Raw genomic sequence first — 144,179 nt, 5'->3', positions numbered from 1 at the left:
CACTAATAGGGAGAATCTCAACAATCAAGATGAATATATTACCCAGAATTTTATATTTGTTTCAAACAATTCCAATTAGGCTTGGAAAAGACTACTTTGAAGATTTAAATAAAATTGTGTTGAAATATATATGGCAAGGTAAGAAAGCGAGAATAAAGTTAAAACTTTTGCAAGATGCTAGAATTAGAGGAGGATTTGGTTTGCCTAATTGGGAATTGTACTACCAAGCTACAAATCTGATGTGGGTTAAGGAATGGATAACACTAAGAAATGCTAGATTGTTGACATTAGAAGGACATGATTTGTTGTTGAGGTGGCATGCTTTTTTATGGTACAAAGGAACTAAAACACAGGGGTATTTTAGAAGACATTATATACGGGAGTCTCTGTGGTTAAACTGGGAGAAGATTAAAAGACAATGTTATTTGAAAATTCCAGTCTGGTTATTGACTATTGAAGCATTCTCGTATCCTATAATATACAAAAAGGAACAAACAGTTAGATATGGTGAAATACTGAATGAAAAGGGTGAACTTAAATCTATGCAAAAACTAGAGGAACAAGGTATAAAGATGAATTGGTTTTCATATGCGCAAATACATTCAAGGTATGATAAAGATTCTAAAACAGAAGGTTTCTATGATAAACTGACTGACTTAGATAAGATTTTGACAGGTACTGATGAAGAGGTGATTAAAAATTGTATGGATATCTATTAGAAATTAAACTAGAAGAAGAACAAGTTAAAGAAACTATGATTGCTTGGGGGAAGAATTTTGGATATGGGATTGATTTAGAGAAATGGCAAAAATTGTGGTCTCAAAATTATAAAATGACAATGTCAACAGCATATAAAGAAAATTTCTATAAGATGTTTTACAGGTGGCATTTTCCCCTGACAAGAATAGCAAGAATGTTCAAGAATAAATCCGAAAAATGTTGGAAATGTCATCAGACACCCGGCTCATATTACCATATGTGGTGGACTTGTGCGGATGCTAAAATATACTGGACTAAAATCCACATGTGGTTGGAAAAAATGACAAAAAAACATATAGACTTGAAATCAGAGATATTTTTATTGGGAATTTTACCTGAAATATATAGTAAAGACTTGAAATACCTGATTGTAAATGTATTAACAGCGGATTGACATTTGAAATTAGAGAACAAGAGGATAAACAATTTTATAAAATTTGGGATCTTTTCTATCAATGGTTAGACAATAAAGTACAGTAATGAAATATGTAGATTTTTAGAAAACAATAAATATATAAAGATGTACTTCTTTCTTATTATAACTACAAAATGATTTTAGGATAGATTTGGGATGATAATATGAACTGTTATAAAATAAATTAAGTAAATTATGGTTATCTTGTAAAACATGAATGAATAAAATTATAGTCAAATGACTGATTAATAATGATACTAAGGTATTTAATTTTTGATTGACAATATGAGATTATATGTAATGTAATTGTAATTGAAGACTATGAAATGGAAGTGCAAAACAATTTGTAAACCAACCGGCATACTGTATGTACACCTATGGAAGATAGCTTGATGTTTTTATGTTTGTTTTTAAAAACCAATAAAAATTTTTTTTAAAAAAAAGTGATGGAGGAAGTTTATTTCAAAACATTATCAGGGTTAAATCTTTGGTGTTATCCAGATGAACTCTGGCACAGTTAGTGTCCTCTACAGCAGGGGTCTTCAACCTTGGCAACTTTAAGACTTGTAGACTTCAACTCTCAACTCTCTGAGAGTTGAAGTCCACAAGTCTTAAAGTTGTCAAGGTTGGAGACCCCTGCTCTACAGGTCTACTATCCCTGATATTTTCATTCCATTCTGTCAAAAATTGAAGCTGATTCCTCTAATACAACCAATGAATAAATCTTTTTAAAATTGAATTTCAAAATGGCTTGAGTATCTTTGCCCTCCAATCTTGGCTCACAAACTCAAATCAAATCATGTTTTGTTTGAATCTCAGATCTCCAAAGTGAATTAAACCAAGGTTGATTCATACATTCTCTTGTGAAGCCAAATACATAGGGCTACTGGACTGTATGTAGAAAAAAATGAGTAACTATAATCCAATATTCCCCTCCATTCAGACAACTGATGAAAATTAAGTAGAAATAAACTTCAGATTATTGTCTAAAATGCAGTTGTATATGTATGAATTATACCATATTTCCTATTAATGAATCCCTGATTCATGTCCTGAAGGAGCATGTACAGCTAAATATTTAAGCCAGGTAAAACCAATCAATCTAATCTGTTCAACCAACATTGGGCATGCCTATAAGTGAAAACTATATTTTGAGTACAACCATGCATTTCTGCAAAAAGAGATGGGATTTTGAATCATAATGGCATCAAAACCTTCATGGATCTGCCCTGAAGAAATTAATGAAGATGACGTACGTCACCAGCTACATAACATTCCTAGTTCCTTTAGTTCCATAGGAGAAGCAAAAGTGTCTATATACCCTGCACGCCTTCTAACTCTCAGGATTAATTTTGTTTCCATAATGAGACTCTTTTGTCCCATCTACGAGCATGCAACTGTTTCCAATGTGGTGACATTTGTTTAACATTGCGTAATGGCTCTGGGTATCACAGAGGAATAAACTTAATCATTCAGAAAGCCAAATGGGAAGATTTCACTTGGTAAAATACCCAGGACAAAACTTCATTGCTGGGCCTTTAAAACCTTTCATTTTACTTTCAGTCTTGTATTTATTTTTCTTCTTCTTCCATGTGATGTACTTGGTCAAATGCAATAGAGAATGGGCAGAATCTGCTGGGAAATGTTCCAGCACTACCCTTGTGAAGCTCCAATTCCTTTATAATCAATGGGGCTTATAGAAGGGAACTGCATGATACACTGTGTTTGACAGGAAAAAACAGCAGCCTAGTGCAAATCCTAAAAGGCAGCTTTAAAGCAATTGTCGCCTTGTGAGTATGTTGTGTTGGCTTAAAAACATAGAAATAATAATGCTTAATTGGGTCAAAGGCATGCAGAGGCACCAGCCTCATATAAATGGAATAAATGTGTTATGAATATTGTTGATTGGGAACTGTCTAGAATTTGACATAAGATGGGAAGGTATATAAATGTTTTAAATAAATACTTACATAGAATAAATACATGCTTTGCACAATTGCCAATCCATGAAGAATCTATGATTAGAATATGAGAACAATAGCCCTAGTCCAGAGATATTCTCCAGCACCTGGTCCTCAGATCTATGATTCTGATTGGCTTTATAGACATAATTATTGTTGGTCTCTTCCTTCATCTATTCTCTATGGATATATTAGCCATAAAATCCAAGTTCTGAATAGCAAAAATGCCACCTTGCAACTTCCTGAATAATTGCTGATGAAAATAAGTCTTGGCTGCTGGGAAATAGCAAGATTTTGAACTGTAGTCTGTTTTATCTTTGTTAGATACAACTGGAACGGACAAGGGTGCACTTTTAGAAATAGATCCATACATGTGTTATATTTGCAAAGAGTCACTCAGAAGTATAACTTGACTTATGACTGTTTGTTTAACAACAGTTCAAAGTTGCAATGGTGTTGAAAAAAGTGACTTACCACCCATCCTCAACCATCCCTATGGTCATGTGATCACAATTCAAACAAGGTCATGGATGAAAGCTGGATTTGCTTAACCACTGCAGTAAAAAAAATGGTTGTAAAATTGGATCTATTGACTCACGTAATGACTTCATTGCAAAATTCTGGTCGCAATTGCGATTAGTTATAGGTTGAGGACACACATTTTACTGATTTTGCTCTTTTCTAGTAAGCATTCATTATTTTCCCTGTCTTTTAAATGAAACTGGAATCAGCTTCGTTATTTTTGTAACAATAAACCCCATGCATATTCAGAACTTTTATCCAAGGGTGGGAAAGAAACAGATTTGGTTTCTTTCTGGCATAACTAATAATGTCAGAAAAACTCCCAGAAGAGTGGCTGTTGTCATCTAATTGCTAACTGCTTTATAACCAACAAGATTAGTTTAAAAAAAAAAAAGCCTGATGCAATTTGGAAGCATTTTTAACATACCCTTAAAATAGATTCCAAACCTTAAAAATCTTGCCTTCTTTCAGGATATTATGGTCAGGCCATAGAGTTTTACTGGGGCTCCATTCATTTCAATGACTGCTGGGTAGCTAAGGAAATTTCGATTTTCTATTTTCAGTTTTTGTGTTGTATGAAGGGTGGAGAGAAGTATCTCTCATGAAGTGTGTATTTTGCATGATTCCTCCACAGAAAATAAGATTATTGACTAATCTCAAGAATTTAAAGTATGGTAACATGCTGTTGAAGATCTCAGCTCATCCATTTCAGAATAAAACAAATAATTTAGTAACCTGGAGATCTGGGCCAGTTGACCTGCATCAAGTTTTCATAGCAAAGTTAAGAAGTATTTTAAACTAATCTACATGGATGGCATGTAGCAAAACCAGTTTCTACCAATGAAATAGATTATCTAGCAAGAGAGAAACACATAAGATTGGAAACCCTATAGCAGACGAAATGGTTCAGTAGGTCCACCAATAACACATGTAGTTTGTCCAGTCTTCACAAACCAAAGATATTCATATCATTATCCATCCAATTATATGCCCCCTGACTCCCAGGGAAATTTACAATGATTTCAAACACGAAAAGGAGACAATAAAAACAACTGGAAATGATAAAGTTGTTGAGTTGAGACAAGTTGAGATGGCAGAGTAAGTGGACAGAAGCAAAAGAAGACAACCTAGGTTACAAGGCAGTTTCAGTCATCCTGATTCCTGACCTAACATCAGGATGAAGAGTGAAGTGTTGAGGCTTCTTTGAAACACAAGTAGGGTAAGGGCTGTTCCAATCTCAGGGAGAACCTAATTACATGAGCAGGGGATGTGATAGAGAATGCTTCTGGTTCCCAATAGATGAGAAGTGTTAATTGATGAAATCCAGATGGCACTAGGCAATTGGGCAGATAATATTGGGTATAGGCAGTTCATCGAATAACCACTCCTGTGCCATGGAGGGCTTTATAGATAGCAATCAGCACCTTGAATTGCACCTGGAAGCAAACTAGCCCTCAATGCAGCTCATGAAGCAGAGGTGTTACACAGGCATACCAAAGTATGTCCATGGCTGATTGCACTGCTACATTCTGGATCACTGAAGCTTTTTGATGGTCTTCAAAAGCAGCCCCATGTTTCAATACAATGCCATTAGTTGACCAGGGCACTAATGACTGTCTGAGGGGTTCCTGATGTTCCTGATGTAGGAAAGGCTGCAACTGGTGCATCAGATAGAGCTATGCAAAGATCTTCCTGGGCATATGTGGCATCCATTTACTGAGCAGGATCTGTGAGTCCAGGAAGATCCACCAAGTTCCACAGCACTCTTGAACAAGGAAGTAGCATCCCCTCCAAGGTCAGAGAAGAAATATCTCCAGATATTTTATGTAGATGTGGAAAAGGAAGGGGGAGAGAAGAAAAGCCTGTGGCACCACACACAGGAAGTGCTTAGAAAGTGATCACTCTTCCCCAAAGAAACTGGCCCTGGAGAAAAAAGGCAACCATAATAAAATCCAGATCCCAATGCATTGAGTTGTCCCAGAATGATAGTATGATCAACAAATTCAAAATCGGCCAAGAGATCAAGGAGCACAAGGACAGATGCACCATCACCATCCTAGCTCCACCACAGATCATCTACAAGCATGACCAAAGCTGTCTCAGTACCAAATCCCAGTCTAATACCAACTGAAATGATCTGAAATACTTCTCAAGACTGTAAGCCACATGGTTTTATCTGGAACGTCACATCCAAAAACGGGTAGCTTAGAACATCATTGATTAGGTGACAAAAATGTTCAACATCTAAAAGCACAAGAAATAAGAAAGAAAACTTGTACCTGCATTGATTCAGACAACTACCTGGTACCTGCAAAGCACGATTTAGACTTCTGCATTACTGCATATCAGGGAGAATATGCATCTGTCATGTGGAGATGGTTGCATAGCTGTTGCATTTATACATTTATTTGGCAAGTCTATCTTCTAGCTGTACCATTTTGTTCCTTAAATGTGCCTTGGCTTTTACCCCCCAGCACCCAACAGGAAATCATATCAACTAATCAGCATGAGCCATGGTGGCACAGTGATTAGAGTGCAATACTGCAGGCTATTTCTGCTGCCTGCCAGCTGCCTGCAATTTGGCAGTTCAAATCTCACCAGGCTCAAGGTTGACTCAGCCTTCCATCCTTCCGAGCTGGATAAAATGAGGACCCAAATTGTTGGGAACTATATGCTGACTCTGTAAACAACTTAGAGAGAGCTGTAAAACACTGTTAAGCAGTATATAAGTCTAAGTGCTATTGCTATTGCTATGCAGGACATGCATCTTCATACAAAGCGTAGTTGAGATTTGGAAGGTACGCAACAGCTCATCTGCAACTATCAGCCCATCTGTAACTATCTGCAACCTACACTTATCCATGCTTACCATCAAAGTAAATATGCATCAACACTTACTCAAGCTTCAGTCTATGATCTTCTAATTTGCCCCAAGAATTGTGATTTGAAGTCATGCTTCTTACATCAATTCAACTACTTTCTGGAAGAAGAAACTTATCAGTTAAAAGATCAGTAATCAATGTTCAAGTGGAATCTATTATATGAAATTAGACTTAAGTATGTGATTGCCTATCCAAAGCTGACACTATTTAAAGAATATAACAGGGCATACAACATAACCTGAATTCTCATATAACTAGAGTTCCATACTCAATAACATTTGAATGGGATTTATGATAAGGACAGTTTGATTTTTAATTCTGTTTTAATGATCCTCAAAACAAACTTTGCTCTTTTATCATCTTGTACTGGATTATTGCTTTCATCTAGCTACCTATATACTACATCCTCTTCAAGTCTGTTACTATGGCTGTGCAAAGGTTTGAAGGACATCCTAAAGTTTGATGTTCCAAAATTGCTTCATTAGTCAATGTGGCCTACCATCTGTATCTGCTTCAGGGATCAAAAATGTTGGTTGTAGCAGTATGACTGAAGTATGCCCTGTCTACATATGTGTTTATGCCACGTACATCTACAAGTGACCAGGGCTTTGATTATACTGCTGAGGTGGTATTTAGCAGGTTCTGACCAGTTCTGGAGAACCGGTAGTGGAAATTTTGAGTAGTTCGGAGAACCAGTAAATGCCACCTCTGATTGGCCCCGCCCCTATCTATTCTCTGCCTCCCAAGTCCCAGCTGATTGGCTGGGTCTCCTTTTGTTACCCTGCACAGGAGAACGGAGCTGGAAAGCAGGTTAGTGAGGTGGGGAGGGAATGGGATTTTGCCGTATCCTTCCCCTGCCGTGCCCACCAAGCCATGCCTACCAAACCACACCCACAGAACTGGTAGTAAAAAAATTTGAATCCCAACACTGTGCTTTAGCCAACCACTTTGTAAAGTGTGATTGTCCCCTTGTTTCAGTTTCTGTTGCTTCAGGTGTTACTTCTGGCATTTTGAGGTGTTGGAGAGAGTTATATATAAGAAGAGGAGGTCCCACAGCAATGTGAAGCATCCTGATGAGACCAATGGCATATTCACTACATCTCAACAAAATAAATCATGTTGCTTCCACTTGGCAAAATGCCATGCCAAGATGAAGTGTAGTTGCCCTAGACTTACCAACAGCTCAGATCTCATCAAAATATTCATGAAGTTAACTCTTTTTGGCCCAGTGTGCATTATTTTGAATGTCAGCCTTATCTGCAATTTCAATGCCTATTTTTCCAGTTTGGGGAGAAGTTTTCATAAGTCTCGATATACATCTGCTTATTTTAATTTCTTCTTCTAGTTGTTTCTGCACCCTATCCATATATGTTCTTTTATTTTTGAAGTTGAAAATTAGAATGAGTCAGAAGCAAATATTGTGAATGGGATAATATCATGGTACCATATAACACACAATAAATATTAGTGAAGGATATTGACAGGAAGGATCACAGTCATGGGTTTTGAGATTTGTCATCGGCAAACCCAATGACTGATCATAGGTCACTAGAAACAAATAAAATAAAGTGAGAATGATTAATAAATAAAGGAATAGGTAATGATTTTTCATGGTGTATTTTACATTAGAGGAAAAGGTAATATACTGTAGTTTTTAACATTGCTGAAAATGTTTTTAAGAAACTCTCAATTGCTTTGCCTCAACTCTACATATTTTTAATTCTGTTCTTTTCTAACTTGTTCTATTGATACAGAGAGAGTTAAACATTCATTCAAATGAATAAATAATGTTTCTATTCCTGGATTAGTGAGATATACAGAATAGAAAGGGAGCATATTCTAAAGGCAGGGAAACAAAAATCTCACTAAATCAGAAAGCCTTCCAGGATATTTTTGTTTCTCTAACTTTGATTGCACTGGCTTCATCATGCATGATGAGAACTGACTACAAATCATAGCTCTGGGGAAACATTGCAGATAGCAGAAGATTAGGAAGAAGTATGTTTCATAATAATGTGCTAGCAGGACCATCACACAGGTCATACGGTAGCTCTCAGACGCTCAGGCCTTATTTGAAGCATATGTCTCTGTAGACAAACAGGAGCATAGGAGCTACTAAGCCCTTGCTGGTATCACCAGGCATTTGCTGCAAGGGGTTAAGCCCCTTGTGTCTTTGATGGCATCTGCATGCAGGTTTCCAGCAGAGAGAAAGAAGGCAGTTTTTTTTCCCCGTCCAGGCTTTCATTATGTTGCAGTTTTCGTGATTTTTTGAAAGCTGCCGGTTCATGAAAATTAATGCAGTTCTGCCAGACTATTTTCTTTGCATCTGATGTGCCCTGATGCATTATCAACACTCTTCAAAGGACTGAAATTTCCCGTCTGCTGAGTGCAGGCCATCAGAGCTGAATTCACATGGTTCCAAGATCTTTATCTCTGACCTGAGCATGATGCTAAGTGGCCCTGCTGAGTAAAATGGAAAGGTCTTCTGTAAGCCCGAGCATTTGTGCAAATGCTCGTTCAAGTTGACAGCATCAGCATTTTGCTGAGTCAACAGACAGATTTCAGAAAATATGTCAGTGTTGTAAAAGGTCCAAAGTATTTGCTGTCTTCCCTGGTGTTTGTAGCCAGTGAGAAGCAAACAGATTCTAGATAGGAAATGTTTGCCACATAGAAGTTGGGTGAGAGGCAGGGGTGGGCTGCTGGGGGTTTGCAGGGGTTAAGCTAAGATTCTGTGCAGCCCTTCCCACCCCACCCTGCCCCACCAGGAGTCCCCACATGGCCTGTTTTGGATGCAGGTAAGTGCAGGGTATGCATGGGGACTCAGGGAGGGCAAAAAATGGGCTTCCTGGAAGTTTGGGAAGGCTGGAAATGGGCCTGTTTCTGGCTTCGAGAGAGCCTCCAGAGCCCGAGGAGGGCAACCCCCCCCCGCCATGGTGCAGGAAGTCGGCTAGGCCACACCCACCATGACCACGCCCACCCAGCAACCAGGCACAGAACCCTTTGCTAAAATGTTTGAAACCCACGCCTGGTGAGAAGCCATCACCAAAAGTGGTAATGCAGGAAGCTAACCCAACAGACATTTTTTTTCTTTTTTCTTTTTTTAAGCAACATAGAGTGTTGTTGGAGAAGGTACACCTGGTTAAAGCAGTGCGTGGCTTCTGCTTACATTGCAACAAAATAGCTTGATTTACTCAGTGTAAGAGCTGATGGTCCTAAAAAGGCTTAATCAAACGATAGCCTAATTTATGATAAAAATAAATGAAATAAAATGTAGTTGAATGTGTTTATTTAACTTTGATAAATTTGTAGTGCTATGACTAATCAGATTCTTCTATGATTCCAATTTTAATCCAAAGGAATATGTTAACGATACTTCATTACAGATTCTGAAACTCATGTTGATCACAAAAAAAACCCTTTGACCAGCAAACATGCAAAGCAGATGTTTCAAAGTTAAACTTCATTTGGCAGATATAGTAATGTGCAATGGGCAAAGGGGAGAAATAGGCATATGCTTAATCCATATAAGAGTGTTCCAATTTTATTCTATACGGACTACTCTAACATTTGGCTAACTAGCTTGCCTTGGTATGTTGGCAGTAAATGATTTAACAAATTAAATTAAATGGAAAAAGAAAAGGCACCCTGTTTGAATAGGTTTTGACAAACTGCTCCCGCAAGATGCACAACTAGGAGAGTATTCCATATTCTTTCTTTTTCCATAAAATAAAAATAAAATTCTGAAAAAGTATCTGAGGATTTAAGGTTTGCATGTGTAAAATGGCAATTTTCAAGAAGAAAATCCAGAACTAAAAATCAAAAGGCAAATTCGTTATTCTAGAAACGTTGCCTCAGAAAAATTCTACAGGGGGTCTATTTTGAGCCAGGTTGGGAAAATCCATTCCTCTTGTAATAATCACCTGGCACTGATGAACTATCTGCTTTATTCAATGCATTCCCATATATAAGATTTTTAATACCAGTGACCAAGACTGAAACTCTTATAGCAGAATTCCTCTGAATGATTCTCCAAAATGCATGTAGATATACTGTATAAAGAACCATGTCAGAAAAGCCCCATCAGGAGATTGTTTACTCTTTCTGCTGAGAGATTATGTGTCCAGTATTTGTCCATTTACTCATTGACTGATGATTATCATGATTCACTCATAGATGGGTGTGTGAGGGGCAAGTGAGGGATGCTATATGCATCCAAATAATGGGAATTTCAGAAAACTCTTGTCAGGGTTATTTCCAACAAAAGAGAGGTATGTATTTTATGTGGCCCCTGAGAAGACAGTGGAAACAGAAGAGAAACAATGAGTGTTAATCTTGATATATAATCAGTATTGATCCCCACATATATCAGAGTAGGAAGGTAAACATCACATTTTTTGCTAGACTGTGGTCCTTTGCTGAGGCCCTCCAAAAATATATGTATCATTTTTGTCCTAGAACTTTCCCACTTTGTAGAATCATCCTGCAAAAGAGAATGCTTGCTTCAATTGCTTCAATTCAGATTACTTGCTCATTCACAATGGGGTCCAATCCTGAAGTGCTAGAACCTGAAAATTATCAGAATTAACAGAATAGAATTAACAAAGAAACAGAATTGGAAGGACCTTGGAGGTTTTCTAGTGAAGCAGAAAACTCAACAGGCAGTTACATAGAACAGCCTAAATCTGAAAAGAAACTGCAAATTTATAAAAAGATAATAGATACATTTTACATAAGTAGGAAAAGACAGAGGTAGATAAGTGAGAGGAAAAGTAAAATAAAAGCTTGAATCCTGTTTATCTTACAGGTCATCTGCTCTCAGCTAGAATGTGCCCATTCTGTGCACCTGAATAGCAAGGTGAGTTGCAGGTTTCTGTGTCATGTGAGGCTAGGGAGCAGGGATGTGCCTTATCCTATAGAACAGTCTGAGATAAGGATGGCCCCTCTTTGAAATTTGGAGGGGATTTAAAAGAACTCTCTTTTATCAAGTGCTGGATGGGGTGTCACTGCTGCTCAGTTTATTCATTGTTGGTTGTGTTATGATTTTATTTTATTTTTTATTCTTGTAAACTCTCCAGAGTTATATAATTGGGGCAGCATGGAAATAACATCAAATAAATAAATAAAAAATAGAAGCAGAACAAAATAGGTTAATGATTCAGAGTACATGAATGTTGAACTTCTTATATTTATTTATTTTTCAACTTTTTATTTTCAGCTGCCGTACTTAGCCTTCCTCAATTGGAAATTATCACCCAACAATACCCAATATCTTCCCCATGCATTAGAATTCATTTCTTGGAAATCTCTCCCACAATCTCCAAATGTTGACTAGAAATTATGGGAACAGAAGTGTCATATATCTGGTAAGTAGCAGGCTGGGAAAGGCTGAGCTATAGAAAAATTCATTACCAGAGAAAAAGAAATTAAGAAAAATTGAGATCACATCCAAGGTTTATTTTAAATCCCAAAGCACAGATAATCAGAATTACTAATGAAACCCTTCTATTTCAGTGATTATGGTCTTATTGCAGTTCAGAGTACTGATGCATATTAGTTGATGCTAAGTTAAATTTATTACCAAAAATGAATTTTAGGGCTAGTTAGAACTCAGGTGGTGGAGTTACTGTCTTTAGTTTGGAAATACCTAATTCCATATTCTAATGCACTAGGCATCCCCACTGTGTTAAAAAAATAACATGCTATTGCAACATTAATATACTGGAACTTTGTTATGAATCAGAATTATAAAAATATTCAACTAGATGAGGATCTCAAGAGATAATAAATCATAACTTCCCCAGCTGGAAATTGTTAAAAATGTAGTGACTAAAGCATTTCTGCTGGGTGCAGTTATTCTTACACTGCAATCCCATAAATTCCAGTTGGAAGTAATCCAAATTTAATCCACTGCCTTAACATTTCAGCAATATGTTTCACAGGGTATCAACTTATTTCTTATGGGCACCTTTTCAATGGCTGCTTGTAACACCTGTAAGTTTTATTTTGTATATTGAACATAGGATAGTTCTAAACTTTTGTATATCTCCCTGAACAAACCTAGGGAATTATATACTATTTGGTAACAGAGCTATAACTCATGGAAACAGCTTGTGAAGTTTACTGAGTGATTATGACCCAGAAATTCTAATCTCGGGAGCAACTACTGCATTTGGGTCAGAAGCACCTACCAAGGCGCTTCCAGGTTGAAAGAGTTGGCCAGTAACATCACCATTGCCCAGGGAACACCCTGGAGAATTCCTCCATGTCCTTGGTATTTTCTCACCAAAGTGATACCTATTTATCTACTTGCATTTGCATGCTTTTGAGCTGCAGGTTGGCAGGAGCTGGAACAAACTGATGGGAGTCATTCTGTCACACGGCTTGTACTCTCAGGTTTTGAACTGCTGAGCTGTCGACCCCTCCCCTGGTCTTCTGACTAACCATGTGAGCCACCATGGCCCCCGAGATTAATCTCCCAGATTAAATTAAAAAATGATATTTATTTAAGACTCAACACACAACCCTTCCTTTTCTAACTTATAGGAAAATAGTGACAGATGAATCAAATCTCTCCCTCAGCCTATTTTGAACTGATCCAAGAATAATCCAAATTCTTTCCAAAAAGATCAGATCGTTCTCCAAAGCAACCCCCCCTACCTCTTTCCCAATATTCTCTTTCCTTTTTTTTAACCAATATTTAATAAAAGCAGGGATGATAGGCAGAAGGTACACCTACAGTACATCTACCAACACAAGGTACACCTAATATCAACAGTCTTATGGAGCAAGGGTCTTCAAACTTGGCAAGTTGAAGATTTGTGGACTTCAATTCCCAGACTTCCTGAGCTAACATGACTGGAAGAGGAATTCTGGGAGTTGAAGTCCATAAGTCTTAAAGCTGTCAAGTTTGAAGACCCCTGTATATGGAGGCTCTCTTCTCAGAATCCAAAAGAGAGAAGCTAGCCTTGCTGCTTTAGGGAAATTCCTGATCATGGCCCCAAAGTTCAGCTCTGAAGACACTATTAAATGGAAGAATGGAGGGCAGAGATCTAAAACTTTTGCTCTCCTGATATGACCCACTGCATAGCAACTCCAGGAAAAAAGTATAGCAATTCCTGGGATTTAATTTAATTCTTTTTTCTGAAAGAACCTTGCTAGCATCTTGAACAATTCTGATTTAACTTTGCTAGCATCTCTAACAATAATGACCTAAATTGCCAGATTGCTATGCAGATTACTCCTTGTTTCATTGTTGCAGGTGTAGTCAGGATTATTGCTGTGTTTTAAGTCCAAGCACAATCTTAAAGTAATAACTAATCTCTTCTCATTTCTATCTGTTTACTTCTCACTGAGTCTTGCTCAGCAGAATCAATGAGAAACCATTAGGAAACAGCACAAGGACTTCTTGATGAAACTTTTCCCCCATGTGCCATTAATTGGCTTGTTTGTAGCCAGTAAGGATTAGCTCTGCTCTGCTGCCCCCATCCCTAAGAAAGGAGGAGGAAGAGTAAAAAGACTGTGGAAATGATAGATCATGCAGAGATGCAGACAGAGCTGTAATGATCAATAAAGCAAACAATTATCCTGTCATTATCTGGTGCAGCATAGCAATGGCTTAAAGCTCTAGCTCAGGAATATAAATAATAACTATCATGAAGAGGAAAGAATTAAAATTTATGAATTCTGATCTCCGTGAAGGAGCTTTCGTAATGAAGGAATCTATGTAGTATGAGCAATAAAACATATCATTCATTTAATATGGAAGCAGGGTTCTTGGGAACTGCAATATACTGGGACAGATACGACACATGGCTTTTTCTGCTCACCCTACAAGCTGATATCCCCCCTCACTTGAGAGAATACTCTGACAAATGATTCCCCAAGAAAACCCCGAAGCGTATACTTTCATGTAATTCTATAACAAGTAGTGATAATATTCCACCGACGCAATTACTGTTGTCATAATAGTAAATCAAATGAGTGTGTGCCTGTAATCCTGGAGCAAGTTTCTCCCCTCTAGTTGGCATTTCTGAGTCCTGAAACAGATATTACTTACGATTAATAACAACAGTAACAGCAACAACATTTACAGCCCATCACACCACATATAACTCTTGGGGGTTTACAAGAAATATAAAAAATAACTAAAATATCCAGGATTAAACCTAATCAAAATGTCTAAAATCAACAGGAAAGCATGTTCCAGGTCCCATCCACAAGACAAAGCCATCTGTTGGCACCCAGGAAACCTTTTTTTTTTTTTGCCATAGTGCCTGCCCTCTGGTATGTCATCCCCTTCCCGAGATTAGACATGCCCTGTTCCTACTCACCTTTTGCAAAGCGTTAAAAACTTGGCATTGCCATCTAGCCTGGGGCCTGGTAGTATGAGGGAGCCCATTTCATGCTTAATTTGGATATGGACATTATGAATGTTCTTGGCAACTATTTTTTTTAGCAACAGCAATAGGAATTTGACTTATATACCACTCTACAGTACTTTACAGCATTATCAGAATGGTTTATAGAGTCAGCATATCGCCCCCAATAATCTGGGTCCTCATTTTACCCACCTCGGAAGGATGGAAGACTGACTCAACCTTGAGCCCTGTCAGAATCAAACTCCAGGCTATGGGCAGAGTTAGCCTGCAGTACTGCATTCTAACCACTGCATCTGATGGCTCATTTTTTTTGCTATTGATGTTTTTACATTTTAGCTGTTTTATTCTGTTTTTATTTTATTTTACATGTTAGCTGCCCAGGGTCGTGTACATGAGATGGATGGCCATATAAATTAAATCAAGCAATCAATAAAGCCAATAAAACCTCCAAATAAGCAAACAAAATAGTGAGCCATATTTAATGATTGTTTTCTTTTAATTTGCTTCAATATTGAGAAATTAAACAAAAGAAAAAGGATGTAGAAGAAGAAAAATATTAAAAAGAGAAAATACACTGTAACATATTCAGTAAACAATTCTGTTTTTAAACATTTGTTTGAACACATGGAACAATACTTATTCTACTGACATATCTGTAATTAATGAAAAAGATTCACTTCACTTTTATTCTCATGGATGCATATATATAAAAAAGCATTTGACCTGCATCCACTGCTGAGGAATGAAGTCATGAGATTTCTAAGGGAGAATGAAAAAGAGCTTAATTGAAAGTGAAAACCAACCAATTAGCAATGAGCTAAGAATAAATCAAGGCACAGCTCTATATTTTAGAAAAGAACAATTCCTTCCTGACTTGAGTAGAGGCTGCCTGGCCTTGGTTTTTCCTCCTTTGTATCAGTCTTTTTCCGAGTTCAGATTCTTCTCTACCGTCATCAGTCTGAAGGCTAACTTGTCAATTGAAGAAGACATGCCACTCCAGAATTTAACTTACAAACCTGAAATATGTGCAGATCAAAGAAGCGAAAATAGGGCAACTATCAGATTAAAAATTCTTCAGTTTGCTTATCATTCTTGTATGAGATACTTAATTGTATCCCTAATCAAAATTAATTATGATTAATTATATGCTGAATCAGGAAAGATAGATTTAGGGATTACATATTAAATTAGGATGCACTCTAATCACAAGACTGAGTTAAGACACAATTCAGTGATTTACAAAGCTTTGTTGCTGTTGTTAGTTTTTATTGGTTTTTAGTATAATGTGTTGGTAAATTCGTCTGAGGAAATTTGGCAATCTTTTGAAAAAATGGGACTAATTTTTTTTTAATCAAAGCTGTTTAAATTGTTTTAGAATTATTTATTATTGTTGTTTTGTTTATTATTATTATTACGATATACTTTTATTAATTAAACATGAAATTTAGTCAACTGAACATTTAAAAATGTATCAAAAATATTGTTGACTGGCACTGATGGTTAATACGGGTTGCTGCCAGCACCCTAGGTATCTACCAAGTATCTTCTTAAAATATATGATGTTCTGAGTAGCTCAGTTTTTGGCAGTTCCACTGGCGTTATTGCAGAAAGCTGTAATTTCTTGATGTATTTTGTAAAATTCTTGGACATGTGGTGCCAAGTGCCCCGATGACAATGGGTATCAACTGTCACATCTCATCCATAATCGCATAATTTCGATGGCCAGGTTGTGATACTTAGTTATTTTTTTTAGTTCTTTTTCTTGAACTCTGGCATCTCCTGATACAATGAAAGCAATAAATTGTACACTTCAGTTTTTGATGACTGTGATATCTGGCATGTTGTGTTCTAAATGATGATCCGTCTGTATTCAAAAGTCCCACAAGATTTTCACCTTCTCATTTTCCACAACTTTTTCCACTTTGTGTTCCTATGACTTTTCGGATACAGGTAAGTCGTGAATTAGTTTAACAACGTAGTGATGCTTTGTAATCAGTTTGCATGATTTTGCTGCACTCACATATTAAATGTGAAACAGTTCCGACTTTGTCATTGCAAAGTCGGCAGTTTGGATTGTCGATGATTTTTTGTATCTTCACTTTCATGGCATTAGTTTGTAGTGCTTGTTCTTGAGCAGTGAGTATTAAACCTTCTGTTTCTTTCTTGATGGTCCCCATCTTAAGCCATGGCCATGTCAAGTTGTTATCACATTTTCCTTCAGAGTTTTTCAAGTGCTGTCCATTCAAAGCTTTGGTTTTCCATCCATTTAATCTATCATCTAGCTGTTTTTTCCTTATATTCTGCCTTTGTTTCTGTTTTAATAATGTTCTCCATTTCACAGTCTGCAGCAATTTTTCTGTACTTTGGTTCACATAGTCATTCAAACTTCACTTCTCTTCTTCTACAGTTTGATGGACTTGCAATAACCTTCTGCCCCCTATTCTTCTTGGCAGGTATAGCTTGTCAATGTCACTTCGTGGATGTAAAGTGTGGTACATATTCAAAAGTTTAAGTGTTTTCCAGTTCAGCCATGATTCCAGCTGGGTAGCGTATCACTGGAACTGCCCATTTATTAATGGCTTTAATTATGTTTCCAGCGTTCAGTTTTGATTTTAATATTTTGCGGACTTTCCTGTGTATTCCTTTTGTAATGACTCTTTGACTTTTCCATTCAACATGCTATCTGCTTTCGATATGCCTAGGTATTTGTAACTATCATCCTTTGATAATGCTTTCACAATGTTTCCATTTTCTAGTTCTATTCCTTCTATTTTTTTCCCATTTTTCCTCACTGCATGGACAATATGGCATATTTTTCAAGTCCAAAATTCATTCTAATGTCGCTGAATAGTTGAACTGTGTTGAGTATCGATTCAAGTTCAGTGGGGCTTTTCGCAAACAGTTTTAAGTCATCCATGTGTTACTACATGGTTTATCTTGTCATGTTGGCTTGAGATTTGGTAGCCCAGTTTTGTGTTTCAATACGATCACACTCTGGGACTGGTAAAAACTTAAAAGTTCAAATCCTAATCCAGGACCTAAGAACTGTTAAGGTAACATCTGAGCATATAGGCAGTTCTGAATAGTGTGGGTTGTTTTTTTTTGCAAAGTCAATTTTTTTCTTTTCTTTTCTTTTCTGTTTTTTTAGTTTGCATTAGTGTTTATCTTTTTAATTGTCCTGTTGAGATAGTCCTCAACTTACAGATGGAATTGAGCCCAGAATTATTGTCATAGGTCATTGCAGTCATTAACCAATTCACCACATGAATAGACCTGACTTTACAACATTGTTGTGATAGTTGTTAATTGACTTCATTATTCTCAATGGCCTTTTTTTTTTTTGGCTGGAAACCAGAGCTAAACTCTGGAAACTACATCAAAAAACATCAAAATGCACAATCATATGAGTTCAGGATACTGCAACAGCTGTAACGGCCAGCCAGTTACCAAGCACCCCAAAATGCAATCACACAATTGCAGGGGAGGGGGTGCAGCTGACATAAATTCTAAATCAGGTTGTAAGTACCTTTTAGGGAATGTGTTGTAACTTTGAACAGTATTAAGACTGGTCATCAATTGAGGACTTACCTGTAGAAAGCCAGCTGTATAGATAAGAGAAAGACATGATTCATTTCCCTGGAACTTTAGCAACTCCAGCTCTTTAGATTGAACTGCAAATTTGAATGGGATTTTGGCTAGTTCATTCACTCCTAATAGATGGCAGGGGGAGGTGAAGAGGGTAAATAGGATAGGTTGCACTGTATGCTGGAATCTCAACTGCATAGATTAATATGGAGAAACCAAATACATACTTAATATAGTGAACAGAAACAGGCTGGGTGGAACCAAGCAACTTAAGCTGAATTGAAATACTAAGAGAATGGCTTTCTTTCTCTTGCTGGCTCAATTCCTTCTTTTCCCCACTTTTTGACTTTTACTCCAACATTTCTTTCATAGTTAGCATATTCTGGTTTTTCTTTTGTAAGTCTGTAAGTCTGTAACTACAATATAGTAATTCCTACTTAAGTATCTCAGTAGGACTGGCAATTGCCACAGTAATTTATATTTTTACTTAGTTGCTATTGATCTGCAAAAGGTTTGTTTTATATAAAAAGATCATAAGAATTGATGTGATTTTCAATAGATTGATATTTAATTTAATAATGCCTTTAACATTATGTAAATCTGGGGATTGCACCATTCTTTCCAATATACTGATTTTGAGAAACTGAGACCAAGCATAAAGCGATAGCAATATCATCCATAAGTTCAATGTTGGGATAAACCTGGTCAGGCAGTAGAATGTATAATTAAATTTATGTTGTGTGTCAAATGATTATGTCAGCCTGGAGGCTCTTTCATAGTTACTATATTTTTATTACTTCAGGGACAGAAGCTGAACAAGCCAGAAATTCAGAAGTAGCAGATGGTACAGTCCTCTTAAGAAGGTACCATTCAAATAGGAGTTGAGGGGAGGGAAACTGTTGCATCAACGACCTAAGCTATAACTGGATGCATATGTCAATACTCCTGCCTTGCAATATTTAAAAAGTAGAAGGAAAAGAGAAGATTTGGCAAGAAACAGTGGTTGAATTAAACTGTGCAGTTCACTTAGGGTAAAATACAGAAATCCCTGCTAAAACATGACATTATCCTGGAAGTTTTAGGAAAGTCATAAATTGGGTTGTTACAATATATAATATAACTTGACTTGCTGAAGCATAGAATATAATTACCTAATATCTCACCTTGGCTTTTCCTCTTGTTTTTATCTACCCAATAGATTAGCATAACTAAGTTGTTAATAGTGTTGACTAATAACTAGGATACGTATTTTGAGAAAATGCAAAAATATACATACATTAGCATGTACCTTTTTTCCCCCAGCAAGCTTTTGGAGAACGCTTATGACAATCTGAAACTCATCCGTACCTGATAAGATCTAATCTGCATGTCTGAAGTCTCTCCATCATTCCACCTAATCATGCAAACTAGTGGAGACGTAGCTTGCAAATCAGCCACAATTTTTTTTCTCCCCTCAACTTGTCTGATGAAGGGTTCTTGATATTTGAAAGCCTGTAGGAATTCTGAACAACTTCAGCTGGCCATTCTGGTATAGACTGGGGGCATCGTGTCCTTATATAAATTGTCTTGTGGCTTCTTATTTAAATATTTTTAAAATAAAATTATCTACCCAAGGCCTTGACAAATGCTTGGGTTCTATAGGTGACCAAGACAAGACAGAGAACAAAAAGTGCAAAAATAAGGTGACCAGAGAGAATTAGGTGAATGTATGACTTTCAGCGTGAATTGAAAGCATTTGCGTGAGGGGGGAGCAGATTCCACATCTGAGTCTACTTCAGCCATACCCATAGCATTAGTTTAGGTCATCAGTTCTGTGCAATGTGTCTCTGACAGGACTAAAAGAAAATATTTCATCTACCCCACCAGCATCCTAAGCTCTGGTCTGCTGATCCAACTCTATCTTTATCTTCCTGTCAAAGACCAAAATGTGAACAGATGTTAACTCCTCTCTAAGGAACTTGCTGTTACCTGATAACACCGAGCATACATCTCCCCACAGATCCTCCTGCTGTTCCATCAGAAATACATAAAAAAGCTGTATATGCTGAAGGGTTGCCGGCTTTTGCAGTTTTAACCACAGATTTCAGGTAATCTGATAGTTTTTGAAAGCAAAAAAATGATGAGATGTTAGGCATTTCTGACCCAGAGGTGGTATTCAGCAGGTTGTGACCAGTTCTGGAGAACCGTTAGCAGAAATTTTGTATAGTTCAGAGAACCAGCAAATACCACCTCTGATGGCCCTGCCTCCATCTATTCTCTGCTTCCTGAGTCCAGCTGATTGGCTGGGTCTTCTTTTGTTGCCCTGCACAGGAGAACGGAGCTGGAAAGTAGGTTAGTGGGGAGGGGAGGGAATGGGATTTTGCAGTAACCTTCCCCCAGAAGTGGGGTGGGAATGGAGATTTTACGGTATCCTTCCCCTGCCAAGCCCACCAAGTCATGCCCACCAAGCCACACCATGCCCACCAAGCCACGCCTACAGAACCAGTAGTAAAAAAAAATTGAATCTCACCACTGTTCTAACCGTTTCTACTCTTAACAATACCCTACTTCTGGTATTCCTATTGTGAAGAAAGATTTGAAAACGCATCTGCAACACGAAGAAGCTGGAAGAAAAATCTAAACATAAATGAATCTGGGAATTTTTCTTTCAAATTATTTAGTGATTGGAAAATTCAACTTAGGAAGGGCAATTGTGCTTTGAAAACAATGGTACCATTTGGACTTCAGGAATCTAGGCCCCGTTCAGAAGAATGAATGAAGGACTCCAAAATGTAGCAGGTGGCTTGCCATATTCCAAAGCATCTGTCAACAAAATAACTCCAGATTGTTTGGATCAGTAGCCTAGATATTATCTAAGAAATGCCACCAGTTACTAGATTTCTAATTGCTAACTTTTGGAAAATAACCAGAAATACAGAGTTCATCCAGTGGACCATCTAATTTAATTTAATTGACAATGGTTGTTTACTTCAGATTTTAGGCAGGAGTTTTTTTAAGTGTATCTCTCAATACAGTAAGTGCTACTGATTTATTGATGCACAGGGCTTTTCTGTTGTAATGTTTAAAACGTGCATTTGCTGTATTGTCCATTGGGAATATTTAAGGGCCAGAAATGTGTATGTACAAGCACCTTCAATCAGTGTTAACAATCCTTTTTTATATGCACAGTTGGGCATATAACTGGTGAACAGCCTTCACCAGTTTAATATATTTCTAGCCACTTCTCACAGCACTAAGTTTCATGCCCTGTGTGAAATTTCTGTCCATCAGATGAACCAACACAAAATGGAACATGATTTATTATTCTGTACCATTATGCCTGTTTCCAGAGAAGCTAATTATTTTGCATTGTTGTATTAGATACTTTAAGAAAGATTACATTTTCTTACTTTAGGCTGATAAAAAAAATTAAATCCATCAGTTCCCTTAAACATATTAAAGATGGAGTTTCTGCTCCTAATTATTAATAAGTTGGATTTCAGGATGCAGAATATTTGACTTAAGCTCAATATATTCATGAACAATGTCACAATATTACATTTTGTATTGAAATACTTTTTCATTTTATTAAAGTTCATTGTAGCTGGACCAAACCTGAGCAGTTCTTGCTCAAGGTCATAAAAGCTTAATGGGCCTTTTTCCGAAAAGTACTACCTAAACCTTATCTCCAGACAGCAGCATTCTTATCTCATCTGCCAAAGTGTTGGTGTGCCTATCTACACACATATCCCGGATACAGGTTACCAAGACACTCACCCAAAGAATGAAACCAAACAATGCCAGTGAAAGTAGAAACACTAAAGGTTTCTCTGTGAGTCATGTCTGATCTAGGGCACGATGCTCATCTCCTTGGCTGAGGGAGCCAGCATTGTCCAAAGACAATTTTCATAATTATGTGGTCGGCATGACTACATGCCAAAGGCTCACCGAATGCTGTTACCTTCCTACCAAAGTGGTACCTATTAATCTACTTGCATTTGCATGCTTTTGAACTGCTAGGTGGGCAGGAGCTGAAGCAAGTGACAAGAGTTCACCCCATTGTACAGGCTTTTTGTTTCCAGAAATTTTCTTCTCTTTTTCCTTTGCAATGAGATTTGATTACAGCTGCTGTAATAAAAAGCTGCTGTAATAAAAAAAAGTAGCAGAACCATTTTAGTATGGATTTTTCCTGATTGAGATAACATGTAGAACCTTGATATAAAAAAATCATATTTTTTTCTTGAGAATAGGGGATAAAATATCGAAGGAGAATAACAAAATGGTTTCCATTGGTTTAATGGTCAAGTATAAAGCTTTACTCCCATGATCACATTTCAGTAAATTAGATGGATGGGGGAGAAAAATGATCCTAATAATCCCAAAGGTGCTTTTTCAAAAGGCAAATGGACTTTCTGTTTTTCCTTTGAATATATTTTGCTTCTCATCCAAGAAGCTTCTTCAGCTCTGGCTGGATGTTGGGGAATGGAAGGATTTACTTCTTGCAGAGAGCTGGTCATTTGCATTCTTTTAGAGAGTTGAGGCCACTTGGAGGTTTATTTGTGTTGTCAGGGCCACCTGAGTAGTGAAAATGAATGTGGAGCCAACTATGTTGTAGACTAGAGATAGATGATATCATATCCCTTCCCCCTCTGTTGAGAGAGGGCTGTTCAATTTTGACAAAAATGGCTTCTTTGATCCCTCTTTCAAACCACTCTGTCCAAAATGTGGACTTTGCTGTCTTCAAAACAGTGGCCTTTGACTTTTAAATGCAGATGGACTGTTGAATCTTGTCCTGATGGGTTTATTCTCCTGTGTTGTGCCATGAGTTTATGATTCTAATAATTCTATGGGTTTAATCCAATACTCTGACTGCCCCAGATATTGTATATCAAACCTTGGGGCCAGAATACCTATGACACTACCATTTTTCTCTGATTATTTCTGTTCATCCAATAAGACTGACATGCCCCAGATCCCATCAGCAAAGCAATGGGATCTTTAGCAATCCTAGAGTTGTGCCTTCATTCTAGGTGTTCCTGCCCTATGCTATAACATTTTCTCTGAAATCTACACTGAACCAACCCTCTCCTCCTTAAGAGAAACCTTGACTTGACTATTTCAATAGATAGCTGTATAGACTGATGGTATCGCACTTGATATACATTGTTTAGGAGTTATTTCTGCCAACATAGATAATTATATTTTTCTTATTGTTGATTGAATTTTTGTCTAATCTATTGTTTCTGATCTTTCTAGACTGCCTATAGTTGCTTTGGCAATCAAGGTGGCTAATTAGTTGAACGATTATAACTTCATTTCCTGGAAGAAGGCTGCAGCATGTGTAGTATTCATGTATGTGGGAAGAAAAAACATGAGAAAACGAAAAAGTGTTTACTTTCTGGTAGGCATCCTCCTAGAGCTAAACAGAACTGTGTGTCTAAGTTTTAGTGCAAAGACCAATAAGCTTACCCACTATTTTGTGAATATATTCAATGTTTTTTAGCTAATTGGTGTTCAAATTTTATGGAAACAGTGAACTTATAAATTGCTCCCGAAACGGCCACTTTCCCTTTGGGATCATCTGATCATCTGCTGGATTCTGCAAATTGTGTAGAGATTTGATGGTCAAATAAGGATGGGCAGGCAACCCAAAGCTGCTACAAATAAATAAAAAGAAGACTGCAACATCTGAGAAAAGAAACTTTGCTCTGAGGCAGTATTTAAATTAGTGAAGTTATACAATCTACTTAATCCAGAGATTTTGGATTTTACTAGCAGCACTAATTACAAGCCTATAATTACTTGCTTGGTGCAACCTTGTTAATTATTGCTGTTAACTAGTTATCACTTCTAATGCCTTCTAAAACTTTTCATCATCTCTCATTTATTGCTAAAAAAATATAGTTTCCCCCCTGTAGAATTCTTTAATAATAGGGATTATGATTTAACCATACGTGTATAAATTTTCTGTTCTTACCTTGGCAGTGGGTATAGCTAATTGTTGAAAAAAGAAATCTTCCTTTACTGTTTATGAACCAGATTTCTATCAGAGCATATATTTTATCTGGATTTCCTGTGGACTTGCTTTCACACAATATACATCTCTTTACTCAAGACTGCAAAAAATGCCATTTGAATCTGATATTTGTAACCATATGCAAATTATTGCCAAGTCCTGAAGCAAAACTAACTGCACTTACTTCACAGTAAGATTTTCATCAGGATGCCTGAGCAAATATGCATAACGATGAATGACAACAACATCCAAGACTCAAACAATAGAATGAATGACCTTCATTTCATTTCATTTCACATTAATTTTGAGAAAAGAAAAACCTGTTAATTAGAAGGAAGGACAAAAAACACTTGATAATGTCGATGATGTTCCATGCAAGCAGTACCACAAGCAAAGCAGATGGCTAGTATTCAGGAAATCATCCTCTCTGAAAAACTCACAAACTTAGATTAGCTATGGAGATTGAGAAGACAGACATATTTGTGGATGTTTAATTTCCATTTATTTGGTATTTGAACAACAGACCATCTGTGTACAACCTTCTAATTATCCACTGGCAAGAAATATTCTGACTGCAGCTATTCAACCATTAACTTACTTTGACCTCTTGCCAACATAAAAGCAAGTACTTAAACCAGAGCATTACCCTGTGATTTTTGCCTTGTTTATGTTCTTGCTTGTTTTTGAAGAGGAGAGGGAAGAGGGTTTTTATTATTATTAATAATAATAGCCTCTGTAAAACCAAAGTAAGTCATTTAAATGCTTCTTTGGCATGGCCTTCCAAAATTGTTCCATCTATATATTTGTGATTTAAATGCTGTTCTTTTTAATTATAATAGATGAATATTTAGGACTCAATCTGCAAGAGCCTATTGGCAAGGTTGCTTACTGTATACATGCAAATTTGTAAGGCTACCTCTCTGTTATAAACATTTCTGGATAACAGTGAAGAATTTGAGTTTTCTGCATTTCTTTTCTGCCATCTAGTAGTCATCCAGCTTTTTGCAGCTCACATCTCACAACCCTAATAAAGCAACATCTGCAGATCAGTGTGTTAGTTACCACGCTACTAGTTCATGCAATATTTATAGACAAAGAATTGTAGAGGCAGAAAAAAAGATAAGGATTGAAACTAGAAGCACAAGTATCAAACTGCCTTCCTGGGATGGGATGGTTAGGCCAACAATGAAAGATTAGCCAAATGAAAGCTATGAAAGATTAGCCAAATTATATGATTGCCATTATATGACAATTCTATATGATATGATATGATATGATATGATATGATATGATATGATATGATATTAGTACAGGTATTCCTTGCTTACCAACCATTAGAAGTGCAGGTATTCCTTGCTTAACAACCATTCAGTAACTGTTCAAAGTTATGTTAGCATTGAATATGGAGACTTATGATTGGTCCTTGAAGTTACAGCCATTGCAACAACCCTGTGGTCATGTGATCATGAGCTGGGCACGTGGCAACCAGCATGCATTTATGATGATTACAGCCTCTGGTGGTGAGGTAATCACAATTTGCTACCTTCACAGCTGGCTTCCGAGAAGCAAAGTCAATGGGAACCTGGCAGCTGTATCTGGAATTGATGATAGCAGTTCACCAGTTCCAGATGCAACTGTTAAGTGAATTGGCGCAGATCATCAAATATGATGTCACATGACATCATGGCATAGATCATAAATATGATGTCACATGATCTTGACTTGCAGCTTCCTGCCAGGTTCCTATTGACTTTGCTTCTTGGAATAATAAATACCTCCTTTGAATGCCCATCATCCTCTAGTTCTTCAGATACATTGGGCCTTAGTACATATACATGTGGGTGCACGCATGCCAACCAGTGATGCTTAACACAATGGTGAATATTGCATTCATAGACATCTGCCTCAGAAACTTCCATAAACTGCAGGAATGGGAATCAGGAACTCACCAAACCTATACTTATTTTTTATTTATTTTATTTATTTTTATTTGTCAATTGCTTACAAGATAATAGGTATAAGTAAAAACATAGATATGAATACATGGATACATATAAGAAAAATTAAATATATATATATATAAAAGAAACAATAGGACAGGGACGGTAGGCACGTTGGTGCGCTTATGCACAGACCTCTTAGGAAAGGCGTGAGATCAACAGTAGATAATCTAAGGTTAAAGTTTTTGGGGTTTGGGGAAAAAAACCACAGAGTCAGGTAGAGTATTCCAGACATTGACCACTCTGTTGCTGAAGTCGTATTTCCTGCATTTCCTGTATTTTACTGTTGGTGTATGTTATCTTTAACAGTCATTTTGTATTGTATAGTTGGGAGGGGGGCAAAGAAGGATAATACGTACGATATTTTTAAGATTTTTTTTAAAAAAAACATACATGTACCTATCCAAAGAGAAATATATTAGAATTTCGGGAGAGCAACCATTTAGTGCTCAGATAAAGCTGTAGCTAGATAAAGATATAGCTGCTAAAGTTTTCCCATCACCGCTTCACATATTTATTTCACACCATTTGAACCATCTTCCTAGCTGGCTAAGGAGTTAAAAAGCTTTGTGTCTCTTTATGTTTGTATATGGTTTATTATAATTTAGAATTATTTTTAGCTTCCCAAAACTGGCAGCATATAGAGCTAGATATGGTCAAATTTGCGTGGCATAAAATATATTTGTGTATTCTAGCTCTTTTAAAATAAGTTGTTTTTATTTTTTAAAGATGAGGGTCAAGAGACAGCTCATTTACTTGCTGTTTCCTAAAGATCCCTGTAAATATGAGATTCGGTACATCAAGATTAATGGCAGAATAATAATGGCAGGCCTGTGTCAGTTCCATTTTAATTCTCATCTGTGTTATCCATGGAAGGTGTCACTTTGGTGTAAAAATATGGGAACTGATGTTTTGTCACTGTTATCAGGTGCAAAGCACTGTGGGAGATCTGATTAGATATTAGTTTAGAAAATATCTTCCCACAGTGAATTAACTTTTATTAGCCTGTCACACACCCTTCTGCATCTGTGCTATGCAATGCTCTGTCTAAGAGATGTTTCGCCTGCCATGGGCTCAACTTACATTTCAGAAATACGCCGTGAAGGGAGAGATAGGTAGCGATGGTCAATAATTCATCCAGAAGCAGACATATGCAAAACATCCCACATGGTTTTCATGACATTTGTCCCAGTGTAGCTGAAAATTGCATCCTAAAATTGCCTTCCCGTCTTCACCCAATATTGGTCATCATCGATTTATCACTCAGTCTACTTCCTCATTCTGTTTTTTTTTTTTAATGACTGTATGAATGTCTTATTTGTGGGCCATTTGGATTTGCGTGCAACCCTCCTGAGCTCCGTTTTCGCTGACAGAGGGTTGCAGGATGCAGTCGCAGCCGAAAACAGAGCTCAGGATGGACCACAGGCACCCCCAAGTGACATCAAGCTGGCCATGTCCCCTGGCCATACCCCCCCAGGTCAAAAACATCCCTGATGTGGCCCTCACATTTTGACACCCCTGTGAGAAGTTTGACACCCCTGTGAGAAGAAATAAGAAGCATTTTCACTTGAGAGTAATATATTGACAATGACTAATACTCAAATTCCAAACACCAATCATCTTGTGTCTAAGAGAACCTAATTCACTCTTTCTCTGTTTTTCCTTTTGCCTAAATTACTACAGAAATCTACAGAAACACCAAACTATTCATTAGAAACCATCAGCCTTCTCTCAGGGCTGTTTTACTGTGTATTCCTGCATGGAGCAAAGGCCAGATTTCATGGCTTAAAAGTTGCCTTGTACTCTATTATTCACCAGGTCTCCAGATGGCTTCTGTGGCATACAAAGGCTAAATGATTCCCTCAAGGTAATTCTAATTCTAAAAAAAAGAAAGCTGGCATCATGGACCCTATTGGCCAGCTTATTAAGATATGGTGATACTTTTGAGAGAACATTGAGGGAGAAAATTTCCTGTGGCTGAATAACATTTTTTTTGAGGGGATGGAAAGAGGATGATATGGGAAGAAGTCTGAGCAGTCATCCTTTATTTCCATCAACATAACTAGTCACCTTCAAACTACATCTATATATATGGTATTCAGCTTTGTTCGGGTATTTTCCCACGTCATTGTAGTTGTGCTTTTAAAGTTGTAGCAACGTTTCTGCAGAATCTCATCTGCCATCATCAGGCTTCTGTATTGTGTTCATCTGTGAGTCAGACTTTTACAGTGGTTTCAGTTTTAAATTTGGGGCTAGCCTATTGCTGTGCCAGAATGGTTTTTTCTTCATCCTGATTGGTTGGGAGTCTTGGTCTGTGTTTATTGGTCTTGGAGTTTGCTGTGTTCTGCTTGATTGGTGGAAAATCACCGGCTTGATCCACAAAAACACACTGAGACATAATGGAGACCTAGAAGATTAACAGACCTATGGAACAGCTGTCCTGCCCTACATAAGAGGTACTACAGACAAAATCAGTAAGATACTACACAGGCATCACATCAAGACTGCCTTCAAAACAGACAGAAAAATAGCAGCCATCCTTAGAAACCCCAAAGATAAAATTGACCTGGAAAACCAAGGCATATACGAGGTCCCCTGTGCATCATGCCCGGCCACATACATTGGACAGACCAATAGAAGAATAAGTACCCACCTGGATGAACACAAAAATGCAGTAAAAAAGCTGGAACACACTTCCTCACTAGTCCAACACATGAAAGCCACAGGTCATAGCATCAAGTTCAATGGCACCAAAACCCTAGCCACTATAGAAAACCCCAGCCACAGAATCATCAGAGAAGCCATAGAGATTGAAAAAAGACCTGAAAGCATGAAGAGAAGAGATGATTCCACCAGACTGTCAATCATTTGGAAGCCTGCACTCACAAACAAAAAAATTTCCACACCACTAGCCAGGCAAACACCTGGGCACAAACAGATCCCCCCTGATACCTCCAGCTCAAACACACCCCAACCAGGCACCCAGATGAAACCTAGCTTCCTAACAAATGATAGCCGTCCATTCACTCAGAGCCAAGCTGCACTAAAAGCCTCCAATACAGGAACACAATGTTGCCAGCCAATCAAGACACACACAAAAAAAAGCCACAAAACAGACAGAAGATATTAGAAACACCAATCAAGCAGAACACAGCAAACTCCAAGACCAATAAACACAGACCAAGACTCCCAACCAATCAGGATGAAGAAAAAACCATTCTGGCACAGCAATAGGCTAGCCCCAAATTTAAAACTGAAACCACTGTAAAAGTCTGACTCACAGACGAACACAATACAGAAGCCTGATGATAGCAGATGAGATTCTGCCGAAACGTTGCTACAACTTTAAAAGCACAACTACAATGACGTGGGAAAATACCCGAACAAAGCTGAATACCATACATTTAAGTACCTGCGAAAACTTAAGATATATATGTATATGTATATGTACCGTATATGTATATGTATATGTATATGTATATGTATATGTATATGTATATGTATGTATGTATGTATGTATGTATAAGATGTTTGCAGGAGCAGAGGGCTTTTTTCTGCCAAAGCATTCAGACAATCTCTCATTTCGCTTGACAAAGCCAAAAGGGACAAAGGCTTTTGAAAACCATTTCCATGAGTCTGCAAGTATCTGTTGATCTGCTCCCTCTTCTCTGTGTCCATCATAGCCCTTCCATGCTTTCTAAATATAGATTCAGTACTCTCATGATTTATGTTGTCACTTTGTGTCCTCTATTTAAAAATAATAATAATAAACCTCTGCACATATCTTGGCTTGGTGTTTTTTTTTATGCCAAGATGGAGGAGAATGTGTAAGAGTGGTACCTGATTCACCATGATTGCTTATTCCTATTCTTCTGGTGAGAAGAGGTCATTCATAATCAGAAATCATTGGAAGGATGCAGCCTTGGAATTTGTCATTTTGCAGGCCCTCTGCAGAGCAGCCCATAGAGCAAGGGTCCCCAATCCCTGGTCCATGGACCAGCACTGGTTTGGGGCATGCCAGAAACTGGGCTGTGCAAACAAGACCCACCCACTAGATGCAGGCATTACATGAAACTACGGCCCCTCTGATCCATGGAAAAACCTCACTCGATGGAACCAGTCCCTGGTATCCAAAAATATTGGGGGCCACATTGTCAAATAGTGCCTTCCAGCAAGGCATTTTTGGAATTTAGTTTAGTTTTTAGTCTTTAAAGAAACACACAAGCATTTTTTTCCCTGAAGGTCACCTGATAGAGATATACTGTAACTCTCCAGTTGGTTAAACTACTATCAGAGATTTGAAATAAGGAGGAAAAGCAGGAGTATATAATATTTAGTCCAATGTTTGTAACCCCAAAGCTTCCTTAAAACATTTGGATCCTGATCTCCTTGGACTTTTCAACTTGAGGCTTACATTTGGATTTAATCTTTAAATAAATCATGAGGTACATACAGAGCTGTCTGGTGACTGTCCAGATTTTTGCATTCATGATCTGGTAATATTTAGGCATGAAATCTTCCTCTGCTCCAAAATGTGCATAGAAATGCTAGTCCTATCATAAATTGCCACCAAAAGTCTGTTCAAGTGTTGTAACCCAGTGACACCATTTATAAAGCAAGTCCTAGATTCAATATTTATCAGGTTGCACAAGATACAGAATTTTTTTTTGCCAGCAAGCAAACTCACAAAATTACCTCACAACATATCATGCATGTAAATATTGATTTTTTTATTTAAAAAAAAGAGCAACTTTTACCCAAAATCAGGCAAAGCAGGCAGGCTCACAGAATCACAGATTACTGTGATTACTCACAGAATCACAGATTAACCATTACTGTGGTTACTCACAGAATCACAGATTCATTCAGAAATCTATCTATCTGCCATTGGCTAGCTCAGTCTGTCACATAAAATTTGCTTGCAAGCAAACTCATAAAATTAACTCACAACATACCATGTATGTAAATATTGAATTTTTTATATAAAAAACAACTTTTATCCAAAATCAGGCAAAGCAGGCTGATTGAGTTGCTCACAGAATCACTCAGTGATCTATCTATCTGCCATCAGCTAGCTCAGTCTCTCAAATTTGCTTACTGTGAGTTTGCACTGAATTTGCTTGCAAGCAAACCTTCAGTCCTAAGGGTGGTTCGGCTGTGCTTAGCTAAAAAACAAGAAATCCAACCATTTTCTGCTTCCTAGCTAATCTAAATCTCCCAGCACAGCAGAACAGATGATGGTCGGAAAAAGGAAAAATAGCAACTTAGCAGACAAGTTGGGTAAGGAGTGAATGGGCAGGGAGGGTTCCTGTGGGCCATGTGGATGGTGCAGCCTTGTGTTTCTGCACAGCCTGGATTAATTGCTTTGGGGGGGGGGTGCTCTGAGGGTGAGATTTCTCTGTGGCCCACCAAAATTTTCTCACTGCCCACCAGTGGGCCGTGGCCCACCGGTTGGCATCCACTGGTTTGGATGATACACATAGCCATAGAAAAGTAATAAAAGATAGTTGAAGAATCATGTGATAAGATTTCTTCTCTTTTTTTAATGGTAATTGGTATGCTTGTATTAACCATCTGGAATAGCTTTCTGGATCATGTGAACATGCCTACAGACCAATTTTATGCTTTGATTTAGCTATAGTTTGTTGAATATTTATTTATTAAATTTATGTGACTGCTCATCTTATATACATGTTCAGGAATGCTGATCATTAAAACAGGATAAACACACACCAAAAACAAAACCAATAAAAATATATCACCACTGCATCTTCATGACACAAATATACTATACTATGGCAGAGTTTGAAATGTGAACCCAATTCCAAATTAATGGTCTGAAGCATGAAGTGTCAATCCAGAATCATCTGGGCTTATTTGAGCTTGCTGCACTTCTTCTGTGCTGGCTTTGGTTTGCATAAGTTTGGAATAGAGCCTGATTCAGCTTCTCCCATCTCATTCCTCCATCTGTCTTTCAGCACATCTCCTGGCATATTTTGAACATAGCAGTGGTCAGTCACCAGACAGTCTTTCCTCCAGGTAATTGTCTGACTGTTCTTGTCTCTTCCAGCCAGTGCATCTGTGACCTAGTCCTGCATGCTAGTTCATTATTTAAAGAGGGAGTCAGTTCCACTTAATCAGTATCCAGAGTGGCTCATAGCATACAAATATCCACAGTGGTTCATTGCAATGAACATTGAAGGCATTAACATATTTTAAGAAACAATGAAGTAAAGAAGCAAAGGGAAATGTGCTACAATTTGTAGCCTTTTCCTCCCAAAGCCCCTTGTGTGCTTTCGATCAGATTCCCAAGCAAGAGGGAGGACAACTTAGTCTCCTAATTAGTGATGTGAATTCATTTTCAGATGAAGGAAAATGGCATAAAAGGGGCCTATTCAGTTCAATTTGCATTTTTTCCAACAGAATGAGTAACAGATATGACTAGTTAAGTCTTTTGATCCCATTCTTTCTCTAAGGTCAGTCATGGCCAGAGGCATGCTCCCTATGGGAATCCTTTTATTGTCTTTATTGTCTTTTATTGCCCTGGGTCTTGCATCATGTCAAGGCACTCAAGAGAAGAAAACAAAGCATGTCAGCAAATGCCACTATTTCATAGGCAAATGCCCAAAACATCCAAGGCAATCCAAATAAAGTTGTTGAGGGAACTGCTGCTCTCAGCACAGCCCATGGCAAAGTTTGTACAATGGGAGGGAGATTGATTGAACAAAATTAATTGATTGACTGTAACTTTGTCGTTTGTATCCTTTTGATTTATATTGACTGTTTCCTAGTATGATTTGATTGCCTCTTTGTACCCAATGACTATATTAAATGTTGTACCTTATGATTCTTGATGAATGTATCTTTTATTTTTATGTACACTGAGTGCATTTGCACCAAGACAAATTCCTCGTGTGTCTAATCACACTTGGCCAATAAATAGAGAATTCATTCATTCATTCATTCAACTGAAAGACTGTGAGACTGTGATGCGTCCATAATTTTGACTCCATGATGAAACCTGCATTCTTGTCAGTGACAATGAAAATAGAAAGCATGGATTCCACAGGTTCCATCATGTGGATTGGAAAGAAGTAGTCTGTAAAGTATTTCTTCATAGAAAAGAATATATTGCTGCAATAGTTTTAGGCTAAATAGTTTTAGCAGAATAGGAACTACGTTACAAACCAAGGCCTTGCAATACTGTCAAGTTTTACAATATTATTGCACAAGCTTTTAGGGAATATAATTCAGTTCAGCCAATGCCCAGAGTCCTAAGAGGCAAGTTTTACATATACATGCAACTTGTTGCTTGAGGATGAGATGGGGATGACAATGGATAAAAGGATGCCTGAAACAGAATTACCTCTAAGTTGTGGCCACTGAAGAGAACAGTTATTGAGAGTGATATAGGTATTTTTGCACCAGTGAAGCCAGCTGGCTATAAGACTGTTGTTATTCTGCTGCCTTAACAAGATCGAACTCTTTCAAAGAACTTCACAGACTGCCAGTCAAAGTTTCTAACATTTATTTCTTCAACTTTTAAAAGAAATATTTTTTTTCCTACCAGTGCAAAATACATATGACTTCTGTGTCTTAAATAATCAAATCTTCTCAAATATAATCATTCCAGTGCCTGTAGCAGGAGCAGAAAGAGAATTGTTTGATTGCTAAAATAAGTCTACAGCCAAACTTCCCACGGATTTATGTGTGTCTGTGCGTATGATTTCACTGGTAAAAATGGGTGCAAATTAGATATGCCTGTCACTGCTACATTTTTGTTTCTAAAAATAAACTAAAGAAGAGAGTAATAGTTCGAGGGCATTTATGAAGTTTTCTGGACAGGGTTGAATGCATTTGTATGGTACTTATGTGTGCGCTGACAGCAAGGGCCTTTAGCCAGCTGCTCCTCCTGTATTAAGTACCGTGCTTACTCTTCTGTGTGTCAGAGTTTCCAGGTTTGTATTATTTTCCCTTATTCAGAGAGTTGGCAGCTGGTATGGAGATCATGCGCACAGCAGAATATACAAAAGCCATCACCCAGCCAGTCTTATATCTCACTTCTTCCTGTCCCCTAATAAAACACATTGTGATCTAAAACATGAGTGGCCAGATGCATCACTCATTTTCCTTTCTCTGTAGAGGGTTTTTGGCAGACTTCCCCTCACATCCTTCTTTCCTGGGAGAGGCAGTGGTTGTTCAGCACCTTCCAATTGCCAAGCCAGTGACTTGGAGCACAGGAGAGCTTCCCTCGAAGTCAAGGTCTATTATGAACGCAGCTACCATCAGCCAGCCTGGATTAGAAAATGTATGGGAGGGGAGGGTTGCAGAGAGGACAGCATCATACTGTCATACTGCTTTTATAATATTGACTAAACATATTTGGGAGAAGGAGAATGGGGCGTTTCAGACTGGTGTAAAAACATGGCTTTGTGGGCTTGATTGGGTCTGGAGGAAGATGCAGTCGGTTTGTGTCCTGAAAGCCTCCCCCTGCCTTTTAACTATCTTTAATATTAAATTTGAATCCATCCTTCCCTTTTAAATTGTAAACTTTATATACATTTACCTTTTAATGGTTTTGCTTGTATGCTATCCAGAGTCCCTCTCTGAGGCTGATGTACAAAGCTTAACTCCCTCTGAGCTGAGGAATGGAGGAAGATTTTTTTATTATTATTTAATAGAAAATTTATTTTGCCACCTATTCACACATGGCTTCCTTTAGCCTACAATCCTACCTATTCTCCTGGGGCTTGGCATTTCCTAGTGGTTTACTTAAAAAAAATGAAAAATAAAGAAAAAGTAAATAAGGCAGGCTCATGGGGACACTGACTAGTGGCAAAGCAACCATTTCCTGCCATCCTGGCCTGTTCTAAGTACTGGGGCTGCTTAGAGAAACAAGAAGAGAATGGCTTCCCTGCCAGCTGGCTTTCTGATGGGTGCCATGCTGTTTCCTTGGCCTGCCTTCATGATCTGTGGAGCAGATGCAAATTGGAACTGATCTTCCAACAAACATCATGAATGGAAAGGCAGAACGGAAGGGTGCAAGCAAGGGGAGGGAGAAGTATGCAATTGAGGGATGCAGACTCATGCAGAAGAGAAAAATGGTGGTGGATACAACTGGACGCAAAGGCAAGGTATGCAGAAAAAGCTTAACTCCCTCTGAGCTGAAGAATGGAGGAAGATTTTTTTATTATTATTTATTAGAAAATTTATATTGCCACCTATTCACACATGGCTTCCTTTAGCCTACAATCCTACCTATTCTCCTGGGGCTTGGCATTTCCTAGTGGTTTACTTCTGGAGAAACTTGTAGAAATCAGAATGATCATAACTGGTTCTTGCCTAATTAAAATAATGGAAGATGCATGAATTCTTAGCCAGATAAATTTTCAACAGTAAAATTTTAAATCATTTGCTCAGGATTTAAATTGAGTTTCTTACTTTTTAAAGCCATTTTCCTTAAGGAGATGAAGGGATGGATGAAAGCAAAGCCAAACAAAACAAAACCCTGTGTTCTGACCAAGCTTCCTAAACTGTAATTATGCACACACTGATTTAAAAAACAAGACTTATTTAATTGCAATGCTGTGAATTGTTTTCATTCCCAGCCGGAATTAATCTCAAACAGTCCCTCAAGATAACCACCCACCTTTCTTTTCTGTGAAGTGCTGCCAATAACAGAAATATCAAATGAACTAGAAAAAAAACCCAACCGAACTACAAAAGAAACCCAACCGAAGTACAAAGAGTTTCAAGAATGAATCTATACCGAATGAATGACTTTGTTTCCTGCAAAGGTATTCTCATCTTTGACTGATCTTTATACCTTATGGGAGGGGCAATCACATCCCAGTCTTACTCCCAAGTTGCCCCTTTTGTTTCAGCTGCTCTCTCCTTCCAGCAGCTCTGCGCACACATGCACTGGCAACAGGCTCCCCTGGGTCCTCTGCCTCGCTGCTCCCAGACTCTGAAGGCTCTGTTGGCAGCACCCATTCCCAGATGGTCCTGGCCCCATCTCTGCATCAGACACAGGACCCTCATCCAAACTCCCAGACTCCCTGACTGGTCCCCATTCTTCCTCACTCTCTGATTCTGCTGCCATCTGCACCGGCTATCGGCGAACTTGACCACCCTGCCTTGATTACACAGAGGTGCTCCTGGTTCAGGAAAAATTAGGCTTTGGGGAAAAGGATCGGATTTTTTGGATGGAGTATTCATTCCCCACGAAGGACTCAAACTGCCATCCAATTGAGTCTTGTTAATCAACAGGCAGTTATTAGCAGGAGTGTCTTTGGCCAGTTTGAGACCAGTGCTGAAATCAAACGCCCAAAATAGGAAGCCTGCTTTTGTTGCATGCAGGCTATTTTGCTGCAGTCTGCAATACATAGGCATGTGACGGGGTCTTAAGAATCTTCAAGTGGATTTTTTTTTTTAAGAACATAGCTGCCCTCATTGATGGAGCCATTTAAGAGCAAGAGTCACACTGGATATTAGACTTGATTCAACATGTCTGCCAGAGAATTAGAAAGGGGCAGGAATTTATCAAGACACACATACACTTATTTTTACAAACTAAAGTGTTGCTTGGTGTAACAGTGCCACTAATGGTTATGAATTTGTGTTTACTCCTAATAAGCAGTGGCTCAGTTAACAAATTACTGATATAGCTATATATGCACATATAGTTCTTTTTACAGTTCTTTACCAATAGACTCACAAGTATTAGTTATTATTGTGGAACAACAATTCCTTCCTGGGTCTCTTGGAAATCCTACACCTTGGCCATGCTTTCTTGCAATGATTCCTATTTTCTCCTTTCCAAATGCAGCTTCAGTCTTTTCACCAGCCAGTCCATTTCACAGATCTCCCTTTCTGACTCTTAAGTTGCACATTCCTCCTTTCTCCAGGATTCTTTCTTCAGCTCTGTGTCCAATTTCCTCCAACAATAAGTGCACCTTCCTTCGCACAACACCTCCATCCTACACAATATAAACACAATATAAAAAGTACCTTTTTGCCTAGCAGATGTGCCTCTTATATATTTTCCTTTTTTTTTTTTTTTGTAAAAAAATTTATCTGGGTTTTCACAAAACATAATACAAATAAAATATTTTTTTTTTGAGAATAGCATGATCCCGGGTTATCAATTCTCCATATGGACACAAACTCAATTTCATATTAATCTTTCTATTCTATTCCATATCTTATTACTATTTCAGCATTTTCTCGGTGATTTTTCCCTTCCCTAAGTTTTCTCAACCTTGTTTTTAATCATCTCAATCCTTTCTAAATTCAATTATATATCTTTTTCTAAGTTTCAATATCTTTCAAATCATTATATTTATATTTTTGTCTGTCCTGTTTCAATTTCATATTTTCTTTTCTCTTTAAACAAATTTTCCCCTGTAATTACTGATTGGAATATGACACCTTTGTATCTTTTAGTTTTTGTCCCTTCAAATCTTATTTAAACTTCAATTTATACCTTTACAATTATAACATTCAATATCTAACCTCTATTTTATAACACATAAATTTTGCCAATCAAATTCTGCTTGGTACATTCTTAAAATACACACTCAGTTCTTAGAGAAAAATTATATATATAACAACAGTACATAAAATACTTATTCAATTCCAATTCAGCTCAACCATTAATGTGAGTTACAATCTTCCATTAATATTAATTAACTTCTTTAACACCTCTTTTGAATTAAATATCATACTTCCCTAGGAACACTTATAATATTTATTTTTTTCATATTTCTTTCATATTTCTCTTCACTTAAATTTTTTATAAATCATTAATAACAATTAAAATGTTCCCATCCTTTCCTAATTTCATTCTCTCATTCTCTTTATTTCATTTATTTATTAACAAACATTCCATTAGATTACAGTAAGTATTTTATCTATCACTTTAATCACACTTGTTTCTATATTCATTTCTATTTCTAATATAACAATGCTATCTCATGTATCCTTGCAGAATGCTCTCTTTCAATATGTAACCTGCTATTTGAGAAAAGTGACTACACAGGTTTTCCTACTTCCAACCGGCCCACCTCATTCCATGTTTGGAATCAGCCATTTGCATTGTATGGCTGGTTAAACTGCAATATAGAAGGGGGAAAAAAAAGATTTGGCAAGCACCCCAAAATATTTTTTTGCCCAGACAAGAAGCCTCGCTTGCTGGTGAACAGGCGAATGAGAGATCAAGTGACATTAGGGAGCTTTTTGCTCCGAGAAGGCTGTAACTACAGAGCAAGTTAGAAGAGATGAAAAGCAGCTTTCAGTTCTCTCACTTTCTTCCTCGGATCTAAAAAGCAAGCGCAATTGGGCAAATAGCCATGCAATCAACCTCCTTGGGATTTCAGATCAGGCTCCTTGTTTCTCCAAGGCATTGAAAATGCTCTGCTGACAACGCCCTGTCAGCATGGGCAATTCTGATTTTTGCTTTTTTGCCTATGCTGAAAGCTGACCATGGACCAAGGAGAAGAGAAACACTGCGGCTGTTGGAATTCAGGTTACTGGCCCGCCCCCTTCCTTCAAATTACAAGGCTTGCTTGCTCCTCTGTGACTCTCCATTGTTTCTGAATATAACTTGTCAGCCTTCCATCCATTACAGTGGCCAACTGCGGGCTGAAAGAAGGGGAAGGATAGGCTACAGCCATTTAAGCTGTCACTGGCACGACCAGCATTTTTAAACCACTGACATTGAATAACAACACTGTATATTAATACTCAGAAAAACAGCTTATCGCTAAAAATCATCCACAGGACAGGAATAAATGAACAGTCTGGTTCCCCTGATTGTTTCCTGTGTGAGGGCAATGCAACCCCACATAACTAGACACACTAATGACTGGGCTTCCGTACATCATGAGCCTATTTTGTACAGATTACGAACACATTCTAGTTTATGCTTTTATAACAAGCATCATGCTACATCACTCCCAGAGTGAGGGACTATTTCTATATATTTTCTCTTACATTTATGATTGACTGATTGTTTGATAGAAAGTATTATCCACATTTCATTATGAAAGGAATCCCAATGCAGGAATATTAAATACAACAACAACAATAGAACCACATAATGTTCCAAAAATAAAGAAGGATAACCACAACAGGAAAGGAAATAGCACAGCTTCTTGAAATGGAACTAAGGGAATACATGAATCCTCAGCTAGTGTATGCAAGAGTCAATGTTAGGCATAATTAAACAAGGAAAATAATAAACAATTAGATGCTACCACCAAGGAAGCCATATCCAAAGCACTGTACTATGGGCCAATACCCACCAGTGAGAAGATAAGTCTTCTCGTTATCTTTTAGTTTCTTTTGAACTTCTTACTCCTCACATTTTTCTTATCTTTTGTGTAGGAAAATATAAGTTGTAATATTGCTCGAAAGGTGGCACATTAAATGTGTTCTATACTGTATGTAAATCTGCCTCCCTTTCAGCATCTTTTCACCAGCAAAACACTTCTCTAGTTTTGCTTTATGAGAAAGATCTTCAAAATAATTATGTCCTAGGCATGCAGAGGGTCTTCCTGCTTTTTAACTATATACTGTAAATAATTAATTTGATTTGTGTACATACTTCCTTTGATTTCCATTGGAAGTAAATATCAATGTCTGTGCCTAAAGGTAGTAGCTATCCCTATGCTGTGCTAAATTGCATTGGGAATTTTTGTGACTTGTTATATGTAACAGATTTAACAGATAATCAGAGTTGGAAGGGACCATGTAGGTCATCTAGTCCAACCCCCCACCCAAGCGGGAGACCCTACACCATTTCTGGCAAATGGCAGTCCAATCTCTTCTTGAAGGTCTCAAGTGATGGCGCTCCCACAATTTCTGAGGGCAAGCTGTTCCATTGGTTGATTGTTCTCACTGTCAGAAAGTTTCTCCTTATTTCCAGGTTAAATCTCTCCTTGTTCAGTTTCCATCCATTATTCCTTGTCTGGCCTACAGACATATTAGAAAATAGCTTGACCCCTTCCTCCCTGTGGCAGCCCCTCAAATATTGGAAGACCTCTGTCATGTCTCCCCTGGTCCTTCTCTTTACTAGACTAGCCAAACCCAGTTCCTGCAACCGTTCGTTGTATGTTTTAGCCTCCAGTCCCCTAATCATCCTGATTGCTCTTCTCTGTACTTTTTCTAGTATCTCAATATCTTTTTTATAATGTGGTGAACAAAACTGGATGCAGTACTCTAGGTGTGTGTCAGCCTTCAAGATGATCCTTCTACATCTTTTGTGGTGCTTTGTGCCCATCTTTGGCTGTCATTAGTAACGGGGAGGGGGAATTGGAGGGGAAGAAAGCTGGAGGTGTTACATTCCTATGCTGTAAATGGGAAGGAGGAGGGGAGTATAAATTCCTGTTCTTAAGTTTCTATTCTCTGCCTAGTTTTTCTATCCTTTGCGCAGCTGTGAAGTTTTATCAAAATATGTCAAGGTCAACGGACAGAGGCTCATCCCACCTGAAGATGCCCACATGATCATATTCAGAACTTTTAATTGGAAGAACCTTTTGGACTTTGGGGTGGGAACAATTCCATTCCTTTGTATATGTGATCTGCGCGCCAAATTCTTTAGATTCAGAATTCAACCTGTAGCTTCCACTTTGATTTTCAGTAAAAGAAAAACTTTGCTCTAACCTATGGAGTCTGAGTATTTCTTTCTTGGATTTTGAATGGAGCACAGACTGACGTGCGTCTTACTAAGGCTTTATAGAGTGGTATTAGTACTTCCCTTGATCTTGATTGTATCCCTCTGTTAATACAATTTAGGATTGCATTAGCATTTTTGGCTGCTGCTGCACACTGCTGGCTCATATTTAGCTGGTTGTCTACTAAGACTCCAAGATCCCTCTCACAGTTACTGCTATTGAGCCTGGTTTCACCCAGTCTATATGTGTACTTTTGATTTTTCTTGCCTAAGTGTAGGACTTTACTTTTCTCTACATTGAATTTCATTTTGTTAGATATGGCCCAGTGTTCTAGTCTGTCAAGATCCATCTGGATCTTGAGCCTATCTTCTTGGGTGTTAGCTATTCCTGCCAGCTTAGTATCATCTGCAAATTTGGTAAATTCCTCTTCTATTCCCTCATGTAAATCGTTAATGAAGATATTGAAAAGTACCGGGCCTAAGATGGAATCTTGTGGCACCCCAAAGCTTACTTCCCTCCATGTAGACTTTGACCCATTAAGGACTACTCATTGAGTACAGTTTGCCAGACAGTTTCGAGTCCATCTAGTAGTGGTGCTATCTATTCCACCTTTTTCTAGCTTACTAAGAAGTAGGTTGTGGTCTACTTTGTCAAATGCCTTGCTGAAATCTAAATATATTATGTCCACAGTATTTGCTGGTCTACTAATTTAGTTACTGTGTTGAAGAATGAAATAAGATTAGTTTGGCATGATCTGTTTTTAACAAACCCGTGCTGACTGCTAGTTATTACTTTACTTGTTTCTAGATGTTGGTAGATCTGTTTTTTTTTTATTATTATCTTTTCCAGTATCTTCCTGAGTATTAATGTTAGGCTGATTGGTCTATAGTTTTCTGGGTCTGTTTTTTTCCTTTTTTGAAGATGGGAACCACATCAGCTCTTTTCCAATCCTCTGGTAGTTCCCCAGTGCTCCAGGATTTTTGAAAGATATGATGCAGTGGTTCTGAGATGACCTCTGCCAGCTCCTTTAAAACTCTGGAATGTAATCCATCAGGCCCCGGTGATATGTTTTCATCAAGATCAGTCAGGTGTTCTCTAATTTTTTGCTTATTTTAACATTTATTTCTGGTCTGTCTTTTACAGTTATGTTTTTGGTGGGTTGAGCTATAGTTTCTTTTTGTGTGAAGACGGATGCAAAGAATGAGATAAGCAGTTCTGCTTTCTCTCTGTTGCCTGTAACTTCCTTGCTGTCTTCTCTCTTTAGTGGACCGACTGTTTCCTTGATTTTTTTCTTGTTATTTATATGTTGGAAGAAACTTTTTTTATTATCTTTGACTTTTGTTGCAAGTCTTTGCAAGATGTACTTAGGATTGTGTGTGAGTCCTGCCAATTATGGTTTACTCAAGGAAACACTTAAGCAAACCACAGTTCAGTGACATTTTTGGATGTCATTAGTAAATAAAAGAAGGAGTTTGGAGTTATCTGCCTAATTTCAAAAGTCCTCTGCCACTAACCAATTAGTATATCTTAATAGAATAATGCATTTTACTTTTAGCAGCCTTTTAGATGGACAGGAAGAAAGAGAGCTGATAAAATTCCTGATGTTCTTTGTTATGTCAGCACTGTATTTTCTCTCCTTAAAATTATTTAAGTCCCTCTGAAAGATACAATTGCAATGTCAAATCTCATTTGCTGGCATGACAATGATGATGATGATGATGATGTAACTAGATTTCTACTTTGCCTCTTCTCCAATGGCTCAAGGACAATACATGAGGCATTCCTTCGTTCCATTTTTCCCCATGAAAATCTTATGAGATAGGTCGAGTTGAGAGATTGTAAATGGCCCAAAGTCGCCCAGTGAGTCTCCCTGCCTGAGGCTGCATTTGAACTTTTCCTTAACCACTGCCCCAGAAGAAGCAGCCGAAATGAACAGCAACTTCTGTGAATTATAAAAAAAATAATAGGAAGCAAATTGGCAGGAACATTTTCTCTTCCCTAAGAAGATGCTTATCTCTGAAAGTTTGACCCAACTGAATTATGTCTTCCTTATAACACTTCAGTTTCCAATGTCTGTAATCTTATATCTCCTAACCAGGGATCAAAACCCTTTCAATTCAGCTGGAGTTATTTATGAGATTGAGAACTGGCACTGTAAAGAGATGCCAGCATTGCATCATCATACCTGAACTCATACTTGAAAGTCTTTTCCTTATCCCTGTACTCACCTGGTGGTATTTTTGTGCTATATGCCATGCAAGCAAAGGCTTCTGTAAAATGAAAGAGATGCAGTGATACACATAGAAGGATTTTATCTTATTTTATACTTACACAGAAGATCCCATTTGCAGGGTGTTGGTGGGCTTTCTTTCTTTTTTGGGGCGGTGGCGCACAACTGGTATGTTAATTACCTCTGTCTTTAAAAGAAAAATAAAATGATAGCTTTTTGTCTTGTGGACTTTACCAGTTCTTTCACTGAATTGAAAGAGCCATGATAATGAGACAGGGTTGATTAACTCACAGGAATTCAGCCTTTGTCTTTGATTGCTTAGTATTAACTGTATAAAATTAATACTAAACTGTATAAAATTAATACTGTATAAAATTAATACCTTTTGGAGGCCGCATGTAAAAATAATTTTTTTTAAAATGTCAAAAGAAAGAAAAAATATCGATGCTGGTGATAATGGAAACAATGGCTTGGTTAAATTAGAGCCTTTTAAAAACAGCAAAACAAGCCCTCGTGTGAACAAAAGGGAGGGCAGAGAAAGAATTTCCATCTTCTTTCCAGCTTAACAAAATAATGGAAATATAGGGAATATGCAGGAAATAACAGGTGCTGGCCATGGTGCTGAAATGTAGTTTGTTGTGCTGATCCTACAGTACAAGGTAGAAAAAAGAAACTTAAAGTGGATACCATCCCATCTCACATGAAGCCGTGGAACACCGGTTTATTTTAAGCTGTAATTACAGCCAACCAAAACAGCCTAATGGTATCAATCATTCAGGGAAAGGATATTATAGGCCCTGTGTTTACGGGAAGGAGAAGTGAATCATCTTACCTTTACCAATCACCCAAACTGATAGTCCTCTACCATATTGATCAAGAATGCCATCAGCCTTGATTGTTATGCTCAGAGCAAGTTGATTCAGGATGGCATGCAATGCTGAAAATGGTGGCATTTTGTCAGCACAGCAGTTCCGGTGCCCAATTCAGCATACATATTTGCCTATATAGCAGGTCATAGGATCTAACCATAAAGTATCACTGTACTTACAAAAAGAAAGAAGAAGCAACTCAAAGGCATAACTATGAGATCTGGTTTATCAAAATGAAGCGAATTTTGTGGAGTCAATTTAACCTCAAGAATTGAGTTGTCACCATACATTGCCCAAGATAGAATAAATCTATCTCCATACACATGTGCTAGTGAAATGAAGTGGAAAACTGCTCTAGATCTTATAAATTACTGTTAAACTATAGTCCCTCCCTCCTACCTCAAATATTTTAATGCAGAAGGAACATAAGTCTTTAGATGCCTTAAAAGCAAAAGAATTGATAGAGATGTTGGCATGAAGATAACATTTTAGACAATAAAGAAACAAAGGTTTATGTTAGACAAAATGGGACTTACTTGTTTCAGTATATTTGTATGGTACTGATTCAAAATATTTTAGGTCACACTGAGAATTGATAAAGCTCTGTTGGATGAATGACTACAAGAAGCATTGACTCAGTTGTTGCCTTTCTTTTGGGCTGAACAACAACTGTGGGAATGTCATCTTGTGAAATTAGAGCTACCCTCAAGGAGTGGCATTATAACATCAAGAATAAACAATATAGTGAGAATAACGTATCTTTGTGCTTATTTATTTTATTAAAGTAATAGTAAAAGTGTATGTCCTCTGCAATATACCCTAAAGAACTTTTTAGAGTAGTTGAGTAATCCTTCCTTCCTACTTGCTAGAAGCTACTCATTATTTGTGGAATTAAGAGGACTTTATAGCAGTCAAAGCAAGATTTTTTTTACTTCTTTGAATTGAAATGAGCAGTCTACAACCTATCTATCATTGTTCTCTATTATTTTTGTTAAGTCTACCTACACTAAGATGGATTTTGGTAGTGAGGAAGCATAAATATGTACACAGCTATACATACATATCGCTCCCCCATAACCATAACCAGGTAAAAACATTGCCTCCCTTTAAATTGAAGCTTAGAGTGACAAGTGATTATAGCTGCCCTCTTAGATGGATGTCATCTGCTGATCTTCAAGGCCATTCATTTGAATTCAACCTGTGCTACTATCCTAAAGAAAAGCATAAGATAAGTAAAATGCTTTCCTTATTTTTTTTTTCATGCTTAAAGGTAAAAGCAGAATAAGCAGCAATTGCAAGAAGCTCTTGCAGAAAGATCAAAAGATTTGAGAGGTGGATTATGGGGCCCTTGAAGCATCAGGGCATCGGTAAGGATATTATTTGCCCCAAATCCAGCATTAGACCATCCTTTCAGCTTTTTATATTGTATAAAGGTTTTGAAGCCTCTCTGCCATAGTCAATATGTTCAAGCGTGTTTCCGTCTGCTTAGATCATGCTGTATCTATCTCCCAGCTGTTTTATTTCCTATATTAAAGAAAAATATTTTTTCACTTTATGGGTACTAGACATCATTGTTCTACTGAGTTATAAACATGACACACAATACAACAGTGATAAGAAGAAGTTAATCAATTCCCAGTTGAATGTGTCACAATTTTCTTGAGTAATAACTTTTTTTAAAGAACAATAGCAGGAAATGTAATTTTTAAAAGGAAGACCACTAAATCAATAGCTGCTACATGACTAATCATCCTCTATTTATTCAGTGCAGAAAGGTAGAGCTGTGAGCTGAAATCCCAAACCCAGAGCTGAGATGCTGCTGCAGCACTCAGAATAACAGTAACCAGAGAGAGGTGATCTTTTTTGGTCATTATATCAGAAAGGTAAGGATAGCAAAAAGATGGCAACAGTGTGTATTTTTAATGAAGTTAATAAAGCCTCTGAATAGTTAAGGCAGGCAGTCTTTTTGTCACCAAGCACAGAGAAATATATATGCAATTAATAAATAATAACTTATTAAATTCATATGCTGCTTGACTCCAGCAACTCAAGAAAATCTGTTTCATCTAAGATTCTCAATAGCTTCAGATTATATATATATATATCAAGAGTGTGTGTGTGTACACACACACACACACACACACACACACACACACGGTATAAGTTCTTTTGTTTCTAGAATGGGAAGGTATCTCTGTGCATGCATTCTTCCCGATTGTGTTCAAAAGTTTTAATTGATTCAGAAAATCAATACAATGTGAATGAACACTTTGTACAAAAAGCAAAAGTCCACATTTGTGGAAAATATCAGAATTAATCGAAAACAATTAGAAGCCAAAAATCATGGCAAGAATTAAACTGATCAAAATTAAAACTAGACAAAATAACCATGGTGTTATAAAAACTTATATACAGAAATGTGGGGAAAAGATTTTATTGCTTGCCAACTTTGAAGGCTGGCTCCAAAACTACCTACCCTCCTCCTATTGACTGACTTTCTGGAAAAAAAAACATAATTTAATGCTGGCTAGATAGGCACCGATTTCCTCCAGAGTAACTGGTTCCTTGAGAGAATTACTTTGCTGCTAACATAAAGGCGAGGAATTTAATTGTCTTGGGGTGATCCTTATGTTTGAAGTGAATGGTGTGTTTCTTCACGAGAACCAAGAATAGTGGGGAGATTGTTTAGGAAAGACCCAGCTGGTCTCCTTGTGAGAACTGAATTGCTGATAGCCTTAGTGAAGTTCCAGATAATCGCTTTAAGGAATATAGTCTTTGTATTACCCTTTCATAATTTTTCACTAAGCATTGTAATACAATGATCATCATACACTATCAGTGCTATTTAATTGCATCCAGAACATTCTATGCACAAAAATAATATCCAAATTTTACAATGCAAAAGAGGGGAAGTAATGGATTTCAATTCAGTCCTAATAAGAGCAAAACCGTGGAACTAAATTAGGCAAGTTACTATCCTAAATCTCATCGATGTTATGATTATCAAAAAAGCAAAACTAAGAATGTTCTTTCTGCACCAACTCAGAAAGCTCAAACTGCCCAAAGAGCTGCTGATACAGTTCTACAGAGGAATTATCTATCATTTGCACCTCTGTAACTGTCTGGTTTGGTTCTGCAACACAACAGGACAGACACAGACTTCAAGAGGGCTGTGAAAATATCTACAGACACCTCACATCCTGGACATAAATTATTTCAACTTCTACCCTCAAAACGACGCTATAGGGCACTGCACAACAGAACAACTAGACACAAGGACAGTTTTTTTCCCAATGCCAACACTCTGCTAAACAACTAATTCCCACAACACTGTCAACTTATTTACTAAGACTGTATTACTATTATTCCTCTCATCCTTCCTAGTACTTATCTCTTTCCTCTTATGACTATAACCGTGTTGCTTGTATCTTTACAATTTATATGGTTTTATTTGTTTCCTAGTATGATTTGGCTGCTTATTAGTAACCTATGACTATCATTTAGTGTTGTATCTTATGATTCTTGATGAATGTCAGTGGTGGTATGCTACCAGTTCGGAGCGGTTTGGTCAAACCAGTAGTAAAAACAAAAGCCAACAATCATCTGAGAGGAGGAAAAAAAAATCCCGACAATCATCTGAGAGGAAAAAGAAGAGAAAAGCGCAGGATTGGCCCTCCCACCTGCCCCTGCGCTTTTCTCTTCTTTATCCTCTCAGCTGATTGGTGCTGCAGGTCTCGGCTGGTGTGGGGAAAGCTACGCGCCGGTGTTAGGCAAAGCACACCCACCAAGCCACACCCACCAAACCCGTAGTAAAACAATTTGAATCCCACCACTGGGTGAATGTATAAATGTTGCCTTTATGTACACTGAGAGCATATGCACCAAAGACAAATTCCTTGTGCGTCCAATCACACTTGGCCAATAAAGAATTCTATTCTATTACATTTGAATCCAACTCAATCTCTGTCTGTGTAATATCTTGGATTATTCATAATTTTGATGCTAGCTTCTGAAAATGAACCCAGATCTAAAACAGTCTGAATCATAGACGGGTTGGTAGTCTATCTCTTCTGTCCCAATATGCTTAAGTAACACTGGTGTCTGTAATGTGAATCTCACCTGCGTTATTAATGGTTAAAGAGCTCAGTTTGCACAACATGCTTAATGTGATTACTTAATTAACTCTTTTTATGGCCCTGATACCACCCTCTGCATATTGTCATGACTCCAATAAAGAACGGACTGGAGCCGACACAACCAGGATGTGATACGACCATAGTCTTTTACTTGCCTTGTGTTACCACATGGACGTTATGATGAATATTCTTCAAATAACTGACATCGGCTTCCTGACAAGGAGTGGTGCAATAATAATGATTCATGGCTGGATGTCAAGGGGGTGGTGTTGTAATAATGATACGAGGCAAATGGGGGTACGTGGACTCATTGAGCAGGGGAAAGGTGCAGTTACCATGTTTCTTTAATTTAAGGATGCTGGATGTTAGGCAGTGAAGGCGGCCGGAAGGTGGCTATAGTAATTATGTTGTTATCCAAAGTATAACATGTATAAATACAGCTCTGGGTTGCAACGAAACCCAGAGCTGACTTTAAACATAATTTGATCGCTGTTACCTGTTGTGGTGGTGTGGGAGACGAATAAAAAACTTCACTGAAGCTACACGAGTGAGTTGATATCTTATCATTCACCCCCTCAACCTCGGACGAACAGCTGACACATATGCTTAATGGGGTATATCGAAAACAGGGAGGTAGTATATTGTGTGAGCACCAAAAAGTCCTTCAAGAAAAGAAACAGAAGAGGAAGATTCACTGAAAACACCTAGGGAGATTCTCAGTCATTCAGGTCATGGTTCTCCCAAAGGTGCTTTTTTCAAGAGGCAACTGGACTTTCTGGTTTGTCTTCAGCTGAAGAAGCGTCTTGGATGAGCTTCAGATAAAATTGGGATTGAATGAAAATACAAATATCTCCATTACAGAACTCACTGCCAAGAACTAACAGTCCAGAATCCAAATGTTTTAGTTAGAGTCTCCTCCAGCCAGGCCTGATTGGTCAATGAGAGATAAAACAGAGATAAAATGACCGGGTAGAAAGCAAGTTTGTGTCAGGGCATGTATGGAAAAGCTTGCAGGACTAGAAAGGAGTAGAGAAAAGCAGGGAGGAACAATGATTGCATTTCTGTACCGGTGCATTCACCTTTGCATAGGATTTACTGGATGGTACATTGAGAGGATCAGAAGATAAATATTTTAGATTTGGTTTGAATGAGGGAAATTTAATTTCAAGTCCCTTCTCACCTATTGAGCCCATGGTATGGCCTTTTTTGTCTTTGGCTGATGCGTCTGTCTGTCTATTTGTCTGTCTGCCTGTCTGTCCCTCCATCCACTCACCTATCTACCTATCTATCTATCTATCTATCTATCTATCTATCTATCTATCTATCTATCTATCCATATTTTTTGCATTGTAAGATGGTCTGGAACATAAGATGCACCTAGCTTTAGAGGAGGAAAACAAGAAAAAAGAAAATCTGCTTCTGCCTCCCAGCATCCAACTGGTATTCATCCGGCTAGCATTCTTGTAGCAAACAGCCAACAGCCTGGTCAGCTTCAGCACATTATCGCAGCCCAGCATGTAGCTCGTCAGGGCTCTGATCCATTGTGCCCACCACTGGTCAACTGAGCTGAGCTGCTTCCACCACTACCGGGGAACACTGGGGCCTACGCTGCCGAGCAGTTGATTGGCGGTTGGATTGGCCTCCTGGAATACTGCCAATCATTTGTTGTAGATGCCGGGAATTGCTGCCACTGCACCTATTGCTGCCAATCGCCATTTGCCACTGCTGCCATTCGCCGCTACCGCTGATTGCTGCCGCCGCCATTCATCAAGGGCAATCAGCAGCAATGGGTGGTGATTGGTGGTGGCAACAATTGGTGGTGATGGGCGGTGATCACGGTGAAGGCTCCAGTGTTCCCTCCCCACACTGCAATATTCGCTCTATAAGATGCACAGACATTTCCACCTCCTTTTGGGGAGAAAAACGTGTGCCTTATAGTGTGAAAAATAAGGTACTTATCTATCATCTATCATCTATCTATCTATCATATGTCTATCTATGCCTTTCACCACTGATTCTTAGTGATTACCTGGACAAGTCCATGGAGTTTTTGTGGCACAATTTCAAAAATGGTTTCTTTTGCCTCCTTTTTAGGGCTGAGGAAAGAATGACCAGTTCAAGGTCACCCAGCTGGCTTTGTGCCTAAAGTAAGACTAGAACTCACAGTTTCCCAGTTTCCAGCCTAATGCCTTAATCACTGCGCCTAATTGGCTGGACTTTAACTATATGATAAATAATGGTAAAACTCTTTGGAAACAATAGACATTTATAAATGCTGTCCGTAATGATGATGAAATCAACATTTCAGAAAACTTGTTTAGTTGTTTGGCGTATAAAAGCAATAGGGGGTTAATAGTGCTCCCTGTTCATGCATCAGTCTCCACTGTTTAAGAATTTCACAGGAACAGATTGTTGGTTTGTTTTAATGATTACTCACACTCTTGAAGTCCTTTCAGGTAAGGAACATAATCTTTTTGAGAATATTAATCAAGCTTTATGCACTTCTGTGATCTTGCACTGTTCACCAGAGTAGCAACCAGGAAAGTATATGATTCAGTTGAACAGCACAAGCAGGAATATGTAATGTTGTTTACTAAGGTTACATAATATTTCAAAATCTCCTCTTTTTTTAAACCAAAGATAGATTAGGCAGCTAAAAATATATCAACAGGATGTTCGCTGTAGACCCCTCCTTGGGGTTCAGTTTATACAGTAACGGTGTGAAACAGTGACATTACAAGTTACAAATATGGTTGCAATGATATTCCATCTAGAGCATCTGTTTTAACATTTGACCAGCAGAACATATGGCATCCCATCCTGAGGTCAAAAATTTTCAACCAGCATCTGCTGCTGTCATTGATCCAAGAACCACATTAGCAAGATCTTTCTACACCAATGCATATGAGGTACATTATTTAAAACAAGAGAATATTGGATCTGACCTTTTTGATAAGCATCTTAATTTCAAAAGATAACCATGCTGATATGTGTTTTGTTGAGAAATCCAGCTGATTTTGTCTTCCAGATGAATGTTTCCTATAGTTTAGAAAAATAACCTTTTTAAAAAAGGAAGAAAAGCAGCTTGAGGTGGGAATAATTTGAGAGTAATGGACAATATGAGGAATAAGGTGCTTATTGCTTTTCCCACTTGTCAATGTTGGGTCCAAATTGCTATCTTTAAGCTGCTTTCTACCCTCACTCTGATGGGGTATGAATTAGCATCCATTTCATCCAGCAAGTTGTTCTAAAAAAGTTTAATGATAGAAAAGAACAATTATTCTTGTATTTGTAGGGGAGGTAAATGCATTTAGATGCACCATAAACGAACTTTTCTGTTTGCATACACCGTTAGACTAAGCTAAATTGGGGTTAGATTGTTTATGGATCAGCCTGTTGCAGGAAACTAGCCATTGTCCTAGAATGCTATGTGTATCAGGACATCACCTCAACCTGTAGTATGATTTATTTGGATATAACGTATTACTTGAAGAGAGGTATTTTTTTCCTTATAGGTAGTAGGGTGTATCATGCTATCTAAACACAGGCAAGGGATCATGTGAACATAATTCACAAATAAACTTTTCAGATGCTTTTCCTCTCCAGAAAATCAGAGGAAGCTTTTGGGAGTGCATATACAGTCTTATCCTTTTACTTGAATATATCTGTCTCAAATTGGATTCTGATATGAAAGCAAGATAGATGACAGATAGATGATAGATGATAGATAGATAGATAGATAGATAGATAGATAGATAGATAGATAGATAGATAGATAGATAGATAGATAGATATGCAGGCAGGCAGACACACAGACATGCAAACAGGTCTAGGTTTAATGAAACATGAATGTTAAATGTTTTAGAAATAAAAGTATAGATCATGTGTCTATGCCATTTTACTCCCTGTGTCATTTTAATGTGTCCCTTACTAGTGATATTCATTCTCAGAATATTAAGACTTATCTGTGTGATACATTTACAAATTATGTCTAGAAATGTGAAGAACCTACAAAGGAAGAAAGTACAAAAAGAAGTTTGTAATAAGACACAGTGGTGTTCAGCTGTTCACGAAAAGCAATCATGCAGAAAGTGCAAGCTGACACTGCATGATTTGAGTAGATCTTTGAATCAAAGCTGATGCCAGTATATTTGCATTTATTTTAAAATACCTGTAATTTATCCCAACAGTAATTTCAGCTGTGAAATACTTGTGTCCAGGGCTATGGGCTGGTATTATCTCAAAGGATAAAGTACAATACATGAAACATACTTCATAGCAGATTTTTCTGAAATTGTAGATATTCAACAAAGGTATTAGGCACAAAAACCAGGCTGACACATGTAAATCCAAATTAATGGATTTATTGCTAAATGCCTATGCACAAGAATCATCTCAACTAACAGACAGCACCTGGTTAGAATTAGATAAGGCTCAATGACAATCAAGGGGAATTAGACTTTGTTTATGGCTATGCAATAACTCTAAGCTGATCCCTCTTTTTATTCTTTCCCCTAACTTTGCCAATTTTTCTCCTACAAATAGGAACTATTTTGCACTATTCCAGAGTAAAGAATGTTACTTCAGCACCATAGACAGCTCCTTTAATTATTTGGTAATCCTCAACAACCACAACTGGGACAAGAATTTCCATTGCTTAAGCATGGCAGCTGTAAGAGTCACACCCAATTTCTTGAGTAGTTTTGCCACAATTGTTAAGTGAATTACTACAGTTGTTAAGTGACTCATGCAGTCTTTAAGCAAATCCAGCTTCCCCCATTGATTGTGCTTGTCAGAAGTCAGCTGGGGTGGTCACAAATGGTGATCACATGATTCTGAGTTGCTGCAACCATTGTAAATACATGCTGGGTGCCAAGCACCTGGATTTTTTTAATATGACTTTGGGAATGCTGCAATCACAGTAAGTGCAAGGGCCTGTTATAAGATATTTTTTTTCAGTGCCTTTGTAACTTTGAATTGTTGCTGCATGAATGGTTATAAGTTGAGGCCCACCTATGTAGAGTTTTGTTTTTAAAAAGTCTTAATGGTCTTGCATAAATGGTCTTCTCAACCTTCTCCAGTACCCCCAAAATATATAGTATCATAAAATCCCAGCTCAAAGATTGTAGCTATTTTGGTTTGTTGGCGCAAAGCTGACCTACTGACTTATTTAACAAGCCGTGTTTAAATCACAGCTCAGCCTTACGTGGGAATCCATTTCATTGATTTTAGGGCACATTAATACATGTTACTCATGACAAGGAGAAAATGACTAACATTTTAAGGGCATATCATGTGGAAATTGCTAATACCATGTTTCCCTGAAAATATGAACCACCCTGAAAAAAAGCCCTATCATATTTTTGAATGTAGAGGTTAAAATTAAATCCTGACCCCAAAATTAGCCCTAATTAAGACCCCGCCCACCCCAGACAAAATGAAAGCCAGGGGTGACACATGCAAGCAACAGCAAGTGGCGGCAGAAGTGGGCCAGCAGTGGGCTCCTGCTGGACGGGGCTGTTGGTGCTGCTGCCGCAAGGTGAGTCAATAAATAGATCCACCTGAAAAGAAGCCCTGGCCATTTTTTTGGGGGGGGGGGGGGTCAAAAGAAAATAAGACCCAGTCATATTTTCAGGGAAACACGGAATAGATTGATTTTCCTTACTTGGTGTCTTTGTGTGTGTTTGTTTTATTTAGTGTTAGATTCTGAAACTTTTACATTTATCAAGATTTGCTTTATTTAAAGCAACTTAAATTACTCCTTAAAATATTATCAACCTCTCCAATTTTATATTCCCCTGAAATTTAAAATGATGTCTACTCTTTCATATAAGATAAAATATTCCCAAAGCAATCTTGCTAACTATTAGCAAATGAACTGATATTTATGGAAATTATTAGCACTATTAACTATTAGCAGATGAACTGATACCTATGGTAATTGTTAAGCTATTACCTATGTGGAAATTGCTAATACCATGTTTGAAGTGGGAAATCAATAACAAATAAAAACTTATTTTGAAATGCTGTTCTTCAAATTAATTAACATGGTTAATGCATATTTATTTATTATGATTGTTATATACATCAAAGTCAGTAAGAATGTTCTAAATCTGGGCATAACAAAAAAAAAATTACATATTATAAAGGTGGTGTTGTATTTGACAAAATTCATTGAAGTATATAATGTACATATAAAAGTGCCTAAACTTTAATATCTTTTGACACTGCCAAAGCCATTTGCAGCAATATAACTTTTACTGCATATGTTGACTTCAATAAGAGATTTAATGCTCAGCCACCTTATCTGATTCAAATATGTATTTAGGCAGAGATACAAAATCATAAGAAATATTTCCATTATAGTTATGAGAAGTTTAAAGAAAGATCAAGAACTATATTACATAATGAATCAACACAATATTGGTTCTGCTAAAACAAACAATATTAACATTTCAAACTGAACACAATTCTCTAGAGAGAGATATTTAGGAAAGGAAGCATATCTGTATGCATGGAAAGAAGGGAAAATATATGGAGTTTTACAAAGACTATCTAACCTCAGACAATGTACCTATTCTGCGTTTCAAGAAAGCTTTTTGGCATTTAATTTTGTTCTTCTAAGTTTCTGAATGAGTAAAGCAGTACGGCCCCTTTCTTTAGCCTCAATGAGTAGCAAACCTGAAGCATCTCCATTTGCCATCTCCATGTTTCCAGATGCTGAAAAAGGATGCTATCTCTAGATTATTTTCCTGCACTGGCTTACTTATTGTGACCAGATTCCACTCGTAACTACTGCCAATCTTTGATATACTTTGATTGCGTCTTCACTTTTTTGTTTGTTTACAGTAAATTTCTAGACTGCTCAATCTGTCATGATTCCGGACAGTTTACAAAACACAACAATAAAACAGAGAACTACATCAACAAATAGAAAAAGTTTGGAAGAAACCCAAATACCATTCAAAAAACAAAACATTGAACAAACGGTCCATTGCCTTTTTTTTATTCCAGTGCCTGGGATATAGCAGGTTTTAGGAGCTCATTCAAAGAGGGATAGGGTGCAATATTGGGTTTTTAAAAAGTGTTCCAGAGAATAGGTACTGTGACAGAGAAGGCCCAGTTCCTGGGTCTCACAAGAAGACATTGTTTAATTGATGGAACTTGGAGGAAGCCAACTGTATCATAACATATAGGATGGGAAGAAATTGTTGGAGAAGCATAATCCGTCAGAGAAGTCCTATTCTATGAGGGAATTTATGAGTGATAATTGCACCCAAATCAACCAGTGTAGCTCACAAAGCAGAAATGTTACATTGGCACACTCGTGAGCCTAGAGGTTGTAAGGGCTTGGATGGAGAGAAACCGGTTGCAGCTCAACCCTACCAAGATGGAGCAATTGTGGGGTTTGGACTCTGGAGTCAAAACAATTGAAATCTGGGTGAGGTAAACACTGCCCCACAAATGTCTGGTGCACAGTGTGGGGGGTCTCTTGGACTCACAGTTCCTGCAGGAAAAGCAAGTGGCAGCCATGGCCGGAGAGTACCTCTGCACAAATCCATCTTGTGCACCAAACCCATGAAAGACTGCTGTCCTGTGGTCTCCTCATGAGGAGCAGCCATCCAGAGCACAAGTGGGTGGTCTCCCATTGTCTCCTTATCTAAAGAAATCTCTGTTAAACAAATAATTGCCTCATCACTGTCCAACTATTTACAAAGTCTGCACTACTATTAACCTTCTCATCACTCCTTATCACCCATCTCCTCCCACTTGTGACTGTATGACTGTAACTTTGTCTCTTGTATCCTTACGTTCTATATTGACTGTTTCCTAGTATGATTTGATTGCTTATTGTACCCTATGACTATTATTAAGTGTTGTACCTTATGAGTCTTGATTCTTGACAAATGTATCTTTTCTTTTATGTACATTGAGAGCATTTGCACCAAGACTTGTGTGTCCAATCGCACTTGGCCAATAAAGAATTCTATGCTATCTATTCTATTCTAAAGAACCACTTCTGTAGTATTTGCCACAATCATGGGTCCACTTTCATGGCTATGTCTTCATTTTTCCATGCTTCTCCCAAAAGTCTGATTTCCAGATGCAAATCAAGATGCTGATTATCACCTTTAAAGCCCTGCAGGTCATCCAGCCAGTTTACTTTCAGACCACCTCTCCCTAAGGCATTTGCCCTTCCTACTCATTTAGATAAGGTGGCTGCTCTGTAGCTCCAACATTCAAACCCTGAAAAGCTGGGCTTAACCAGGGCCAGCCCAGAATCAAAAGTGTAGAGCGCTGTTGCAAAAATGGTACAGCTGGTCCTTGACTTACAACAATTCATTTAGTGACCATTCAAAGTTTCAACAACACTGGGGGAAAAATGACTAATCGCCATTTCTCACAACCATTGCAGCATCCCCATGGTCAGGTGATCAAAATTCAGGTGCTTAGAAGCTGACTCATATTTATGATGATTGCAGTGTCATGGGCTCATATCCTTTTGTGACCTTCTGACAAGCAAAGTCAATGGCCGAAGCCAGATTCACTTAACAACTGTGTTACTAATTTAATAACTGCCCTTAACAACTGTGATTAAGAAAAGTCATAGAATGAGGCAAAACTCACTTAACAATTTGTCTCACTTAGCAACAGAAATTACCAGTACTTTAATTGTTGCTTGCTTTTTTTAAGAGAAATGAGGCAGAAAGAGAGCAGAAATACCTGAACTTCCTCCATTCCCAGTGGAATCCATAACAATAATGGTCAGATCAGGCCATCTTGACTTTTTAATTTACCCAACTATCAGCCAAGTAATCACCAAATAAAAGTTATGAATACAGGGGCAACTAGATAAGCAAGTAAAAAGAAAAACTTTGAAAAAGTTTTAGCTACCCAGTTCATCTCAGGATGGAGGCCCAAATACAAAGCTTGAATAATAATTTGGGTCATGGATCCTCACTAAAGAAGCTTTCTTGTTCTTTTGAGTACTATCCATCACCGAAGAGTCTGGGGAGGATAAATGCTGGGATATTGCTCTATCCTCATATCATTGGATATGCTTGTGCTTATGAGATATATGGATGTATGCTAACATTTTATATCCTGTCCTTTAAGTCTAGCTGGAAGCACTACTAACATTCCAAATGAGAGGAGGGGCATAGAATATTGCTAGCTTCTTTCCACTTGCTGTTTTGCAATCTCATTATCAATCCTACCATCTTAAATGAGAAATTTATGGATACATTGTTGTGTTGATTGAGCAAAATAAGGAAACTGTTTCTTACATCAACCAAGACGGTGGAGGTGGGGGCTCCTGCAGGAAACAGACTTCCACAGCAATATAACAACCAGAATGTATTTGTTTATTGCCTTAAGAGAGTTGTCAATCCCCCTGCCTTTTCTGAAGCCTATGAAAAAGTTCCTTTAATCTTCTGCAATCATAGTCAAACTATTGTCATTGGGTCCCTTTCAAATATATCTTCCTCAGAGTCATACATCCCTTTGAGATTACCTCAGTTTGACTATACATCTTTTAGGTATATTTGAAGTTTATTTGAAAGGACTACAGGCTCCAGAAAGGACCTGTCCAATCTTTTGACAGGTGCAAGATCATAATAAATGATTCATCCTGCGTTGCTGACTCTCTTTCTTTCTCATGCATTTCTGGGGTTGATGCACAGTAGTTATCTGGCAATCTCTTGCTGTTTCACATAGAGAAAAAAAAGGGGGGGGGGAATAAGTCAAAGTGGAAACCAACTATATGTAAGTTTCTCCTTCCTAGACTGTATGTATATACCACTAAAATTCTCTCTGTGGATATCTATTTGTGTGTTTGTACCCTCAAGGTAGCCCAAACATTATACTGAAAACGATTTTTGAATCAAGGTACCTAAAATCCACTAAAGAATGTATAAAAATTCAGAACCTATTACTCCTATGGAATTAAAAGTTCCGTGATGTTCAGTTTTATTCACAAAGTTGTAGCGATTGCAGTGTTCCTGTGGGCACCTGATTATGATTTCCATCACACCCTGTCAGCTTCCCACAAGCAGGAGAAGCTGGCAGGAAGTTGGATGTTGGTCCCACTTCCTCTGCTTTTTTGCCTGCCCATCATCCATCTGTTTGGTTAAAAAAATGGATTTATTATCAAGTTCACTTACAGCTACAACTCTTCTTAATCACAGGACTGGCTGGCATTTGGGTAAAAAAAAAAAAAGACTAAAATTTAATGTTCCTTCTGGTCACATCAGACTGCACCACTTTTCTGTCAAATGTTGACCTGAACTCTGTCAGAGGCTTGTCTGGTATACCCTAAAATCTTATATCAAAGCAATGTTGTTCAAGCCTTCTCTTTAGCCTTCTCTTTCTTTATCCATTGCTTCCTTCTTCTGGATTTTGAGCTAAATTCAAGAGTTCAATGACATAAAGATAATGTAGCCAAGTAGTGAAAGGAAATATCCCAGTGATTAATCACTGCTAGGACTGTGCTGCTGTGGAATTTGTAGTGACACATTTACAAGGGACTAGGCTGCCAAGGAATCTAGCATTAGACCTCAGGGAGCTACTAGAACAAAATGGGAGCTTTGCCACAGTACAATCATTTACTGAGCCTTCATCCTAAATCAGGTCATTGTTCCACCGTAGTTCAATATCTTAAATAGGGTTTGGCAGCGGCTTTCTAGGGTTTTAGGCAGGAATTCCCCATCCCAGTCCTGCATCTCTACCAGGCTTTATTAGATCCCAAATTCTTATATGCAAAGGATGTGCTGTTCTCAAAGCTCTGCAACCTGATCAGATTATTCTTGGCTCCCTCAAATTGCTTTCAATTTTTTTTTTTAAATTAGGGACCCCAATGCAAATTGTTTGTCATTTTATCAAGAGGCAAAGAACTGGAATAAAATAACACAGAATGATAGAATAGAGAGGGGGTCAGTTAAATAATCAAGTCTAGCCTCCTGTTCCCTGCAGGAATCCAAAACTGAAGTATCCAGATAAATGACTGTCTAGCTTTTGAACACATTCAGTGAAGAGGAATGAAAACTTCACCACTCTGGGTAATTGGTTCAACTATCAGATAACTCTTACTGTCTTCCTGTAAACCAAATCCATTATTCCATGTGTTGAACTTCCAGATCTCGGACTGGGTCCCAATCATTTTTCTGAATGCACTCCTTCAGGTTTTTGGAAAATGCTATCCTATCACCTTTTTGTCTTCTTGTCTCAGGGATAAACATATCCATTTCCTAGAATATTCTTTTGTTAAAACATATAGCATCTTCTTTCCAATTTTGTAATGTCTCTGAAACTTGTTTAAAATGGGATGCCCAGAATTGTACATTTCCATAAATGGAGGGGGGAGTTGTCTGTACTGACTATAATGAAACAATTATTTCCCATGATGTAAAAAATTCTTTTGCTGGGCTGACCAGCATCTGAATTTCTTTACTACAGAAGCTAGTCTCTTCCTGCCATTTCTTCCAAGAAAGTCCTTCTGCCGCTTAGGCTGCCAGGCCCATGAGATAATCCATCTGTGGGCTTCCCTTTTCAATGCTTATAGTTTTTTCAATCTTGCTATCAATGTAATTAACTCTTTGCTTTCCTATAACTAGCTTGTTCTTCTTCTTCCCATCAACTGCATGGAGCTACTTGTTGCTACACGCATGCTTTTTTTAAAAAATGAACATCAGTCTCACGATCAATCATCATGGCACCAGGCACCAGGGAGTTGACAGTATAAATCAGGGTGCTACAGAACCTATAGTTGCCAACATGCTATGTGCTAACATGCTAACATGCTTCTCCCACCACTATCTGACATGGCTGATTGGGATGAGATCTTCCCTGTGTTTCTTTTGCTAATTAAACAAATATTTGAATGTTGCCATAATTCTGGCATCTGTGTTCATTTTAGCTCTGAGATCTCCCCAGATGGGTGACCATTTTACATACAGACAGACAGAGACACAGATATACCGTAATTGGGATATTATACTTTGACTAATGTAGCCTAAAATTGCATTCAACCTTGCATTCAATCAAACTAGTCCCACATGTTTTACCTGTACATGTTATTTCTTTTTCCTACATGAAGAACTTTGCATTTGTCTCTATTAAATTTGGTTTAGTCTTATTTCTCTAACGTATCAAGAACATCTGAATTTTTGTTTCTATCTTCTTGTTTCTATCTTAAGAGCTGTGGTGGCACAGTGGTTAGGATGCAGTACTGCAGGCTACTTCTGCTTACTGCCGGTTGCCTGCAATTTGGCAGTTCAAATCTCACCAGGCTCAAGGTTGACTCAGTCTTTCATCTTTCTGAGGTGGGTAAAATGAGGACCCAGATTGTTGGGGGCAATATGCTGACTCTGTAAATCGCTTATGGAAGGCTGTAAAGCACTGTGAAGCGGTATATAAGTCTAAGTGCTATTGCTAAAGCAGGGCTTCTCAAAACATATGTTTTTGACTTCCAGGAATGTTCTGAAAAAATTTACAGAGGGATATCAGGGAGTGACTTCCTTTGCCAAACACCTTGATGGATGTTGAATAAAAAGCAACATAATGATACCAGAGGCCTGAGTGGGTTTTTAATATTGCTATTTTGTCATTTAACACCTTGCCTTTTGAAAGAAAAGAAATCATGGCAAGAGATATTACAGAATGTGGGAATGACCTTTGGAGACAGGAGGAAGAGCTGCAAATTAGACAACAGATAAAGAGGGGCCTGAATCCAGAGAAGGACCAGGGGCATGGCAAACATCTCAGAAGAGCTCCTACCTAGTTCCTTAGACTATTGAGATAAGTAGGGAGAGATGTTCTTCCAGACTTGTAAAACTCTGTTAATGTAACCTTACAATAAGATTAGAGTTAATACTTCCAGATGTGCTTCTTGTCTGGAAAACCTTGCAAGACTGAAAGAGGACACAAGGCTTCTATGCAAACCACCAACAATACCCCTCTCTGACTATATGACCTGACATACTCTGTAGAAGGAACCAAGAGCCAGGGCTGTCCCAATATGGTTATTCTGGGAAAGGGAAAATTAAATACATTTAAATCTGCCAGTGTTTTAACCTGTAGCAATTTAAGAACAGTTTTAAAAGAACTTGTGTTAAGGTAAGGAGATACTCTTTATTGTTTTGTTTTCTGAATGAATGAAGGTAACTATTGTCCAAAATGAAAATGAAACCTAGATCTCAGGAATGATGTAAGCAAGCTCATCCTTCCCATAAAATTTATGATTATTTTTCATTGAGAAGATATTTTATTATGGTTTGTTGCACAGTCAGGAAACTGTTTAGGTTGGATTTGGCATTTTTGTTCACCTATCAAGTCCTTTCCAAGGACCTGGGATAGGCAGGTGTTGATGGATGCTGTTCAAGCAGTGTTCCAGCTGTTTTGGGATTATTATTATTGGTGTTATTATGATTATGGATGTCGTTTGGGTTTTTTTGGTAATGAAATTTTTATTTTATAAACTTATTTGTTAAAAAGGTCAACACTTACTTATGCAAATTAAATAGTGAACAATAAATACATTTCTTGCACAATCCTGGGTTTTATTTATTTGCTATGAAGGTCAACATTTACTTATTCAAAATAAATACTGAAAAATAAATAAATTTCTTGCCCTAGGTCCAATGAAATCTTTGGGAGGTGGGGAGTCACACAGATGCCTTCTGACATTTTAGAAGTACATAGTATCTTTTAATTCTTATCTTAAAATTTGACAAGCTTTCCACCAGATGTTTATCTAAGTCATTAATTGAGGCATTTAAAAAGTATTAGTGCAATAATAACCTTCTTCATATTTCCCTCCATTTTGATGAAGACTTGTTGAAAAGCATTCTTTGTGAAGAGTTTTCAAATAAGTCCTGTATTTTTTCAATAAACATGTCATCCAGTAAACTGCTGATAGAATGTCATGTGATAACTTGGCAAATGTTTTGTTGAAGTTGAGGTATATTATTTTTATAGTATTCATAGAATATATAAAAGATGTTATTTTATTTTTTAAAAATGAATCAAATGAGTAAAACTACTCTTACAAGAGTTGATTTTGAAAAATGCATGCTGATCTCTTGCAATCACTGACTTATTTTATTGCTTAGAGATCAACTGTCTTATGATTTGGTCTAGATTCTAGAATGATCTCAGATATTATGTTGGGCTGACTGGTTTGTAATTCCACAAGTCTGCAAACTCAGTCAGAAAAGGCCTATCATTCAGTTACCCACAATGCACAATCAATAAATCCCCCTTGCAATTAATATCTGTTCAGGAAATTAACTTTTCATTCTATTGAATTCTTAGTTTTTCCCAAAGAAGAACTCTCTTTCTTCCATGCCTTTTTGTCTTGATTAATACGATTGCTAAAATCCTGTTAGCATTCCCTGTTTGCCAACACTGATGAGAAAATAAGGGCGATAAACAAAAAGCACTTAGAATGAAATCTGTTTGACCATACAACAAATAGTGACTGTCATGTTTAGTGAATGGCTTTGATAGTTCTACAGAAAAACATGCTGACTTGTTGAGCTAAAATAATCACAGGAACAAAACATTAATGAATATAAACATGCAAGTATAGGTCTCACACCACATGTGACATTGTGTAGGAATTGAAGAAAGGTGGTGACATAGTCCCATTGCATGCCTGGGATTGTCAATTTCATTTATGTGAATCAGCACTCAGAAAACAAAATGGTGTTGGACTTCTGATGAGTGCTTGATCTCCTGCTGACATAGAATGGCATTTATAACTGATATCACATCTGCATACTAGATCTGAACTTGTGAAATTTCTGCAGAGAAAGGAGATATTGTGCAATAACCCATGTATACTCCAGACAGCTGCTCCTCATGAGTAAATCACAGGAACTATGATTTTGTGGTTGGCTTTATTTTTAAAAAATGAATCAAATGAGTAAAACTACTCTTACAAGAGTTGATTTTGAAAAATGCATGCTGATCTCTTGCAATCACTGACTTATTTTATTGCTTAGAGATCAACTGTCTTATGATTTGGTCTAGATTCTAGAATGATCTCAGATATTATGTTGGGCTGACTGGTTTGTAATTCCACAAGTCTGCAAACTCAGTCAGAAAAGGCCTATCATTCAGTTACCCACAATGCACAATCAATAAATCCCCCTTGCAATTAATATCTGTTCAGGAAATTAACTTTTGTGGCTGGGAATTGATAGATACCATCTAAGCTCACAGCCATAATGCAGCCTTTTAATGACAAAAAGCTCAACCAAGCCTTGTTTCTTAATCTCTTTTTGAATGATCTTTTTATTGTTTTGAAAATATGAAAACATTTTTGATTGGCAAGTGTCTACTGTATTCACTGGGTAAATCTCCTACTGAGTGAAAGAAGATATTTTAAAGACATTTTTAAGATTTAGAAAATATTATTTTCTGGAATACAACCAAAGGATGCTTAGAGTTAAAAATGCAATATAGATTAAAGATAATTTGTAATCAAAATTTGAAATTAATTATAATATCCTTCCTGAGGGAAGCTGAGGATGTGTACATTCTTTGGTGGTGGTGGGGAATAATGCGATAAATTGGGATTTTGAGGATTGGACATTAGAGGTCACCAAAAAAATAATAACTGCATTGAGAGATATGTGTGAAAAATGATCCAGAAGATACTCTTAAAAATTTCTGTCAATAATGAAATACTAGATGATAGTATCCCAAAGGTGATTTTTCAAGAGACAACTGGACTTTCTGGTTTTTCTTTGTCTTGGATGAGAAGCAAAATGTCTTCAAATAAAAACCAGAAAGTCCAGTAGCTTCTTGAAAAAGGACCTTTGGGACAACCATGACCTAGATGACTGAGAATCTCCATAGACATTTAGATGATACTATGGAACACAAACAGGTTAATTAGGCAAGGATGAAATTGACTTAAATGTGGACTTTGTAATGAGGTGATGAGTAGGAAATGGAACTAAGTGAACTGAAGCAACAAAGGAATCTGGCTAATGCTGTAATAATTAAAGAGTCATGAATTGTTGTAAATCAAGGATTATCTGCAGGTGGATTTATATAACCAAGTTTTTAAAAAAGAGGTTGTGATTTATGTTATGTCATGTTATTTATTTATTAAATTTATATGTTATATCTTTCACCAGTAAGGCAACTCTGGTCTTTTTTGTTATTTTTGGCAATTTGGGCAATTTTCTGATATTTTAAAGGTTTTGCTCTATAGCTAAGAATTCTATTGTATTTCTGAAAATTTATATAGATATTTTTCTGATTAGGATTGGAAGATGATATTTTAACGTTTTATTTTTAATGATAAAGAATTATATGGGAAAGATATAGAGGTTATTTGTTATATTGTAAAATGATTAAAATAGCTTTGTTATTATTTCTGGTAACATTTACTGGGGGCGTTATTGATGGTATTTCATTGATCAGGTTTGTGAGATTTATTTAAGAAGAAAAGGAGATATGAATATAAGAAAAAATTAAGTAGGTTTATTAAATGTGGTTTATAATACTGTAGTTATGTGATTATTTCTGGTGCTGATTAGCATGGATGATGAGAATGTTTAGGTATGTTTATACAGAGTGAAGTGAGATTCGGGGTGAAGAGATTGTTGTATTTTAAGAGATGGTGATAAGTTGTTAACATTGTATATACTTGCTGGGACAAAGGGAGAAATTACTTCTTTTTCTTTTCTTTTTTCTTCTTTTAATTTTTTCCCTTATTTTTTCCTTCTTCCCTTTCTCTTTTTTTAACCTTTTGTAGTTTGTATTAATTTTTATTTATTATAATCTTTAATAGAACATTTTACAAAAAGAAAACCAAATGACATTTAGCTAGTTTACCTAATGTAGCTCAGTCATATTTGCAGATCTGTCATAGTTATCCATGATGTGGCTATATATAACAAATTTAAATAGAAAGTACATGGTGTCAGGACTGAAAACAAGAATCGGGGGGGGAGAGACACCAAAAATGGAAGTGGGCTGGATTAATTCAGCTCAATATTCTGAATATAGCCAAAGCACCTATCATGTACACATCAATCCAATCACTGAGTATTGTCATACAGTAGGTATTAGGTAAGAATTTGTGACACTTAATACCTTTATCTTGCAAGATAAATTTATCTGGTGGATGTTTCCTTGTAAAGACAAGTCACGCAAAGATTTAAAGAAGTTCTTGGAAACAGCTACAGTGTAGAACAATAACTGTTCTTGTGCAGCAGAAAGAGATGGGTCATATAACAGATAACAGATAATCAGAGTTGGAAGGGACCTTGTAGGTCATCTAGTCCAATAATGGGGTTACTCCAACACGATTGTTTCCCACTGCCTCAGAAGGGAGACTTGGGCGGTAACCAGATTCCATATAAAAAGCCGCTAATTTGTCTTTAATTTTCTCGCCTTTATTACTAATCATCTCACTACAAACATAGTTTATAGCAATATAAATAGGCGCTGTAGCTGAAGGGAATTGTGCAGCCTTTGTCAGGTTTTTAACACCCAAATGTGAAACAGAAGCAATTAAACTCCAAGGGGAAAATGTAACAGCGTGGAACATATAAAAAACTGGGTCATGAATTCACACAGATGGGGAAACAGGAAACAGTGTGAAAACAGAATTTGATTGACTCACCATCAACAATAAATGAGCCACAGGAGTGTTACTATCTAATTCTTTCATTTAATCTACAAGTTCCATAGGTCAAATTCAGTATGGGGATGGTAGAAAAGTTGGAAGTAATGAGATGTAGGAAACACAAGTAGAGCAAAGTCACGCCAAACTCTTAAGCAACTTGCTTATTAGATGAATTTCTTAGATGTGTTTTAATTCAACAGGATATTCCCAGTACCAGTCATTGGTATTTATTCACAGGTATAGCAGTTTCTCTTTCTTTATGCAGCCAGCCAAAGTCTCTGCCCTAAAGTATATGAGATGTACTGAAAATAGTTCACTTGCTAAATTTCTCATATCCTTTACGCCAATCACTCCAATGACTTCGGCTAAAGAAAACACTGTGAGAATAGAATTTTGGCGGGGGGACTCCTTTTGTCTAAGGGTCCTGCCAAAGACATGAAGAGGACATAGTTCTTGGAGCCACCTTACCCTGGGACATTTAGCCCTCACAATCTAATAAAGGGTAAGGATGCCCCCCAGAAGTTCATCTTGAATAGTGCAAGTATGGAGTGATGCTTGCTGGTGTATGGGTTATTGTACCTTAATCTAATTGAAGTTTGTAGACAGTGTAGGTCAGAGGTGTCAAACACGATTTCATTGAGGGCCCCATCAGGGTTGTTTTTAACCTCGGAAGGCCGGGGGTGGGGCATGGCCATGGTGGGCATAGAAGGAGGTGTGGCCATGGTGACCATTGACATTATGGTGGCCAAGTGCTAAGGCAGGACTTCCCTGAGACCCTCACTCACTCTCATAATCTCCTTCCTTCCTTTCTTTTCTTCTTTTTCCTTCCCTCTTCAGTCTTCTTTCTTCTTCCTTCCTCTCTTTCCTTATTTTTCCTTCCTTGCTCTCTTCCCATCTTTCTTTCTTTCTCTTTGTCTCTCCTCTTTCCTGGTCTCCTTTCCTGTTCCTTCTTGCATGCTCAAATGCAAAAGGGGAAACATTTCTTCTTTTGTTTGTTTTTAGTCTTGATAGCCCCCTGCCAGCAAAAATGGAGCTTGGGGGATATATGCTGCCCCCCATGCTCCATTGCTGGCCTGGATGGCCTCCTGCAGCCCTCTGCCAGTGAAAACAGAGCCCTCCATTTTCACTAGCTGTTTCCAGGCCAGCCCCATGGGTTCTAAGCACCCCTCAGGCCAATTCTGGCCTGTGGGCCTTGAGTTTGCCACCCTAGTCTAGGTAGCTATCCTCACAAACAGTTCTATATACAGGTAAAGCAGATGGGTTATTTTTCATTACACATCTTTCAAATTCTAACCAAGAAATGAGAATTCCATTTGATTCTTATACATCAAATGACTATTACTTTAGCCATCAAGGGCTTCCTAACTAGGGTCTCTCTCTCACTGGATTAGACCTCTATAATCCACATTCATTGTCAATGAAAATTGTCCAACATATTAAAAGGCACCAATTTGGGGGAGAGAATAATATATCCACTTCTAGATATATAAAGGCACCTGATGACTCTCTATGAGTATTCAATGAAGGCCACTTTCTGTAGAATTTCAGTGGCTCTATTATATGGCTGTTGCACCTTGGTACCAGTTATATTCAGATGAGGTGAATAGAAAAATATTTACTGTTCTAGGGCAGGCAGGCATGAAATTTAAGTTGCTTACTCTGTTTGTATAAATGTTGGATGTAAGGGATTTCTTATACAAATGTTTACTCTAGTTATTTTCTTTGTGGAAATGTTCATCTAGCCTCAGTAATAGGAAGGAAAAGATTGTATGCAAGTGAATCCTTATGAATCCGGCTTAATAATTATACTGCTTTAATATTAATATGATTCCATGGAGCAAGTATTTCATTCAGTTTGAATTCTAAGATAATCATACCATCTCTGTAATGTTGCAGAAAGTTAATTGTGCCAAGTTCATTGGTGATGAGAATCATCTTTCTTTCTGGGAAAAAAACCAAATTACTTCTGGGAGAAGTACAATTCAGTGAATATAATATTTAATCAACATGAATAAGTGTGGCTAAAGCCAGGTATTAGTTCCCTTTTCATATAATGACTTCAATGGACTCCATCTGGCCTATGCAAAATATTAGCTGTGAAACATGCCTCTAAAGTTTATAGGATAAAATTGCATATTACTGGTTGTGAAATAATATACAGTTGTATAATTAAAGGTACTTATCTGGTGCATGCTTTGGTAAATTGAGGTTGTGAGTGTGTAGCTTCTAATGTGTCTTTTTCCTCTACATAGGAACGTGTAGGGTTGCAATAAGGAAAGTCATAAATGTATTTTGAAAAAGCAAACATAGAAGAATATGGTATGTTTTATAGAGGAGATCCTTTCATCTTATATTTTTAAAGCTTCCTATTGGAGCCAGGTGTTTGTAACAAAGCTCTTCGGTTCAAACTAAAAATACAAAGTTGCATGCAAATGCCTATGTAAACAGAGCAGAAGATCAACAGGCTTAAAAATTATAGCCTTCACTTTTAAGGAATTTACATCAAGAGGCACAGCTATAAATATATGCTGATACAGAACATAGAATAATAATGTTGGAAGGGATCTTTGAGGTCTTCTAGTCCAGTGCCTGCCCAAGTAGGAGAAGCTATAACAGTTCAGACAAATGGTTGCCCAGTCTCTTTTGGAAAGCCTCCAGTGATTAAGCACCCACAACTTCTGAAGGCAAGCTATTCCATTAGTTGATTCCTACATTTCAAGTAGAAACATAATCAAATGACATGTCTTTCATTTCAAAGGAGTCTAGTTTTCTTTCAAGAGTTTCAGTCTTTAGCTGATTCTTAGCAAAAATATATAGCAGATTATCCTTCTCATGCTACTTCCCAGAAGGAGGTGACAATTTAAACATGTTCCTTCCACCATTTCTGATTTGCTACAAAGTACTTTTTCTTCCAAAAGAGGGAGGGGGCACACAGTCTCAAATCTGAGAATTGAATAGCATCTTCCTGGAAATGAAATCTTATTAGATGACTCTACCACAAGAGTTCTGAGGATCATCTAGTTAGGTGCTTCTCTTTTAAATAATCCTATTAGCAATAATTTAGTTATATTATTTTGAGTGTTGGATCAAAACCCAGAAGACCCAACCATAGAAGATGCTGGAATTTCAGTGACATCCACATGGATGGTCCTTGTTAAATGATTGGATTGATTTTAAAGGTTAGTTAGCCCAACTAGGTAGGCCAGACCAGAAAATAATCCACAGGAAGATTAGAAATACCTTTATTGAAATTGGCTACAGTAACAGAATCTTACAAGTCTTCTTATACTACAGTGAATCAGGGAGGCATCTGTCTGGTGACTTTTGAATATTATCTTGTCTCTTAGGGTATAAAACATGCTTTAAAGCCCTTTTCCTAGGTAACAATTCCTGCATGTTTTTATGAAAGACATCTTACTTACTCTCTACACCCCAATTCCAAGCAACTCTGGACAGCCTATACTTTTTAAAAACAGCAACAATATATATAAAAAAAGAAAATCATAGAGAAAAACTTAACATAAAAATAAAAAATATTCCCATCCTACAAGGAATCATCTTACCAGACACTTAAGAGAACAATCAGGTTTTCAAAGATTTTTGCAATACCATAGGGATCTCTTAGAAAATGTAAGGGGAGGGGCCAGAGGAGTGGCCTTGTATTTACTTAGTGACAAGGTGCCTATACGATATACAACCATCCTGATGGCCTCCTGCCCTTGAGTTAAATCCTTTGATGGGACTTCATGTCCGTGGAGTTCAGATTGGGAAACACGGACAAGTGGAGAAGCTGAAAAACAATAGGAACATAAGTAGCCAAACAATAGCATCATCTGTAATGCCCACCACCACCTCCGAATGTAGGAGATAAAGGCAGGTTAACCAATTCTGATTTAGAGCCTCTCTGTATCAGCTTTTTAATTACAGACTTAAAATTGCTTGTCATCATTGACTGAGCATATGTACATCCAAGAGTTTTTCTGACTTGTTGTCTGCAGTGGAGAAAACCATAGACATTGGTCCTATCAGACTTTGGGGCCTGTTAATCAATATCAAATCTCAGTATTCTGGTTTTTTTTAAATATACAGATTAATTATGCTGTGGGATCTCATTGGAGAAATTTTCCATTTTGTAAAGATCTATGTGCAGAAAATGTCACTAATTGGGAAATATTACCAATCTCTTTATGCTGCATCACCTGTAAAGTCATAGAATCAATTATTAACCAATCCATCATCCTCCACTTAGAAACAAACAATCTACTCTCTAATAAACAATTAGAGAGTAAACAACCAACAATTTGGTTTCAGAAAAAAGCTATCCTGTAATCTGCAACCCTTACACTGAAAAAACATATGGACTACACAACTTGATCAGGGCAAAGCAATAGACACAATCTACATAGACTTCTGTAAACTTTGATTCAGTGGTACATGACAAACTACTCCTAAAACTAAAATCTTATGGTATTTTTGGACACCTGCATAACTGGATAGAAGCATTCCTGTCAAACAGGCAACAAATGGTCAAAATTGGGAGCCTGCTATCAAATTCTGTACCTGTCAACAGTGGTATCCGCCAAGGCAGTGTTCTAGGACCAACTCTCTTCATACTCTACATAAATGACCTCTGTGATCATATTAAGAGCAACTGCGTTCTCTTCACTGATGATGTAAAGTAAAGTGAGTGCCATACCAAGTGCATTAATCAAACAGGTGGCAAGAAAGTAGGAGCAGGCAGGCACAACACAGGTTATGGAGGCAGTAAACAAGTGTCAGACATAAATATCTCAAGTGCCTATATACAAATGCACAAATGCACAAAGTCTGGGAAACAAACAGGGTGAACTCGAATTACAAATACACGAAGGTAAATATGGTATAGTTGGAATAACAGAAACTTGGTGGGATGAAACCCATGACTGGAACATACTGGTAGAAGGATACAAACTATTCAAAAAACAACCCAGACACCATAAAAGAGGAGGTGGAGTTGCACTGTATGTAAAGGACCACTATATTGCTACAGAAATGCATGAAACCAAAGATGAAAATCTCCTAGAATGCATATGGGTCAATATAAAAGAAAAAAAGAATGACATGACCATAGGTCATAGGCCACCCAATCAAGCAGAAAAAATAGATGTCCTTTTTGCCAGCCAACTAATAAACATATGCAGGAAACACACAACAATAGTAATGGGAGACTTACCCTGATATCAATTGGAAAACTGATTCTTCACCAAGTGAGAAATCAAATAAGTTCCTAACTAACCTAGCTGACAACCTTGTTGTCCAAAAGGTAGAGGGTGAAGCTAGAGGGACAGCCATACTGGACTTAATTCTTCAAACAGAGAAGAAGTGATGGAGTTGAAACTGCAGGAACCTTGGGTGAGAGTGACCATGTCATACTAGAATTCAACATAACACAAACACAAGCAACAGAATATAATGACACCAGAGTCTTGGATTTTAAAAGAGCTGATTTCAATAAACTCAGAGAGAACTTGGGAAAGATTCCATGGATGAAAATCCTAAAGGGGAAAACAACTCAAGAATCTTGGGAAACTCTAAAAAGTATTATCATAGAAGCCCATACCAGCATAATACCACTGAGAAAGAAAAACAAGAAATCCAAGAAGAAACCAGCATGGCTGCACAAAGACCTCTCTGGCAAATTGAAAGAAAAAAAGGACAAGTACAACAAATGGAAAGAAGGACATACAACTAAGGCGGAATATCAGCAGATAGCCAGAATCTGCAAAGACGAAGTCAGGATAGCAAAGGCTCAGAACGAACAAAGACTTGCAACAAAAGTCAAAGATAATTTTAAAAAGTTTCTTCCAACATATAAATAACAAGAAAAAAATCAAGAAAACAGTCGGTCCACTAAAAGAGAAGACGGCAAGGGAGTAACAGGCAATAGAGAGAAAACAGAACTGCTTAACTCATTCTTTGCATCCGTCTTCATGCAAAAAGAAACTATAGCTCAACCCACCAAAAACATAACTGTAAAAGACAGACAAGAAATAAAAGTTAAAATAAGCAAAAAAAAAATAGTAAGAGAACACCTGTCTGATCTTGATGAAAACAAATCACCGGGACATGATGGATTACATCCCAGAGTTTTAAAGGAGCTGGCAGAGGTCATCTCAGAACCACTGCATCATATCTTTCAAAAATCCTGGAGCACCGGGGAACTACCAGAGGATTGGAAAAGAGCTGATGTGGTTCTCATCTTCAAAAAAGAAAAAAAAAACAGATCCAAGAAACTATAGACCACTCAGCCTAACATCAATACCCGGGAAGATACTGGAAAAGATAATAAAAAAACAGATCTGCCAACATCGAGAAACAAGTAAAGTAATAACCAGCAGTCAGCATGGGTTTGTTAAAAACAGATCATGCCAAACCAATCTTATTTCATTCTTCAACACAGTGACTAAATTAGTAGACCAGCAAAATACTGTGGACATAATATATTTAGATTTCAGCAAAGCATTCGACAAAGTAGACTACAACCTACTTCTTAGTAAGCTAGAAAAAAGTGGAATAGATAGCACCACCACTAGATGGACTTGCAACCAGCTGGCAAACTGTACTCAATGAGTAGTCCTTAATGGGTCTAAGTCTACATGGAGGGAAGTAAGCAGTGGGGTGCCACGAGGTTCCATCTTAGGCCCAGCACTCTTCAATATCTTCATTAACGACTTGGATGAGGGAATAGAAGGGGAACTTATCAAATTTGCAGATGATATAAGCTGGCAGGAATAGCTAACACCCAAGAAGATAGGCTCAAGATCCAGATGGATCTTGACAGACTAGAACACTGGGCCATATCTAACAAAATAAAATTCAATGTAGAGAAAAGTAAAGTCCTACACTTAGGCAAGAAAAACCAAAAGTACACATATAGACTGGGTGAAACCAGGCTCAATAGCAGTAACTGTGAGAGGGATCTTGGAGTCCTAGTGGACAACCAGCTAAACATGAGACAGCAGTGTGCAGCAGCAGCCAAAAAAGCTAATGCAATCCTAAATTGTATTAACAGAGGGATACAATCAAGATCAAGGGAAGTACTAATACCACTCTATAAAGCCTTAGTAAGACCACACCTAGAGTACTGCATCCAGTTTTGTTTACCACATTATAAAAAAGATGTTGAAACTCTAGAAAGAGCAACCAGGATGATTAGGGGATTGGAGGCTAAAACATACAATGAACGGTTGCAGGAACTGGGCTTGGCTAGTCTAGTAAAGAGAAGTCCCAGGGGAGACATGATAGCGGTCTTCCAATATTTGAGGGGCTGCCACAGGGAGGAAGGGGTCAAGCTATTTTCTAAAGCACCTGTAGGCCAGACAAGGAATAATGGATGGAAACTGAACAAGGAGAGATTTAACCTGGAAATAAGGAGAAACTTTCTGACAGTGAGAACAATCAACCAATGGAACAGCTTGCCCTCGGAAGTTGTGGGAGCACCATCACTGGAGGCTTTCAAGAAGAGATTGGACTGCCATTTGCCAAAAATGGTGTAGGGTCTCCCACTTGGGCGGGGTGTTGGACTAGATGATCTACAAGGTCCCTTCCAACTCTGATTATCTGTTATCTGTTATCTGTTATTCAACACTACAGACAATACTGCTACCCTTCAAAAACATCTCGACTATGTATCAGAATGGTCAAACAACAACTTCAAATCTCAACAAATAAGTGCTCTGTCTTACATATTGGCAAAAAAATCAGAAAATAAAATACAAGCTGAATAGTCAAGACCTTGTTGATGATCCAAACTCTGTCAAGGATCTTGGAGTACCCATCTCTAATGATCTAAGTGCTAGAGCCCACTATAACTACATAGCCAAAAAGGCATTAAGAGTTGTTAACCTAATCCTACGTAGCTTTTTCTCTGGTAATAGCACACTACTAACTAGAGCATCCAAAACATTTGCTAGACCAATACTTGAATACAGCTCATCAGTCTGGAACCCACATTACGTATCTGATATTAACACAGTTGAGAAAGTCCAGAAATATTTCACAAGAAGAGTTCTCACTTCTCTACTTGTTGCAGAATACCTTATGCCACCAGACTTGAAATTCTAGACCTAGAAAACCTTGAATTCACGACGTCTTCGGTCTGATCTAAGTATGGTATATAAAATCATACATTGCAATGACTTATCTGTCAATCAATACTTCAACTTCAACCATAACAACACAAGAGCACACAATAGATACAAACTAAAGGTAAACTGCACCAAACTTGATTGCAGGAAATACGACTTCAGCAACAGAGTGGTCAATGTCTGGAATCCTCTACCTGACTCTGTTGTTTCTTCCCCTAACCCCAAAAACTTTAACCTTAGACTGTCTACTATTGACCTCACCCCTTTCCTAAGAGGTCTGTGGGGCGTGCATAAGCGCACCAATGTGCCTACCATCCCTGTCCTATTGTTTCTTTTCATTTCTCTTATATGTATCCATTTCATCTATTCATAACTATGTTTATACTTATACCTGTTATCTTATAATATTGGCAAATAAATAAATAAATAAATAAATAAATAAATAAATAAATAAATAAATAAATAAATTAAAAGAAACTATGGCCCTGAATGAGACTACAACAATCCACATGGACTAAGGTAGTCTATAATTCCATAGGTACAATGTGACTTAAAGAATTAGTTTTCGTGGGTGAAAATTAATTAATTAGATGAATGGAGCATTACTGAGCCATAAATATTTGTATGTATGTATGTATATAAACACACTCAGACATTTTGAGAAAAGAGGGGGAAGAGGAAAGGCTTAATCTGAAATGAAATATAGGGGTACAAACAAGGGAAACTGCTTAGGGTGATGGTCATTGACAAAACAGTGGCTGCAATCTTTGATTGATGAGCTAATTAACATCTATTGTAATAGTAAATCTTGGTCTTCTTTAATCTATGAATAATAGCATTCCATCAAATTATTACAGTCTTACTAAATATAATTAAATGTACTAAATTTTACTAATTTAGTAAACATCAACATGGAAACATGGAAATTCATGGGGTGATTTCGCTCTTATTTAGAGTGTAGTTGTATGTACAGTGTTGCTGTGGGGATAAAATGAAAATGGATGCCCATGGGAGCTTCCATGAGTTTTGTTCTTCAGCTTCTGTGTTGAAGGATGAATTCAGGGCAGAACGGTAAACAGAATGGCTAAAACATACCACCTTGTTGAGGCAATGAGAAGTCTTTGTTGGCCATGGACAAGTAGATCAGTAATTCCTGCAAATGAAAAATGGGAGAACTGTATATATTTTTATATTCTTTCTCATGAGAACTGCTTTATATGTGGTATCAGCATTGTGGAATGACACGGCCTCACAGGGGGAAATGAAAATACTTTTACATATAGTGACATTTATATATCAAGGTTTTCTCTTAATCAGAAGTCACATGCTTTGGGTAAGAATTACCACATGAACTTTAAAATTAAATCTGGCTAGAATATATATGAATACAAAAAATGAACTTAACATAGCTTGCAAACTCTATGCACTTTTCAAGGAAAAATGTATTTGGCACTATATCTGAGTGTAGCCCAGTTCTTTGGCTTTATTGTGATTTTCAAAAAGAAAAAAAAAGAATATTTAAACAAGTCTATTTGTCTTACATTTCTTTATTACAATATAAAGTGAAAATATTGTTTTATCCCACAGAATTAATGCCAATTCTCCTCTGTAAAAAAAAAAAAGGCACAGTAGGATGTGTCCCCAAAGATGGCTGAACATGGGGGTGGGGATCAAAAAAATATTTAAATTGTACCAGGACATTTTCTACTGTAAAGTACTGTTACAAAGCAACACGCAGACTGGAACTGGCAAAAATCAGTTCTAAAGCAGTTTTGAACATATCTTTCACAACACACTGCTTTTCTTCCTTTGATAATACATAACAGCTCAACTGGAAATCTTAGTTGTTCTTCTCCCAACCCCAAATGTTCTCTTTGCCTTTTGTTTTGTAGCTCCAATAACTTTAATCTTATAACTTTAATAACTTTAACAGTAACTACACTTTGATAAAACATCTGAGATGGGATATGAACGGTTGCAGGAACTGGGCTTGGCTAGTCTAGTAAAGAGAAGTCCCAGGGGAGACATGATAGCGGTCTTCCAATATTTGAGGGGCTGCCACAGGGAGGAAGGGGTCAAGCTATTTTCTAAAGCACCTGTAGGCCAGACAAGGAATAATGGATGGAAACTGAACAAGGAGAGATTTAACCTGGAAATAAGGAGAAACTTTCTGACAGTGAGAACAATCAACCAATGGAACAGCTTGCCCTCGGAAGTTGTGGGAGCACCATCACTGGAGGCTTTCAAGAAGAGATTGGACTGCCATTTGCCAAAAATGGTGTAGGGTCTCCCACTTGGGCGGGGTGTTGGACTAGATGATCTACAAGGTCCCTTCCAACTCTGATTATCTGTTATCTGTTATTCAACACTACAGACAATACTGCTACCCTTCAAAAACATCTCGACTATGTATCAGAATGGTCAAACAACAACTTCAAATCTCAACAAATAAGTGCTCTGTCTTACATATTGGCAAAAAAATCAGAAAATAAAATACAAGCTGAATAGTCAAGAACCTTGTTGATGATCCAAACTCTGTCAAGGATCTTGGAGTACCCATCTCTAATGATCTAAGTGCTAGAGCCCACTATAACTACATAGCCAAAAAGGCATTAAGAGTTGTTAACCTAATCCTACGTAGCTTTTTCTCTGGTAATAGCACACTACTAACTAGAGCATCCAAAACATTTGCTAGACCAATACTTGAATACAGCTCATCAGTCTGGAACCCACATTACGTATCTGATATTAACACAGTTGAGAAAGTCCAGAAATATTTCACAAGAAGAGTTCTCACTTCTCTACTTGTTGCAGAATACCTTATGCCACCAGACTTGAAATTGTAGACATAGAAAACCTTGAATTACGACGTCTTCAGTCTGATCTAAGTATGGTATATAAAATCATACATTGCAATGACTTATCTGTCAATCAATACTTCAACTTCAACCATAACAACACAAGAGCACACAATAGATACAAACTAAAGGTAAACTGCACCAAACTTGATTGCAGGAAATACGACTTCAGCAACAGAGTGGTCAATGTCTGGAATCCTCTACCTGACTCTGTTGTTTCTTCCCCTAACCCCAAAAACTTTAACCTTAGACTGTCTACTATTGACCTCACCCCTTTCCTAAGAGGTCTGTAGGGGGCGTGCATAAGCGCACCAATGTGCCTACCATCCCTGTCCTATTGTTTCTTTTCATTTCTCTTATATGTATCCATTTCATCTATTCATAACTATGTTTATACTTATACCTGTTATCTTATAATATTGGCAAATTAATTAATTAATTAATTAATTAATTAAAAGAAACTATGGCCATGAATGAGACTACAACAATCCACATGGACTAAGGCAGTCTATAATTCCATAGGTAAAATGTGACTTAAAGAATTAGTTTTCGTGGGTGAAAATTAATTAATTAGATGAATGGAGCATTACTGAGCCATAAATATTTGTATGTATGTATGTATATAAACACACTCAGACATTTTGAGAAAAGAGGGGGAAGAGGGAAAGGCTTAATCTGAAATGAAATATAGGGGTACAAACAAGGGGAAACTGCTTAGGGATGATGGTCATTGACAAAACAGTGGCTGCAATCTTTGATTGATGAGCTAATTAACATCTATTGTAATAGTAAATCTTGGTCTTCTTTAATCTATGAATAATAGCATTCCATCAAATTATTACAGTCTTACTAAATATAATTAAATGTACTAAATTTTACTAATTTAGTAAACATCAACATGGAAACATGGAAATTCATGGGGTGATTTCGCTCTTATTTAGAGTGTAGTTGTATGTACAGTGTTGCTGTGGGGATAAAATGAAAATGGATGCCCATGGGAGCTTCCATGAGTTTTGTTCTTCAGCTTCTGTGTTGAAGGATGAATTCAGGGCAGAACGGTAAACAGAATGGCTAAAACATACCACCTTGTTGAGGCAATGAGAAGTCTTTGTTGGCCATGGACAAGTAGATCAGTAATTCCTGCAAATGAAAAATGGGAGAACTGTATATATTTTTATATTCTTTCCCATGAGAACTGCTTTATATGTGGTATCAGCATTGTGGAATGACACGGCCTCACAGGGGGAAATGAAAATACTTTTACATATAGTGACATTTATATATCAAGGTTTTCTCTTAATCAGAAGTCACATGCTTTGGGTAAGAATTACCACATGAACTTTAAAATTAAATCTGGCTAGAATATATATGAATACAAAAAATAAACTTAACATAGCTTGCAAACTCTATGCACTTTTCAAGGCAAAATGTATTTGGCACTGTATCTGAGTGTAGCCCAGTTCTTTGGCTTTATTGTGATTTTCAAAAAGAAAAAAAAAGAATAGGCAGTAAATATTTAAACAAGTCTATTTGTCTTACATTTCTTTATTACAATATAAAGTGAAAATATTGTTTTATCCCACAGAATTAATGCCAATTCTCCTCTGTAAAAAAAAAAAAAGGCACAGTAGGATGTGTCCCAAAGATGGCTGAACATGGGGGCGGGGGGGGATCAAAAAAATATTTAAATTGTACCAGGACATTTTCTACTGTAAAGTACTGTTACAAAGCAACACGCAGACTGGAACTGGCAAAAATCAGTTCTAAAGCAGTTTTGAACATATCTTTCACAACACACTGCTTTTCTTCCTTTGATAATACATAACAGCTCAACTGGAAATCTTAGTTGTTCTTCTCCCAACCCCAAATGTTCTCTTTGCCTTTTGTTTTGTAGCTCCAATAACTTTAATCTTATAACTTTAATAACTTTAATCTTCAGTAACTACACTTTGATAAAACACCTGAGATGGGATAAGAACGGAAGAATGCATTAAAGATAGAGGTGAAAACTGACCACAGACTCTGGAAGGAATATCTAATAAACTAGGTACTGACAACATCCATAAAAACATGTCAGAAAGACAGCAAGCTTCATGCAGATGTTGTGATTATTTGTGTCAGAAATGCAGAAATCACAGCATCTGTGTGAAGATGTCACCATGTCCAAGTTACCATTTCCTCCCTGCCTACCCACGGTAGACAGACAGGCTAGTCACAAGGGGCTGTCTGCTGTTTTCTTCCCTGATTTTAAAATCAGAGGTAGAAAATACAGTGGTTGAAAGAAGGGCTCTGGAAGTGGAAATAGCTTATTCCCATTCCTTTATATCAGCAAACATTAGCAGTTCTGACACAATGAGGCAGGATTTCAGGATTAGGTTATATCCCAAATTGATGTTAGAGATAAGTCAAGAGACAGAAATATTTCAAGGCAAACATGTCATTTATGTCAACAGCCAATGCCCAGCTTCAAGGCCATGCAGGAAGCATAAAAGGTTAATACATATCCTCTTGCTAATAGGAGGTAATCAACAATTTAATGTGGCTTTGGTTGTGGTAATCATGCTTCCCTACATTTCACATATCTAAAAGATTTCAGCCAAGAGGGAGTTGAGCAGCCAACTTAAGCATGAACAGTCGAAGGTTGAAGATTTGTGGTGAATCCAAGTCTGGAAAGCATGAAAACTTAAACAGAGATAGCATAAAAGCTACTACCCAGTATTTAAATGACTAGATGGACAGTGCCCTTAATGCTGGTTGTCACCTACAAAGTCCTGCATGGCTTTTGTTGTTGTTGTTAATTGCGAAGTCATTTCCAACCCATCGCGACCCCATGGACAACGTTCCTCCAGGTCTTCTTGTCCTCTACCATCTTTTGGAGTCCATTTAAGCTCACACCTACTGCTTCAGTGACTCCATCCAGCCACCTCATTCTTTCTCATCCCATTCTTTTTCCCCCTCAATCTTTCCCAGCATTAGGCTCTTCTCCAGTGAGTCCTTCCTTCTCATTAGGAGGCCAAAGTCTTTGAGTTTCATCTTCAGGATTTGGCCTTCTAAAGAGCAGTCAAAGTTGATCTCCTCTAGGACTGATCGGTTACATAGGTGCTAGTTATTTGTGGGATCATGTTTCTCCCATTGTTTTTGCTCAACCCATCAGATCTAGCAGAGTGGGCATGTTCCTTCCTTTAAATGATCTCTTTTTGTGGACCTATAAGTCATACCTTCTCAGCATGACTTGTAGGTCCCTACGTTGTAGAAGAGCAAACCCCTGCAGATTTAAATGACCCTGATCTATTGACTTTTCTTAAGACTCTGAAGACCTGGGTGTTTCCCCGGCCATTTGGGCTAGGAGATTAGGCTAGTCCTATTGCTGATGTGCTTTTTAATGATACTATCATTTTCCCACAATGCCTTGGGATATTTTTAATGGTTGCATTCTAAACTTAATTATATCACCCAGAGACATCACTATAAGATAGGTGACCATATAAATTATTTAAAGAAAAAAAGAAAAGAAAAAGTGTTGTTCACATGTTTTTCAGTCCTATGGGCCTGACTCTTCCATTGTATATGCATCAGTCCTACCAACTAAGATTGACATAATTACAGGATTTTGCATATCTGATTTTATTGTACCTCCCACGTCCCTTGCTCCTCCCACATCCCTTGCTCCTTCTTATACTCAGGTGAATCAGGGAAGATTCTACTGAGTTGTTTCTAAATTTTATCATCTTTTCTAAAGTCTTTAAAAAAATTCAGTCCCCTTTGCATGGATAGCAGCTCTTGCAAATTTCTGTTAAGAAGATCTTCCTTACTCTTTACAGTACATTAGATAATATAGAGGACAATAAATAATGAAAATGTCCAACATTTATATGAGGAACATTAATGTCTTTTGGTAAAATTGAGGTTTGGAAACCAGGGTAATAAATTACTTACCGTAGGTGTAATCTGACTGAGATGAGCAGGAGCGTGCTGCAACATTTTCCAGTTTGGGGAATATTTATTTATTATTAATTATTAGATGTTTCAAGATGAATTACAAAACTGAGCATTTCTGCTAGAATTCTAAGACAAGCATCCAATATGAAATATGACCCAAATGACACCAAGAAAAATAGGCTCTTTTGTTACTTCTGCTCAGAGTGGGATGTGCTTTGAAGACTTGGGAGCTAAATGCTTAAATTGTGAGTCTTTCACATGCAGCACCTGCACAACTTCCAATCAGCTTTACATCCTTGGGACCCCAAGCCTTTGTCTCTGAGTGATGATTTATTTCTAGATCTGATTTATTTCTGTATCAGCCTCAGTTTATGAGACATTGCTGGAAGTCTGATTTTTTTTTTCATGTGAAATGATGCATCTCTGCAGAGCTCCTTCCCTATTGTCCGGAAATCTGGCTTCCACATTCTGGGCTGTTCTCCCACCTCACATTGAAAAGCCACCACGTCTTCACCCCCGCACTTCATCCATCTTTTAAGCACAAAGGATTGGGTCTTTTTAAACAATATATCCAAAACTGGGTGCATTTTGGGTGGCATTAGCTTTCTAAGTGTTCGGCTGGGAAGACCGATGCTTGCCTTGTGTGCTGTTCTTAGCAGAGGGGCTCAAGGCAGTCATAGCTGGCCTTGGCGAGATGTGAAAGTGATGTCATCCTAGCCTGGGATGCACCTTGCCTCATCTCCAACAGATGCAAGAGAATTTCATATAAAAAGTCAGCATGCCCAGAAGCCCCATATGATGCTCTTCACAGCTGCTTCAATGAGAAACTTAAGTATTTCACTTTCTGAAGATGAAGCACTCCTTCAAAGTTTGCACAACCTTGGTTTTCAGCATTTCAAGATTCACTGCTGTGAGAGCAAACATGGGTTGGCTAAAAAAATGTGGCAATGTCGAAGGGAACTAAGTCTCAACATATATGGACCTGGGTCTCAAATACATTTTCCTAAGCCTCCAATGGTTCTTAAATTTTCCTTCTGTGGACAAAATCTATCCCCTTGAATTTCTGTGATTCCTGTCATTTTTTTGCCAAGGGTCAAGGTCAATGCATTTCTGTTCATCCACGCCTTAGATTATTTTGAGGCTTTTCCAGTATATCATCAACTTCCTATTTATTCTACTGCCTGGAGCTTACTTGGAAAAAGGAAACACAGCCCACAGTATTCTCATAATAACCATTTGGGGCAACCCTGACCTTCTTGATCAGGAATTCAGTTCTATAGCACATAAAGACAGCACTGAGTTGTGCTTGTAACATCCATCACTTGCCCATTTACCAATATCTCTCCATCTGTGTTTCTAAAGCCCCAATCAATGTAGCAGCTAGGCAGTAACAATGAATAATCTCACTGACAGTACTCAAGGCATTGCATTCCTTTGCATTTTTGCTTCCTTCAGATGATCTAGTTTGTTTTCTAGTCTTTCTAAGAGTAAAAGGTGGGTGGTTGTTGTTGTTCAATAGCCATAAGGTGAAGGACAGTAGAGTAGTAAAATATTTACAGCTAGGATGTTCAAAAGGAGGATTTTTAGTCCAGTCATGAAATGGATAGGCACGGCATGAAAAAAAACCGGTGTGTCTTTGTGTGTGCATGTGTGTGCATCCCCACCCCAATCTACATTATTCTGGGCAGTACACAGAAATCTATCTATCTATCTATCTATCTATCTATCTATCTATCTATCTATCTATCTATCTATCATCTATCTATCTATCTATCTATCTATCATCTATCTATCTATCTATCTATCTATCTATCTATCTATCTATCTATCTATCATCATCTATCTATCTATCTATCTATCTATCTATCTATCATCTATCATCTATCTATCTATCTATCTATCTATCTATCTATCTATCTATCTATCTATCATCTATCATCTATTGAGAGATTGAGAGATTGAAAAGATAGATAGATAGATAGATAGATAGATAGATAGATAGATAGATAGATAGACAGATAGACACACAGATAGATAGACAGACAGACATAGATATAGCGATAGATTACAGATAGATATATTAAGGTTGAGTGTTTCTCCCCCAAAAGTGGCACATAACTTATCACTTTTATTCATGCGTAATACATAAAATACACACTGCAAATTTAAAAAAGAAAAAAGAAAGAAACCCATCCCAACACAATATCAGCACCATCCTGCAGGCAATCCAAGCAAGTAGCTTTTGGAAGCAGCTTGATCTATGCTTGTATGGTCATTCCAGGGTGTCAAATTTCAATAGGTAGCCTCTGAGTGGTTTATTGACACTGTCATTGGTTGGCAAGATTATTCATCACAGGCAAAGTAATCATGAGGTTGAGTGGGACCATTGCTTTCCAACACAAGACATCCAAAGCACTAGACTAGACCAACACTTCTTTGAGCCACAGCATGACAACTTTTTGTCTCCATTCAATAGCAAAAGACTGTCTTCATAGCCTGAGATAGGGAGAAAACACAAATAGCAAAGTCAATAAACCAACAATGTAATTAGATGTGCTGGTTAGGTGAAATTGGGTGATAAATTAAAAAATGGTCCTGCGGGAAGTGTATCCCATGGATATTGACGATCTTCAGGTGATCTAAAAACTATCAGAGGGGAATTTATTAATTAGATGCTGACATTTAATTCCCTTTCTCCATCAACTCTCAGCATTATGGTTCTTGTTTACTTGTGCCTTTGGCAAAAGCAGCAGGTAAATTTCTTTAATCTTTGTTATCTGTCTGTGTCAAAAGACCATGAAGTGAAAACACAGAGCTCATTAGATGCAAAAGAGTAGCCTTTATTCTTGATCTCCACATCTTCAACTCCTCTTCCTGATTTTTTTTTTCATTACAAGTCTCCGATATATGTTTGTTTTCCACACAGAAACACCTTTCATGGGGTGAAAAATAAATGAACACATAGCCATCACCATAGCCATCACTTTTCGTTCATGGGGCAGAAACTTGTGTCTTTGCTGTTTAACTTCAGTTTGTAGAAAAGAATATTTTCCTCATTCCAGATGTGTTGGATTATTTTTCTGTCACCTCCTGAGATTATGAGAGATAAAGCCTAACCATCTGGAAGGTATGGGCTTGGGGAATACTGGTTTATGTAACAGAATGCTTTGAAATATAATGGAAAGTTGATGTCATGGAGTCACATTGTAATATAGTCTTCCATCAATATACAGCATTTTGGTTTTTTATTTATCTTTTGGTCTGGAGAAACAGTCCTGTGAAGCACAGCCATGTGAATATCAACCATGTACAGATTATTATAATGTTTAAAAGACTAAGCACAATTATTCTAGGATGAAATTACAAGCAGTAACATAATTTATATAGTGTTTTAAATATCCACCAATGCCAAATTCAGATTTGCACTGAGCTTATAATGTTATGAGCAGTTAAGCTGCATATTTGCCATTGTCTCCAGGGAAAATTAACCAGACTGGCAATTTGTGGCCTTGCATCCCATGATTCCTGACACTAAATTAGAAGGAAGATATAACATTGTCTTCTATTGCTCCTATTAAACATAAAATCAAAGACCACAAGGCTTTCCTAAGATTTATTTTTTATGTCTAGTTAGCCATGGGCCTAAGGGTTTCTCCAGTCTGATTCATGTGTCTTTTCACTGGCCCTTAAAGTTAATCTATTCTCATGAGCTGTCGGCAATAGTAAACAGGGCAGAAAATATGGACAATTGAAAAGGGCTAAAATGTCTCAAAGCTGTTTTCCAAAATATACAGAGATATGAGAGAGCACCTGAGGAAAAAGCAAATGCACCACAACTGTCACTTTTTGACAATATAAGACTAATGGGACAACCATTATAGCAACTGATTTATGTTGGTAATATTTTAATATTTGTGCATTTCATTGTTTAGATTTTGTTCAAGTATTTTATTTATGAAACAAGCTCTGGCTAATGTTTTATGATGAATGTATTTTTTACAATAACTATGATAATGATCTATCACAATTTTGTATGTGTTGTATGTAATGAGAGCTTATGCACCAGAAACATTTCTTGTGTGTCTAATCACCTTTGGCCAATAAAGAATTCTATGCTATGCTATGCTATGCTATGCTATGCTATGCTATGCTATGCTATGCTATGCTATGCTATGCTATGCTATGCTATGCTATTGGTTTAGACTGATCTGACAATTTGATGCAAGGCCAAATCTAAAATATTATTTGGAAATACTAAGTTTTTTAACTTGTATTGAATATATGTGGAAAATAACGAATGACCCTTTTATCCCCTTAATTGACAGAAGTGGCTGAAATTTAGAGAGCTAACTTCAGGCATTAATCAGTGCAAGTGTTTGTGTTAGATGCCCTGAAATTTTGAATAGTATCTTTTTCTTCTCTACTTTTTCACAGAAATAGAGTTTTCAGACACAATGTTCACTCTGTTCAGTTCTTCCAATGGTGCAATCATCACCATTATAACTGAGTTTATCCATCTTGCTGCTGCTTATTCCTTTCTTCTCTTTCCCTCCATCTTTCCCAATATTGCAACCTTCTTCAGAGAATGGTTCTTCACCCAATGTGTCTGAAGTAGGATAATTTGAGCCCATGTGCTTCAAATAGTCTGGGGGTGGAGAGGACACCCCTAGAATGAGCTTGGATCCCAGCCCGCTAACCTCTATCTACTCGAACTGAAAGGCCCCCATTCTGCAAAAAGATGAATTTTGGAATCACAACTCATTGCAAGAGGGAGGAATTATCTTTCTACGATAATAACTTGTCTTATAATCCAAGTCAATTCATGACAGAAGATAGTGAGAAATGTATATTTTGCCATTAAAAATTAAAATGCATTTTGGTATACTAGTATGATGTTGTTTGTAATAGAGAAAACACTTTGCTCTTCGTCCAATGGCTGAATGAAATAGTTTCCTAGAACAAATGAATGATAATTTGTGGGAGATCTTTCTTCAGTTTTTGCTGCTGGATAGTTTATTTCAGCTTCTGTGTAAGGATACTATTATCTTACTGCCATTTGCAAATCAAATTAGGATCAACAAGTTAATAAATATATCCACTGTATTGTCTTGCCTCTATCCAATAAAATGTGGGGTTGGAGAATGTTGATTTTTGCCAATCCAGTAAAATCTAGCTTGAATTATACTATTATTAAAATACACACACACACAAAATGAATCTCTCCTACTTTCCTCTCCTGCTTGAGCTCATATCAGAGGAAGAATACTAGACAGACAAGACAGTTTATGTGACATTCACTGAGGAGTGACAGTACTGCAGCTCGCTTGGGCTGCTAAGTGGCAAAACTCGCCAAAAAAAGAGAAAAGGGGTGAAAGAAAAGAGACTAGATAAGGTTATGATTTTCTTTCTGAACTTGAAAAACCGTGGATGATAAGGACACATGCCTGAAGTCTTTGGACCTGTAAAATATCTTGTGAACAAAGTGTGGCTTTGTGATCAGTGGAAAATACAAGGTACTCTTTCTGGATCCATTATTGCTATAACTTCTAGAATGGGCCCTGATTATATAGCACACATCAAATTAATCTTCAGTCCAAGAAACAAAATAATTACCGTATTTTAACATAATGCACTCAGAGGTGATCCCTGGTCTGAATGCCAACTTCTAAACACAGTGGAGGTAGTCCTCGACCACAATTGGCACTGGAATTTGTGTTATTAAGTGAGTCATGCCTGATTTTACAGCCTTTCTTGCCACAATTGTTAAGCAAATCACACAGTGATTAAGCAAATCCAGATTCTCCCATTGACATTGTTTGACAGAAGCTGACTGGGAAGGTTTCAAGTGCCGATCGCATGAGCCCAGGATGCTGCAACCTTCAAAAATACATGTCATTTGCCAAGTGTCCAAATTTTGATGACATGACAACTATGATGTGACGATGCTGTGATGATAGTCATAAGTGTGAGGACCAATCATAAGCCACTTTTTTCAGTGCTGTTCAAATAGCAATAGCACTTAGACTTATATACTGATTTACAGTGCTTTACAGGCTTCTCTAAGTGGTTTACAGAGTCAACATGATTGCCCCCAACAATCTGGGTCCTCATTTTACCGACCTCGGAAGGATGGAAGGCTGAGTCAACCTTGAGCCTGGTAAGATTCGATCTGCCAAATTACAGGCAGCCGGCAGGCAGCAGAAGTAGCTTGCAGTAATTCACTCTAACCACTGTGCCACCGTGGCTCAAATGCTTGCTAAATGAATTGTTGTCAGTCAAGAACTATCTGCACACCTTTTAAATGTATGGTCCACTTCATAAGAAGACGAGTTTCCACACATCGCAAAGAAATATGATCATATTTCTGTAAAGTCAAGTTTGGTCCTCTGCTCTTGGTCATTTATATAATGTCCATGCTAAAAGCTTGTATCCTACATTAAGAGCTGCCTAGTGCAATAATAGACAAGATTAGAGTTTATTTCATGAGCCACTGCAAAAAAAATGCCACCCAGTACTGTTTATTATGACAAAGAGGGGGGTTAAAAGGATGTGGCTACAAACATTTCTCACACAAGATGTAGTTGTCTTTGCTCTCTACAATTACCCTATTTAGTCTGGAATCCATTTTTCTTCCAAGCTCTATGTCTTTCTTGAAAGGCCTTCCTCTTTTCTTGCTTCAGGAAATGCTCAAAGTCCCCTTGAAGTTCTTTTACCAACTTAATTGTTCTGCATTAGCTGTAAGAATTTAATATTTTTTTCTGTTGCCATGAACTAAAATGAACATCCATTTAGAGTACCACTTTATACAATCTGAAATGGAAATATAACCAGTAACAGAAAAGAAATCATGCATTGTAAATAACGTGCTTTATTAAATTTATGCAAAAGCTAAAATATAAAAAGCAAGAAAAAAGGAATTACAAAGGAATAGAATTGAATGGAATGGAATGGAATGGAATGGAAGAGAAGAGAAGAGAAGAGAAGAGAAGAGAAGAGAAGAGAAGAGAAGAGAAGAGAAGAGAAGAGAAGAGAAAAGAAGATAATTTTTTATTGGCTAAATGTGACACAAGGAATTTGTCTCCAGTGTATCAGCTCTCAGTGTACATACAAGTATCAAATGATAAATCATGATTATAATTATAAAATACATTCATCATAAATCATAAGATAACCATAAGATTATACAATAAGCTACATAAGTATACAGCCCTACTGGATAGTTTGACAGTGTTGTGGAAATTAGTGGTTTAGCAAAGTGATGGCATGGGGGGGGGGGGAATCTGTCCTTGTGTCTAGTTGTTTTGGTGTGCAGTGTCCTTTAGCATTGTCTTGAGGGTAGAAGTTGAAACAGTTTATGTCCAAGATGTGAGGGGTCTGTAGATATTTTCATAGCCCTCTTTCTGACTTGTGCAGTATACAGGTCATCAGTGGAAGGCAGGCCGGTAGCAATTGTTTTTTTCTGCAGTTCTAACTATCGGTTGAAGTCTGTCTTGTTTGGTTGGAGTGCCAAACCAGACAGTTATAGAGGTGCGAATGACAGATTCAATAATTCCTTTATAGAACTGTATCAGCAGCTCCTTGGGCAGTCTGAGCTTTTTGAGTTGGCACAGGAAGAACATTCTTTGATGTGCTTTTTTGATGACGTTTTTGATGTTAGGTGTCCATTTTAAGTCTTGAGATATTATAGAACTTAGAAACTTGAAGGTCTCTACTGTTGGTACTTTTATCTGGTATTTTAAGAAGTGGTAAAATAAAATCTACTATCATTTCTATAGTTTTGTGTGTGTTCAGTTCAAAATTGTTCCATTGGCACCACAAGGCTAGTTGTTCAACTTCCCATCTGTATGCCAATTTGTTGCTGTTTCAAATGAAAACAATGAACTGTTGTATCATTTGCAAATGTCAGTATTTTAACAGAGGGATCCTTTGAAATGCAGTCATTGGTATAGAGAGAGAGAAGAGAAGTGGAGAGAGCACACAGCCCTGGGGGAGAGGCTGTGCTATTTGTACAGGTATCTGATGTGATTTTGCCTAGCTTCACCTGCTGCTTTCTGTCTGTTAGAAAGCTTATGATCCACTTACAAGTGTGGCCAGGCAGGGTTAGCTGAATCAGTTTAGTTAGAAGAATATCTGGAATGATGGTATTTGTTAGGAATGATAGTCACCTAACAGTTGAGTTGGCAATATATAAACCAGGATAGTCATTTAATACTGTTGTATCTTTAAGAGAATGTTGTAATTGTGATTGGCTGAGGTTCCTCCAATGGCCATAAGATGGAGCCAGAAACCTGGTTTGTTCTTTTTTGCATTTCCTTTTGCCTTTTGCCTGATCATCATTCTGCTTGAATTGCTGTGAGTCTTGCAACTATTCGCAAACTCCGTTTACTGAACTTTGTTTATGATACTGGTAAAGAAAAGGACTTCGTTTTTGGATTATCCCTGAACTCATTATTTTGAATATTAACCACGTATGATTTGGACTGTTTGTTGGACTTCGTTTACCTGTTTACAGGAAGTAAAACTTACATTTTATTATTCAGTGTATCTGTGTGCTGGTTGTGTGTTATTCATCACCACTCTCACTATGTTTCCCTGAGTGCACTCATTCTCCTAATGGGGAATACCTCAACACTATTGAATGCCGAACTGAAGTCTACAAAAAGGACCCTTGCATAGCTCCTTGGGGAAAGGAAGATGAAAAGGAACAAGGGAGGGAAAAGGATACAGAAAGGATAACTTCTAACTTTCTTCAATACAGTTACAACTATACAATGTATTAACCTGTTGATCTAAAATTCAATATTTTATTGAATATTATAATCAGAAACCATTCTAATCATTCAATTCCAAAGCTTATCAAAATCTTTTCTTTAATCAAGGCAATTAATTTCACTATCTTGGCCAGTACCATTAATTTCACCATCCTTTCTTCCATGATGGGAATCTGTAAGACTTTCCATCTGTGTATATATAAAAGTCTCATTGTAACCAAAGAAAGCATGCATCTATTTGTTTCCTAACATGCTCTACCTATCCAGCTTCTTAATGTTGTATGAATGCATCAACTTCCACTGATGTCCCATAACATTTCTTACAATAGCAACATACCATACATTAGTCAATTAGCAAGCATTGGACCCAACCTTTGCCCTCTCCTCATGCAACTTTCCATGCCCTTTTTCTTACAATTCAACTGAGTCCACACAGCGTAAACATAAGCAAATCAGTTAAGGCCAGCATCATTCAAAGCCGCTTCTTATTTTGCATCAAGTTATTTTGCTTCTTCCATCTGGCTAGCAAACTCATGTAAAATCAGGGGATAACCAAAAGTGACAGCATATTTTGTTTTGTAGCATTGCTAGGTAGCAGTGTATCTTGATCAAGCTGTAATGCAAGGTCTACTGAGCACAAAAGGTCAGAAAGGGAGCAGACTCTACCGACTAAAGAACAGGAGACCTGGATCCAAAAGGGCAGGAAGCCAACCATAGAGGAATCCAATTAACAGAAACTGAGTAAGTCAATGACAACAGCAAAGAAATTTAACTGAGGGTGTTGTTCCACCAGTGGTCTGTTCTCCAATAAAGGCTTTAATGCTTCTACCTCCCAAAGCACCATGGTACAGCAATAATTAGCTCATCAGAGGAACTGTTTCTGCATTCCCTTGTTATTTCAGGGGAGCCATTCCATGTAACTGAGCATCATTGTTTTCCTTCATTCCCTGAATCTTTAGTCCTCTGGTTTTCTTGAAGGCTAGATAGAGTCTGAGCATGTGGCATCTGGAATGAAATAATACTTCTAAGCTTCTATCACTTTTTCACTTTTCCTTTAGATTTTAAAATGTTTGAGTTTGCTGCAGTAATATATCCTCTCATCTCCAGGTCTGCCATGTGATGGTATCCCTTTTGTTTATCATTTTCACTTTCCCAACACTGCGAGAAAGATCAAAGGAAATCAACAGAAGTGGGAGGTTGGGGATAACAGAAGGTGATCTCAGCTGGATTCCAATTAAAATGAAGTGCAATTGATTGTACATAGAAAGATACAAAATGTGGCTTCATTTCCTAAGCCATGGGATGAAGGAACAACAAAAACAACAAAGCTGCCATGGATTTCACTTTTACCAGATCCATGGCTAAGAGGAAGATTGCACAGAAATTAGGAAGGCCCAATTTTCTAAGTCATGAAAAATATTTGCCAATAGGCAACACAGAAGGTATTAAGTACAGGTAGTCCTCGACTTACGACCACAATTGAGTCCAAAATGTATGTTGCTCAGTGAGACAATTGTTAAATGAGTTTTGCTCCAAGTTACAACCTTTCTTGCCACAGTTATTAAGTGAATTGTTGTAGTTGTTTAGTTAGTAACGCAGTTGTTAATCTGGCTTCCCCATTGATTGCCAAAAGGTCGCAAAAGGTTATCACATGACCCCGGGACATTGCAGCCGTCATAAATGTGAGTCAGTTGCCAAGCATCTGAATCCCCAGTGACCATGGGGATGCTGCAAACAGTCAAAAGTGTGAAAAAACTGTCATAAATCTCTTTTTTAGTGCTGTTGTTAACTTTAAACAGTCACTAATTGAACTGTTGTGAGTCGAGGACTATCTGTATTGTAAAATCAGAGGTGTTGCTTTCTGCAGAAATCATCCATTCACAGTCATAAACCAATGATATTTCTTTTGCTTGCTCCTGGGCCTGCCTCGCTCAACCAGGATAGGCCGGAGAGATGCTGCTGTTACTGTCTTCAGATGATATACGCTGCCAGCTGCTTCGTTGTCCTCTCCTAAATGAGAGAGAGAGAGAAGCAAGGGCAAAAGACAGAGACTGCTTTTCCTTTTCTGTCAAGAAAAAAAATACAAGGCCAGTTAAAACAGACAAAACATAAAACAACAGCAATACTGAGTGTTTATTAAAACACATATCGAAAAGAAACATGGACAGATGTTAAGGTTTAAGGGAAAAGGCACAGGGTTCAAAGAGCAACTGTAAACACACAAATCCAAAATGGAGAATGAGCTTCATAGAGAAACACCTTGGAACTAAGCACGGCTTAAGTGTTTCTCAGCATGCAATCAAAACTCTAATGCATTTTTCTGATTACCGACTGCATCTAGAATCAGGGTGGAACTTAGCTGTACACTGCTAAAACTCTCATTGCCACGACCTCTAACTGGGTAAAACAGGGCATCATAGCGCAACATTTTTGAAGGTACCTCAAATAGGCTAATTTACAGAAAGTGTCAAAAAATTGGGACTTATGATTTCAAAGGGAATGAAATTTGGGGAGATTGTGGCTGCTTCAGTTCTACTTACCTGCTTTCTGGAAAAGGGTGAAAGGGATGGGATGGTACAGAAAGGGAAGGGAAGGAACCCCATGCACCCTTCTCAGTCCATGCCACCACTCCTGCACATGTTCCCCCAACTATGCTGCCTCCCCATGTACCTTGCCTGACCTGTGCAGAACCTGTTGCACAACTCTTGTGCATGCCTTGTGCATCCCTATGCTCCCTTCCCAACTTATGCTACCTTCCCATGCACTGTCCATACACTGGATGGCACCTCTTGCACATTTCCAAGCACCTCCAGGCACTGTTCTCAAGCCATGCTATCTTCCCACATGCCATCCCTGACCAGCATTGTAGCTCTTACACACCTCTGAGACCTCCATGCATTCCTCTTCACCTGCATTGCTCTCCCAAGCTCTACTTCTTGGGCAGCACCTCTTACCTATCCACATAACCCCCATGCACTCTATACCCTACCTAATCCTCACAGCACACCCTAGGCACCCTATCCATCCCAGGGAGTGACTGACACAAGGTGACCCAATTGGCTTTGTGCTGAGGGCAGGACTAGAACTCGCAGGTTCCCAATTTCTAGCCTGTTGCCACTACATAAAATTGGCACTATTTTTTGTCTTACCAGTGATACTTATCACAAATTTACAGTACTTTAGATTGTAATTTGGGGACATCGTGATTTGTATATTGTATTTAGCTATTTTTGTTTGTACTTACTATTATTATCATCCCTTTTCATGATAAAACAAACTCTAAAGACTTGAAAACAATAAAAATGACAACATAAAATTCTGAGAAGTATATATGTGTGTGTGTGTGTGTGTGTGTGTGTGTGTGTGTGTGTGTGTGCATAGATTCCTAAACTCAGTGATCTATTCAAATATTTTTAATTTCTTGGGATGGTAAGGAAAAAAGTATTGTTTTACATTATACATTAATAATTGAAAGAGGGGGATCATAATTGTAACACAAATAACTGAAAAAAGAACCAATATCTAGCAAAAGTTCCTACATTCAATATAGTATACCCAAGTTTCCTTCCTTCCTGCCTTCCTCCCTTCCCTTCCCTTTCTTTCTTGGGGAAGAATGACAGCTCTGGGAAGCTTTGCAAAATTAAAAGCACTTTACCTAAAAGCAATAATCATGCATAATCAAAGTGTCCAATGTAACAGTAGCATCCTTCCGTCTCAATGCTAGCTTAGGGGTTTCTGACCTCTCTCCTGATCCCAAGCCCTGGGAAAAAAGGTAGATCTTTAAAGAACATCTGAAGACAGACAAGGTGGCAGTGACAAGATTCTCCAAGGGGATGCTATTTGAATAATCAGAGCAGTGACAGAGAAGTTCAGCTGGAAAAGAGCCCAGTCTAATAATTTGGAAAGTTGATGAGAGGAATGAAAAGCAAAATGAGCTAATGGTCTGACTCTACAAGGTATCTTCTTGTGTTCAGGTCTGTCATCCAGGAATGCCTTATTCCTTCAGAGGAGTATATTTCAATTATTACTCAAAATACTTAATACTGAGATTTGTAATAGGTCTTCTACTTGAGGAGGGAGTTGGACTAGAACTCCTCTGAGGTCCTTTCCAACCTATTATTCTATGTTCTAAAACAGTTTTTAATAAATGTACTTTCTTTTCCAAAAATTAATTTATTCTGACTAATTTTTATATTATTTTCTTGCATTTATATATTCTTGCCTTTATAACTCCATCACATAATTCATTATCCCATTCAGCCATCAACTGCGCTTTGACATTTTCCATTGTTTAGCATAACAAAAGCAGGCAGCTAGTATCATATGCAATATTAATTTTCAGCAATTAGATTAGATTTTAGGATTAGATTCAAAGATAGATTGTTGGGTTACAGAAAAATCACTCCGTGAGATATATTTTATTTTAAAATGTTTTAATGATTTATTTGTATCTTTCATTTTTCTAACAATTCCCAAATGAGAAAATTTTTGTCAGGTTACATGCTTAACACACACACATATGCACGCACACATGCACACACACATACACACATTGATGATATCAAGAACATCTATCATTATACAGGTTCTAATAAAGAAGGTAAAGAATTTAAGAGCTCTAGTGATATTCTCACCTACTGTTTCAGTCCATGAAAGAGACATGTGGAAAGCAAACTGCAAGGAAATAACCAGGGGTGGGATTCTACCAGTTCGCATCTATTCGCTAGAACCGGTTGTTAACATTCTAAGCAGTTTGGAGAACCGGTTGTTAGAAGAGATTACTGGCCTAATCCTGTAAGGAAGGCAGGAAGGAAACATTCTGGTGTTGCTTACAGAAACTGCCTCTCCGTTAACCCTTATTACATTCTTAGCAGGACTAGACTTCCTGTCTCAGGAACTTCTCTGGAGTTTTTTTTCCCCCCTCCTTTGCTGGTACTTTGTTTGTGTGGAGTGACCATTCAAAGTTACAATGCCACTGAAAAAAGTGACTTATGACCTTTTTTCACACTTATGACCTTTTTTCACACTTATGACTGTTGTAGCATCCCCACAGTCATGAGAGGCCAGGCAAGGAGATGTGTGCCTTGATGTGAGCGATGTTGTGTTGGCCACACCCAGCCAATAACATGACCACCAAGCCATGTCTACCCAGTCACATGATCACCAAGCCATGCCCACCACCTAAGCCATGCCCACATAACCGGTTGTTAAAAATTTTGAATCCCACCCCTGGAAATAACCAACTACACATAGTACAAATTATTGGGGGGGGCAGCAGTGTGCTACTAAATGTATAACAACTAGCCCCCCTGGTTCTATTGCCAAGGCTGAGCCACATGCTGCCAAATAACTGATTGTCATGCTAGGAATCATGGCTTAGCTCTATTCTCCTGAAAATTTAATCATTGGCTCTCATGTTATTAGAAGCCAGATAATGCATACTTCTAGAAATAAGGGTGATGACCCTGTACTTTTAATTCAGAAAAGCAAATCTGATTGATCACAAAGAAGGAAATGCTGGAACGATGATTCCCATCATTATAATAGATTGATTCAAGCATACAGCTTTATTCAAAAGGAATGGAAACAATGGAAGAACAGAAGACTATCTACCTCTGCCCTGAAATCCAAATGAATGAACCTGGTAACACTATACAGAGTGTTGGAATTAAAATTAGTAGGGGAATTAGTGAAAATAATACGGTAGCAACATCCAACTTCCAAGGAAGGAGAAGATTAATTTTCCAAAAGTAAACTGCAATTTAAAGATACCTGAGTTGTGAATCTTTTCAGAGGTAACACAGGCAAACTTAGTCCATCCAGAATAGTCTTATTTTATTATGAAGTCAGCATTTTCATTCAGAAGTGGAGGAAGTCACGGGGACATCTTAACCAAAGGAAGCCTTAGCTGAGGAAGTTAAATAGCAGCAACATTGATGATATTAAATTATCATATAATGCTGGAATTTTATTTTTGTTTTATTTTATGGGAAACTAAAGTCAAAGATTTATCTGGGCCTTCCAAAAAATCACATTTTAATATGATCATAGGACTACTAGGTATTATTGTTGATTTTAATGTAAGAGGTTAATATATTTTATATCTATATCTATACCAAAGAAAGTGGGAAATTATTCTTTTTTTTAACCTTTCCCCTTTTTTTCTTTTTCTTTCCCTTTGCATTCTTGACTATGCTTTTTCTTCACCCTCCATTCCCTAGCCCTTCTGTTCTTCTCTTTTTGTATTTTATCCTTTGCTAAAGCTTTATAAAAACAAAAAGCATTTTAATAAATCCAGCGCAGTGTTAATTACTTTCATGATCAGAAAAGTTAATGGGAATTCAAGTTGATGGTTTGTTTTTTTAAAAGGGAGATGCTAAGAGTTGCAAAATATTGACTAAACTATAACCCTCTGCGCAGAAATATTCTTGTCTCTGTTGATCTGAATACTCACAATAGATATGTAAATTTGATATAAATAATGCCCCCTGTTCTCTTCTATGTCTGTCATGGAAATAAGCTATAGTATTTGACTTATAAATGACTTAGACAAGGGAATAGAAGGGGAACTCATCAAATTTGCAGATGACACCAGGTTGGCAGGAATAGTCAATGCTTCAGAAGGTAGGATCAAGATACAGAAAGATCTTGTCAGACTTGAACAATGGGTCCTATTTAACAACATGAAATTCAATGTTAAGTAAGTTTTTACATTTAGGCTTGAAAAACCAAATGCATAAGTATAGAATAGGACATAGGTCAACAGTCGTATCTGCAAGAGGGATCTTGGAATCCTAGTGGACAATCACTTAAATATGAGCTAGCAGGGGGCTGCAGCTGCCAAAAAAAGCCAATGCAATCCTAGGCAGCATTAATAGATGGATAGAATCAAGATCACATGCAGTTTAATATCATTTTATAATGCCTTGGTAAGATCACACTTGGAATATTGCATCCAGTTTTGGTTATGATATTTTAAAAAATGTTGAGACTCTAGAAAGAATACAGAAAAGAGCAACAAAGATGATTGGGAACCGGAAGCTAAAACATATGAAGAATTGTTGCAGGAATTGGATATGTCTAGTTTAATGAAAAGAAGACTAGAAGTGACATGACAGCAGTGTTCTAATATCTCAAGGTTGCCACAAAGAAGAAGGAATCAAGCTATTTTCCAAAGCACCTGAAGGCAGGACAAGAAGCAATGGGTAGAAACAAATCAAGGAGAGAAGCCACTTAGAACTAAGGAGAAATTTCCTGACAGTTAGAACAATTAATCAGTGGAACAACTTGCCTCCAGAAACTGTGGGTGCTCTAACAGAGGAGATTTTGAGCAAGAAAAGATTGGGCAATCATTTGTCTGGAATGGTATAGGGTTTTTTGCTTGGTCAGTGGGTTGCATTAGAAGACTTCCAAGGTCCTTTCCAATTCTGTTATTTAAGACACAGGCTATATTTACACATAACATTAAACCATAATATTTTATAAATCAAGTTCATTAAACAAATCCTGATTTTAAAGGATCTGGGTGACTATTTTTTCACATTTTAAAACCCTAATGAGCCTTAAATCATCCTCCCAATTCTCTTTTTCTCTTGCTTTCTGGGTAAGTTTATAGCAACTAATCATCCTTAGCAAATGGAGAACTAAATGACCAAAAAAAAGAAGAAGCTTGTTCCTGCAGAAGAGGGAAATGATCTACCTGGATATGTGCTAAACTATTTTAAGAGACTAGACAGTTATAATTAATTGTGCTTATTTTATGTCCTCGCCTCTTTCTTTCTTTTTTGTTTTGTTTTAGTAATAGCCTGTAATCAAGGCATTGATGCATTTACTATATTGCTTGTTATTTTCCTGCTTGCCATTCTTCTCTGAAACAGAATTATTGTTTACTGAGGCAGGTGGCATCTTATTGATAGCCTTTTGGGGTGATTGGTAATGCTTTGGGGTGGCCTTTCCATATCCAAATAGACGTATGCATTACGTAGCATTAACTCTTATGTGACGGAGCAATTGATTATCATAACACGATGCATCTTCTCTGCCCTAGCAAGAAATAGTCAGTCATTTGAATGGTGGGATTTATTATAGACAAGAAGAGACCTTTTGTGGTTCTTCAGTCTAGAGCCCAAGAAGTGATATGTACTTTCAAAGGGAACTGCAAATTAAAAGTTAGAGAGGGAAAATTATGCTGCCCTATCATATGTTGTGCTCCAGATCTGCTCTTTGGGTAGCAAAGGTACAGGCCAATTGAACTTGTATGGTAGCTGGGCAAACCAAATGTGTCTCTGTTTGCCATGGAAACATTGCAGTGAGTTTGTGTGGTGACAGGAGGTGGTGGTTTTAAAAAAAATCATTCCAATATATATTTGCCCAGAGTTGTTGCAGAGTTTTATGACTCCTTTAAATATGCTTTAAAATATGAAAATGACTGTAATGCCTGAGGGAAACAACATAGATTTAAGGAACAAGATAGTTCAGGTTTTGTTCCAATTTCTTTTTCTGCACCTCAGGTGGGTGGCATCATAAGAACCACAACTAAGAAAATCATCAAGGAAGAAGAGGTCCACACTGATCATGGAGATTGGATCTTGGCCAAAATGCTTTATCTGGCTTCTGCAACAATATTCATATGAGGACACTTAAAATCTGTACCTGTGAGAAGGATGTGAATCTACAGGCTAATATGTACAGCTGGAAATCTTGCAAATACATTCTTTAAAATTGGGGCAGCATTCCCCAGTTGGCTACAACACCCATTGGTATGCTGGCTGAAAAAGTTACAGGCTGTAAATCTTTGTCTATTCAGTATCTATATAAAGACGCTGTGTCTTTATATAAAGTCTGAATATATTTGTATATTTATATATTCAGTGTCTATATAAAGTCTATATGTCCTAGGCCTACAACAGCTGGAATAAGTGGTTAAGGGGGTAGCAAACAAGAATCAGTTGCTCCTTCCAACAGTTTTATGAGAATGATTGATAGAATGGATTTATAAGCTGTCAAACTCCACTGTGATTCTGGGCAATGCACAATGTAACTTCATTATTTCTCAGCTCAATCAACCCCATAGGGTTGTTGTGGTGGTAAGAAACAAGAGGAGAGAGTAAAATATATGCTGCTTTCCATTCCTTAAAGAAAGAGCAGATACATATCTAAACATTAATTATTTTTGAAATTGTTATTTTACTATAAAGATTTTCAACAGATATAAGGCATTCAAGGGCAGCATTATAGTAAGATATCCAATTAAAATATCTAATTAGCAAAGAAGCAGACAAGGTTATGAAAGCAAAAGGAATATACATTCATTACTACAAGATTGATGAACTAATTTATGTAGTGTTTTGAACCAGAGGGATTAGAAGATTTCCAAACTTTTGGACAAGCTTTAGGTATCAATGCTTGATTGTTTTTTGACAGTCAACCCTACCACAGAACTCTTTAAATTGGTCTTGGTCTTTTCTGCTTTAAAATGAGTTTTAAATTCCTTCCCATTCTTCCCCCCAAAACAGTTTCTTCCTTCAACACACCATCGGATATCAACCTTCTGATGTAATAAGGAAGAGAAGCATGAGGCCAGGGGTGTCAAACTCGAGACGACACATCGTCATGTGACATACCACAACTTTTTTTCCCCTTCACTAAAATGGGGATGGGCGTGACCAGCACGTGATCCATCCAGCCCACAGGCCACAAGTTTGACACCCCTGCATAAGTCTGAGTGTTACCTATGCTCCCATCACCATGGCACAGATATTTTTCAGTCCATTCAGGTGGAAGTTATTTTTTCTCATTCTATTCCTCAGAGGTTCCTCTCTTGTTAGTCATCTTTAGTACCCAGGAACTATTTAATTTTCTGTCTGAAAGGCAGAGAATGCCAAATGTTGGTGGTCAAGGAGAATGTGTCAAGGAAGGTTGTTCACTACTCTTTGAAGTGAACAGCAACCAGGAAAGCTGTGACAAAAAAAGTGAAAGCTTCAAGTTTGTGTAGCTTTATTTTTTCTAATTTCTGTCTCAGTTCTACCCTGGGAATGGCAGAGAAGTCCATTGGGTTTGCCTTTTTACGGCAAATCATGAACCTTGAATCTATATATGAACTCCTTTTAGACTTCTATTCTGCAGTTTATAAATCTACAACTCAAATATGCACAAAAATAACACATATATAATACATATACCGTGTTTCTCACAAAATAAGGCTGAGCCTTATTTTTTCTTGAGCCCCGAAAAAACGGCTAGGACGTCTTTTCAGGGGTGAATTAATTTCTCCCCCCCCACACACACACACACCAGCGCCGTCTCCAGCAGCAGCATCTGAGTCGCTCCCGCTTTCCCCCCCATCCCTGTAACAACAGGAAAAAAAAAGATTTTGAGGTACCTGGGAGCATCACGCGCTGCATTTTCATTTAATCCCGAGCAGCTGGGTGGGCGTGAGAAGAGCCGAGTGAGTGTCTCTGCTGCTGCTACCCTTGGTGCTCCAGCCTTGGGCTCTGCAAGTCCCGGTGCGCAGCCCGTTCCTGCATTCCAAGTGCCCAGGCCGAGCTGCAGCTGTCCCTCTCTCCTCAGCGCTGTCTCCAATAACAGCGGCAGCAGCGGCAGGAACCGTGGAAGTTACGGAGGTGGCTCCCCCACCGGAGAAGCAGCTGAAACACTTCCACGGTTCCCGTGCTTGGAATGCAGGAACGGGCTGCGCACCGGGACTTTTGCAAACTTGCAGAGCCCGAGGCTGGAGCACCAAGGGTAGCAGCAGCAGAGACACTCACTCAGCTCTTCTCATGCCCACCCAGCCACTCAGGATTAAATCAAAGCGCAGTGCGCGGCGCTCCCAGGTACCTCAAAATGTTTTTTTTTCCCCTGTTGTTACGGGGACAGAGGAAAAGCAGGAGCGACTCAGATGCTGTTGTTGGAGATGGCGCTGGCAAGAGAGGTGCTAGCACTGGTGGGAACCGTGGAAGATATGGAGGCCTGAGAAGCGGCTGAAATGCTGCCGGACATCCACGCCGACACCGCCTGCCTGATGACCCAGGTAAGGGAGGGGTAAGGGAGCCCTCCATGCTCCACCATGATTGGCTGTTAGGAGCAGCTGAGGGTGAGGCGTAGCTGCCCATGGGGCACTCCTAATGGCAAGTCCCCCCCCCGCCTTCCTCCCCCAATTTCGCATGTTTTAAACTAGGCCTAAATTTGGGGGGAGGGGCTTAATTTCATTTTATGCCTAGAAAACATGCTGGGTCTTCCTATTTGGGGGGGGGCGTATTGTTGGAGAAACACGGTATTTGCATAGTGAATTTAAAACAACTTTGTAAATTCACTATGCAAATATATGTACTTTTATATTTGTGCACATCTGAATTGTAGATTTATAAACTACACCACAGAAGCTTAAAAGGAGTTCATACTGTATATAGATTCAAGGAGGATGAATTGGTGTAAAAATGCAAACCTGATGGATTTCTCTGCTATTCCCCAGAGTGAAACTGGGCAAGATAAGGAACTTAAATAGAAACTTTATTAATTATGTCATTCCACGTATATCAAATATATAAAACTGTTATGTCTCACCTGTACAAAAGAGGTGAGAAGTCCAACTTCCAACTGAATACAAACAAACAAGCAAATCCAGTAATTATAGAGTTAAAGTCCTTGAGCTGATAAAGTTCTTGGCAGTCTCACACACACGCTGTCTGCCAAGTCCGACAAGAAAGCAGGAATATAAATCAGACACGATACTCCGGAGCTCCTCTGAATAATTAACACATTGTCCCGAACAAACTTCCTAGAGCGAACACACCCACTTTTATTCCTTGTGGGGCGTGTCAGTCCCTCAGCTCAGTCTCTGATTCGTCCCTTCTTTCTACGTTGCAGCTTGCACTTTTGCCTACAACACTGCCTCGCATCAATCCAGCATTCCTCAGCTTGACCCTCAGTCAGAGACTCTGATACGCCTTCCTGGTTATATGCCGACACCTGAGGCACAATCAGGGAGGAAGGCCTTGCAGAAGAGGAAAGTCCTGGGGAGGAAGGCAACTCCAAATCCTCCTCTTCCTCATTGTCCGAGTCTTTATCCTCTAACAAAGCAGGCTCAAACCTCAGAGCCAAATCCTCCTCTTCCTCATTATCTGGGTCTTCGTCCCCTAACAAAGCAGGCTCAAACCTCAGAGCTAAATCCTCCTCTTCCTCATTGTCCGAGTCTTTGTCCTCTAACAAAGCAGGTTCAAACCTCAGAGCCACAACATAAAACTGATACAAAAATACAAATAACAGCTCTAGTAACAGAATCTTGCCAGTGTAAAAATGCCTACCCTCTCACTCACATTACCTTTTTGTGAATGGGTGGGCTTGTCTGAGATATTTTCTCAAGTTACTTTCTGACTGTTGCCTTGGAAGCAGCTTTTCTCCCTGTCATTCAAGACCATCCCTTCTTCTCTTTATAATAGTTCTGAGTCCAGTGGAAATAAATGTGGCTTCTTATGGGCAGTAACAAAGTGCCATCAAATATCGAATCTTAGACACAAGCTGATTGTCAGTGGGACACACACCTGTTGCACTTTTTGGTGGGAGCTATATAAAGGGATAGTGGGGTAGGGTGGGAAAAATCAATTCTATTTTAGTATTTTTTAGTATTTATTTGATTTGTCCATCACTTACAAGATACAGGTATAAGAATAAATATGGTTTTGAATACATGAGATAGATACTTATAAGAAAAATAAAAAACAATAGGACAGGGACAGTAGGCACAACTGGGATGCTTATGCACCCTACAGGCCTCTTAGGAAGGGGGTGTGGTCAATAGTAGACAGTCTTAGGTTAAAGTTTTTGGGGTTTGGAGAAGAAACCACAGAGTCAGGTAGAGTATTCCAAACATTGACCACTCTGTTGCTGAAGTCGTATTTTCTGCAGTCAAGTTTGGTGCGGTTAACCTTGAGTTGGTATCTATTGTGTGCTCTTGTATTGTTATGGTTAAAGCTGAAGTAGTCATTTGCAGGTAGGACATTGCAATGTACGATTTTATATACTATATTTAGATCGGACCAGAGGCAGCGTAGTTCTAGGTTTTCTAGGTCTAGAGTTTCAAGTCTGGTGGCATAAGGTATTCTGCAATGAGTAGAGGAGTGGAGAACTCTTCTTGTGAAATATTTCTGGACTTTTTAAATTGTGTTAATATCAGATACATGATATGGGTTCCAGACTGATGAGCTGTATTCAAGTATAGGTCTAGCAAATGTTTTGTATGCTCTAGTTAGTAGTGTGATATTACCAATGAAGAAGCTATGTAGGATTAGATGAACAACTCTTAATGCCTTTTTGACTATGTAGTTACAGTGGGCTCTAGCACTTAGATCATTAGAGATGAGTACTCCAAGATCCTTGACAGAGTTTGGATCCTCAACAAGGTCTTGACTATTTAGCTTGTATTTTATTTTCTGATATTTTTCTGCCAATATGTAAGACAGAGCATTTATTTGTTGAGATTTGAAGTTGCCATTTGATTGACCATTCTGATACATAGTCAAGGTCTTTTTGGAGGGTAGTAGTGTTGTTTGTGGTGTTGAATAGCTTTACATCATCAGCGAAGAGAACGCAGTTGCTCTTAATATGATCACAGAGGTCATTTATGTAGAGTATGAAGAGAGTTGGTCCTAAAACACTGCCTTGGAGGACACCACTGTTGACAGGTAGAGAATTTGATAGGACGCTCCCAATTTTGACCATTTGTTGTCTGTTTGACGGGCATGCTTCTATCCAGTTATGTAGGTGTTCAGAGATACCGTAAGATTTTAGTTTTAGTAGTAGTTTGTCGTGTACCACTGAATCAAAGGCTTTACAGAAGTCTATGTAGATTGCGTCTATTGCTTTGCCCTGATCGAGTTGTGTAGTCCATATGTTTTTGCAGTGTAAGAGTTGCAGATTACATGATAGTTATTTCCTGAAACCAAATTGTTTATTAGAGAGTAGGTTGTTTTTTTCTAAGTGGAGGATGATGGATTGGTTAATAATTGATTCTATGACTTTACAGGTGATGCAGCATAAACAGATTGGTCTCTAATTTTCAACTAGGCTGGGGTCTCCCTTTTTGAAGATGGGGATGACCGTGGCTTGTGACCATAGGTTAGGCAAGGAGCTGGTCCTGAAAGATTTTTCAAAGATTATGCTTAGAGGTTCAGCTATGGCAGTGGATAGCTTTTTTAAGAAGTAGGCACATATTCCCTCCGGTCCAATAGATAGGGATGGTTTTAGATTGTGCAATGCTTTTTCAACAATGTCTTCTGTAAAATCAATATGTATTAGATCATTGTAGTTGTCTGTGGTTCAACTAGGAAGTACTGGGCTTGATCCATTGTTGTTTACAAATACTGAGCCAAAGAATGTGTTAAAGAGGTTTGCTTTGATGGTGTTGTTGTTGCAGTCTTTGCCATTAGGTCCTTTCAAAGACTGCAACGACAAGGCAGATGCCTCCTCTGGAATTCATACCACCTTCTCTGATAGAACCAAACCAGAAAGTATTCAGATCTTCCACTGATTTCTGACAGCATGTCCTTTATTCCATATGATAAAGTAGGCTGTGGACTAAGAACTAAAACATCCCTATCTACTCTCTCCTGTTAAATTCCCAGAAAGTTTGGCAGTAACAATTCAGCAAACCAAATATTGTAGCCATAGCAACACATAGTTCAACTTTAAATTCTCAACCACACAGAAAGGCAATTTCTTTTATGTTGTCTTTCTCCTTTTCTCTGCATTTTTATATATTTATGAGGTTTATAATGGCAATCATGGCTTCAGGTTCCTGCTTCACTCAGTCACTAACTGCCTGGCAAGCTTGACTTAAGAACTCAATCTAGGAAACAGGCAAGCTCCTTTGAAATCACAAGCTTGCTGTCTCAGAGAGCATCATTATAGAATACCTCTGGGAAGCAGTAGCAGGAAGTAGAGTTCCCACTGATGTGCAGGTAGAAATTGCAGGGGGCAAATTCAAACATGGAGAAAAAATATCAATATTTAATTTTGCATATCATAACTGCGGCCTGAATAACCTATGCACAAAACTGGAAGCTGTCTTCCATTCCTTCAGAGGATATGGTAATTTAAAAAAATACATGAATGTGATGAGATGGATAGCCTAACCAAACTGTTAAAAAATAAACAAGATGGTGACTATTATGAAATATGGAACATTTGGTATGAGTGGTTAAAGAAAAGGTAATATTTGATATTTGGATAAGTTATGAAAATTCCAGAAGACGTGCATTTAATCACAAACTATATAGAGAAATTAAAACTTTAAAACAACGAAGGAGCTATTGTAACAAGGCAGATCATATCAATGATAAAGATAAAGAAAAAAAAATAACCATTGCTCAATATATGATGTAAAATGTATATATGTATATATATGTGTGTGTATATGTGTGCATGTGTGTGTGTGTGTGTGTGTGTGTGTGTGTGTGTGTGTGTATTGATTTGTCTGTTTTAAATGTATGTCAAATAAATGTTTTTTCTAGAATAAAAATTTAAATAATTTTTTTTTAAAAAAAAGAAATTGCAGGGGGCATTAAGTCTCTACCTAACTCCACCTGTCTTGGCCTCTCTGCATCTAATACAACCTCCCCCCAATTCTGGGAACTGCAAAGTAGAAATTCTAACAAATCCAGCACAATTCATTTTGGAAGCACCATGTTAAGGGAAGGCTATTATTCTGGAATAATAATGTTTCTTGAAGATGAGTTTTCCTAATACTTTACCTGACTGAGTTTAAAATACATTCCATTAAAAAACACACACACACACAGTGAGGAAATCATGGAAGAGTTTGGCCTTTGATTTCTGTAAGGGTGGTTGCTGTGTCTATTTTGTGTTACTACAAACAAACAAAAAACAATGAGAAATTACATCATTGGGTGGGGAGGGATTTAGTGGGGAATTTTCTAAAGTATCTGGTAAATAATTTAACAACCAGCTCGCCCAGGGTCAGGTTGGCTGTCATGCGAGGCGTGGCCCTATCCAGATCCACTGCACATGCGGGACGAGCCTCCCATGACAGTCAACCTGACCCTGGGTAAACCAGTTGTTAAATTACACCACCACCACCACCACCTGATATCAAACTGGATCCTTGACTCTGCACTGCACTGCAATGGCACAACAGGCCATGGAGCGGCCGGCACAAGGGAAGGAGGAGGAGCAGGGAAAAGAAAGAGGAAAAGAAGCCTTCTTCTTTCCTCACACTGGCCACTCCATTGCCCGTTTCTCCATTGTAGTGCAGCCCAGGATCCACTTTGATAGCTGGGGGGGAGGTGTAATTTGACAACTGGTTCGCCTGAATCAGTGCGAACCAGCTGAATCCCACCACTGGTTTGAGGCTGCATACCATACACGGCCAAACATTGTTCACCTTTCTTTAAATGAAATTAATATGGAAATAAGTGGTATTATAGAAGTTGATTTTCAAAAATTATATGTGTTTGCTTTCAGATCAAAAGGACAGGCTTGGGCAGTGATTATCTTTTTTTCTGGCTGTCTCAACAGTATACTTTCTATTTAACCCTCATAACTGCCATTAAAAAATAGAAATGTTATTGTGTTTGAATGTACTTATTCTGCAATAAATACTAGAATTTGGCACACTTCAAAAAAAAAAAACATCTGGAGGGAATGTTGAGATTTACATAAGCACCATATCTTTGTTTTATTCATCAGAGCAACTTGAAAGAAGGCACAGTTATTTTAAGAGCTAATTAATGAATATCAGAAAGGTGCTGTGCTTGGGTGAGGACCAAAGTACTATTGTGCATCCTTCAAAATCATTTGGTAGGATATATTTTATACCTAAGTAAGTGTTTTCCTGGTTGAGAAGTTCAAAATTCTAGATCAGGTTTGCAATCAGGGTGTCCAACTATGTCAACTTTAAGACTTGTGGACTTCAATTCACAGAATTCCTCAGCCAGCCATGAAACTTAAATACCACTCCATAATGCTTTATAGCACCCTCTGAGCAGTTTACAATCTCAACATATTTCCCCCAACAACCCTCATTTTACTGATCTTGGAAGGATGGAAGGCTGAGTCAACCTTGAGTTGGTTGCAGATTCAATTCTGCATTCTAACCACTGCACCACCACAGCTCCTCAGAAATCCATAAGTCTTAAAGTAACCAAGATTGGACACCCCTGACTGCAATCCTGTAACCCTTAGAATAGACCCAATTCTACTGGCCTTTCCTAAGACTCAAAGATCTGGTCCTATTGTCTGGCCTGGAGCGCTGAGTGTTTGAAGTGTCCCATCCCTTGGTTTATTTATTGTGTCATCATCCTCAGATGTGGGTTCTAATATTTATATTTATGATGGAAATTTTTAAATTTATTTTAAGATTGTTCATCACCCAGAGTCATTTGCAGAGATAGGCAGTCATAGAAATTGAGAAAAAAAAATAAAGTATACAAATAAAACCCTACTTGGCTGGCCATTAAAGTAACCCTGCTAAAATCAGTAGAATTAATTTAGAATTTAGGGATTCATTCACAGCAGCTTATAGGAATCATCCTGGGCTATGTGTGTGAAACTTTATTTTTAAGTTTGAATTCTATCTATCAGATGTTTGGCAGAAGGAAATGCAACTGTGAATGTCTAGTTATATCAAAGAACTATCTCATGCAGGCAGAAAATACCAATTAGTAATGTGGAACTGTAATGTCTGAGAGAGTAGTGTGTGAGGCTATCGTGTTACATAGGTTTCCTTAGAGTTTCTGAAACAGCTGGAAGGCCATTAAGATACGTGCAATAGTAGAAGTCCTATATGAGCAGAAAGTAAGAATAGAAAGTTACTGAAATTCCATCTATTTTCATGATTCTATTACTACAAAGATACAGGTACATCCTAAAATCTTATCTCTCTGGAGGAATGTCTTGCTCTTTGGCTTTTATTGGCTGCTTGCCTCAAGAAAATTAAGCAGATGTGGCCATTGGGATAGGGGTTGAAATACAGGTAGTCCTCGACTTACAACAATTCATTTAGTGCCCGTTCAAAGTTACTATAGCACTAAAAAAAAAGTGACTTATGACCATTTACTTTACAGTTACGACCTTTCCAGCATCTTCACGATCATGTGATCAAAATTAGCAATGAGTTCATATTTATGACCATTGCTGGGTCCCAAGATCATGTGATCCTTCCTTTTGTGACCCTCTGACAAGCAAAGTCAATGGGGGGTTTACTAACTTAACAACCAGATAAGGGTGGGATTCTACTGGTTCTGACTGGTTCTATAGAACCCCTTGTTAACTTTCTAAGCAGTTTGGAAAACCAGAAGTTAGAAGCAATCTCTTTTTGTTTTTTCCTTCCTGTCTCTGGAGCTTCTGGGGCTTGACTTTCTTAAAGGGAAAGGGTTGTTTTAAGATTTTTACACTGCTGTTGGGAGGAAATATTTCCCTGGACAATCACCACTTTGAAGAAATAATTGAATAATGAAGCAGACCTGTCAGAAAGAAGCTTTTAATGACAGGGAACCAAGATGAGTGACATTCAGCAAGGCTTCTTGACTAGCTAGAAAGATTGACATTCAAACGTGAGTTTACATACCCTTTCTGAGTTTTGGTCTAAACCTAGTTTTTGGTGAAGGTTAATTCTGTGCTTGATGACATTTAATCCTATGTTTATTGATGGGATAATTTTCTCTATTCTGCTTCAACATGCAACAGCTACCGTTGTGATTTAATTATTTTTATTTGTATTGTGTTTGAATTTTTTCCTGCCTCATGGTTTCTTTTTCTATCTGGGGAGGGGGTCTCCTCACTGCTTTAGTACTATCTGGCACTGTCCTTTTGGGGTGTACTTCCAAGAGGCAGGATGCAAGCTTGGCACTGATTCTTTTACAGCCTTTCAGGGGGGCATGTCACCTTTCTTTAAATCTGGATGATTTCCTTAGGATATCTGGTGAGGTGAGTGAGACCAGCTGGTATCTTTAAGTGGTGCAAATGGATCTAAGGATTGCTTCTCCTGGTTGTGTTCTTTCTGGAGAGCTTAAATGACCTCTCTGCTAAAGGGAGCAAGAGATAGCTGCTTGATAGTTATCACTGCATTTTAACTATTTTCATTCCTCGAGGTGCTCTGGCACCTTGCCTGATTTGTAACTCTGGCTTGCAGGTATTTTTAATCTAATGATTGGTATTTAGGGCAGCTTTTTGCAAGCAAAGAAACTTTTTGTATTTTTGAACAGGTAATCCTTGACTTACAACAGCTCATTTAGTGACCATTCAAAGTTACAATGGCACTGAAAAAAGTAGCTTATTACCATTTTTCACACTTATGACCATTGCAGCATCCCCACTGTCATGAGAGGCCAGGCGAGGAGAAGCACCCCTTGACATGAGTGATGTCAAGTTAGCCACACCCACCCAATCACATGACAACCAAGCTACACCCGCCAATTAAGCCACGCCCACAGAACCAGTTGTTTAAAAAAATGAATCCCACCCCTGCAACCAGGTTATTAATTTATCAACTGCAGTGATTCACTTAACAACTGAGGCAAGAAAGGTCATAAAATGGGGTCAAATTCACTTAACGACAGAAATTCTGGGCTCAGTTGTGATTGTAAGTTAAGGACTTACCTGTAGTGAGAATGGTTTAATTTTAATTTTAATTTTTTGCTTCGTATCTCCCTGTTTCCCTGTGGTTAAAAGTTCAAGAAAGGATGGAAGGAAGAGAAGAAAAGCAGTCCTCGTGCCACTGACTTGCTCGGTATGCCAGGTAGGGTGCCAACATTTTACTGGCCCGGTTGCTAGGCTTTTGACAGGAGCCTGGCAGGTAGGTATTTAGCAGATTGAGCTGTTTTGGCCAGGGGTTAAGCACTGAGGAGAGCTTCTCCATCTCAATGTGTATATCACAGACAGAGAAGAAAGAGCCAGGTTTTTTTTAAAAAGTTACCTTAATAACACTAATTTTGCCCCCCAAATCTTCAGAAAAGCTGGACTTCTAAAATAGAGGGCATTATTCATAAATATAAATTATTTGGGAAATAGTTACTAATTCTTGCCTGATTAATTTTTGGCCAGGGTGATCTGTCATGGGATGGAAACTCTGATGTATTTCCTCCCCTTTCTTAAGTGCTACTGCACTTACGTTAAAAGACTGGAGACAGCTGGATAAGGTGGTAGGCCAGATAAGTGACCTTTTTTTTTGTTCCGTTGCTGGGTTATGCATCACTATATTTACAAAGTGGTAAAAGGGTAGAGGGGGGAAAAGTGCGTGCTGTTTTCGTTCACGGGAGATTACAATAGCTTCTTTAAAATGGTCAGACTGCTTGACTGCTAGAGGCCATAAGCTATTACCCCATTCATGACCAGGGTCTTTTCAAGAAAGTCCGTAAACAATTACACTGGATGATCCAAGGTGGCTAAGTGGGCCACAGAAAGAATAGCCAGTGTCACTGATTTGAGGGCTCTGCATCCATCAGCCCTTCCTATTCCCCCAGCCCTCAGCTGTTGCAAAATGAAGCCATTCCCCCCAAAGATTTCAGCCATCTGGGGCCACATAGCAAAGATGCTGAGGAGCTAAAACATTTTCAGAGAAGGGTCTCAGTCACGAATGGCTAAAAACAAAATTATAGAGCAATCTTTGCTGATGGAGAGCAGGAGGAAATGTGATTCATTTTCCTCTGCCAGGCAGAGTCTGCAGCAGAGATGACTAACTTAACCCTTTCCCCTCTGCAAGTGCCAAGCCTCTTAGGGTTTGTTTGTTTGTTTTTTTACAAAAAAAAATCTGCCTGTTTTCAGGAGTGGGAAGAAATAATGACAACTGAGGTCAGTCATTGCTTGAGAGCATGTTGTTCCTAATGGGATGTGGGAAAATGGTTAATAGGCAGCTGAGTGATGCTTCAAATTACAGGCAAACCCAACACTTGTCTGCCCATCTTTTTCAAGGGTCTCACAGCTGTCCTCTACTGCTATTATACGATTTTAACAGAAGGCCAGCTTTTTGAAGGTACTGCAGACAAGGGACTATGGTTTTTCATGTCTTCCTCTGAAATAACTTTCTAGAACAGAATCCAAAGCACTGCACAGCCTTTGTCAGTAATATTGCTGCTTTCTTGCTTATACAGCACTTGCAAAGAGCAGGAAGTGGAACAGTCTATTTATCTGACGTGTCCTAGTAACCCCTTTTGAAAAGAGGTCACTTCTATTTTCAACTTTCATCCTAATGGGCATTTTATGACATAGTAGAAAATTGAGTGTTAAACTACCCTTCTGCTCCACTATGCAGGTAGTCCTTGGCTTGCAACTGGATTTCTGTTGCTAAGCCAGGCAACTGATTTTACGACCTTTCCTCCATAGTTGTTATAAGTGGATCACTGCAGCTGTTAAGTGACTCATGTGGTTGATTCACGCTAATTCCCCTGTTGACTTTACTTGTTGGAAGCCAGCTGGAAAGGTGGTAAGTGGTGATCATATGCCTCCCTCAGATGTTGCTACTATCATAAATACTTGGCAGTTGCTAAGTGACTATGGAGATGATGCATTGGCTGTAAGTGTGAGAATTGGTCATAAGTCACTTTTTTTCCAATGCCATTGTAACTTCAAGCAGTCACTAAACAAATGTTTGTAAGTTGAAGTTTATCTGTACAGTCTGGTTTGTCTAACCCCTTTGCAGGGAGCAAATCTGGGAGCGCCTGAATGTTTCATCAGGGAAGATGAATGGTGCCAAAGTATTTGAGTTTGCTGGCATTTCTGACTGCCACTTTCTCTTCTGCTTCTCTTTCTTCCTCCTTCTCCCCACTCAGAACTACTTCAAAATATTGGGGGAGTATGCATATTCTCTGTGTAATGTATATTCAGCAAACATTATGTCCATGTCAAGATTGGGAGGGAAAGCCTAGAAATTTAAAAATCCATTAAGAAAAGTGCTTTTTGACTTGGCAGATTAGTATAATGTCTTACAAAGCAGCTGAATGTTATTCCTGGAAATTCTTCAGATTTAAAGGAGGGATTCAAGAAAGTTTATGTTCTGTCCACATGTAAGGCAGTTCAGTTGAATTTCAGGCAGGCATAAATTGTCAGGTGTGGATGTGAATGATAGCTAATTACCCTTTGATTTAACACAATGAATGAAGGCCAGCAAATAGCAGAACAAACCAACTGGATTAGCATAGTCAAGACATGGAACTTTTTTCTTTTTCCGTTTTAGTAAACCTTAGCCAACATTTACTTCTACTGAGAGACGAAATTGATGCCCCATCTTCAGAGCTGGACTTACCAAAGGGTAGATGATAGTATTATACCATGTACTTCCAACCAACAAGTGGAAATCTTCATGGAGAATCTCTGGTCCTTGATCCAATATAAATTCAATTCCATGAAGCTGCCTTCTGGATACGAGATAGATGGATCATATTGCCAACTTTGTACCCAGTATTTAGGATTCATGTCTAAGTGTTGTGATTTAATCTAGTCCCATTTACAGTCATGGGCTGATCCAAGCCACATAGTATAAAATTGTATTTTGTGTTGGTTTCTGAGTCATGCACATTACTATTGCAAATGGTATTTGTGTAATAAATAAGCAAGTACCAGAAGGCCGTTCTTTTATACTCTGTAACATTTGTTATTTCATAACAAAATGAATAAAACAGTTCCAAGAAGTATGCAGAACTAAAGAACTGAAAATGTATATAGTCACCTTGAATTGATGTTAATTGTAAGCATGTTAGTACTCGGCTTCTGAGACTAAGACATTATGCAGGTTATGTTGATAATACTGAATTTCAGCAAGTGAAATTTCTGCCTCTGCCCTTTACTTATGCTGAGTTGGAAAAAAATCTTGTTTCTATATCAGTGTATGATGGACTGATTACACCAGTAAAATATACGGAATCATTCCATGGGGAAATAATAGACTTGATTATCCAGTATCAAGTGAGTCAGTCCAGCTCCATTTATAGAGGACTTAATTTTGCATGTCCTTTGTGACTTTACTAAAGATACTTTTATTATTTATTATTTAGACAAACATTTTCTAACCCATTCTTAAAAGGTTTAGGAAAACACTGGTTTCCAGCTTGCACTTTAATGGTTTTGTAAACTGTATATACCACATCCAAAAGAGGCACGATGATTCCATGGCTTAATTATGTTGGAGATGGTCTTTACTGTAGTGGTTCGAGTTCTAGCATCCCGTGGTGGAGTGAGCTCCTGTCACTTGCCTCAGCTTCTGCCCACATAGCAGTTCAAAAATATGTTATATAAAAGTAAATAAATAGATACCACTTCAGTGAAAAGATGGGCCGGTGCTTCATGCAGATGATCAGATCCCTGCATGCACTGGACCTTCCCAGAAGCAACGCCGTTCTGTGAAGTGATTTTGGTGGAGGGAGAAAGCCCTAGATGACATTGTTTGTCTTTCTTTCTGGTGCAAAGCTAGCTTGCACTAGCTTGTACTCTCAAATTGCAAATGGAGATGTGGGTACTCTATTTTTCTTATCTTCATTTTTAAGTGCTTTGGTTTTATTGTATTGCAAACAGTTGCTGGGGTGCATCCACAGTTTCGTTGTACTTGTACAATGATAATAAAGTTCTTCTAATTCTAATTCTAATTGCATCCTTGGTGCACCATAGATAGCATGCAAGCATGAACCAAAAGGGAACTGAATAACTATATTAGCATTGTAGTCTCCTAGCTGATGTAACATTGCCATATGAGAATAAATAAATAAATACATTCCAACTCAGTCTTAAAAATTTATTGTTATCATGGTTGGTGTTAAAGGTATCATAGCAAGATGTAAGCTGTTCCAAGTAAAGCTACCTTTGCAATTGACTGATGGTGATTTTGTCAATGCCAGTGCCAATGGCCCAATCAGTGAACCAGAGTTTCTTCTTTTCAATAACTATTTTATCAGGCACCTTATGAAAAAAAGATACCTGTTTATTTGGATCTTAAGGTCCCATAAGATCTCAACCCATTCATTTTCCAAAACCACCTCAGCTTGATGATCCCATACAGTAGTTCTAATCCAAACCTCTGACAAAGTTTTCAATATATAATTTTGACAACACAATCATGGCAATGCTTCTAGTCAGCTTGCGAAATTTTGCAGCAGCCACTTATGAAATGGTCAAATGTTTCATCCTATATTATTATTCTTGTTATCTGTCCACAACTTTACAATGTTAAGTCACAGCTGCCAGTTCTTTAGCTGGTGTTGGCCTTCATACATATTGAGTTCTTTCCAGGAACCTAAGATGTTGTAATATACAGTGTAGTATATGTGCAGACTGAAGTAGTGTGGCCTTCCACAACTGACAGATGGAAATTTTGCAAATGCGCAGATTTTCTAAGTGCTGTCCAAGATTTTTTGGTATGGCACCCAGTGTGCTGAAAAATCAATGGGACCAGCACAGCCAGTTTATGCCATTATTTTTCAATTTTGATTATTATGATTACTCCAAGATATATATGTTTAGATTTGATACTTTGGTAAGGTTGAAAGCTTTCAGTAGAAGTAAGTACCTGAACTGAATATCAATGAAAGAGATAAGAGAATAGTTAAGTGTAATGCTACTGGTAAAAAAGAATGTTATTTGAGCAGAATCCAGGTCAAATTTAGTTAGCTATTCAGGCCACTAATTTTATAGATAGATTTTTCAGAAATACTCTATAATAATATTTAGCCCCTGACTAAAACTCCTATAAATTTCAGTGGATATAATCAAAATATCACTGAGCACTTTTAAAAATCTAATCTGGAGCACTGCACATGATTATTTTGGAAGACATATCAGTTGACTTGCTTGTAATTTGTGTTTATCTGGTGGTGTTTTTATATTCTCCACTAGCTTTTATTTGACTTGGCATTTTGAGATGTATTGTACCAATCCAAAACAGTTGGAAAGGGTGTTCATTTTTTCCATAAGCTTGGCTGTTTCAACCTGGAGAGAAAAGGATTGCTTTCACAGAATCTCAAGTGTCCCTGGGTTGAACCAAATTAAGCAGGTGATCAAGCTAAACCTTTATGTCCAAATCATAGGTAAAGAGTATATTGGAAGGAAGACAGTGTGCACTTGCAAAACCAGAATGTAAATAGTCCATAGATGTTTACAGCCTAAAGCCAGCAACAGCCCAGATGGAGACAGATGGAGCTTCCCAGTGGGACTATGGCCAAGGAGGAGGGAAGGAAGTTCTGTCAGCATTTTGCAAATCCAACAAATGCTTATGCAATGGCATTTGGCAACATGCTCCAATAGTGTGTACAGTCTATGCTTGTCTCTTTCCAGGTTCAACACTGCAGTGCTATCCATGCTCTATGAAGGAAACTCTTCCCCTTCACCATGGCAGCAGATATGGTCACTGGATAACAACATTGAAACTCTTCTTCTCTCTTCAGTGGTGGGCTGAAGTTACAGTGTACATCTGAAACCAAAAACTAATTGTACAAAGATTAGAATGGCTGTGACAATTGTCCTCTAGACTGCAGACATTCAGTGGTATTGTTTTTGAAAAGGAGACCTTGGAGAGCTCCACCTTATTTGGACTCCATTTAAAAGTCCAGTCCCACCCCCATTTCTTTGAAAATGCCTTTACCGCTTCCTGCAGCACCTGCCTTTATTTGTAATTTGCCATCTATGTAAGACTGGCTCTGATGCTAATTAACTTATAGGATCTGACACATCCACAACCCTGGGTGTTTTGGTTATGGCTTGCTGTCATAGCTTTCCATCACTGTTTATCAGGATGCAAGCACTTCCTCAGAGCATTGTTCATGGGGATGTTTCAGTAGTCCTTCAAGTGGTTCTGTGAGCTCATATCTTTTTACCCAGGGCCAGCCTTAGTGTGTAGTGCTATGGGCAACTGACTCAAAATGCAGTCATTATTTTGTGTCTTCCATCTCTGAGCCCCAGCTTAAAATCTGACTATGTCTATTCTGATGGCTGGCATGGTCTGGAGGGAGAAATTATTTGATGTTGTGTTGTGTGCAAATAAAGGAGGTTTAAGGCTAGCATTGCAGAAACCACGTATTTTTTGACCGATGGCCTTTAGGAGAATAATTTGTGGTTCTTGGGATATTATAGCTTGATTTTCTATGTTGCAGCTTAAGGAACAAGAAACAATGTCCTTTCCCCATAGAACTGGTTAATTGGAGACCTGATAGACCGTTTCCAAGGGCTCATTCCAGAGCTAAGCACAATGCTACTAAATCATCCTTCCATGTATTAACAAGGCATTTTCTAAATTTCATAAACAGCGTTATCCTTCCAGTAAATATAAGAGGCATAATTTGGAAGCCTTTTCCTTCCTAGAGATATAAATTCCCAGAGACCTGTCATTAGAAAGTGGCCTTGTGCTCCTGGTTTAAGACTGTAATGAACCCCCCACTAACAAGCAGGTCCTTCATAAAGATGTCTGCCCATAGTCAGTAATAGATTAGACAGAGAATGAGGCAACTCTTAGGGCCAAGTGGCATCTGGGCAGTTAGTCAAGAAAGAGTCATGCAGATAATCATACCGCTAGCCTCAACATATTTCATGAGGAAGATATTCTGTTTTATATATTAGATGTTTGGAAGCAAGAGTCATGATTAACCAGCATGGAAAACTCTGAGAGTTGAAGTTCAGCAACATCTTAAAAATTGCTAAGGTTGAGAAACATTTGTCTACAAGTACAGAAATCAGTGCAGGGGATGGGAGTTGGAAGGCAGGGAAGGGGATCAGAGGTTCAGAGAAAGAAAAAGCACTCGGGAATGCTTTCAGGAGAAAATTTTATTTCTACCTTTGATAAGATTTGAGTGGGTGAATATATCCAGGTCCCATCGTCGAATCAGTGTCATTTGATGGGACTCAAGCATGACTTCTGTGTCATAGTCCCTGCCCTTAGAATCAGGGGTGGGATTCTACCAGTTCTTCCACTTCTGTAGAACCGGTAGCTCTGAAGAGCAGCAAACAGAGAGCAAGCATAGAACTGGTTCTATGTCTGCTGCTGTTTTGGCCCACCCGTCCGCCCAGGCTCTTACCTGACCTTTATTTCCTGCGTTTTCAACCGCAGCTGGTTTGCGCGACACAGCTGTGGTTGAAAAAAACAGGAAAAAAAGGGCTTTTCCAACCGCTGTGCACTTGCACGCAGTGCTGCTCAGCTGTCTGGGCAGCTCAGCAGGTCGTAAATTGCACTTGCACGACTTGCGCAATGCAGAGCGACAGAACTGGTAGTTATGCTGGTCAGATCCCATCCCTGCTTAGAATAGTACTCCATCTCCAGTGGTTCAAGTTGTACCAGCCCTGCCATCCTTTAAAAAAGCCTCAAAGACCTGAGATTTTCCTCAGGTGATAGGTTAGGGAAGCATATACCTTCTGAAGGAATTTTATTAAGGAGTTGGGTGAGGGAGTTATTGTCTATTTTTGCTTTTATTGTATTATGTTGTATTGTATTTATTTTTAACTTGTATGCCGCCCAGAATCATTATGAGTTGAACAGCCATATAAAGCAGATTTATAAATGTGTGCAAATAATTACATGTTTGTGGAGAATGAAAGTTAGAAAGACTAAAATGCACTGGAATTGTGATAAAAAATACTTATATAAAAGAGTCCAAGGTCTTGTACTGATGTGAGCAAACTGAGAAAAGTGAAGAATGTGCCAGTCAATACGGCCTGGTGTGGTTTTGGAAAGTCATACAATGCGTCTCTGCCTATGTGAAATTTTCAAAGCCAATCTCTGACAAAATGTTCTGAATCTTTATTCTGTGAATAAATGAAAATAAAGAAAATAAATTTCCTTAAATGCTTTACCACTGATATATTCACTTTAGAAACAGAGATAATATATAGAGTCTACTTTATACATTATACTATTACGAATGAAGAAATATTTCAGTGGAAAGAATCGCAGAACAGAAGAATCAAGGTATTAATAAACAAGAAACCATTGGTCCTATGAGCTCAATGTTTTCGTTTCCTCTTAACTTGTTGGGGGGAAAGGGAGAATCTGTCTTACTTCCTTATCTTCCATACTATAGCCTATCATCTGCCCCATTTAATCTATGTGATGTCCTATGTACTCTGCCTTATATGAAATGGCTTTGTTCTGTGCCACTATTCATGTTGGGGGCAGATTAGCTTTTTCCTGGGGCTGTCTGAGGCTTCACATTGTCTTTTTACCATGATCATCCCCAAAATATTTGCAGGGCACAATTTTAAAAAAAATCAGGATGGCAGCTACAACAATGCCATAAAAAGCTCCACTCAAGGTCACAAATTTAAAAAAATGAATGGAGCTTCAATGCACCATCTTCACTTTTTGGACCTCACCCTGATCATCAGCTTCTCACAATCTGATAACAGCGAGGGGGTTTCAAAAGGCAGTAAATAAAATTATGAATATATGCCTTTATACTCCAGATCCTTGGTGTAAAGAAGCTGTGTAACAAAGGGACAGAAATGACAGGTCCTGTTTTTTTAAATCGAGATCAATTAGAATGTGTTGAAAGGAGGATGGCTTTGAGTATAGTTAAATATCTAAAACAGTACAACAGCAGCCTAAAACAATGAAGGAAGTGGAATGAAAGCGATTAGCAAAGAACAAAACAGAAATGGGAGTGATATTAATTGAAGCTATTATAAAACAATAATGGCAGTCAAAAACCTAATTTCTGCATTGTCAAACCAATTTTGATTAAGTGTTAAATCCTGCTCTTACAAACTGGTCTCAGTTTGTGCTGAAATATTAATTCCTGCTTTTATTCGGCTATTATTTTTAGCCCTCTGAAATGGTACTTCTGTGCCAAGTCAAGTAGCACTTTCTCCATAGATAATTCACCTCTGTCTCTGTCTCTCTCTCTCTCTCTCTCTCTCTCTCTCTCTCTCTGGAAGACTGCTCTGGCAACCTATTTGCCAGCCAGGCGAGGAATACCAGACACACCCTCCCTGCCAAAAAGAATGAAGCTGGGGGCTGGTAAAAGGGCAGACATGGCCATGGAATGGGAGAAATGCCCTTGGGCATATAGAAGCTTTTTCAAATGGAATCAAGGCAAAAACTGAAAGGAAGAAAATTATCATTTGATTCATGTTTCAATAGTTAACAGGAAGCTTCATCTTGAATAAACGATTTTTATTTTTAGCTGCATCAGTTGTGCATTTCTTTTATACAATTATTGCTTTAGCACAGAAGGCCAGCTGCCAGGAGCTGCATGGAGAATGACCATAGATTTTACAACTACATAAGTATTATACATTTATAAGACACCTCTAATTTAATTGATTTGTCCAACTTCAACTGGATGGTATATAATAAAAAACAGAAAAAAACAATAACTCTAAGAGAACAAAAGTGTCAGTCTGTGCTCCATTCAGATTTTGAAGGCTGACAAAAAGAGTAGTAGATCTGGCAATCACACCTCAAGGCTTGTGGAAACAACCAGGCCTTTAAGACTTTCCAGAATATCTTCAGGGTAGAAGCCATATGAATATTAGGGGAATTTCATTCCAAAGAGTAGACACCACAATAAAGGAAACATGCTTTTGGAGTCCTGATAGATGATAGTGTTTAATTCGAGGGGCTTGAAGTTTACCAATTCTATTGGATTGAACCAGCTGGACTGATACCATAGGACCTTCAATTATCCAGACCCTATGCCTCTTATAGGGCTTTATAAATATTAACAGTACCATGGATTGAATCTGGAAATGTGAAATTCACAAAGAAGAAGTATCTCATGAGCATAACAAGGCATGCTCATCACTGTCACTCTATGTTGTTCCATTCTGGAGCAGTTGAAGCTTCTAAATGACCTTCCAGAGCAGCCCATATAGAGCCAATTTCAGTAGTCCATTCATGAGGTGACTAGGGTGTGAGTAAAGGACTTCCTAATCCAAGATAAGCCCTAATGCTGCACTAAATGAATCTGAGCAAAAGCCCTCTTGGTCATAGTTGCCACCTGTTCTTTGAGCAGAAATTATGAGTCCAAAAAAGTACATGTAGTGCTCACCAACCTCGAATGGTGAAATGCTACTCCATCCAAGGACAAAGATGGAAAGTCCCAGATCCAGAAGGCCTAAACATCCACAGCCACTTGATTTTGTCAGGACTGTAGGGATAAGAACTCAAGAATATAATTTTTATCTCCGCTTCCCTTTCCCAAAGTCTGCTTTCCTAGGAGGAATTAAGTTGGATTGATTTGCTGTTTAATTAACTGGTGTATTCATTACTCCAGTTGCTGTTTGTAAATAGCTTTGCTTGTCTTTTTGTCTGTGCAGCAGACAGAAAGAGGTCATGAAGAGACAGCCTCCATGTCACCAAATTCCGCTTCCTCTTAAACAAAACTTCTACTTACACCACCTGGGCCCAGCCATGTGTGCTGCCTTCCTTGGGCTGGGCCCAGCATTCAGAGGCATGGATGGGTCTGTTCCAAGGCAGCAAAACAAACTGTCTGGCCAGAATGCTTTAACAAGGCACATGGGCCACTTCCAATTCATTCCAATTGCTTCTGCCTTTGAAATCCTCATTATGGGCTTCTGGGCACAAGGCTAGTATGCAAACTTTATGAAGTGGAAGTGACATAAGGGAGAGCTGTATCCCTTTATTTACCTTGCTCAAGAGTCTTTCTGTCCAAAGGCTTTAGTATCCCTTTCTCATAGGAAAAACAACGTACAATGCATTATGGTAAAATATTTAAAATTAAGGTAAAGGTTTCCCCTGTCCAGTCATGTCTGAATTTAGGGAGTGGTGCTCATCTCCATTTCTTAGCTAAGGGAGCCAGTGTTACCCAAAGACATTAACATGGTCATGTGGCCAGCATATGCCAAAGGCACACGGAATATTGTTATCTTCCCACTGAAGTGGTACCTATTCATCTACTCGCATTTGCCTGCTTTGGAATTGCTAGGTGGGCAGGAGCTAGGACAAGTGATGTGAGCTTGCAGCACTTGGTCTCGAACCTGGGCTCTCAGCTTTCCAGATAACAAGCTCAGCAACTTCAACCTCTGAGCCATCACATTCCCTAAAAATGATTTAGACGTGGAAATTCAATGGTATGTGGCCAAACTATGCATTACATTGGGGACCTGTGATAAATAATCCACCAACTTCACCTACAAAAGTTTGTTTTACATTGGGACTGTGGGGTATGGTATGGGATAGAAGGGGAGATGGAGGAAGTAATGTGGGAGAACGAGTCAACATGGCTATTCTCCAGCTTATGCATCTGGTGCCTATGGCATAGCCATCACTCTCTATCTAATGGTAGGACCGGCCTAGATCCAAACAAATACAAAGAAGTGAGGAAAGGAAAAATTACTCAATCAAAGTCTTATTAGAGATTGTTTACAGCAGACTCTGGCGTTGCCAGCAGGGTTGCCAAGTAACTAGGATAAAAGACAAAATAAAACTGTCTAGCCTGTTCTAGTGCCATTAACTTAATCTGCTGCAATTAGTGGATGGCCACACTTATCTTTTAGCATGAAGAGTGTCATCTGTTAATTCCTGAAAACCAAAAACAGAATTAGGGAGATTCATTTCAGAAATTGGCTATTCAACTTTACCACCTGTTTAGAAGTTGGGTCAAGAACTTAGGGAAGAGAACAAAATGTTTGCAGGGATCAACTTGAGTTGCAGATTGTTAGCAGGATAACGCCTGTACTTGCCTACAGCTCAAACAAGACATGGCTGGATTGTGAAGAGGACTGGATTAATTATATGCCGTGCTACTTCAATATAGTCAATATTTCCTACATTTCCAGACCTCAGAAAGAAAAGAGCTGGCAGAAGAACTGGCCTGCATTATCATGTCATTCAAGAGATCGGAGTGAGAAAAGCTCTGTCCACCTTGGGACCCCTAGTGAAATGTTTCTGGAGATAGTGGGCTGTTCTCATCTTTGCAACAAGATTCCATCATTTACTTCTGAGGAGAAGGCTTGTCTTCATAGCTGTTGCATTATATTTTCTGCAGTGTATACCTTGGCTTTCCTTATATAGCCATTTGGAAAATAAATGGGCTATATTAAATAATGCTTACAGGAGAAGGTATTTATTTGGTGTAAAATGCCTCTCCACAATTTATTTGTTTCTCCTTTTTACAGGGCCTCCATGGTATCCCATCTCTGTTTCACAGGGTACTCCAGATTTTTACCGATATAACTTGAAATGAAACCTAGGGCATTAGGTGCATTATTTGGAAATAGAAGCAGGAAAACCACAATTCTTACTGTACTTCTGTAACCCATTCTCCTTCTTCTGGCTTCTGATTAAACCAAAGACAAGAGAAAGTCGTAACTCAGAAATACAAACAACTGATGTAAGGAATAGTTAAGATAAGCTCATATCTTTTTACACACTTTTTTTAGCAAAAATTTAGAATATTTTTTTTCTTTGACCCTTTGGCTGGCTTAGGTTTGAGGTTTTGTTTTTATTTTGTTTTTAAGTAAAAGCCCACATCCTCCAGCCTCTGTTCAAACAGTAATATTGATGCCATATCATTTCGTTGTGCAATCACAGCTATGGAGATTACTGAGAGTTTGAGGCAGCTTTCACAGCTGTTTTGGGCCCCATGAAGAGCAGCGATTGCTTTTCTGCTACAATTTTATTTTTTTCCACCGCAGTGTCCATCCGATGAAATTTGCTACCAGGTAAAATGAATATGGATTTAGGCCTTCCTGATATGCGTGTGCATGCCTGAGAGAAGGAAGGCAGGGAGGGAGAGGACGTGTGCTGCCATTATGGATTTTTTGCTCCACTGCGTTTTAAGGATATGCTCTAGTTAATGAAAAAGAGGCTCTGATGCTGACTGGTTTTATGGCTACTTCTAGGGATGTGGCTTAAAAAAAAAACATTGCTTCTTTGCTTGCTTACACAAATCTTTTCAGTGCCTTTGCTTTCATTGTTTTCAACAAAGGTATAATAATGTTATATTCATTCTTTCTCAAATATGTATCTGAAAGAAAAGAAGAAATAGCCTATTCTCTCTTAGACGAGGAAATCATAAGGCTGGCAGGGAGATGCAATGGGGGACGTCCAATCCTTTTCAAAGCCCGCTGACTTGCTGCAATTAAGGCAAGAAGAAGGCATGCCTTTTTTTTTTTTCAATTTCATCCTGCCCTTTCCTCTCCCCTCCCTCCCTACATTATAATAAAATAATCTGTATTAGAGTCAGTGTAGCAAAGACTTTTTTTATGAGCACACTAAAGTTTTCCTCACCATATTTCCTCACTTCTTGGATGAGAAGCGAAAGGTCTTCAAAGAAAACCCAGTTGCCTCTTGAAAAAAGCACCTTTGGGACAACCATGACCTGGATGGCTGAGAATCTCCATAGACCGGGGGGGTGTTTAAACTCGATTTCATTGAGGGCCGCATCAGGGTCATGTCTGACCTCCAGGTCTGAGAATGATGTGGCCGGGGTGGGTGTGGCCAGTTTGACATCACTCGTGTCGGGGACACCTGTGGTGGCCAAGTGCTAAGGCAGGACTTCCCTCAGACCCTCCCTCATTCTCATTATAATTTCATCCCTTCCTTCCTACCTACCTTCCTTCCTTTTCTTCTTTTTCCTTCCCTCTTTATTCTCCTTTCTTCTTCCTTCCCTGTTTCCTTATTTTTTTTCTTCCTTGCTCTCTTCCTGTCTTTCCTGCTTTTTCCCTGTCTTTCCTTTTTCCCTTTCTCTTTTCCTGACATGCTCAAATGAAAAAGGGGAAACATTTCTTCTTTTGGTTTGTTTTGCTAACCCTCTGCCACTCCTAGGCCCTGTTTTCAGCTGCAACGGTCTCCTGCAGCCCTCTGCCAGTGAAAATGGAGCTTGGGACCAGGACCAGGCCTCCTGAGCTCCATTTTCACTGGCAGAGGGCTGCAGGATATTTTTGGTGAGTTTTGTATGACTTGCATAAGAAATAGAAATTAGAGCATTGGAATTAAAAAAAAAGCCTATGGCAGTGGTGGCTAACCTTTTCGGCACCAAAATGGGAGTACACCAGAGGTGGTATTCGGCAGGTTCTGACCAGTTCTGGAGAACCGGTAGCGGAAATTTTGAGTAGTTTGGAGAACCAGCAAATATCATCTCCGGTTGGAGATTTTACAGTATCCTTCCCCTGCCACGCCCACCGAGCCATGCCCTCAGAACCATTAGTAAACATTTTTGAATCCCACCACTGGAGTGCACGTGTGCATGTGCACGTGCCAGAAACCTGAGGTTTAGCTTACCAGCCCACGCATACGTATGGGCCATCTGGTCTTTCGGTTTCTAACATGCATGTGTGTGCGAAGACCAGCTGGCCAGCTCACACATGTGCTCCAGGGAGCTGCTTCTGGTGCTCCCGCATGCATGAAGACCAGCTGGCCAGCATGTGCATGCATTCCAGGGAGCTGTTCTTACAGTTTCCGGTGCTCCCGCGTGCATGAAGATCAGCTGGCCAGCGCGCATGCATGCACCGGAACCTGGAAGAACAACAGGCAATGGCTGGCGTGCCTAGAGAGATGACTCTGCATACGACTTCTGGCATGTATGGCATAGGTCACCATCACGGGCCTCCGGTATTCCTGGAAAGTGAATTTCAAATTTGAAAGGGTGCTAATTTTCATATGAATTACTTATTTTATTTTTTAAGGATAAGAGTATCTAACTATGGTGTTAAATTAAGTTATTAATAAATGGGCAAACTCATATAAGATACACATCGTAGTGTAGGGTTGACAATGACGATGACGATGACGATGATGACGACGACGATGATGATGATGATAGAAAATCAGAACTATTGGAACACATCCTTTTGGCTCAGCAGTAACATTAAAGAACAGTAAACAAAATCACCTGATATTTCCAAAAGGAAGAGTTTGTGTACCTAGACGGATGACCCTCTGAACACAAATGATACAGAGGAGATTTCAAGGAAAAGAAAACAAAGAGTTATCACGGGGTTGGCTAAGCAGCTTTTAATTCATTTCTAACAAAGTTGCCAGATTATTTCACAACTCATCACAATGGAGAAAATGAGGCTTGGAGCATCCTTGAGCCTCATTCTGAATGTTATGACCACAGTTGCTAATCATCTGCTTTGGACAGAGATATATTAAATGCTCTCGTTTGTTTAAAATAATACGACTAAGATTTGCCAATTTGCTGCCATCTGTCAAGAATTCTTTTTTTTCCTTGTATGCTTTACATCTTGTAACCTATTGACTGAACATTTTGTAACTGTTCTTATTTCCTCATTCTTTTATCTTAACTGCTTGTCTGTAATGATGTATTTATCTGATATCTTGCACCTTATTACAATACATTTGACAGCAGCAGACCAGGAGTTTTTAATAAGTCCTCATTTTGTTCAGACAAAGCTTCTCTCTCTCTCTCTCTTTTTTTTTGGTACAGTCTCTCTGGTGAAATGCTGGCACCAACAGTAACAGGCAGTTCGTAAGTAACTAAGAGAGGTTTGCGCTGTAGGTCAGAAAGTTCTTATAATTCAATCAAGTAGCACCACTTCTCAACATGGACAGATTACTATAAAAAAAGGCTTGTAATCTAGCTGTTAAAGACACAATAAAAGTGGTCCAAGTATCCAAGGCCAAATGAGACAAGTGTTGAAATTACTTGCCCTGGTCCTAAAAATACATCTAGAGAGAGACAGAGAGACAGTTTGGTTTGGTGGTTAGGTCACCAAGACCTTGAGTTCTCAACATGGAAGAATAAAAGTTTTCTAGGGCAAAATCTTAAACAAAGACAATATGTTTTTAAAAGCCTTTTGGAAATAAAAGGATCAGCAAAACGTAGAGAGAGAGAAAAAAAACTTGATGAACACATATGTGCCAAATAATCTCTATATTATATACTTCCCCCAATAGTAGCAGCAGCAGCAGCAGTGAGTTTTACTATGTTTTTTTTGAAAATAAGCTCCATTCAGAACTAAGGGAGGGAAGACCAAACATTATTGATTAGGATTGAAAACTCCAACTTTTAATTGTTTTAAAGCAAAAAGAAGTTATCATTTGTGATTTCTGGTGCTGGTCAATGGCAGAGAAAAGCATGAAGTTTGCTTTGAAATGGAGCCCAAGATGATTCTGGCAGCCTGTGTTTCAGTGAAAAGTGGGCTAATTTTCTGAGAAAATCTCAAACTGAATCTTGTGACTAATACTCACCCCTGCTACATAACCATCTCAAGCAAGAGATGGAATATATCTATGCAGTTTTTCTGAAATACTACAGTATCATGAAGCTATTTCCCATGCCAACCAGCTGCAGAACCTAGAACACATATCTCATGATATACACAGCAGACCTTCCCGATGTATATCCTAAAACATAGAACACAGAATCATTGGGCTGGATAGGCCTATGGGTATAACATATTGTTATATTTCCTACTTCTACTGAAAAAGTCAAGATTGATTCTTTTAAAACTAGAAGCCACACACTAGAAACTGTGAATTAAGGCCAGGAAAAGCAAAAGATGAAGATAGTTCCTTCCAGTCAGGATTAAATTCTGGGATTTCCAAAAGCCTGGGAACCCTAGATGACTAAAGCAGAAGAATCAATAGAATTAAGATTATTATTATTTTTAAAGTAACAAATGCAGGATGGGAGCTGCAGGATGCCATCCTATAATCTGTATTTCTTGGCATTTCCAAATATTAACCAGTTCTGATCTGTTTAGCATTTTTCAAAAACAATCAGAGTCAAAGCTGCTCCTAATTCTTCTAAATTAGTAGATTTTTCATTAAATTGGTGATAGTTCTGGGATCGGGTTCCTTGGGCAGTCACTGAAACATCTATGCTATTGTCAGTTTCTCACTGTCCATTTTCACCTGAATGTAGAAACTTTTTTAAAATTAAGTTAATCTAGTAGGTTTTGAAAGAAATGAGATATATGCTGCAGGGAGAACATCATTTATGCTAACAAATGGAACTAGTGAGATATATTTTTGTAAGTCATGTACTGGAAACAAAGCAACAGCTCTTCATATAGTCTTCAGAGGGAAGATGGGAAGGTGAGAATGTGATAATATTTCTTGCTACTCAAAGATAAATTGAGGAATTGCAATTCAGGAATTTCCTAGTGCAGTGGTAGATCAGATTAGTATTCCGTGTTACCTGGTGCTTCCTTTACCCTATGCAACCACTTCCTGAGTAGTTTAGCCCCCATTTTGAGATAAAAAATGTATCCATGAGAAATAATGGTGGGGTTTCAACATACAGTAAGCATGATCTATGGAAGGCTTTGGCTGACAAACTCCAATTATGTTAAATCAATAGATCTTATTGACCACAAAATATCTCCTAGTTTACCTAAGGGAAGTGAAATTTAATCTATGGAACATGGTTAGTGGTAGCCAGATTGCTGAAACTTGGAGCTCTGGAAACATTTACACAATGCCTTGGAGTGGATTCCAATTATGCTCAATTCTGTTTGCACATCAGTAAATATAACAATTGCAAACGCAAGTCATCACTAAGTGTTTAAAGACAACTAGCAAAATTATTTCCTCATCTGGAGTGTCTGGGATTCAAATTGCTCACAGTATTATTATTTGCCCCATATTTGCCTCTCTTGCACAGTGGTGATTAGGTTCAAATATTGCACTAAGCATTGGAATAGTAACTCAAACACGATTATCCTGATTCTCATGCAGGATTTGTTTGTTTGTGAGAAAAGCCTCTTTGAGTCAATGTTGACCCCTGCCAACTGCTCGAATTCATCCCTGCAGTTTTCATGGCAAGATTTTCGGAAGTGTTTTGTCACTTAGGGCAGAGAGAGAAGAACTGGTCCAAGGTCACACAACTGAATTCATGTCTGAAGTAGAACTAACAGCCTCCCAGGTTCTAGCCTGATAATCCTGCATCAAACTTGATCTCTCACAGTAGTAAACCATAAAATCCAATTAAACAACATTGGTGGTTGGATTCACACAACATGGAATGCCAAAACCAAATCACCTCTATTATAAGGCACACATGAACAGCAAAGGAACTTCATATTGATGCATAGCAGAATAATAATATTTGAACACACAGTAGATGCTTACAGAAATATGCAGATTAACACCAGAATCGCACAAAAGAGGAACAGAGGGGAATTATGGATACTTGCCCACCTATAAAATGAACTGGCCATATTCTTCCAGAATTAACTTCAGTGTCTAAAATTATGTCTGAACCTCTGATTGTTACAAACCTTGATGTAAAGAATTCCATCACAGACAAAAGCAAAATTCCCAAATAAGCTATAATGACCATCCTTGTCCTATTATAATGTAAAGAGTGATCCATTCTTTCAAAGCATCTTCTACTTTCTTCTGGTATTGAATGAAATTGCCTAGTTCTGTTTGTCCTTAGAATCCAGGTCCCAATGTGCACCTGAACAGGGAAATGTTGAAAAGAGGCCACATTGTTTATTGCAGGAACAAAAATCCCAAGTCTGCTATTTGTGGAGGCAGATAATAATTATCTTTGCCATCCATCTTGTTGGGCATTTAACAAATCCTGACCCTGTGTGCTCCAATTTGGAATACAATACAAGAATTGGATAACTGGTTCTTTTTGCCTAATACAATTAGATAATTTTATATTGTTTCATCAACTTCTTCTCATATGACTTAAGTATCAAGCTTGCATGTCTGGGAATAAATTTAATGCTTGCTCACCCACATGTTCCTCTTTAATTGTCAGCTAATCTATCATTATACCAGACCTTGCAGTCTGGGATTTGGCACTGAATTGCCATGCACTTGGTATGTCTTTCAGACTGAATTGCCTGCAGCATGTTTGCCCATATATATTGTAAGAGTCTGACAGGGATTGTGGGGGGGGGGGTTTGAGCGTGGGATTGTTTGGTGTACAAAAATAGGCAATTTAAATGAATGGATCCTCCTGGTGGATGTCTGTTCTACAGGAGAAGCATGTTTCTGTGGAGATGTGTTCCTCTGTAATGTTCACCTTCTGATAAAGGCAGATTACAGATGTGATAAAGGCAAAATACACTTATTAAATCAGATGTAAAGATAGTCTGAGGAAATCAGTATGGCGGATTTATGGCAGTTTGGGTCTGGGTCCACCAGAGACTTAATTAAATAATTTCCTTCAGGATTCTTTTTTATAATTAATATTGTCTATCCTGCAACATTTCTATCACTCCAAGTAGGACACAGGATGCATTTTAAAATATGTCCTATTCTTACCATCATATATAATATGTATGTAACAAGTGTGGTATAACATACTAGCTAGTTTTTCTGTGTATTGCATTTGAAAACTGTTTCACTGACTTGTGCGGTTCATTTCTCATCCCTTGTTTTAATAAGTGTGTCATCTTAGCTTTCTTAAGCCTAAACATTGCAACAAATCATTACTTTGTGAAAAACTTTGTGGCCAGCCATTTCACCAGTAGGACTTAGATATCATATAATAGGGTCACAAGATGGGTGGCAAATAAATTGGATAAGCTATAATCCGTGGTTCACCTATAATACTAAATGCAAACCATGATTTACAAGCTGCCTTCGTGTGTAAAATAAACTAAAATTAAATAAACATTACAGATGGACCCAAACCAGATCTAAACTGCAAAAATCTAGATAAGCATAGAGGGCAGCAAAGTACCACATTTTTAAAAAGCTCAGATTTTGTCATTCTTTTCATTTCTGTTCATATTGTGGGTATGTATTAACCCTTCTATCAAGACCTCTCACTCCTTTTATACATTTCAATATTAAAAAGCACTGCTGTTCAAGAATACATTCAATCCCATCTGTCGTGTTTTTTTTTAAAGCCACTCCCCACTTTTGTACAAATTAGGAAAAAGAGTACATATTTTCTAATATTAAACTAGCACCTACGACCAAAAACATCTCTAAAAAAGAAAATAATTTCATCAATGCTTAAGCAATTGCATGGGATTTCATAGTTTCATTAAGATTACAATTTGAGATGATGCATCTTCCCCTAAAGTTTGATTTCTGGAAGATAGAGATGCATTCACATTTTAGTAAAAATATACAAATTTGTATGACTTATCTTGGGTTTGTTTGTTTGTTTGTTTGTTGGCAAGATTTCAGAAGCAGTTTGCTCTTGCCTGCTTCCTGGGTCTGATAGAGCGCGTGACTGGCCCAAAGTCACCCTGTTGTCATTGTTCTAAAGTGGGATTAGAACTCAATGTCCTGATTTCCAGCTTGATGCCTTGACCATTTCACCAAACTGACTCTTGTATTATATTTTACTTTCTCTTGTCATAGAGAAGATGCATTATATGATTATTTTTTTTGGTGGGGGGCCCAACAAAGTTGGTGTCTTTTATCAAGGAATAACAGGCTGTTCTCTCCCTACCTCCAATCTTCATGAAGGTTTTTGAGAGCAGTATGTGCCTCAGTAATGATTTTTGCAATTACAGAAGTTAAGTGTACTTCCTATAATTCCCAGCCAGAGCCACAGCTCTTAGAGAAATATATTTAGAACAGAGAAACAGCACCACATACTAAATCCTCATGCTACCTGGACAGCTAAGTAACCATGCATCTTGCCATAAGTCAGCAGTATAAGAGGAAAATGTCAAATGGCTTTCCTTGAGGTATGTGCCAGGAAAAATGCACTACTGTTCTAAAATGACATTCAGTGAGTCTCCTTGAGGCTCACAGTGAGAATGTAAGAAACTGACCTTTTCCACATTGTCACACATTTTGTGAAGTTTTGGGAAGGGTGGCAGAGGACTATAGAGATCCACAGGTTCAAGTCCACACTTGATCATAGATCTCACTGGGTGATTTTGAGCTGGTCATTCTCTCCCATAATTCAAATTACCTTGCAGGGTTGTGCTAAAGACAATACAGATACTCCTCGTCTTATAAGGGTTTGCTTAGTGACCATTTGAAGTTACAACGGTACTGAAAAAAGTGACTTATGACCATTTTTCACACTTATGACCACTGTAGCATCTCCATGGTCATGGCCATTCAGATGCTTGACAACTGACTCGCATTTATGACGGTTGCAGTGTTCTGGGTTCATGTGATCACCTTTTACAACTTTCTAACAGGCAAAGTCAATGGGGAAGCCAGATTCACTTAACAAACACGGGTGTCAACTCATAAAACATTTTGTATATACATTTTATAGTTGACAACAGAAAGAAGGGGAGGAGTTTCAAAGAGCAGGCAGCAGTGTGGAATCGAAAGTACATTCCATTCATATTTTCTTCAAAGACTGATTAGATGACTGAAGCTTCTGCCACGCAAAAATCTAATTGGAGACTATGATTGATGACTCTTGGCTATGGACGTTTTTCATTGGATGATACAGCGGGGTGGGTGGAGGAGCAGGATCAAGGATGACAGTGAATTACATATCTCAGAGTTGACTGCGCCCAGGTTAATGCCGGACATAGAATGTTAACGTCAAATAAATCCTCTTTAGTTTTGGGAGTGTGGCTCGAGGCTCATGATTTAATTGGAGTAACTGCCAGAATCCTGACAGTGGAACTAATTTAACAACTGCAGTGATTCACTTAACAAATGTAGCAAGGAAGGTCGTAAAATGGGGCAAGACTCCCTTAACAACATACATTTTGGGTTCGAGTGTAGTTGTAAGTTGAGGACTACCTGTATTAGGAAGGCTTCCATTTATGCTAAGTTCCAAGAGAAAAGTCACTGCCTTGACTGCAACTATTCTGATGCTTCAAAAGTCACTGGAGGAAATAGATTACCTGTAACTTTTTAATCAAGTTTCAGACTAGATATAGTATTGAGGTGGGGCAGATGACACTTGAAGATGACCTTTTGGCTGGACCAGAAGTGGGTGGTGCATCCATTCTGGGCATTCTTCAGCTTTCCATAGTTTTTGATACAGAAAGGGGTGTCAGAGTAATTCCTCTTCATTGAGGGCTGGTTCCAGGTGGCATGGAGGGGTGAAATCTAGTCAGTCCTAAACTCTGCTAGTGGGGTTCCACTATCTCCACTGCTATTTAATATCTACATCATAGGTACATTGCCTGGGCCATATTGACTGAAGAGGAATTGGGTGGTATGTCGTTGGTGGTATGTAAAATATATAATATATTTAAGGTATTTAAATGCCACTAACAATCACAAAATATTAAAGGTTTATGACCTTATGGGGTTGCAGCCATGTCTGCTCTACATGAAACCATTGGATGGTGTTATCTATCAGAATGGGATCAAGTATCATGTTCAAGTTTGTTACAATGTGATAGAACTTGAGGTAAATTTAGGTTGACTAGGATGGCAATTGATGCAGAGAAATACAATAGTGAAGGCTTTTATGCTTTCTTACTAAAAATAGCGATGCTGCTTATAATAACTATTTACAACAGGTATGTATGCACAATCCTAGCTTTCGCCAGGTGTCAGGTTGCCTCCTCAGCCTCCCTCCTCCAAGCTATTCCTTTCTGGCTCTTCTGTTGAATGCTTCACTCCCTCTCTTCATTACATCTCCCTCCTCTGTTTCTGGGCTTATGAAGAGAGAACGAAATGAAAGGAACATTCTGGATTTATGCTTGTGTGTCAGCAGAATCTAACTCAGCCCAACTCCTCTCCCTCCATTGGGGATTAACCTCTCTCAGAGTCTTCTGCCCAGTCCTTCTCCAGAGATCAGAGCTTTGTCAATGATAGCCGATTCCCTCCTTCCCATCTTGTATCTCAGGTGAAGATGCTGTCTGTAGACAGCCAAGTTCCTTCCCATCTTGTGTCTTGGGTAAATATATCCTCTTTCAAAGATTTCACTTCCTATCCTCCAGGGAAGCCACTCATTCATCTCCTTTCCTGGCCAGGGACCAACAGCACCATACACTCATATAACTTCACTCTTCAAATTTTCTCTCTAGCCACTCCGTTTGAGTAGACTCCCAAAAATGATTTTTGAGTCCATTGACTTACTTCTTTAAAATTCCAAATCCATGCCACCCCTGCAATCACATGATCACATTTTGGGAATCTTGGCAACTGTCTCGCATTTATGACCAAAGCATCCTGCAGTTTCGTGACTTTTTTTTTTTTGCCATTTTCCAATAAAAACCAGCAAAAATACCCATTGGATAATCTGGATTCAATCTCAGGACAGGTGATTCATATAACAACTGCAGTGGCATAGCAATCATGGTAAAAACAGTCATAAAATCAAGACCAGTCACATGGTGACTCAGCCTACACCTGCCACAAGTTACGACCAAAAAATTCCAGGCTCAGCTGTGGTCATAAGTTAAGGACTGCCTGTAAAGTGGTTTTGTTGACTGCCAAGGTAACTAGAGTATACTTCGGGAAAATTATTCAAGGCCAGCTAGTGCCTATTACTTCTGCATAATCTGATCTTGCTTCGCATTTTTCCTTTATTAACTAGTTCTCCTTCACACTGTACAAGGACTGCCTTGAAGACCAAGCAGAAAGCAACAGAGCAGGTAGATGTAGATGCACAAAGGTATGCCTATGTAACACAACTATTTTGTGAGCTAATGTAATGGATTGCGAGAATAACCTTGGAAGACAGGAGGGAGATACACAGCCAGGTCGGTGGTCTTAAGAAGGGATATCTCAGCCCACAACAGGAATGAGGATGGAGAAAGCGTTTTAGAAGGAAGTCAGGGACCCTCTCTAATTCTCTGGAAAGTAAAGGCAAAAGTGGGGGGGAAATGCTTTCAGACTTACAAGATTTTGTGACTGTAACCCTAAAATAAAACTAGCACGATTACTCATGGTTTTGTTTCTCTGCCTGGACTACTCAAAGGACTGGCATCTGCACTTATTTCCTATAGGCTCCTGGATGCTATTCCAGATATTGTTTACCTATAGGATATAAAGTCCTATGTGGCTTAGGGACTGGTTATTTGCAAGCCCATCTATCTCCCATTGTTTCTACTCATCCCCTTGAGATGTGACAGACTGGCTGTGTTTTGCATCTGTTCTGTGCAACACTGCCACCTAGTGAGACTTGGAATGCATGTCTTCTTTGTCCCACCCTCATGAGATTCAAATGGTCCCAACAACCCCATTGGCCTCCTCTAGGCCTTGAAAAACCTAGGTTTTCAGCTCAGGCATGATATTGGAACTGTTTGAAGAATGTGGACATGGTTGCAGTTTGACCTTGATTGTATTATTGTATTATGTTTTGTAGGTTTTATGTTTACTGGTCATGCTTGCTTTTCCATCCTACGTAGGCTGTTCAGTATCACAAGTCATGAGTTGGGTAGCATTACAAATAACTTCAATCAATAAGCAGGCTAATTGTAAACACCTGGCCACACATCTTAATACAAGCTGGGCAATACTTGTCAGAAGGTTGTTCTGCGCAAAGCCAAATCTGGAACTCTTGATTGAGGTGCTACTTTCGTATTCTGGCTCCTCTTATGTTAGCATGAATGCACTCTTTCTTCTTCGTTATATGATTACAGGAGGCTGCTGCTACAGTACAGCAATCAATATCAAGCTCCCTAAGTCAATCCAGACAATGTCTGGCTGTTGCTCAGTCTGGCATCAATTCCTCTGACCTTCATCACTGGCCATTCTTGGTCAGTGAGGTGTAAACGTGGGGAGGGAGTATTTCTCCCATCTGTTCTAACTGAATGGGACAATATCTAATTCAGTCGCTAGAGAAAAGGTGCGCTGTAGTATCACCAAAATTAAACTGGGGAATAGATTTAACCTCTCAACTTTATTATTGTTCTGTTGGCAAAACAACACAAAACAATTTTGTCTTTTTTTTGAGAGAGAGAGAGAGATAATGTGTGGATGGTGGGTTTTTTGCCTTAAAAACCAAACAAAATTCTTACCTTTCTGCAGTGATCAGTTGCCAACATGACATAGCTGCCTGCTGAATGATGAGGCACCTGTCAGGAAAAAAAAGTTGGCAATCTTAATTTAATATCATATATATTTCTTATTGTCAGAAATCCCAATACAGCATAACAGCCAAATATCCTTTACCCATATTCAAAATTAGAATAGAATAGAATAGTATAGAATACTTTATTGGCCAAATGTGATTGGACACACAAGGAATTTGTCTTGGTGTAAATACTCACAGTATACATAAAAGAAAATATACATTCGTTAAAAATCAAGAATCATAAGGTACAACACTTAATGATAGTCATAGGGTACAATCAGCAATCAAATCATACTAGGACAAATCGTAAGGGTACAAGCGACAAAGTTACAGTCCTACAATCACAAGTGGGTGATAAGGAGTGATGAGAAGGTTAATAGTAACAGTAGTGCAGACTTTGTAATAGTTGAACAGTGTTGAGGGAATTATTTGTTTAACAGAGTGATGGCTTTCGGGAAAAAGCTGTTCTTGTGTCTAGTTGTTCTGGTGTGCAGTGCTCTATAACGTCGTTTTGAGGGAAGGATTATGTCCCCTATTAACGAGCATTTCCATATTTGATCCATAAAAACAGTGAAAGTTCTTAAATAATGTTATTCATTCTTAATTAATTGAAATGAATTCTCATCCATCCAAAATTATATTAAGGGTAATGAGATCCAGAAAGGAGCAATACAGCAGGCTAAGTAGATATTGTAGTAGTGAAAGGAGATATTGGCATTCGGGTTTATTAACATGGAGAGACAGACATAGATGCTTGGTTAAGTGCACCAGTCTATGCCAGCCTGCCAATGAAATGGATTTCAGTTATTTCTGGATAAATTCCTCCACAGAGGTTTGTGGTGATTTTCATCAAAGGGGGAAAAATACAGCACACTCTAATTCTTACCCAGTGAAAAAGTTCTACAGAAATCCAAAACTTGAGAAATCCAAGACTAATAAAGAAATTATGTAACTCTGGTTACCATTGCTTTTTTAACTGCTTATGGTACATTCTATTTGCAGATGAAAAACATTATATTTAATCTGAATATGGGTGGGTGGGTGGGTGGGTGTACGTATGTACGTACGTGTACACACACACACACACAAACACACACGCACACAAACTTCTATTTTGGGATTGACTTGGGACTTCATTATTGAACCAGCTGGTTTATACATTCACACATGCCTCTTTTTTTTGCTTCTTCCCATCCCATTGCATCAGGAAGGGTCTTGGAAAACTCAAACGCTTACATCATCCTATCAGCTCATTTTCATATCCACCTAAATATGGCATGAAGATATCCCAATAAACAGTTTCGGGTCCACCTGCTTAAAATGTTGCCTTTCATCTCTAGCTCTCAGCTGAAGTTGTATTTTGCTATTCCAAGTTTAAAATGGTGCTTTTACTATTCTTGCTAGTAACGCCACCTAGCATACTTCATCAATTGTGGGATTGCTGAAGTAGTCAGGAGTGAATTCTAATTCCTATTGATCCTTTTAGACTGGTGGGAGCCTAGCCCCTTCCCTCTGGTCCCCGAGGAGGTCCCTCCATATCCATTTTGGCTTGAGCTGTATAGGGAAGATTGGACTGTTCCCAAACATCAGCTCTTGGATTGTTTGATGGTGCTTTCCTTGTTGTCAAATCAGCTCCTTAAGCCCATGGGTTTAGCATTCTTTTGAAAGAGTGATATAGGCCAGTGTTGTTGGTTTTTTGTTTTTTTTTAAAGGAGCAGCGAGGTCTTGAGAGAGAGAGGACTAGTTTTGTACTCCACAGAAGGTCCATTTAATAGTACTTAGCACTTAGACTTATATACTGCTTTACAGTGCTTTACAGTCCTCTCTAAGTGGTTTAAAGAGTAGCATATTTCCTCTGGTAATTTGGCTCCTCCTTTTATCCACCTCGGAAGGATGGAAGGCTGAGTCAACCTTGAGCCTGGTGAGATTTGAACTGCTAAACTGCAGGCAACCGGCAGTCAGCAGAAGTAGCCTGCAGTACTGCGCTCTAACCACTGCGTCCCCATGGCTCATTAAGTGAGAAACAAAACCAGGCATTGCCAGCTGTGGGTATCTAATTCTGTTACCAGTGGTGGTTGAATTTTTTTTATTTTTTTTTATTTTGCTACTTCTGCCAAGAAGTTATTTAGCACAGCTGTGCTTTTTGCCATTTTTATTTGTCAGACAGGAAGCAGCTTTTTACCATCCTAGTTTCGGGACCATCCACTGCCACTTGCTGCCAGAGCTTCCATTCCTTTGCAGCCAAAAGTGGAACTGGCTCATTATTGCTTTTTTCTGCGCACTTTCTCTGAACCAGTAAGCAACCAGTCAGGGTGAGGGAATAGCCCAATGGATGCACCATGCCTGCAACCTGAGAGGTAGGGATATGTGTGGTGTGTGTGTGTGTGTGTGTGTGTGTGTGTGTGTGTGTAAATGCAGCATTGCAGGCTAATTCTGCTCACAGCCAGAAGTTTGATCCTGACCGGGTCAAGGTTGATTCAGCCTTCCATCCTTCCGAGGCTGGTAAAATGAGGACCCAGATTAGTGGAGGTAATATGCTGACTCTGTAAACCATTTACAGAGGGCTGTAAAACATTATAAAATAGTATATAAATCTTAGTGCTATTGCCATCTCACAATGTGATTCCTATGGCTCTAAACTCTACCGGTGTCCATCCACTCCTTCGCTTCACATTAATGAGAGAAAATGGGGTTTGTTTTTCCTGCTGGTAGGCGATATTCAATGAGAGAGGCAGGTGAAGCCGAGGGGATCAACCAGTTGCATTCCTCTGGTTGCCCTGCAACAACAAGGACCACCTCATTCATTCCCCAGCACCATTATGGGGAAAGAGATTCACAGTGAGGGCCACATCATCCACATCAATGTAGCCTATTGCTAGCTGAAAGATTAGAGGACAGCCGGGAAGGGAGCTGTTTAAAAGCCCACCTATCTGACTGTGCCAGGTGACATTTCTGGTTGGTCCTAATAGAGGTATTTTTTAAAAATCCAGTGAACCAAATGGTGATCAGTTTCTCTGCTAATGCTATCTGACGTCTGTGATATCAGAAAATGAACAAAGGTTGCTGGCTGAAGGTGACCATATCAGTCAGAGGACAGATGCTGAATCTCGTGGCTGGATCTGATGAAGTTATTTCCTTTTCTATAACAGCAGCTGTCACACTTTGGAAAAAAAAATCTGCCTAAATAGTTTAACCTGGGCAACAGTTTTAGTCTCAGGAGGCACAAACCTGGGAATCCAGTGCTGTCTTTCCTGATCAGATTGGTTAGCAGGGACTGGGATAGTGTGACAGCCTTCCTTGTCCTCCTCCTCCTCCTCCTCCTCCTCCTCCTCCTCCTCCTCCTCCTCTTCCTCCTCCTCCTCCTCCTCCTCCTCCTCTTCCTCCTCCTGATTTTTGTGCTGCTTGCCCAAATTCCCCCTTCCCTGAAGCCTGCTTTCAGGGGAGCTTCTCTGTTTGCTTGCCTAGAGATGAGAGACCAAAGCCTATCATTTCCTAGGAAGGATAAAACACTGCACCAGGCAGACACGCCATTCAACCTCTCAGAGCACTCAGCATCTTGTCACCATCCTAGTAAGGATTGTTCCCTCTTCATACTCAAACCTCACTCAACGGCACAGTGAAAATGTCATTGATCTACTGGTTTCTCTCTTTCGGAGCAGAGGGAATACTGCATTTGTTTCAACAACAAAGAGAAAAATGTGCTCCCGCTGGCTCCTTTTACCCCATCCACTCACTACAAGTGGAATGCCGTGCATGACTTTTGAGATATTTACGTACTCCATCAAAAACGACACAAATCGTCTCTGCGACAGCAATACAGGGCTTGACTAGCATGGCTGTGCTGCACACTTGCCCTCCTTTCTTAGGCAGATCTGTGATGGTTGCATGGCGGGCAGAAAGAGGTGGGGGAAACTTTCCCAAGGACAGTGTGGTAATGATTAGGGGGAAGGGGGAACCCTTTAGCAACTATAAAGCTCAAATGTTTTATCCGCTAAAAGATAGAACTGCGCAATTATTTCATGAGCCAAGGTTCTTCTTCCTAAAATCTGCATATTGATACGGTGTTCCCAAACATTTGTTTTAAAAGGGGGGAGTTTGTTCAAATATATTCCATATATAATAAGAAATACATTCAAAAAATATAGTAAATGTAAAACAGGGTGGAAAAGGAAAGGAAGAGAAAGAAAAAGGAGATAGAAAAAAGAAAATAAAAGAAGCAAACAGAACAGAAAACATGAAAAAAATATAAACAAGTGGCTTACGATTTTCCTCTTGGTAGTTTATACCCACAATTCTAATTAAACCTTTCTAAGATTACACCATAATTCCCTTCTTTCTATAAATCATTCTAATCATCAAAATCAGAAAACCATTTTCTATGGGGAAAAAAATCCCCAAGGGGTTTCCGCTCATTAATGAATGTCAATAATGACCTTTCTCTAATCAAAGTCTTTCCAAACATTCTCAATCTTCATTTGGACATTAGTTTCCTGCTGACAAAGATGATGAGTCAATGGCAGAAAGACACAATTAGACAAAAATTCATGGAAAGACTGGAAAAACAACAAAACAAATCAACTACCACCAAGGCTTGCAGTCGCAAAGCTCCATTCTAAATCTTTTTGGAAAGTTCTGCTGAATTCCAAGGGCTTTTATTTATTTATTTATTTTAAGTGGGCACTTTTTCTTTGTTTCCTGGATGTGTTATCACCAGAGGAGACTGGATAAGATGATTTGGCTTTTTCTCATGGGACATTCAGCACTGTAACTTCTCCTGGGCTACAAAATGCGGTTGAATGCATGCAATCTACAAGACATCAGTTACTCCTTGTTGTGTAGTTGCATGTCTTAGCTGAGCACAGCTGAATTCTCCATCACATTAAATTTCTCACAAACGTTACTGTCCCCATTGGCACTGGTACCGTAACGTTCTTGTGCAAATCAATTTAGTTCTCTGAGGCAACACACATCATTTGGTTCTCTTCTTACGCAGATCTCTTGCTCATACCATTCCTTTGTTCAAAGGTGAAAATAAAGATGAGTCATCTTTGGAAATCTGTTTAGATCTTCTTAGCCTGGTTACTGTAGGCTATAGCCATCTTTTACTGGGTTTAGTGAGAGCTGTGAGTCTCAAGGGGTGATCTTGACCAGCTCTCTCTTCATAACTCTGCAAGATCACCTAAAGCAGCCTATAGGACAGCTTTAGTTATTGGATATATTACAAATATAAACAAAGTAACTCTCAAACATGTGCTTATGAAACATTCAAATGGCCTGGCATTAAAGGCTCCTTTAATAAGATTTAGAATGGAGCTTTGTGTCTCTAATAATGGTGCAGTTATAACTTCAACAGGAGAAGTTCATAAAGATGTATAATAAAGATGATGAGGACAGCTCCACTTAGCTACTATACCTCTAGACCCTGTGTTTATGAAGAGAATATACCACTGGAATTTCCTATTTGCTTGGGATTTACTTTTGTTCTGCACAGCCACTCCTCTTGTTCCCCCAATCCATCCTGAGTAATCCAGCAAAATGACTGCAATTGCTTGGAAACAAACATTAAGGCAGCATTTTGTACTTTTGTATAAGAGTGGTTTCCCATTACCCTGTTCTTCTTTGAAAAAATGATTATACTGATACTAATCCTAGCACTTACCTTTCAGGGTGGTTGGCAATGTCCCATGATCTTTGTTGTTGTAGGCATTTTTATATGACACGAGCAAGTGAAGCTTGAGCTGAGAAAGTCTTTGGATATTACCTTAGATGCCCCCAGTTACTATAAGGAGTAACTGTGATGGATTAATTCATGTAGATTTCTCCAACTTGGCCTCTGCAGCAGCTCTGTTGAACTACACTCCCAGAGTTGGTTGGACAGCTTGGGAAGAGTAGTGCACTGTAATGGAAGGCATCAGCTTGGCGAAAGCTAAGTTAAAGGGTCAGTTTCTCAGTCTTCTGCTAGGCAAAGTAATTTAAACGGTGCCACATTGAAGACAAATCAATTTCCTATACCATAGGAGCCTTCAGAAACAAAGGGCTCGCCAATTGTGTGGAAAATTAAGATCCCTTTGTGGGTGGAAAGAGCAAATATTTTCTGCCTGTCATTTCAGGTTTATTGTTTGGTCGGTTCCTTTTTCACCATATCAGGCAGTGATATTTGATTCTAATCCTGGTTCGCATGGCGCCAATATTTAGATAATACCCAGAAAGCCATTTCCATGCTTCTCACTGCAAATCCAGGGGGAAGAAGAAGTTCAGCCTTCTTTGAAGGAACTCTTTTAACAGTCTTGAGCTGGAGACCTGTTGCCACTCGCTTGGGGATGGTGGCCAGATGGTCGAGGAGTCAGAAATCATAGGAAGGTAACTTCAACCAACTTATAACAAAGCAGGTTGGAGAAATGCAAAATTTCCCCTATGTGTTAGCAGAGAGATGCCTGTCAACAGAGGGCAAAGATCACAAAAGAACAAAGCTTTTAAAAAGATAAAGAATGGCATAAAGCAAAGCTAGGGAAAACAGATCTTTTATTTTTTTAAAAAACTATCAGATAATTAAGTTTCATGGTGTGTTCTGAGGGAAAATCCAGATAGGACACGCTGACACTTTCACCCCATACCCACATATTTGAGAATATAGTTCTCAGTCAGTGTTACGTGTGTCCTTGGTGAGATGTAGCAGGAGTCTAGAGGGGATGGAGCCACAGTTGTCAGCTGTCCCAGAACTATCAATCCTCAGCAGCAGAAAGAACATCTCTAGCAGCCTTCAGCCATTTGCCTGAATAAATGGAGAGCTCCGAATGGGGCCACACACACAGAGCTTCTACTCTCTAACTCCATGCTTCAGGTGGTATCGTTGAAGTCCAGCTAGAGTTGTATAGCTGCAAGAGAAGCGCAGCTCTCCACAGGATCAGCGAGCCTGCTTTATTTAAAGCAACCTCTTACTCTAAATTTCAATAAATACATTTTAAAAATACAATAATGCAATACAAATAATTTGTTAGGTTTAACCAGTAATTGATAAATGAAAACAAAACATGCATATATAATATTTTTCTAATCAAAAGTGATCTAATTATCCAATTCCAAAAACCAAACTTTCCTTTATATTTTTAAACATAAATTCCAAGAAAATAATCTTCCAATAATTATTTGTGTGTGTGTGTGTGTGTGTGTGTGTGTGTGTGTGTGTGTGTGTGTGTATGCAGGTCTTGGCGTGTTTGGGTCTTTTCCCGTATAAGATTGAGAGCATCTTGGCAACGTTTTGACGAGGTCCCACTCGCCATCTTCAGGCTGATGCTTTCGGCTTCGTGCTTGTGCAAGCAAAGCGTGATTGGAGCTGCCATCTCCCTATATATACTGGTGGGGAGGTTGGCTGTATTGTCATTTCTTGATTGGTTGATGGAGTTGCTGTTTGCAGTTTGGTTGGCTTTTTCACAAGAACATGTGTGGCTGAGGTATTAGCTGTGTGTCTATCAGCTTCCTGTGTTGTAACGACCTGGGTAATGGGCTGTGTGATGACCTTCTGAGTTCTATTGTTTTGACATCCTGGGTCTTGTGCTGTAATCTCCTGGGTCGTAATGACCTGGGTCATGGACTGTGTGATGACCTTCTGAGTTCTATTGTTGTGGCATCCTGGGTCTTGTGTTGTAATCTCCTGGGTCATTGGCTGTGTTGCAACATCCTGAGGTTTTGTGATGTAACCCCCTGAGTTCTGTGATGTGATATCCTGAGCGGGTAGCTGTGATGTGACATTCCGGGTTTTGGTTTGGCTCCAAGTTTGAGGCCTGGATATGTGTTCATGGCATGTGTCCATTTGCTTGGTTTGGGGTTCGGGGTGTGTGGCAGCTGGTGATGCAGCCGTGGTCTGGTTTCTTGTCTTTCGTCTATGGGATGGGTTTGGATTTGAGTCTGGTGAGGGAGAATGGTGGTGGTGTCATGTGTTGTTTTGGGTCGGGTGTTGGTTTTCGTGGCTGGGACTCGTTTGTTGATAAGGGCTAGTTTCCAGATGTCTGGTAGGTGGGAGGAATCATCCCATTTATTCATGTTATGGGGGTGTTTCTCTATTTTGATGGCTTCTCTGATTATTCTCTTGTTGAAGTGTTCAGTACTGGAGATTAAATTGGTTCCCCCAAAATTAATTTCATGTCCTATGGCTTTAAGGTGCTGGAAAAGGGAGGAAGTATTTTCTTCTTTTCTGACTGCATTCTTGTGTTCTGCGATGCGTGCATTTATTCTCCTGTTGGTTTGTCCAATGTATGTATGTGTGTGTGTGTGTGTATATACCTGAACAAAGCTGAATGCTGTGTGTGTGTGTGTGTGTGTGTGTGTGTGTGTGTGTGTGTGTATTTGTTTTCTGAGTTTTTCGTGGGTATTTGTATGTGGCTTTTTGGTTATTTGGGTTTTCTCCCGCGTAAAATTGGAAGTATCCTGGTGACATTTCGATGAAATCTCATTCGTCATCTTCAGGCTTGTGTCTTCGGCTTTGTGCTTCTTGGAGTAATGTGATCAATCAAAAAAGAAGAACCAACCTCTTCCCTGGTCCAACACCTCAAAGCCACAGGACATGAGATTGACTTTAAAAATACCAGAACTATCGCCAAAACTGAACACTTCAGCAGCAGAATAATCAGAGAAGCCATAGAGATAGAAAAACGCCCACATAGCATGAATAAAAGAGATGACACCTCCGCTTACCAGCCATTTGGAAACCCGCCCTCATGAACAGACGAGTACCCAACATGATGAATGACACCAGACCCACACCCACGAAGGCCACACAAGATGCCACCACCACACTTCCACGTAAAAATCAGACTCACACCCACACAGAAGATGAGACACGACCACAGACCAGAAGCCGCACTACAGCTGCATCACTACCCACTTCAAACCCATCTGAGCCATACATGAAGCGAACTGACCCCCACCATGAAGATGTGGCACGACCACGAACTCAAAGCCAAACAGCAAGATCCCAGCTCACCAGCTCAAATCCCCCAGCAGCTGGGACTAGCCTGAGCACGGCCAAGCCCCCACCTGAACAGAGCATGCCTCCAGCCAATCAGAACACGGCCAGCCCCCAACCAATCAGAACACAGCCAAGCCTCCAACCAATGAGAACACACCCCCACCCAATCGGAACGCAGCCAAGCCCCCACCCAGTCAAGTCACACCCCACTGGCAGTTAGAAGGAAGAAGCAGCTGAAAGCTCACATCACTCTGAGAAGCACAGAGCCGAAGAAGCAAGCCTGAAGATGATGAATGAGACTTCATCGAAACGTTGCCTAGATACTTTGAATCTTACGCGGGAGAAAACCCGAATAACCAAAGATCCACATATATATATATATATATATATATATATATATATATATATATATATATATATATATATATGTGTGTGTGTGTGTGTGTGTGTGTGTGTGTGTGTGTGTGTGTGTGTGTGTGTGTGTGTAATAACTTAGAAATTACAATACAAATATTCCCTCATTTTAAATTTAAGCCAATACATTTTTTTAAAAACCATAACTTTTAACACTGCACAGTATTTCTGTAATCAATGCAAATCTAATAATCAATGCCAAAATCAAAAATTCACTTTTATCTTTCTCCAGAAAGAAACCCAACAGGTAGCAAGAAATTTTTGCAAGCCCAGAG

The 144,179-nt window shown here is 38.4% G+C and overlaps 1 long non-coding RNA gene across 3 annotated transcripts; it reads left to right on the top strand.

Moving 5' to 3' along the window:
- Positions 1–32,473: 32,473 nt before the first annotated feature.
- On the top strand, positions 32,474–117,511 carry LOC148132052 (uncharacterized). Of its 3 annotated transcripts, none has more exons than XR_015747541.1 (3): positions 32,474–32,536; positions 115,015–116,540; positions 116,954–117,511. It is a non-coding gene; the product is annotated as an uncharacterized LOC148132052 (long non-coding RNA). The 3 variants fall into 3 exon arrangements; XR_015747542.1 differs by lacking the exon at positions 32,474–32,536 and adding an exon at positions 60,878–60,983; XR_015747543.1 differs by lacking the exon at positions 32,474–32,536 and adding an exon at positions 109,429–109,495.
- Positions 117,512–144,179: the final 26,668 nt, after the last annotated feature.

The sequence above is a fragment of the Notechis scutatus genome, chromosome 2 (assembly GCF_049901735.1).
Source record: "Notechis scutatus isolate UNSWTSFEM ecotype Mainland chromosome 2, rNotScu1.2, whole genome shotgun sequence".
Classification (NCBI taxonomy): domain Eukaryota; kingdom Metazoa; phylum Chordata; class Lepidosauria; order Squamata; family Elapidae; genus Notechis; species Notechis scutatus.
The sequence above is the reverse complement of the archived record's forward strand: the minus strand, read 5'-3'. Positions and strand labels throughout refer to the sequence as shown.